Here is a 132,414-nt window from a genome sequence, read left to right as displayed (position 1 = left end):
TTATTGTTTGGATTACTAGTTTACATTTTCTAACTAAAGATGATCTTACTTCCATTAAAAATGGAAGCTACAAGATAAACAGGGGCAACCATAAGACATTCAAACTGTCAGGAATAGAGCATAACAGTGCTCATCACCCTCTAACCTCTTGCCTGATTCCATTAGTCCCCAAGCATGTTTAAAAACAATACAAAAGGCACAAACTAAGCATGTGGAATAAATAAATAAGCTGCTATAGTTATCATCAGAAAAGGTGCAGAGTTTCATAAAGGATAGGGGATAGTGTGGAGTTAAAAACAAGTAGATACAGGGTTTGTCTGGTAAAGTTATGTGGCTTAAATTTGCGTCTCATTACTAGTATCTTGGCAGTGAATAGAGGCAGTTGCACACATTTTATATGTTTCAGGATTTTCAGATAAGTAGGCAACTCTTCTGGGTTGTACCGATATTGACTGGCCATAAAGGATCCCAGCAAAAAAGAAACTTTTATTTTGTGGAAATAGTCCTGAAAATATTAACATATCTGTGGTTTGGTTTCTCTTTTGTTACTGAATTACATTAACATTATTTTGTTATTATTTTTTTAATAGCCAGAGTTTTATTCTTGATGTTTTGATCAGGCTGCATAATCTGCCTAAAGTTGTTTTTTTTTTAAAATATATTTTATTGATTTTTTACAGAGAGGAAGGGAGAGGGATAGAGAGCCAGAAACATCGATGAGAGAGAAGCATCGGTCAGCTGCCTCCTGCACACTCCCTACTGGGGATGTGCCCGCAACCAAGGTACACGCCCCTGACTGGAATCGAACCTGGGACCCTTGAGTCCGCAGGCCGACTCTCTATCCACTGAGCCAAACCGGTCAGGGCATCTGCCTAAAGTTTTTGATGCCAAGTAAACAGGAGCAAGTTTTTACTTTTCTGTTTATTATAGTAGCTTAAAATTTTAGACAATTCCTAACTTTGGAATAATCCTTTTAAGTCCAAGTGATTATGATGAATAATGTAAATGGGAGTAATTATATCTAAAAGAGGCCTAAACAGGATTAGACTAGATAGACACTTTGCTATGGGATTTCCCTCCAGATACCTTTGGAGATGTGTAAATGTAATGGTAACTTTTCAGTAGTTTACAATGGAATTAGAGTTTGGTCATCACAGTGTCTGGTTTCCACTCAAATATAGGAAGTGAGATGTCATATCTTATATGTAAAGTTTCTCTTTGCCACTTATTAATAACATGCCTATCAACCAATGAAGATTTAAGGACAGTTTCTCTAAACTCTGTTCCCATTATTCCACTAAGGCATATTAAAGGTTATTAGAAAAACAAAAATCATAGATTTCTCCAGGAATCCATATTCCTAAGCCTCCCTTTTAAGTCAGAATAGATATTTTAGGGTTACTAACAATTTCCAAAAGATTTTGTCTCTTGTGGTGATGGTCAGCCATGCCATCAATTCAAATATATTTTTCTCCCAGGGACAAAAGATATTCTGGCAATACATTATCATCAGTCCTTAAACAATAGCAATCATCTTGGCGTTTACCTTAAAATCACCCATCACTAAGAATCACATTAGAGTATCCTTTACACACAGTTTTATGTGCTACCTGTCCTTTTAAGTACAGTTGTTCCTCATTGTTTTTACTTGCTATTCTGCATCTTCTCCACTGCACCAGTGATATAGGCGATAATGTTAAAAGAATTTCATTGAATGTTTAAAGTATTACAAAAGCAGCTTGCTTTTTAATCTATGCATCTTTGGGATTTTAGAAAAGATTTTATTGTTTTCTAAAGATTTTATGTAAAAAGGAACTGCTTTAAGAATTGGGAACTCTGCACCTGTGTATATATATATATTTTTTGGCAATAAAGCAGCATGGGCTGAGAATGCACTGAAATTTCACTGTGTTGTTCCTTGGAATTGGTAATTTCTAATAAATAATGCAGTAAATTAGGAGGATGGGAAAAGGAACCTATACACAGACCTGTCCTAAGGCAGACTCCAGGTGCCTCAGTTGTGGTTTCTGTTGTCCAAGTGAGCAGGCAGCCATTTGAAGAAGGAGACATTTATTTATCCGTTTTCAAATTGAAAGAACATTTATTTAGAAAGTTACGGAGGTAGTACAAGTGAGCCAGGTGAGCTGCATAGGCTCAGGAAACATTGCAACGGCAGTAGAAGGGCTCTTGGAGTTTAGCAAAAAGACAAAGGTAACGTGCCTGGGGGGAAGAAGAGGGGTAAGGAAAAGGCATGGGCATTCTCCAGAGAATGAGAGCATGCCAAGAGGTATCCCATTTAAATTTATGCCAATCCCCTTTTACTTTTGGGGACAGCCTTACGCTATGTCTGTGAGCCAGTTTCTGGTAAGGAAATAGTGACCTATGTTTAATAACTATAATAACGACACAGCTATTGCAGGGAATCCTTCCTATCTGAGATAAAGCATTTAAGATCCTTTTATATTTAATTAAATGTTGGCTAAGTTAAATAAAGAGATTTTAATACTCTAATAAAGAACAGATGCTTCCCCTTGACTAAGATGAAAGGAAAGGAGTTTTTTCAACTAAAAAATTAGGCCTTACAAACTTCCTTGGGATTGAATATTGTAAATGCAGAGGAACAAAAACTGGTTTTGTGGTGTGACTAATGCAGTAAATCAAGAGAGTATTTAACATACACTCCCAGGTACTATGCCAGATCTTGGGCTTAAAATAATTAAGATGGCCCGGCTGGCATGGCTCAGTGGTTGAGGATCAACCTATGAATCATGATTTGATTTAGATCAGAGCACATGCCCAGGTTGTAGGCTCGATCCCCAATGTGGTTTGAGCAGGAGGCAGCTGATCAGTGATTCTCTCTCATCATTGATGTTTCTATCTCTCTCCCTCCCTCTCTGAAATCAAATTTTTTTTAAAAAGATGGTTTTTAATTAAGGAATTCAAGAGTTTACAACTCTGCCCAACCAGTGTTGCTCAGTGTTTGAGCATATAGACCCATTAACCAATAGGTTACTGGTCGGATTCCCAGTCAGGGTACATGACCAGGTTCTGAGCTCAATCCCCAGTAGGGGACGGGTAGGAGGCAGCTGATTGATGTTTCTATCCTCTATTCTCTCTCTAAAATCAATAAAAACTTTTCTAAAAAGTTTACAACTTGGGACCTTCAATATGCAATTTTATCCTTCTTTTAAAAAAAATATATTCTATGTATTTTTTACAGAGGAAGGGAGAGGGATAGAGAGTTAGGAACGTCGATGAGAGAGAAACATTGATCAGCTGCCTCCTGCACACTCCCTACTGGGTATGTGCTTGCAACCAAGGTACATGCCCTTGACTGGAATCAAACCTGGGACCCTTGAGTCTGCAGGCCAACACTCTATCCATTGAGCCAAACTGGTTAAGGCTGCAATTTTATTCTTATAATTACCTGGAATTTTGAAACTACTTTTATTCAACATATAGACAATGCTAACTGGTATCAAACTTTAGTACAGTAGCCTTAGAATCTCTTAATATCAGCCACACTATCAACTCTTATACCACCTAAAGCATGTTTAAAAAGTCAACTACTGCCCTAGCTGGTTTGGCTCAGTGGATACAGCGCTGGCCTGTGAACTGAAAGGTCCCAGGTTCGATTCCAGTCAAGGGCACATGCCTGGGGTTGTGAGCTTGATCCCCAGTAGGGGGTGTGCAAGAGGCAGCTAATCAGTGATTCTCATTATTGATCTTTCCAACTCCCTTCCTCTCTGAAATATATATATATATATATATATATATATATATATATATATATTTCCTCTCTGAAGTCCATAATATATATATATTTTTGGGGAGACTCCAGAGCATGCCCACTTACCAGCATGCTATATTATGCCTCTGAAAAATGAAAAGGGAAGTGTACACCCTTTATTTTGTCACACATCTATATCTGCATATTTTTCTAGAGTTGAGCCTATAATTTAGAAAAAAGGAAATCCTTTTAAAACCAGCCAGGTTAATTTGATGGCAAGTTCAAGCATTTTTTTTTATTAAAAGGCTACCTAAATGGTAAATCCAAAGGTTAAAGAAAATAGCTGCATAAGAACAGTCTTTTGATTTAAAGGAAATATATTGAGGCAGATCTACACACATTTAACAAAAACCCCAGGATGATTCAATATAGCATTAATTTTATGGTAGTTTGTTGCCAGAGGCTTCACCCTTGCTTACAGAATCAAATTTTGCCACTCAAAAGCATAAAGCAAATCACTTTTCAACATTTTAAACTTATTTTTAAAGAGAAACATCCTTTATGTAGTATAAAATGGAAAGAACCTGCTATTCTATATAATAAAAGCCTAATATAAGTGTCGGGTCAGCAGCTCAACCAATCAAAATGTAATATGCTAATGATATGCTAAGGTCACTCAACCGCTCACTAAGACATGCACTGACCACCAGGTGGCAGACGCTCCGACCAGTAAGTTAGCTTGCTACTGGGATTAGCTGATTGGGATTGAACAAGATGGGCTGGACACGCCCTGGAGCACTCCCGCAGTCCCTCCCAGGCTGGCCAACCTCCTGCGTCCCTCCCTGGCCACAATTGTGCACCAGTGGGGATCCTTGGCCAGGCCTGTGCCCTCTTGCAGCCCAGGACCCCTCAGGGGATGTAGGAGAGCCAGTTTCTGCCCAATCCTGCAGGCCAGGCTGAGGAACCCCACTGGTACACAAATTTGTGTACAGGTAGGGTCTGTCACAGCCCCGCCTGGCACCCCGCCTTGGCCTGATGCTGTCCCATCACCTGCCTGCAGGGTTATCTATTAGGGTCGAGCCCCCTGCCCCTCCCACCCAGCTCCCTCAGCACCTGGGAGCCAACAATCGGATCCCTGCTCACACCTGCCTTGGCCTGGTGCAGCCTGCTTACCTGCTCCACCATCCCACCATGGTCCCACTCTCATTGGGGCCCTTAAGCACCTCTACTGCCGCATGCTGCCAGCACCGTGTCACCGAAGCCTGCCATGTTCCGTGCCACCCCCCTGGTGTTCAGCGCACATCATAATGAGCAGTCAAGGGAACAATTTGCATATTAGGCTTTCATTATATAGGACTAGAGGCCTGGTGCACAAATTTCTCCATGGGTGGGGTCCCTCGGCCTGGCCAGTGACCGGGGCCAAGGGAGGTTGGCTAGCCATGAGAGGTTGGCTGTGGGAGTGCACTGACCACCAGGGGGCAGTTACTGTGTTGAGCGTCTGGCTCCTTTGGTCAGTGCATGACATAGCAACCGGTCAACCAGTTGTTTGGTCGCTTAGACTTTTCTATATGTAGATTCCCCTAAGCTAGTTTGGGTCAGTGGATAGAGCAACAGCCCTCAGACTGAAAGGTCCTGGGTTCTATTCTGGTCACGGGCACATACCTTGGTTGCAAACTTGATCCCCAGCCCCAGTCCAGGGCACATGTGGGAGGTAATTGATGTGTCTCTCTCACATGGATGTTTCTCTGTCTCCTCCAAAAATCAATGGAAAAATATCCTTGGGTGAGGATTAACAAAACAACAAAAGAAACCACACTTTTAGGCCCTGGCAGTTGTGGCTGGGTTGGAGCATCGCCTTGAGTGCCACAAGGTTGCTGGTTTGATTCCAGTGGGGGCACATATCTAGGTTTTAGGTCAGGGCACTTATAGAAGGCAACCAATGTTCTCTCTCACATCAATGTGTTTCCCTCTCTCCCTCCCTCCCTCTCTAAAGTCAATAAGCATATCCTCAGGTAGGGAATAAAAAAATAAAAAATAAAAAAAATCTCGAGAACCAAGATGGCGGCATAGGTTAACGCCGGAGTTTGCTGCCTTGAACAACTACTTCAAAAGTGAAACTAAAAAACGGAACGGACATTACCCAGAACACAGGAACGCTGGATGAGTGGAAGTCCTACAACTAGGAGGAAAGAGAAACGCATACGGACACTCAGAGGAGGCGCAGTGCTGAAGTCAAATTCTGAGGTGCAGAGTGCGCGGAGCGGGCTGGCGGCGGAGGGCGCGGTTGGCGTTTTCAATCGGGAGGGAGTCGCAGACTCTGAGCTCCAGATACACGCGAGTCTTTAGGGACACAGACTCAAACGGGAGAAGCGGGACTGTCTGGCTTCGGTCAGAGCGAGTGCAGCTTTCTCTCCGAGGTTTGCAGCGGGTGCTGGGACTCAGAGAGGCAGAGTCCCTGGGGACAGGACTGAGAGCCGCCATAACTGCTCTCTCCGGCCCACCCTATTGATCCTGTGCGACCCGCCCCGCCCAAGCCCTGCACAGAGGCATTTGCCGGATAGCCTCAGGCAAATGCCAGATTAGCACCTCCCTAGAGGACATAAGTTCTCTCACTGCAGACACAGCTGATTCTCATAGCCACTTGGCCTGAGGTCAAACCCTCCCTGGTATTAGCTACAACAATCAAGGTTTAACTATAAGACTGCGCACAAAGACCACTAGGGGGTGCACCAAGGAAGCATAACAAAATGCGGAGACAAAGAAACAGGACAAAATTGTCAATGGAAGATATAGAGTTCAGAACCACACTTTTAAGGTCTCTCAAGAACTGTTTAGAAGCCGCCGATAAACTTAATGAGATCTACAAGAAAACTAATGAGGCCCTTGATCTTATATTGGGGAACCAACTAGAAATTAAGCATACACTGACTGAAATAAAGGATAATATACAGACTCCCGACAGCAGACCAGAGGAGCTCAAGAATCAAGTCAATGATTTGAAATGCGAGGAAGCAAAAAACACCCAGCCGGAAAAGCAAAATGAAAAAAGAATCCAAAAATGCGAGGATAGTGTAAGGAGCCTCTGGGACAGCTTCAAGCGTACCAACATCCGAATTATAGGGGTGCCAGAAGATGAGAGAGAGCAAGATGTTGAAAACCTATTTGAAGAAATAATGACAGAAAACTTCCCCCACCTGGTGAAAGAAATGGACTTACAGGTCCAAGAAGCGCGGAGAACCCCAAACAAAAGGAATCCAAAGAGGAACACACCAAGACACATCATAATTAAAATGCCAAGAGCAAAAGATAAAGAGAGAATCTTAAAAACAGCAAGAGAAAGAAACTCAGTTACCTACAAGGGAATACCCATACGACTGTCAGCTGATTTCTCAACAGAAACTTTGCAGGCCAGAAGGGAGTGGCAAGAAATATTCAAAGTGATGAATACCAAGAACCTACAACCAAGATTACTTTATCCAGCAAAGCTATCATTCAGAATTGAAGGTCAGATAAAGAGCTTCACAGATAAGGAAAAGCTAAAGGAGTTCATCACCACCAAACCAGGATTATATGAAATGCTGAAAGGTATCCTTTAAGAAGAGGAAGAGGAAGAAAACGGTAAAGATACAAATTATGAACAACAAATATGCATCTATCAACAAGTGAATATAAGAATCAAGTGAATAAATAATCTGATAAACAGAATGAACTGGTGATTATAATAGAATCAGGGACATAAAAGGGGAAGGGACTGACTATTCTTGGGGGGGAAAGGGGTGTGGGAGATGCGGGAAGAGACTGGACAAAAATAGTGCACCTATGGATGAGGACAGTGGGTGGGGAGTGAGGGCGGAGAGTGGGGCGGGAACTGGGAGGAGGGGAGTTATGGGAGGTGGGGGGGGGGAAGAGGAACAACTGTAATAATCTGAACAATAAAGATTTAATTAAAAAAAAAATTCTAGAAGAATCCAAAGGCAACAAAATCTCAGACATATGCCGAAGCAATTTCTTCACTGATACAGCTCCTAGGGCACTTGAAACTAAAGAGAAAATGAACAAATGGGACTACATCAAAATAAAAAGCTTCTGCATAGCAAAAGAAACCATCAACAAAACAACGAGAAAACCCACTGTGTGGGAAAACATATTTGCCAATGTCATATCTGATAAGGGCCTAATCTCCAAAATTTATAGGGAACTCATACAACTTAACAAAAGGAAGATAAACAATCCAATCAAAAAATGGGCAAAGGACCTAAATAGACACCTTTCAAAAGAGGACATTCAGAAAGCCAAGAGACATATGAAAACATGTTCAAAGTCACTAATCATCCGAGAGATGCAAATCAAAACAACAATGAGGTACCATCTCACACCTGTCAGACTGGCTATCATCAACAAATCAACAAACGACAAGTGCTGGAGAGGATGTGGAGAAAAAGGAACACTTGTGCACTGCTGGTGGGAATGCAGACTGGTGCAGCCACTATGGAAGACAGTATGGAGTTTCCTCAAAAAACTTCAAATGGAACTCCCATTTGACCCTGTGATCCCACTCCTAGGAATATATCCCAAGAAACCAGAAACACCAATCAGAAAGGATATATGCACCCCTATGTTCATAGCAGCACAATTCACCATAGCTAAGATCTGGAAACAGCCGAAGTGCCCATCTGTAGATGAATGGATTAGAAAACTGTGGTACATCTACACGATGGACTACTATGCTGCTCTAAAAAGGAAGGAACTCTTACCATTTGCAACGTCATGCATGGAACTGGAGAGCATTATGCTAAGTGAAATAAGCCAGTCAATGAAGGAAAAATACCACATGATCTCACTCATTCATGGATAATAGAGACCATTATAAACTTTTGAACAATAATAGATACAGAGGCAGAGCTGCCTCAAACAGATTGTCAAACTGCAGCGGGAAGGCCGGGAGGGTTGGGGGGCAGGAGGTAGGGGGGTAAGAGATCAACTAAAGGACTTGTATGCATGCATATAAGCATAACCAATGGACATAAGACACTGGGGGATAGGGGAGGCTAGGGGACTGTCTAGGGCGAGGGGATAAAATGGACACATATGTAATACCCTTTGTAATACTTTAAGCAATAAATAAAAAAAAATTTAAAAAAATAATGTAAAAAACAAAAAACAACAACAACAACAAAAAAATCTAGCTACACCTGAACCAAGTTAACTTCTCTATGCACCACCACTTGGCTATATCATCTCCTAACTGTGCTAGTGTTAGCTCCTCTTTAGTGGTAGATTGCCACCCCTCCCACCAATTCTCCACAGGACAACCATAATGAGGTTTTGAAAAAGAAAATTTGGCCCTACCCAGTTTGGCTCAATGGATAGAGTGTCAGCCTGTGCACTGAAGGGTCCCAGGTTCAATTTGGTTAAGGGCACATGCCCAGGTTGTGGGCTCAATCCCCAGTAGGGGGCGTGCAGGAGGCAGCCAATCAATGATTCTCTTATCATTGATGTTTCTCCCTCTGCCTTTGAAATCAATAAAAATATATTTACAAAAAGAGATAATTTGATCCTGTCATAGGCCTCCTCCTTTAAAGTTCAAGGGTTTCCCACTGTTCTTGGGATAAGCAAACATCCTTCTGCAGTCCAGTATGGCCTTGCACCTTCTTGTCTCTGGCCACCAGAACTCCTGAAGGCCTTTTAAGGGCCTCACAGGACCTTTGCACTGGCTGTTCCCTCCACCACATTATTAATTCCTGTTTTCCATTCAGACCACTGCTGAAACTTCACTTCCTCAACCCCCCAGACTAGTTCAGTTACTGTGCTTATAACTCTATGTCTCTTTTCTTTAAACCCTTATTACAAGTGCAATGGGCCAAAGTGCTATGTAAAGCAATATATGAAAAAAAAAAACAACAAAAAAACCCCCACTGCATTTCAGTGAATGTTTTCTTATTCCTTTCTTTTTTAAATACTAGAGGCCCGGTGCACAAAAATTTGTGCACTGGCGGGGGTAGGGTCCCTCAGCCCAACCTGTGCCCTCTCACAGTCTGGGACCCCTCGGGAGATAACCACCTGCTGGCTTAGGCCCACTCCCTGGTGGCAGATGGCACACCCGATCCCATGGTGCCTGCCCCATCTCCCTCGGTCGCAGATGGCAGGCCTGGATGCCACACTGGGGCAGGGGTGGCTTGGGATCTTGCTGTCGCCTGCCTGGGTGGGGTGGCGTAGCGGGATCTGCCTGCAGTATGCAAATTTAATGGCCATCTTTGTTTGGTTAATTTGCATACTCTCCTGATTGGCTGATGAGTGTAGCAAAGGTACGGTCAATTAGCATCTTTGTCTTTTCAAAGTGTAGCTATTTTATTGATTTTTTACAGAGAGGAAGGGAGAGGGATAGTTAGGAACATCGATGAGAGAGAAACATCAATCAGCTGCCTCCTGCACACCCCCTACTGGGGATGTGCCTGCAACCAAGGTACATGCCCTTGACCGGAATCAAATCTGGGACCCTTCAGTCCCCAAGCCAATGCTCTATCCAGTGAGCCAAACCCGTTAGGGCTTATTCCTTTCTTTCATTACCTTAAGCTGTTTCCAACTGAAAAGAGAAAAATGTGTATCATCTAACTTATTGAATATTGCCTATAGAATATGTATTTGTATTTTACATTAAAAAAAATGATACTTAGTATCCAAGAAAATGACCCTCACTCAGGTCCCACTGCCTCCTGCTTTAAAAATCAAACTCATTGAGATAGGTGGTTATGAGAAGGCAAGTGGTTTATTCAAGTTGTCAGTAACTCAGGAAGATAGGGGGACTTCTGTCCTCAAAAACCCATCTTAAGCCCTAGCTGGTTTTGCTCAGTGGATAGAGCGTCAAACTGCGGACTCAAGGGTCCCAGGTTTGATTCCAGTCGAGGTCACATGCCTGGGTTTCGGGCTCGATCCCCAAGTGACGGGCGTGCAGGAGGTGGTTGATCAGTGATTCTCTCATCATTGATGTTTCTCTCTCTCTCTCCCTTTCCCTTCCTCTCTGAAATCAATAAAAATATATTAAAAAACAAACACCCATGTTAAAATCTCAGTGCAGGCAGAGGTTTTTATAAGGAGAGAGGAAGCACAACTAAGAGATCAGGGGGAGGGGCTGTGGGTGCACTGTCTGTCCCAGGAGTAAAGGTGGGGAACTGGAGGGGAGTAGGAACGTGCCGCTTCTCTTGAGAAAGGAAAGAGGGAGCAGGGGAAGGGGGAAGGGGGAAGGGGGGGACTCAGGGGGGGTTGCAGAGCTCGCTCTCTCTCTCCAAACAGTATCTGTGGATTTACAGCTCACGGCTGGCACCAGCAGCCCCTCCCCTGAAACAGGCTGCTCTAAGCCGTAATGAAAGCTCGGTAAGAAGTGAAAACACAGAATTTATTTACAGATTTTAATAAAACACAGGGCTGACTATAACCTTGAGAAAATGCAGAATATAAAACCTTTATTGCTTAACTGAAATGTTAATTCTTGGTTACAACTATTCAGATAACTGCTCCATGTAGGAATCACAATAGTCAACATTAAGTACAACTTTATTACCATATATTTCTTAAGATAAGATCATTCATGGCACATTGCCCCTTAATCCCTAAATATGCAGTTAAAGGTGTTTTCAGAAATGACTAGGAAACTGATAAGAGAGCTAAAATAATTTCTGAAGTCAAATAGATATGAATCTTGGCCAGAGAGCTCCTTAATTTCCCACCTTCTATAAACAGCTTCACAAATCATATGGAAAATCAGCCTAGATGTAAATGTAATAAACCACATTTCCTGTCCATTCTTGAAGCTGATCTTTCTCAAGAAACGATCGAACAGCACCTGTCTTTGAAGATGGCAGTAAGGCCTGACCCTGATACTCAAGCTCTGGTTCTAGATCAGTTTTCTGTGTTGGACTGGTCAGGAGTCACTTCCTTCAGCATCTTCATCAATGAACTTAAGTGATTATGTGTTAATATTATCTTCTCTTTTATCTGGGAAGAGAAATACACACACACACACACACACACACATATCAGGGCATCTACCTCTTAATTTACTGATTCTAGAAGTCACTTCAAATTCAAGCTAGTGATTGGGAGCTGGCAATTTCTCAACACATTTCATTAATACATTTGTTCTCTTTCTAAAAGAAGTTTATGCAACAAAGAGTACAATAAGATCCTCAGATATAATATTTCACATGAAAAGAGACTAGCCATTGCTACTTTTATCTTCCTCCTTCCCACATCTATCACCAGGTTTAAACTCTAAAAATTGGGAAGGAAGACAAGAATAAAGTGGGGCCCTAACCTGTTTGGCTCAATGGATAGAGCGCCAATCTGCAGACTGAAAGGTCCCAGGTTCGATTGCGGTCAAGGGCATGTACCTTGGTTGCGGGCACATCACCAGTGGGAGGTGTGCAGGAAGCAGCTGATCAATGTGTCTCTCTCATCGATGTTTCTAACTCTCTGTCCCTCTCTCTTCCTCTGTAAAAAATCAATAAATATATTTAAAAAAAAAAAAAAAAGAATAAAGTGGGTAAGAGAGCCTATGGAGATAGAAGCATCAGTTAGTCCTCTCCTTTTCTAGTGGCAAGATTTTATCTTTTTGCTAACTCTTTGTTCATAGTAAAAAAAAATGCCTTTCTTTAATATTATAATGGTCTTCAGAAGTAGCTCTAGTTGTCAGGTTTAGAAGAGATATTTGTTGCAATTCGATAATTTTCAATAGTTCTTTCACCGTAGAATAGTTGTATTTAGAACCAAATTTAGTGTTCTTCAGCATACAACATGTACTTAGACTCATAAATAAAAATAAACTTATCATGGAATACAGAAAAATGGATGTTTTCTGTTGAAGTCATGGGTAACAAAATTAATCTTATTTCCATAATTTGCAAGGTACACTAAATCTATTTTTTAAGATTCAAGATATAAAAAATATACAAAATTTATCAGAAAATTTTTCTTAAACAGGTAATTCTTACTGGGGTGCTCCTGGACATGATCAATCATTTTTCTTTTGCTTTTAAGAGATTTCTCTTTGTCTAACTATATTCCAGCATTTTATCTATGATGTGCTGAGGTATATTGATCTCTCTGCATTTTTAAATATATATATTTTATTGATTTTTTACAGAGAGGAAGGGAGAAGGGTAGAGAGTTAGAAACATCGATCAGCTGCCTCCTTGACCAGAATCGAACCTGGGACCCTTGATTCCGTAGGCTGATGCTCTATCCACTGAGCCAAACCAGTCAGGGCTGATCTCTCTGCATTTATCCTTCCTGACCTTGTTGAGGTTTCAAATATGTAGATTAATGCTTTCCATCAAGCTTGAAAAATGTTTAACCATATCTCCCTGAACATTTTTTCTCCTTCTTTCTTTCTCTCCTTTTTTGTGCTCTCATCAATAAAGCATATTTAGGTGTGCTTGATGTGTCCTATAGGTCTCTTATAGGCTCAGTTCATTTTTCTTTTTTCTCTCTTCTTCAGATTGCATAAGGTTATCAATGCATATCTCTAAGTTTGCTGATTCTTTCGTTGGCCAGTTCAAATCCGTTGCACACATCTAGTGACTTTCATGTCAGTGTTTGTACTTTTCAACTCACAGGATTATTTCTTTAATTATAATTTCTCTCTCTTTAGGGATAACCTCTATTTGAAGAGACTGTCATCATGCCTTTCCTTTACTTCTTTAAGCATACTTTTCTTTAGTTTTGGACATATTTATATTAGCAGCTTTGTAGGCTTTTTCTTCTAAGTCTAATATTTGGGTACTTTAAAAGGCAGTGTCTGATGTCTACGTTTTTGTTGTTGTTAATTATCACCCAAGGATATTTTTCCATTGATTTTTAGTGGAAGGGAGAGACAGAGAAAGAAACATCGATGTGAGAGAGACATATTGATTGGTTGCCTCCCACACAACCCTGACCAGAGCCGGGGATCGAGCCTGCAACCAAGGCACACGCCTTTGACCAGAACCGAACCTGGGCCCCTTCAGTCCACAGGATGACACTCTATCCACTGACCCAAACCAGCTAGGGCAGGGGTCCTCAAACTGTGGCCCGCTGAAAACATTTATCTGGCCTGCCGGGTGTTTTTGCCGCCGCTGCCTGTCCTGCTTAGCAGCCGACTCGTCCCGGGCCCGCAGTGCGCATGTGTGGAATGTCTGAGGGACAGTGAACTGGCCCCGTTTAAAAAGTTTGAGGACCTCTGAGCTAGGGCTCGGATATCTACTTTTTATCCTGTGTATTGGGCATACTTTTCTTTGTGTGTCTAATTTTTTATTGAAAATGGACAATTTATTTATCTATTTTTTAATGGACAGTTTAGATAATACATTGTAGCAAGTCTGGATACTAAACAGGACACACATCCCTTCCTATAGTGGTGGTTTGCTCATCTGTTTAGAAAGTTGGCTATTTTATTGATGCTTGTTTCCCTCCCAGTGTGCAGCCTGTCACTCCTCAGAGAACATAGCCTTGGGATGACTGGTTTTAGCAAGGCTCTCTCTGTCACTTCCCATGATCTCTTTGTAGGCTGTCTGCCTCCATTAGCATCACACCCAGCTATTAACCTCCACTAACTGCTGGCTGATTGCTCTATTGTTTTCGACAATGCCCTGGGACATAAATTGCTCCATAGTCTAATCCAATTAAATCCAGACACTCAGTTAGGGATAACCTTTATTAAAGCCAGCCCTTTTCTGTTCCAGCTCCAGGAGGCCTGCTCTTGGCTTATTTCCCCGATTCTCTCATAAACTAGTCTAAGGTTTAGCTTCTTGCTCTCATAGAACTACCAGCTTCCTTTTAATTGCTTACTAGCGAAAATCCCCATTGTTTTGGGCAGTACCTTTAGAGTTGAACATTCCCACACAGTTCAAATAGCCAGCTCTTCCCAGACAAGAAAAAGCTGAAGGAATTCATCATCACCAAACCAGTATTATAAGAAATATTAAAGGGACTTCTTTGAGGGGGAAGGGGGAATCAATAATAAAATGGCAATAACTACATACACATATCAATAATTACTTTAAATGTAAATGGTTAACTGCTCCAATCAAAAAACAGGATGGCTAAATAGATAAGAAAACAAAGCCTGCCCTGGCCGGATGGCTCAGTTGGTTGGAGTGTTGTCCCATGCACCGAAAGGTGGCAGGTCTGATTCCCGGTCAGGGCACATCCCCAGGTTGCAGGTTCAATCCCAGGTCGGGGTGTGTACAGAGGGACTGACTGATGTGTTTCTTGCACATCAATGTTTCTCTCTCTCTCTCTCTCTCTTTTTCTCTCTCTCTAAAATCAATAAAAACATATCCTTGGGTGAGTATTAAAAAGAAGAAAGAATTTTTAATTAGCCTGGTGCCGTGTGGCTTGGTTTGTTAGCGTGTCATCCTGTGCACCAAAAAGTCCCAGGTTCGATTCCCGGTCAGGGCATGTAGTACCTGGGTTGGGGGTTAGATCCCCACTCAGGGTGTGCGGGAGGAAGCCAACTGATGTATCTCTTGCACATCCATGTCTCTCTTCCCCTTCCTCCCTCTTTAGAAAAAAAAAATCCATTAAAAAAATTGTTGGAGTATCATATCATTTCATCATTCCCAAGTTCATTGTTACAAATTATCAGGAGTTGTCTAGATTAAAGAATACACAACAATCATGAAATGTTACCTCTGCAATCTTTTCTGGTAGAGGCATGTTGTGAATATCCATCTCAGATGCATTTACTATGGCTTTTGTTTTTAAGAGATAGCTAGAGAGAAAATAGAAAATTATTATTAGACCAGTTAAAATGATCAATGAAGCAAACTTGCCCTCTAAAGCAATATCTGTCAAGCAAAGACAGCCTGTATTTTGTAGAAAAAACAAATTATCAAGTAACAAATCATCAGAGAGACACTGTCCTCATCCCACCCCTTGCCAATCAGGAATACATGAGATAAAATTAACCCAAGAGAAATTAGAAAAAAAATAAGGGTGATAGGAATAATCCTGGTGAGTATAAGCTTCACACTCCATTAGATCATGGAGCACAACTAGAAGAAACAGAGTCACATTATGAAAAATAACTATCTGTTGGCTACCCAGAGCTATTCCTCAGTTCTTTGGTATTAACAGAACTTTTAGGACAGCAGTGTGCCCAGTCCTAGAAGATGAACCATAACTGTTCTAAGCCAATTGTGGCAATCTTATTCCCTACTGTCACATACTTGCTGTCCTAGCTTAGGTGATCATGTGACATAGTGCTAACAAAAGATCATTCCTTTTATTCCCATACTTCCCATGGATTCAAATCTCAGCTCCTCTATCTCTCTGAGTCTCGGTTTTCTATCTTATGAACTTAGTGAGGTAAGCATAGCTCCTGGCACAAACTAGGTCATCAATGGCAATTTTTGTTCTTTTGTTTTTAATGATCAAGAAAAGACATTTTTTTAACCTATTGATTTTGAGAGAGAGAAACATTGATTTGTTGCTCCACCTATTTATACATTCACTGATTCTTTTTTTTAATAGACTTTTATTGATTTCAAGAGAGGAAAAGAAAAAGAGAGAGAGAGAGAGAGAGAGAGAGAAACCCGAAACCTGGTATGTGCCCTGACCAGGAATAGAAGCCTACACCTTTTGGTGTACAGGATGATGCTCCAACTGACTGAGACACATAGGCCAGGGCTTTTTTTTTTTTTTTTTTTTTTTTTTTAATTGATCACAGAGAGAGGAAGGGAGGGAAAAAGAGAAAGCTAAAATCTTTTTTATGAGACAGTGCCTGACTTGAACATCTTCTGTGGTGTGAACATTTTGCCTTTTCTGGAAGATCTTATAAGATTTATTTGATAAAGAACATCTAGCCCTAGCCGGTTTGGCTCAGTGGATAGAGCGTTGGCCTGCGGACCGAAGGGTCCCAGGTTCAATTCTGGCCAAGGGCACATGCCCAGGTTTCGGGCTCAATCCCCAGTTAGGGGCGTGCAGGAGGCAGCCAATCAATGATTCTCTCTCATCATTGATGTTTCTATCTCTCTCTCCCTCTTCCTTCCTCTCTGAAATCAATAAAGAAATATATTTTTTTTAAAAAAAGAACATCTATGTCACTCTGGCTGGTGTGGCTCAGTTTGTTACGAGTCCTCCTGTGCACAAGAAGCGTTGCCAGTTCGATTCCCGATCAAGACACATGCCTGGGTTACAGGCTCCATCCCTGGTAGGGGGCATGCAGGAAGCAGCCAATTGATGTTTTCCTCTCACATCAATATTTCTTTCTAAAAATCAATTTTAAAAAAAGAGTAAGTCTACTCACCATTCCATTTTATCACTGGAAAGGCAGAAGTGACCTTTCAATGCAGCCAGGGCAGCATGGGTAGAATACAGATGGAAACCAATGGGAACCCCACAAGAACTACAGAATAAAAGGTTGTAAGTGCTGGAGGGGGAAAAACACAGAATACGGGTAAGAAAGGAAATCTGTAAATACAAGATAACCAGCATTATGAATGCATTCCTAAGAACTATGCTATAATAGGAATGTCACATTCAAGAAAGTTTAACTCAGCCCTAGCAGGTTTGGCTCAGTGGGATAGAGCGTTGCCCTGCAGACTGAAGGGTCCCAGGTTCAATTCCGGTCAGGGGAACATGCCCAGGTTATGGGCTCATGCAGGAGGCAGCCGATCAATGAGTCTCTCTCCTCATTGATGTTTCTATCTCTCCCTTCCTCTCTGAAATCAATAAAAATATATTAAAAAGCCCTAACCAGTTTTGCTCAGTGGATAGAGCGTCGGCCTGTGGACTGAAAGGTCCCAGGTTCGATTCCGGTCAGGGGCATGTACCTTGGTTGCGGGCACATCCCCAATCAATAATATATATATATATTTAAAAAAAGAAAAAAAAAAAGGTTAACTCAGACTTTAATATAATTACACCCTAGATTACAGATAACCTTGTGTATTCTGGCCACAACAGAAATCATGGATGCAGAACTAAGAAAAGTAATTTACATCTGAAAAGCAGAAAGAGAGCTAACTAATCAGATTAACATTTAAACATATAAAACTATATAAAACTATTTAAATTAGCTACCATGACAAAATCAAGTTGACCTGGGCTTACTAAACAATTTATTAATAGAATTCAAATCAGGATTTTTATTGTGCAGATAAAACAAAAAACTTTTTTTAAAAAAATATATTTTATTAATTTTTTACAGAGAGGAAGGGAGAGAGATAGAGAGTTAGAAACATCGATGAGAGAGAAACATCGATCAGCTGCCTCCTGCACACCCCCTACTGGGGATGTGCCCGCAATCCAGGTACATGCCCCTGACCGGAATCGAACCTGGGACCTTTCGGTCCACAGGCCGACGCTCTATCCACTGAACCAAACCGGTTAGGGCAATAAAATATATTTTAAAAAATAAAATAAATAAAATACATTTAAAAAAATAAATAAAAACCAACGGAAAAATATCCTCGGGTGAGCATTAACAAAACAAAGCAACAACAACATAATTTTCTCCCTTTTCCTCTACTAGACATACCTTCTTAGCCTCACTCTACTTGCACAAGCCACAAGGGATATGTGGCCCTCAAAGAGATCTTAAAATCTATCCACAAATACAGCTTTTCCATCGATTATTGCTTCAAGTTCGCAGAAGACAAACAGGTAAAAGGAACATACTTCCAATACACGGTATGGGCGGAATAAACTTTTCTTCCAGCGCAAGATCGCTCCTCGGAATCATTAAGTCAGGACTGGAGACCGATCAGGAGTCTCAGCACGTACCTGCCTTTGAGTAAACCTTCAATGCCAACCAGGAAGGGCGCTTCCAAAACAACGTTATTTGTAACCCCTGTGAAGAATTAAAAAAAAAAAAAAGCGGTCAGAACCAGTACCTGTGCGGCCTTGAAGGGAAAACCTACTCCTCCAGACAGGCTCATCATGGCCACAATAATCAAGAACAGTTCCCCCCAATTTCCAGATATTCATTCCGTTTTCTTCCCCAACCGGCTCTCGGCCACCCCACCCGGGGCCCCCTCCGCCTTCCCCAGACGCTGCCCGCACTCACTGGAGAAGACCACGGCCCCGAGGGCCCGCGAGAGGTCCCAGGCGAGGTGCACCGAGTCGGCGAGCACAGCATGGCATCGCGCGCACTGGAACACCGCGCACCTCTCGGGCCGCAGCCAGGCCGGCAGCCGCGGGCCGGAAGGCGGCTCCTCCGTCCCCAGCCCTGCGGAACCGAGCGGCGAGGACCCCTTCACCACCTGCGTGTCCCACTCCATGGAAGTCGTAAAAGAGGATCCGTCAGCTGTCTTAGTGCCATCACAAAAGTCAGCCTCCCGCAGCTTTGCATACCGAGAGCGATGCCGCCGCAGCCGAGCAGCCATCTTCCCGCGACCGCCGCCGCCGGGATTTCGAACGAGCACCAGGCCCCGCCCCAAACACGGGTCCTGCGTCTTCATTGGACGCCGCGAGCCCGGGGCCCTGCAGCGCAGGCGCGGCCTGGACACGCCCTTCGGCTCCGAAGCATCGGTGAGGGGTGGGATAGAATGTGCGTTTGATGAGGGGATCAGCCTTTCTATTGGTCAGCTCCAGGAAACCCCGCCTTCGGTACATTTTTAACCAATGGAAGTGCAGCATTCTTAATTTAAACTGTGTATAAATCTTGGCTGGGTCAACGACTGTAGTGCGCCTGAGTTTTGAACCGCGCGCCGAGTTTGGAGGGTACTTCCCCTGGTTACCTGGATTGCAGGTCGGGATGACCGTCCCCTCCCTCGAGGAGCTGGACTCCTTCAAGTACAGTGACTTGCAGAACTTGGCCAAGAGTCTGGGCCTCCGGGCTAACCTGAGGGTAAGGAGCGGGCGGTACCGAACGGTAGCGGGTGGGGCAGGCTGAGCGGCCTTGCGGAGAAGCGGTGGGGAGGGACCGAGCGGGCCTCTGGGGTGAGGGAGTAGGTAGGGTCTCGAGTATCCTTTCAACTGCAAAAGTGGGGCGGAAGGGGAACCATATTCTTCACCTGATTTTGAGGCTGACTTTTCTGGGGGCTCCCATAGGTCTCGGCTTCAAAAGGTTTTGTTTGGTTTGGTTTTATTGGAAATAAGCTGTGCTACTTCCCAGGGCATCAATTACGAAATGCAGGCCCAGAAAGCTCAAGGAACGCTCTAATGCCCATTAATTGGTAGGCAGTCGCGAAAATAACTGCCTTGGCTTTTGGAAAATTCAACATAGGAGCACTTATATAATTTGTAATAGCACCCAGAATCTCTTAATACTTTATTGGGGGACCTGGAGGAAAGGATGGTTTTTAAGGGACCATCCCTATGGACACATTTTTATAACTCAGCCTTGATCTGGAATGATCGTTCATTTATTAATCACTATTGTGATAGTGTTTCCAAACCAGTAAGGTCTTTGACTCCGAGGCTGCAAAATGTTGGAGGGAAAGGTGGAGATTCAGTTTGAGATTGGGTTTCTGTATTAGATTCTAGTGGCATTTTCTCATATAATGCTAATGTATACTCTGGAGATTTGTTCTTATGGCCTTTAAATGGTTTAAACAAAATAATCAGTGCTGAAGTATCTGTTGTAGCAGAATAGTAAAGGAGTGTCTTTGGAGATACTTCTGAGCTATGATGTTTAATGGTTCCCTAATACTTCGTAAACAAAGCTGAATACCTTAGGTTTTTTGCAATCTGGCTAGAATCTTTTATCCAAGACTGCATCAGAACTTGGCACCTTTGCCCATCTTATTTCCTTTGCTAATTTTGACCCTTCGGCCTCAGATCACCTCCTTCCTCTTGTCTTCTTTATCTGCATGAATCATTTCCATTTATTCCTCTTTTCCCCTTTTTATTTAATTTACTGGGGTGACATTGGTTAATAAAATTAAATAGTCTTCAGGTGTACAATTCTGTGATACATCATCTGTATATTGTGTGTTCACCACCCCAAATTGAGTCTCCTTTCATCAGCCTTTACCTCCCCAGACCCTCTTCTATCTCCCCCATTCCTCCTTTTCCCTCTGGTAATCACCATACTGTTGTCTATCTGAGTTTTGTTTTCTTTTGGATTTTGCTTAATCCCTTCATCTTTTCCACCCAGCCCTGCAACTCCCCTCCTCTCTATCACGGTCCCACTGAACTGTCGTCGCTGACTTGATGCCCCATCCCCTCCTCTTCATTTCCTTAGCCACAGGTCCACCACCCCAGTAACCCCAAGAGCCCTCTGTGCTTTGAAACAGTTTAATTTTAAGTACTGTCTCTGAGCCTTGCAGGCTTCCACCTTGTACTCTGGCTGTGTGTGTGTGTGTTATCTTCTCTACTAAAAGTTAAGTTCCTTGAACTGGGATCTTTTCATCCTTCCACCTTGGAAGCCTTCACAGTACTACTAAGTCAGTACATTTTATATAGGAGATGCTGAGTATTTATTCAGACTGTTATTGACACCTACTTTTTGGCAGTTCACCACAGGATAGCAAGAATTTACAGAAGAGGTTTCTACCTGAGTTCAGTGCTCTAACAATAAGGCCTCACAACCACTTGGATCTCTAAAGAGCTATTGCAAGTTTAGATCTTTTTCTGAAAGTCCCACCCATCATTGTCTCTTGAGGCACCTGATCTGAGGTAGTTAATTAATCATCTGTTTTCATAGAGGTGGAGTAGTACAGTATTTTTTACTATAGACCCCATTGCCTGCCTTGCACACAATATCTGGCACATAGTAGGTGTCAAATATTTGTTGAGAGGTACAATTCTCAGGCAAATTTGATCGTACAAGGCTTTATTATAGCCAATTATGAAAAAACACCTTTGACATGGAGAAAATTAAATTTAGACTAGGTATTAAATTCTAGATATTGTTCATTGTATTCAGTATGATAATGGTATTGTGGCTATGTTTGTTATTTTTTTACTAGTAAGTCCTTATCTCTTGGTAATACCAAGTATTTACAGGTGAAATGTTAGATACCTTGGATTTGCTATGAAGTCCTTGGGGGTTGTAACATGGGGGTCCATTACACTAGTCTCTACTTTTGTATGTATTTGAAATTTTCCATAATTAAAATATTTTAAATTATTTATAGTTGGTGCAGCCCAGGAGCTCCTTAAATCAATTGCCTTTTTAAATTCCAAGTACATAGCAAAAATGAATAAATTGCTCCAAGAAATTAACAAGATTTAGTTATTTTAAAAAATGTAACAGTTACACCGGTCTGATAACATGCTGAAGTCTCTACCCTAATGGCAAGCCCAGCTGTGTTCTCTCACAACACCCTGAGCTTCCTCATGCTGGCACTGACCCCACTGCGCTGTCCTTGCCTTTCCGTGTCTGACGTCACTGCTGTGAAGTCTGTGAGGGCCGGGACCAGTTCTGTTTCCGTCTTTATTTTATTCCCAGAGCCCACTGCTCAAAGGACATTTGATGAATACAAGAACAGAAAGAAATGCTCAGTGTATCTGTCTTATTTGATTTTTGGCTCTACTGTTAAGAACTTTAACTTTCCTGCAGGCAGACAAGCTGCTAAAAGCCTTGAAAGCCCACCTGAAACGGGAAGCAAGAAGAGAAAATGGAAATCAGGTAAGTAAGGTTTTTTCATCACCTGTTTAGCAAGACAATCATGTTTAGAAATGAATGATACGCATAATTAGTGATGTCTTTTAAGACATACTGTTTATTACCAAAAGATCATGATTGGTTATGGTGAGTCCTTTCATAAAAACTATTGGTTGTAAATGGTCAAAGTGCCTTGCAGCAAGTAATCTGTTGAATAAGATGTTCTTGTACAATTGCAAAAGTTAACTATTCAGTCTCCAAAAGTTGTAAGAGATAACTTGATATGAGTAGGGAAGGAACTAGATTCAAAGTCAGAAAAACCCAGGTTAAGTAGCAACTTTGTCATTTTCTTGTGTAACACCTGAGAAAACTCAGGCTCCTTGATTCTTAGTTTCCCTGTTCTGAGTGAAAGAGGCTTGTAGCAAATTGTAAAGCACTGCTGATGGCAGAGGTTGTCATGGCTGCTTTAAATCTACACCACAGATTTCTGAGAGGGCATGCCGCCTGAGAGGATCAGTGAAGGCTTCATTGGGGCCAGGTTTCTTAACTTGAAATAGGGAAAGTGTTGAAAGGCCTTATGGAACTGGGCCTTGGAGAGCATCTGTTATGTATCTGGAAATGAATATAAACATGAACTGAAAATCTAACTTCCTCTTCTCTGACTGTATACTCCCTGTAACTGTATTCCAAGTTATAAACATTTAAAATTCCTTTGATTCCAGGTTTTAATTAACTAAAAATAGACAACAAAAAAGAATTAATAGTTTTTACATCAACTAAATAATTTCATTTGTGTGTGTGTGTTTAAATGATTAAGGATACATGATTATAGTGCTATCTGAAATCCTGATTTACTTTGGATAGTAATTGATAAACTAAATTTAAAATGATCTATCATATTTTAAATTCAGCATCTCAGGAGCCATTCTTTGTTAAAAAGTTACACAAGAGCAGGATGCTAGTCAACATTCAGTCAGATAGAGAATTCCTAAGTGGTGAATCTATCAATCTTGAGCTTAGATTGGTGGAAAAACCTGACGGACAAAAAGTTTATTTATCTAAGACTACAGGAGTCAGCACAATCCAAATACATGGCAAAGAGATCACTAATGTCCCCAAGGATAGACAAACGAGTAAGCTTCCAGACCCCCAAATCATTACCTAGGGAATGCCCAGGTGTGGATCATATCTGAGTGAGTGTGACATCAGACCTAATGGAAGCCTTATTCTCCCACTAGAGGTCAGCCTTAACTATCAATTGGAGCAGCTCTAGATGTAGAGTAGTCTGGCTGTGTGCCTCTTTGGTCTTTTTTTTTCTTTTCTTTTTTTTTATTTCAGAGAGGAATGGAGAGGAAGAGAAAGATAGAAACATCATTGATGAGAGAGAATCATTGATCGGCTGCCTCCAGCATGTCCCCTATTGGGAATCAAGCCCACAATCCAGGCATGTGCCCTGACCGGGAATTGAACCATGACCTCCTCCTGGTTCATAGGACACTCAACCACTGAGCCACGCCTGCCGGGCCTTGGATTTAGACAAGTCTGTTATAGTTAGGCATGGCGCATTCAGGAATGAACACATCTTTGCTATCACTGTTGGCTTCCCGTCTAACATAGCATGGTTAAGGTGTGTGGGGTTAAAGCAAGACATCTCTGAGAGTTGTGCTAACAGGCTTCTAAACCAGCTATAGCACCTATACTGCGAAGTGCTACTATGGGGGCTGGATTAGAGGGTGGCGTGAATAACCACTTTAAAAGTATCTGTATATCCAGTAATACATGGTGTAACCCGAAGGTACCACTTTTATAGTGGAAAATTTCTTCTTTTTCTTTTCGCTGTCTTCCCCACAGCTATTCGTGGAGTTGGGAAGTCAGATCCAGATAGTATCTTTCTACTCTCATATAAGTATCCCTGCTCCTTTGAAGTTATGCTCACCTATTCTCATTTCTTATCTGTTGGCCTTCCTGTTGCTTTCTGATGTTCACTGTCTTCTTGTCTTCCTCATCACCTCATGTCCTGACCTTATTTGGGGTGAATTCAAAGGTTCATCTGGATGTCTCTTACACCCTTATCTCCTGGTTCCTTAACTCCTATGACTTTCGTTTCTGCTATTCATCAGCCATCCATTTCATTGAGCATATTCTGGACTTTATATCCCTTGGAACTATACTAGTTGGTAATATTTCACCTCTGACTAAAACCTTCCACTCTCTAAGTGGAAGCCTCCTTATTCTTTCACTCCCAACACATTTACTTTATTTATTTATATTTTTTTTATCGATTTCAGAGAGGACAGGAGAGGGAAAGAGAGATAGAACATCAATGATGAGCAGGAAACATTGATCAGCTGCCTCCTGCGCACCCCTCACTGGGGATTGAGCCTGCGACCTGGGCATGTGCCTTTGACCAGAATCGAACCTGGGATGCTTCAGTCGGCAGCCCGACACTCTATCTACAGAGCCAAACCAACTAGAGCCCAACACATTTACTTTATACTGTGGTTCTCAATCCAGGTTGTGTGGGAAAATCATTTGGGGAGAATTATTTTTAAAAATATTGGTATATACGCCTCACCAAAACCCAGGCCAACTAAATCACTCTCAGAGGGTGGGGTCCAGGTATTATAGTGAAATGGACTGAAAAGTCAGGATACAAAGCAGTCTATCCTCCACTTCCATGTGCGGCTAAAATATTAGAAGGTTTCTCTGTAAGGAAAGTAAATGGTTATCAAGCAAAGGGCTTCTGGCAATCAAGGATCCCCAGCACCATAGCCTCCTCTTAAGGAACCTACTAGATCAAGATTCCACCACATAACGAGCACTCACATTCAAACTCCTAATGAGGTTTTTGCTCTGAAATATGAATAAAAGACCAATAGTCATAGGCATTTGAGGAAAGCCTGTAGTCAGAGTTTAAGGAAAAGAAAAAAATGACCCTAGGCCAGGGGTGGGCAAACTTTTTGACTCAAGGGCCACAATGGGTTCTTAAACTGGACCAGAGGGCCGGAACAAAAGCATGGGTGGAGTGTTTGTGTGAACTAATATAAATTCAAAGTAAACATCATTACATAATAGGGTACGGTCTTTTTTTTTTTTTTTTTTTTTTAGTTTTATTCATTTCAAATGGGGATCCGCCCACGGCTGCCCTAGGCTCTGGCTGGGTAGCTCCGTTGGTTAGCTCATCATCCCCAAACACCAAGGTTGTAGGTTTCATCCCTCAGTCAGGGCACATACAGGAATCAACCAATAGCCTGGCTGGGGTGCTCAGTAGTTGCACATCCACCGATGAACCTGAAGATCACAGGTTGATTCCCAGTCAGCTCGATCCCAACTCAGTGGGGGGCATGTAGGAGGCAGCTAATCAGTGATTCTCTCTCATTGATGTTTCTATCACTCTCCCCCTCTCCCTTCCTCTCTGAAATCAATAAAAAAAAAATATTTTAAAAAAATGAACCAATTAATCATAAGTGGAACAACAAACTGATGTTTCTTTCTCTCTAAAATCAATTTTAAAAAAAATTACCCTAAATAAAACAAAGATGATACAGAAAACCAAATTTTTTGTTTTAAAAAGTCTTACAATAACTTATTTATCAATAACTTAGAATCAAGCTACACAGAAAAGGCACAGATGATTCAGTTAAGATTACATAATCTGTAAATGTTATCAACTTGGATGCTTAAAGAGAATAGATGACAGAAATTGAGAGGGGAAGGGAAGTGTAGGGATCTGCAGTTTACAAGTAGATGTATATAGTTGTGGAACAAGATTTAAGGTCTTTAGCATATTTAAAGCTGCAAAGGTATCTAATTGAGTGATTAAAGTGGTATGATTCTGTTAGGAAGAACATGGGGAGGTAAGGGATACAAATGAGACAAATTGTAGCACATGATAGGCACTAAATACAGCTATTGGAAATGTAAGTGGGGAAAAAAGAAAATATAAGTGAATATCTCATCAGCAAATCACTGGTGATATATAAGTAGCCACCTGAAATTAAGCTTGAGAAATAGGAAAGGTAGGCAGAGAGCCAACTGCTTTTCATTATAATCTCTTTAGTATTTTTTTTTTTTTGGCCATATGTACATGTTTTTAATTAGTTTATTTTTAAAAATTAGAACTTATGAATAAAAATATTAAAAAAGCACCAAAAACAAAACAAACCTTTCCTTTAATAGTCTACAAGTAAAAAAGCCTCCCCTCACGTGAGTATTTTCTAGTGCTTTTATCTTTTGATCTTTTACATTTAAATTTCTAATACATTCAGATTTCATTTTGGTGTGAGAGAATGATCAAGGTTCATTGTTCCCCCCCCAAAAAAAAGTATTAAAAACAATTTTCTCAGCATCACATGTTGAATAATGAATCCAACCTTCCCCGACAAATATGAGGTGTAACCATTATCACAATGATTTAGTATATAACCAGGTCTGTTTGAGACGTTCTGGTCACCTGTTCTGCACTGTTTTGACAATGTAGCTCTTTACTTTTAGTTTATGGTAGAGAAGTGCTGTCCTTACTTTACTCCTTACTTTCACCTTTGACAAGTTGCTTTGGACTCTCTAAGCCCCCGTTTCCTCATCTGTGCTCTGTGGATAATATTACCTATCTCATAGCTTTGAGAAATAAATGAGATAATCAAGGTAAACAGTTCAATAAAGTTGTGATATTAGCTGTAATTATTATTAGTTATAGGGTACTGCCTAGTACATAGCATATATTCAATAAATTCATGCACTTTTTTTTAACAGAATGCCAGGCATCCATTATATTTATATATATATATGTATTTTTTTAAATATATTTTATTGACTTTTTACAGAGAGGAAGGGAGAGGGATAGAGATTTAGAAACATCGATGAGAGAGAAACATCGATCAGCTGCCTTCTGCACACCCCCCACTGGAGATGTGCCCACAACCAAGGCACATGCCCCCAACCGGAATCGAACCTGGGACCTTTCAGTCTGCAAGCCGACACTCTATCCACTGAGCCAAACCGGTTTCGGCATATATTTTTTTTTATAATATATTTTTATTGATTTCCGAGAAGCAGGGAGAGGAAGAAAGAGATAGAAACATCAATGGTGAGAGAGAATCATTGATCGGCTGCCTCCTGCATGCCCCCTACCGCAACCCAGGGATGTGCACTGTGACCTCCTGGTTCCCAGGTCAATGCCCAACCACTGAGCCACACTGGTTGGACGTAATATATGTTTTTTATTCAGTTTAAATGCTCATTCTTTCTGAGTATTATGCCTCTATACAGAGGACATGGTAGATTAATATATCTCTTTTCAGGATGAAAGCCAAACTTCTGCATCCTCTTGTGATGAGACTGAGCTGCAGATCAGCAGTCAGAAACAAGCTGAGTGGGAACCAGCTGGTCATGTCACTAAGAAAAGGAGAAGGCGCAGGACTGTCCACAGCAATCCTGACTCCCAGGTAAATGGAGGTGTGCAAATTGAAAATAAGCCACCACCTGTACCAAAATTGGCATATTCTTAGGGAATTTTTTGTCAGTTCTCTTACGCTATCGGTAGTGGTAAACACTGTGTGTTGTAAGCTCCATGAATGCACAACCCCAAGTCTAGGCTCCTCATCACCTTGCCCCGGACGCTTGCACTCAGGAAGCATTTGTTAAGTCTAAGAGAGTAAATATTTGTTGAATAAATACAAACCTTCATTAAGAGTTTCTCAAGTGAGGTGTAGTAAATACGAAGGAAAGAAACTGACATTAAATATGATTTCCCCCCCTCTTTCCTAGCCTGTCTTAGACCTGGTGGTCACACTATTCTTAGTCTTATAGCAGCAAGGTCAGATGATTGCAGGGGCTTCCCTCACTTGCTTTGAAAAGACTCTGATTATATTATCCTTTCATTCAAACAATTTTTACAGTGCTTAGTCCTAGTATTTATTTGCTAGCTTTGTACAGTCCCTTAGTTGGTAGCCTATCGGGGTCTCTTAGTGTTAGTTTCTCGTCCCTAAAAGAGTTAATCTTGCCATTTATGCCTTTCAATGGTCCCTAGTATCTCCTAGTCCCTGATTCACACTCTTGTGACACTTGATGGGGCAGAGAACCAAACCTGCCAATCGAAATCTTATCCTACTTTAACACCTTTCCCCCTCAGCTAGGTACTCATCTTTTTTTTCTTTTAAGTATTCATTTATTTTTTTATTGATTTTTAGAGATAGTGAAAGAGAGGGGGAAAGACAGAGAAAAACATCGACTGGTTGCCTCCAGCACGTGCCCTGACCAGGGCCCAGGCCAAGGAGGAGCCTGCAACCGTGGTACATGCCCTTAACCATAATTGAACCTGGGACTCTTCAGTCCACAGGCCAAAACTCTATCTACTAAGCCAAACCAGCTAGGGCTTGGTATTCATCTTTTGAAGGTAGTGATTACTTCTTTTTTTAAATATCTGACTATAAACAATGTTTTCAATTTTTAATGGCATATTTTTAAATTGAAATATCATTGACATATAAGATTAATTTAGTTTCAGGTGTACAATTGAATGATTCAATCGATTTTTGTATATATTGGGAAATGAGCATCATAATTCTAGTTCATATCCATCACCATATATAGTTACAAAAATATTTTTCTTTTAAGATGTATGTACCCTCTTAGCAACTTTCAAATGTGATGACTTCTTATTTATTATTTATTTTTTTTACAGTGCTACTTTATTTATTTTTTTAAAATTAAATCTTTATTGTTCAGATTATTACAGTTGTTCCTCTTTTTTCCCCATAGCTCCCCTCCACCCGGTTCCCTCCCCACCCTCTGCCCTCACCCCTCCCCCCCAAACCCCCCCCCCCCCCCCCCCGCAGTGTCCTCATCCATAGGTGCACGATTTTTGTCCAGGCTTTTCCTACATCCCCCACACCCCTTTCCCCCCCAAGAATAGTCAGTCCACTCCCTTTCTATGCCCTGATTCTATTATAATCACCAGTATATTCTGTTCATCAGATTATTTATTCACTTGATTTTTAGATTCACTTGTTGATAGATGTGTATTTATTGTTCATAATTTGAATCTTTACCTTTTTCTTCTTCTTCCTCTTCTTAAAGGATACCTTTCAGCATTTCATATAATGCTGGTTTGGTGGTGATGAACTCCTTTAGCTTTTTCTTATCTGTGAAGCTCTTTATCTGGCCTTCAATTCTGAATGATAGCTTTGCTGGATAAAGTAATCTTGGTTGTAGGTTCTTGGTATTCATCACTTTGAATATTTCTTGCCACTCTCTTCTGGCTTGCATGGTTTCTGTTGAGAAATCAGCTGACAGTCGGATGGGTACTCCCTTGTAGGTAACTGACTGTCTTTCTCTTGCTGCTTTTAGGATTCTCTCTTTGTCTTTTCCTCTTGGCATTTTAATTATGATGTGTCTTGGTGTGGACCTCTTTGGATTCCTTTTGTTTGGGGTTCTCTGCGCTTCCTGGACTTGTAAGTCTATTTCTTTCACCAGGTAGGGGAAGTTTTCTGTCATTATTTCTCCAAATAGGTTTTCAATATCTTGCTCTCTCTCTTCTTCTGGCACCCCTATAATTCGGATGTTGGTACGCTTAAAGCTGTCCCAAAGGCTCCTTACACTATCTTCGTATTTTTGGATTTTTTTTTTTCATTTTGCTTTTCCAATTGGGTGTTTTTTGCTTCTTTGTATTTCAAATCTTTGACTTGATTCTTGCGATCCTCTAGTCTGCTGTTGGAACTCTGCATAATTTTCTTTATTTCAGTCAGTGTATGCTTAATTTCTAGTTGGTCCTTTTTCATAACCTCAAGGGTCTCACTAGATTTTTTTGAGGGTCTCACTACATTTATCGGCGGTCTCACCAGTCTTTTTGAGGGTGTTACTAAATTTATCAGCGGTTTTTAGAAAGTTCTTGAAACACCTTAAAAGTGTGGTTTTGAACTCTATATCCATTCATTTGCTTTCTTCCATTTCTGTCATTTGTCACCTGTTTCTTTGTCTCCGCATTTTTTATGCTTCCCTGTGTTGGTAGAGTGGCTTTGTGTGCTAGGTGTCCTATAGGGCCCAGTGGCTCAGCCTCTCCAATTACCTGAGATGGACACTCTTGGTGCACCCCCTTGTGGGCTTTGTGCACAGTCTTATAGTTAAGCCTTGATTGTTGTAGGTATCACTGGGAGGAATTGACCTCCAGGCCAATTGGCTGTGAGAATCAGCTCTGTCTACGGTGGGAGAACTTCTGTGCTGAAGACACCCTTATGAGGCAAGACTTGCTTCAGTGGAGCTTTGGTGCTCATTGAGTCTGCCCCTTGAGTGTGTCCTTTATGGATCTGAGGAGTTGTAATTGGATTGTCCCACTCTGACCACTGGGTACACTGGCTCTTGGATCTAAGGAGGTGCTAATTTAGCCTCTGCCTGAGGCTACCCAGCAGGAGCTCCAAGGAGATCTGCAGATTCCCCTTCCTTGTTTGGGGTTTGGAGGTGCCCAAATGAGGCCCAGCTGTGAAGCAATGCAAGCTGCTGTGGGGCCTTGGGCCTTCTCTTGGAAGTTCTGGGTCTGTCTGGCCCAGCTGCAGTTTGTTAGGTAATTTTCAGATTGCAAAGGGCCAGGGCATTCATATGTAAAAGCCTCTGCTCGCAGCAGCTCGGGTGGGGTGGGATTTCAGGGAATCAACAGGGCGGGGCAAGCAGCTATGGCTGATCCCCAGCCCTCCCCTAAGGGGCCCCATGTCTCAGTGTCCCAGTAATCTCTGCAAGCACCTTTGAGAGAAAGCTGCCCTCAAGTTCCCAGTGCTGCCCACTGCCAGACAGTCCAGTTTCTCCCTGTATTAGCCTGGGTCCCCAGAGACTCACCTGGAACTGGAGTTCCACGCAGTTGGGGGCTTGTGATTCCCTCCCGATTCAAAAAGACAGCCGTGTCCTCAGTTGCCAGCCCTTGCCGCGTGCGCCTCAGTATCTCTGCACTTCTGCACCTCCTCTGAGTCTCAGTGTGCTTTTCTCTTTCCTTCTAGTTGTAGGATTTCCACTCAGCCAGCCTTCCTGTGGTTCTGGATGATGTCCATTTTGTCTTTTAGTTGTATTTTTGAAGTGGTTGTGCAAGGCATTAATTTCAGATGTTTACCTATGCCGCCATCTTGGTTTTCTCCCTTATTTATTATTTAAATCATTTATTTCCTTTTTCCATTTGTAGCAGGATCATTCAGAGATAAAAACAAGTGATCCCACTGAGTTCCAGAATCAAGAAAAGCAGGAAAACCAGGCTCTCACACCTGTTGCAGAAGTTCCATCTCCACCGGATGAGAGACAAGGAAACGAGAATGCAGTGTCCTCAGGAAATAGCGGAATAAATGGTATGCCAAGTAACTAAAAAAACCCAGAACTACTAGGGCAGCATGTGCCTTAGATTCCTATGATTGCTGTAATGACGTACTACAAATTGGGTGGCTTAAAATAACACATTTATTCTCTTACAGCTCTGGAGGCTGGAAATCTGAAATCAAGGTGTCAGTATGCCCATTCTCCTTCTAGACCCTGGGTAGAATCTGGCCTGGCCTAGTCTAACATTTAGTGGTGGCAATTGATCCTATGTTTCTTGGCTTGCATCTAAATTAGTCAGTCTGTTTTATGGCGTTCTCTCTGTCTTAAAGGACACTAGTCTTGCCCTAGCCGGTTTAGCTCAGTGAATAGAGCATCAGCCCGCAGAGTAGGAGGGTCCTGTGTTCGATTCTGGTCAAGGGCATGTTGTAGGCTTAATCCTCAGCCCTGGTTGGAGCATGAGTGGGAGGCAACCAATCAACGTGTCTCCCTAATATCAGTGTTTCTCTATCTCTCTCCATCTCTCCCTTCCACTTTCAAAACCAATGGGGGAAATATCCTCAGTTGAGGATTTAAAAAAGGACACCAGTCCTGTTGGATTAGGGTTTTCACCCTAATGACTTCATCTTTTTTTTTTTTTTTTAATTGATTTTTTACAGAGAGGAAGGGAGAGAGACAGAGAGTCAGAAACATTGATGACAGAGAAACATCGATCAGCCGCCTCCTGCACATCCCCCACCGGGGATGTGCCTGCAACCCAGGTATATGCCCTTCACCGGAATCGAACCTGGGACCTTTCAGTCCGCAGGCCGACGCTCTATCCACTGAGCCAAACCGGTTTCGGCACCCTAATGACTTCATCTTAATTTGATGACATCTACCAAGAATCTATATATAATAAAGTATAATATACTAATTAGACTGGACGTCCTTCTGGATGACCTTCCAGATGAAGCCAGGGCTGCGAGAGAAGCCCAGGTCCTGGGTGCCAGAGGGAAGCCAGCGCTGGTAGCCACGGGAAGGAATGCCCACTCTTGCAGAAATTTCATGCATCGGGCCTCTAGTTTACAAATAAAGTTATATCACGGTTACTGGAGGTTAATATCCTAGCATATCTTTTGGGGGGAATATAGTTCAACCCATAACACCATTTTATAGCACTTATAAAGGTTTGACAATTAAAGTAAAAGTTTGAACCAAATGTAGTAGGCCATCAGATCATCTTTATTAATTTTAAAAACCAGAATAAGAGTGGTTGCTGGGAAGTTTAGAGAATTGATCTCTACTCAGTGATGAGGAGAGCCAGCATTTTGTTCATTAGTTCCTTCTGGCTTACTTCCAAGACAGGTGCAAAGACCTGTTTGCCTGATCAGGATAATTAAAAGGGAGCTGCAAAGTCTACCTTCCCAGTGGTGTGGCCTTTTTAAAATTATGAGATATATATATATCTCTTAAAACAGGAAATCTCAGCTCACCCTTTGCATTTCATTGTCATGTTTCTTTAGTCTACTTTAATCTGGAATAGTTTCTCAGTCTTCCTTTGTCGTTCCGGATGTTGACATTTTTTAGTATAGGCAGGTTTTTTGGGGGGGATCCTCTGACTTGGTTTTTCTAATGCGCTGATAATTAGATTCAGATCATGCACTTTTGGCTGAGGGATGTGTCCTTTACCCCATAAGACACAGGTGTTGGTTTGTCCTGTGACTAGTCATGTTAAGTTCCATCACCTGGTGATGGTGGTGTCTGCTACGCTGCTTCCCTGTGAAGTTACTATTTTTCCATTTGTAATTAATAAATACCTTGTGAGGAGTGACCCTGACTCTAAATATCCTGTTTTTCACAGAATTTTTCTGTCTGCTTTTTGTTTTGTTTTGTTTTTAATCCTCACCCAAGGACATGCTTAAAGAAAGGCAGAGAGAGAGAGAGAAAAGCATCAATTGGTTGCCTTCCATACGTTCCCCAACCAGGGATTGAACCTGCAACCCAGGTATGTTTCCTGACCACAACTTTTTGGTGTACGAGACAACGCTCTCACCAACTGAGCCACTCCAGTAGGCTCTCTCTGGCTTTAGAGCCAGGGTCCAAGCAGAAGCCCCTGGAGCCCCAACTGCTCTATGGAATATTCTTTGCCTTGTTTAATGGATACATTAGGGAACGTTAAAGATGATGACTTTATAAGTAGTATTACTTGAAATTCCATTTACATGTTTTTAGTAGATTACCTCGAGCTGAAAAATGATTATTAGTGGGGAAAATAGTAGACCTTGTGTACTTCATGATTTCAACTGAATTTAAAGAACAAAAACGAAACAAGTATAGGCATACCTATCTTTATTGTGCTTTGCTTTATTGCCTCTACAGATGTTGCAGTTTTTTTACAAATTCAAAGCAAAAAATTACTGCTTGCTTTATTGCAGTGGTCTGGAACAGGACCCTCAGTACCTCAGAGATGTTCCTGTATAGAAGCAAAGGACCCGAGGAAACATGCCAGAATGCTAATGATGTGTCTTAGGCTGGTGGGGTCGTGTGTTTTTGTTTTTTTGTTTTTAAATATATTTTATTAATTTTTTACAAAGAGGGAGGGAGAAGGATAGAGAGTTAGAAACATCGATGAGAGACAAACATCGATCAGTTGCCTCCTGCACACCCCCTAGTGGGGCTGTGCCCGCAACCAAGGTACATGCCCTTGACTGGAATCGAACCTGAGACCCTTCAGTCCACAGGCCGACACTCTATCCAGTGAGCCAAACTGGTTAGGGCGGTTGTGTGCTTTTTATCATTCTAGTTATAATAACACCTTTATAGCAAAGTTATGGAAAAGTGTTTTTAAATTTTTGATATAATTTCTATATAGGAAGCAAAATTTCTGCCTAGTTCAGGCATATGAGCTAAATGCTAGTGATGCTGTAAGTCACTCGTCGTGCTCCTTGTGTGCCATTTCTCCCACCACCTTGCCAGAGCCTATCACATGAATATTCTCGTGACATTTGTTGAAGTCTTTTCATTGGTTCTGTATCTTTGTATTCAGATAATGAAGATTCAAAGGTACCTTCAGAAAGAAAGAAGTCTGTCTACACAGATGGGTTTTCTAAATCTGGAAAAAATAAAAGAATTGCAACCACTACTCCAAGTAAGTTTTGCAGGCTGGTGTTGGAGAGTCAGTTTACTGTCACAGCTAAACGCTGGGATGCTGGAACTGGGGCTGGCATCTGCGTTCTCCCATTTTCTAGCTGGGAGACTTTGGGCAGCTTATTTATCCTCAGCAAATCACTTCTTCAGTTGAACATTGGAATAGTTGTACTGCCTATTTCATCAGGTTGATATATAGATTAATTGAGCCTATTTTCCACTTCGGATTACCTAGCATAGTAACTAACATGTAGCAGGTATTCACTAAATATCGGAGAATGGATGTCTGTAAAGTACTTGGCATAGTGTCCACTTCGTAATAAATTACTTAAAAAAAAAAGTCCAAGGCGGTGGTCGCCAACCTTTTGGACCTCACGGACTACCAGGGGTCCGCGGACCACCGGTTGGCGATCGCTGCTCCAAAGGTTTCCTTAAACCAGTGGTCACCAACCTTTCAGACCTCACGGACCACCAGTTGGCAACTGCTAGTCTAAGAGACTCCATTTTGGGATATGTAATTCTTCTTCCCTATCTCTTATTCAGAATATATATTTAGAATATATACTTCGAATAGTACAGAAGAGGGGTTAGCAGACTACTGCTCGCCTTGGCCTGTCTTCTAGCCCTTGCGCTAAGAATGATTTTTTACACTTAAAAGGGTTCTATGAAAAAAAGAAGAAAATCAGATAGACCATACCATTTGTGGTCACAAAGCCTATTTCCTGTCTGCACTTTACAGAAAAAGTGTGCCTATGCTTGGCATAGAGTTTTCTAAGCATTGTAAAACATCAAATTTATGATTAAAATAAGGCCATTTGATTAATTGGTGAGGGGAGAGGACAAATATGTTATTCTTTTCTTATTCCCTAGACAAAATCAAGATGTCAGTTAGCAGTGGCACAATGGAGAGATGGTGAATATTGAATTGTTTTTAAGATAGATATGCTTTGCCACTGAGTTTCCAAAAACTAAATGTTCTAAATGTTTCAAATTAAAGTTTTGACAAAGATGATACTGAAACTGAATGTTAGGAATGCAGAGGAGAGAATAAGTGTTTATAGGAAAACTAAGGGAAGGTAAATAAATGGATTTTGTTATTAATTTTCATATTTTGTGGAATGTTCTAGACTTTAAGAAGCTTCATGAGGCCCATTTTAAGGAAATGGAGTCCATTGATCAATATATTAAGAGAAAAAAGAAAAATTTTGAACAACACAATTCACTTAATGAACTGAAGGTAATTATGTTCTTAATGGGACTAAAATACTTGGTTTTAATCTTGGTACCGTATATACACCTTGGTTAATATAGCCAGCTTTCGAAGGATTCATGGAATGGATTTGAGTTTAATGCATCTTTATTATCTTAAATTGCTTTCCCCTATCATGAGAATTTTCAAAACCCTTCAGATAAACAGTGAGTCCTCACTATACAGAATGAATTCCAAAGTGGAAATAAGTTATTCTGTTTTCCACATTCAGACATTGTGCCTAACACCTTTGTTGAGGATGGGCTGCTATAATTATAGCCGAAGCCATCTTCGTTCCCTGTCTCTTACCTAAAGGAGAAAGGGTGACTAGCACTGGCTAACTTAAAGGCTCTCAGTGATTACTGACCTCCCCACTAGGCCTTCAGTCCAGGTCCTACTGGACTCAGGGCCCCTTCAAGTAAGAAAAGGTGATCAAGTCAAGCTCCACAGCTGAGTTACTGGAGTGGGGAGCTGATAACATCCTCGGAAGTTGATGCTGTTATCTTACGTGGTATCTGGTGTCCAAAGGAGGCTAGGGAAACATTTATTTTAGAATTTTTAATAATATTTAACCACCTGCGTTATTTCTCCAAAAGTATTTGAGGCAGTTTGTGGTATTACAACACAAAACAGTGTAAAGTTGATTTAAAAAGGGCAAAAGCCCTAGCCAGTTTGGCTCAGTGGATAGAGCATCAGCCTATGGACTGAAGAGTCCTGGTTTCCATTCTGGTCAAGGGCACATGCCCGGGGTTTGGGCTCGGGTTGCAGGCTCGATCCCCAGTAGGGGGTGTGTAGGAGGCATCAATCAATGATTCTCCTCATTAATGTTTCTATCTCTCCCACTCCCTTTCTAAAATCAATAAAAAATATTAAATAAATAAATAAATAGGGCAGAAAATGAACACTGTTAGCAGGTACATTGTCTATTATATCAGTCACTTGGTTGAGTTTTTAGTTTTCTGCCAACAGGGAAATGCACTGGATGATAAATTCTAAATAGTAAAACACACACACATTCACACACAGACACACAAACACACAAATCCCATAAGCTTTTTTTTTTAAAATTTATTGATTTTTTACAGAGAGGAAGGGAGAGGGATAGAGAGTTAGACACATCGATGAGAGAGAAACATCGATCAGCTGCCTCCTGCACACCCGCTACCAGGGATGTGCCCGCAACCAAGGTACATGCCCTTGACTGGAATCGAACCTGGGACCCTTGAGTCCGCAGGCCGACGCTGTATCCCAGCCGTGGGCAAACTACGGCCCATGGGCCAGATCCGGCCCATTTGAAATGAATAAAACTAAAAAAAAACAAGACCATACCCTTTTATGTAATGATGTTTACTTTGAATTTATATTAGTTCACACAAACACTCCATGCTTTTGTTCTGGCCCTCCAGCCCAGTTTAAGAACCCATGTGGCCCTCGAGTCAAAAAGTTTGCCCACCCCTGCTCTATCCACTGAGCCAAACCAGTCAGGGCTCCCATAAGCTTCTTCATGAGAAGTTTAATCTTGGGTAATAAACATTCATTTGAAAAAGATTCATAAAACCACTATTATACAGTCGAACACTGTTTATCAGTCTTCAAGGAAACAGTGACAAAGTCAAGTCATGGCATTAAACATCTCCATTCCTTTATACCGATCAACAATGTGGGTGGAGAATCCAGAGAGGAGATATTTAGAGTGTCCGCAATACTTTCATAAATATTAGTAAGGGCTATCCCTACATTCACAGTTGAATATAAATGAGTATCTTATTTTTTAGTGATAGCCCCATCTAAGTGAGTTTACTTCTAAAATCCTTCCGTACCCGATGATTTAAGGAATTGGCCTATCAGATAGGTTATTTAGTATGACCTATTTGGAGACCAGAGAATAAAAATAATTACATGACTTTGACATAGCTGATATGAAGTTTGGGGATTGGTCATCTACGTAGTGACAGTAATAAATGAGCATAGATCCTAGAAAAGAATCATCCTAGCTGTGACCAATCTTTCCTTGACTTTCATGATTAGACAAGGGACACCTATTTGATTTGGTTGCCAAATGGCCCTCTGCAAAGATCAGAAACCTTGTGCCCTGAGATACCTGTTTACTTTGTTAACCGTAGTAATGAAAAATTTTTAAAACCTTTGATAATATGAAAAATATCCCAATTGAATTTCTCTGATCATTCTGGTACATGTTTGTTATATACCTTCTATACTAATAAAAGGGTAATATGCTAATTAGACTGGATATCTTCTGAATATCCATCTGGACGTCCTTCCAGACAAGCCACGGTGGTGGGGGCCAAGGCAGAGGCTGTTAGGGGTGATCAGCCAGCAGAGGAGGGCAGTTAGGGGTGACCAGGCTAGCAGGGGAGGGCAGTTGGGGGCAACCAGGATGTCAGGGGAGGGCAGTTAGGAGCAATCAGGCAGGCTGGGGAGGGCAGTTAGGGGCAAGTAGGCAGAGAGGTTAGGGGCGATCAGGCAGGTAGGGGAGCAGTTAGGGGCATCAGGCAGACAAGCAGAGTAGTTAGGAGCGATCAGGCAGACAGGCAGGTGAGCGGTTAGGAGCCAGCGGTCCCGGATTGCAAGAGGTTATGTCCAACTGTCACCAAGGTTTCCCTGATTGGAGAGGGTGCAGGCCAGGCAGAGGGACTACCCCCCACCTCCCACCCCCTGCATGAATTTCGTGCACCAGGCCTCTAGTTATAATAATAAAAACGTAATATGCAAATCGACTGAACAGCAGAATGACCGTTCAGACGGCCTTCTGGATGACCATGCTATGACACACACTGGCACCAGGCCAGCCAAGGCGGGTGTGATGTGATTGATCGGATGACCCCACCATTGCACTACAGAGGGAGGCCCAGGCCACCTACTGCGCGGTGATTGATTGTGGAGCCCCAGCCACGGAGCCTAGGCTGGGTGGGCGGGGCCTCCCTCTGTGGGCGATCTGGGGGCCCTGTGATCTATCGCCCCACTGAGAGAGGCCCAGGCCACCAGCCCGCAACACTGTGGCAGGTGTGCAGGGCCAGCCAGCGATCGCCCTGCAGAGGCCCAGGCCAGCCAAGCAATCACACCCAGACCTGTGGCCTGCACGGGGAGGCAACCTATGGCGGGGGGTGTGAGGGGGGTACAGCACCACACTGATGGCAAACAGGTGCAGTGGCAGCAGCAGGGGCAGGGCCAGCTACTGGCAGCTAGGAGAAGGAAAGCCCTAATAGGCCATGCCTAGGGACCGTACCCTTGGGGTCCTGGATTGCAAAAGGGCACAGGTCGGGTTGAGGGACACCCTCCCTCTCCCTCCCCCTCCCATGCAGGAATTTCGTGCACCAGGCCTCTAGTATGTTATAATTGGTTGTTTTTCTTTGAATTTGCTTATTTAAATTTTTTGCATATTTATGAGCCATTAATCTATTTAATGATATATATATTATACGTTATAAATATTTACCCACAGTTTATCTTTTCACTATATTAATAGTGCCTTTTACCTTGTGGAGGGTGTTTTTGTTTTATTTTTAGTTAAATCTATCCAACTTTTCATTTTAAGGCTCTGAGTTGTTTTCATGCACTACCTGTCCCAGGATCATAAAAATGTGTTCTTATATTTATATTTACTGTTTTGTTACTTTTTCCCTATGTTTAATCCCATGTTTTTATTTTTGTGTATGATATGATTGAGTTATTTGCTTTGTTAAAACAAGATTTTTATTGCTGCTTGGCTGGTGTGACTCAGTGGTTGAGCATCAACCCATGAACCAGGAAGTCATGGTTTGATTCCTGGTCAGGGCACATGCCCAGGTTATAGGCTCAATCTGCAGTAGGAGGCATGCAGCTATGTCAAAGTCATGTAATTATTTTTATTCTCTGGTCTCCAAATAGGTCATACTAAACATCATCATTGATGTTTTTATCTCTCGCTCCCTTCTCTCTGAAATCAATAAAAACATATAAAAAACATTATGGAGGGTGGGAGAAGTAGGGGTGGAATTATTTATAGATTCTGCATACTAATTATGTAATAAGTTCTTTGAGTTTGTATTTAATAAACTCCGTATCATGCTCTCAAAGTTACCATATGCCCAAGAGAACCTATTTATTCTTTCTTTCTGGCCACAGAGTCTGTTTAAGCCACATTCTTTAGTTAGAAATACCTGGGGACTTGGGAGGGGCTTTCTATAACACATTACTCAGCACAACCAGAAGTTACTATTAAATCCGTCACCATAGCAACACAGGTATAGGAAACTGCCCAGCCTGCCGGGCAGGTAGGATATGATGAAGTAGTGCAGAAGGAAGGGATGATAGGTGGGTTTAAAAGTGGGGATGATGGGGGCGGGAGATGAAAGGGGTGTAGGGGGAAATAAATGGGAGCGCTCTTCTGCACTTTGCCAAGGTCACAATACTGTCTAAGAGGTCAAGCTTTTTTTTTTTTTTAATATATTTTATTGATTTTTTACAGAGAGGAAGGGAGAGGGATAGAGAGTTAGAAACATCGATGAGACAGAAACATCGATCAGCTGCTTCCTGCACACTCCCACTGGGGATGTGCCCGCAACTAAGGTACATGCCCTTGACTGGAATCGAACCCGAGGACTTTCAGTCTGTAGGCTGATGCTCTGTCCACTGAACCAAACCAGTCAGGGCGAGGTCAAGCTTTAATAATGTATTTTCCTTTCTCAGAAGCGTTCCATAACTAAGGAAGTGGTGGCAACTCCAGTGGGTCTCCAAAGAAGATTTTCTACAGCTTGTACTCCCTCAAGCCAGCAGCGCTCACAAGGCCAGGCCCCGGGTGCTACAGATCTGAGCACCTTGTATATGAAGGGGTCGGTCAAGCGTTCCACTCTCTCAGCAACTAAAATGAATGTCAGGTAAAGAACTCCAAAATGTGACAGAGGACAAGGTCTCAAAACTTTATAGCTTCTAATACATTTCAGGTGGACTACATCAAATGTTTTCACATTGATAAAAAAGAACGAACCCTGGCCAGTTGGTTTAGTTCGTTGGAGTGTTGTCCCCTACACTAAAAAAGGTTGCGTGTTCAATTCCCAGTCAGGGCACATACCGGAGGCAACAGATCGATGTTTCTCTCTCTTTCTCTCTCTCTCCCTATCCCCTATCCCCTACCCTCTATCCCCTATCCCCTATCCCCTATCCCCTCCCTTCTCTAAAATCAATGGACCCACATATCTTTAGGTGAAGAATAAAAAAAATAAAAAAATGAGACAGAGGATCAGAACAGAGAGAAAGATCAGCAAATGGCTTTTTTATAAGTCCTAATATTTTTCTTTAAATTTGTATTTCATTTTCTTGTTTAGGCAATTTACCTAAGTTCACATTTAGTTTACTAGTATAAAGATAGAAAATAAGATATATATGAATATTTTTCATTTTAATCTACACTTGCAAATATGTGTAAAGAGAAATTTTTTTATTGACTTGAACACACAGTTGCAGCTAAATTCCTATAGAAAAATCTCTTAATGCAGTGAATTAAAAAATGGACTTGTCCTAAAGTAGAAATACTCTAACCCATTGGGCATTGCAGTAGGATAGCTATCTCATGCCCACTGACCCCTGTTTTGTTTGCTTGTACGTTTCCTAACATCAGGGTGCCCCTCAACTACTACTGTCCCTACAGATGAAGATTTTCATGCTTTTTTTTTTTTTCATTCCAGAGAGGAAGGGAGAGGGGGAGAGAGAGAGAGAAAGAGAAACATCAATGATGAGAGAGAATCATTGATCGGCTGCCTCCAAGGGATTAAGCCCACAACCCAGCATGTGCCCTTGACTGGAATCAAACCCAGGACCCTTCATTCTGCAGGCTGACATTCTATCCACTGAACCAAACCGGCTAGGGCATTATCCTTTCTTTTAATACCAAAATTTTATTCTCTCCTTTTTTAAGAGCATCTGCAGCATCTAATAGAGTTGGTGCATGGTAACATGTCCCCAACATGTTCAATTATCTGACATTGTTTTAATCCTCACCTATAGATATGTTTATGGATTTTTTTTTTTTTTGGAGAGAGAAAGGAAGGGGGAAAGAGAACATACATGTGAGAGAGAAACATTGATCAGTTGCCTCCTGTACTCGCCCCGACCAAGGATGGAACCCACAATCCGGGCATGTGCCCTGACTGCAAAGTGAACCTCTCTATGAAAAACCAATCCCCACTGATGTAATAATCCTGCCTATGAAGTCACAATCCTGTCTATGAGGTAACAAACCTGTCCATGAAGTAACAATCCAGTCTATGATGTAACAATCCTGTCTATGAAGTCACAATCCTGTCTATGATGTAACAATATGGTCTATGAAGTAACAATCCTGTCTATGAAGTCACAGTCCAGTCTATAAAGTAACAATCCTGTCTATGAAGTCACAATCCAGTCTATGAAGTAACAATCCTCTCTATGAAGTCACAATCCTGTCTACGATGTAACAATACAGGCTAAGATATTACAATCCTGTCTATGAAGTAACAATACTGTCTATGAAGTAACCTATGAAGTAACAATCCTGTCTATGATGTAACAATCCTGTCTATGAAGTCACAAACCTGTCTATGAAGTAACAACCCTGTCTATGAAGTAACAATCCTTTCAATGAATTAACAAACCTGTCTATGAAAAAAAAATTCCCACTGATGTAACAATCCTGCCTATGAAGTCACAATCCTGTTTATGAGGTAACAAACCTGTCTATGAAGTAACAATCCAGTCTATGAATTAACAATCCTATCTATGAAGTCACAACCAGTCTATGATGTAATAATCCTCTCTATAAAGTCACAGTCTTATCTATGATGTAACAATACAGTCAATGAAGTAATAATCCTGTTTATGAGGTAACAACTCCCTCTATGAAGTAAAAATCCAGTCTATGATGTAACAATCCTGCCTATGAAGTAACAATTCTATGAAGTCACAATCCAGTCTATGAAGTAACAATACTCTCTATGAAGTAGCAATCCTGTCTATGAAGTAACAATCCTGTCTATGAAGTCCCAATCCAGTCTATGAAGAAACAAACCTGTCTATGAAGTCACAATCCCGTCTATGAAGTAACAATTCTCTCTATGAAGTCACAATGCTGTCTATGATGTAACAATACAGTCAATGAAGTAACAATCCTGTTTATGAGGTAACAACTCCATCTATGAAGTAAAAATCCAGTCTATGATGTAACAATCCTGCCTATGAAGTAACAATTCTATGAAGTCATAATCCAGTCTATGAAGTAACAATACTCTCTATGAAGTAGCAATCCTGTCTATGAAGTAACAAAACTGTCTATGAAGTAACAATCCAGTCTATGATGTAACAATCCTGTCTATGAAGTAAGAATCTTGTCTATGAAGTAACAAAACTATGAAGTAACAATCCTGTCTATGATGTAGCAATCCTGTTGAGCCACTGGCCAGAACTGTTTTTTGTTTGTTTTTTTTTATTGCTTACAGTATTACAAAGGGTATTACATATGTGTCCCTTTTTTCCCCCCCGCCCTTGACAATCCCCTGGCCTCCCCTACCCCCCCGTGTCTTATGTCCATTGGTTATGCTTATATGCATGCATACAAGTCCTTTGGTTGATCTCTTACCCCCCTACCTCCTGCCCTCAAACCTCCCCGGCCTTCCCGCTGCAGTTTGACAATCTGTTTGAGGCTGCTCTGCCTCTGTATCTATTATTGTTCAAAAGTTTATAATGGTCTCTATTATCCATGAATGAGTGAGATCATGTGGTATTTTTCCTTCACTGACTGGCTTATTTCACTTAGCATAATGCTCTCCAGTTCCATCCATGCTGTTGCAAATGGTAAGAGTTCCTTCCTTTTTAGAGCAGCATAGTATTCCATCGTGTAGATGTACCACAGTTTTCTAATCCATTCATCTACTGATGGGCACTTAGGCTGTTTCCAGATTCTAGCTATGGTGAATTGTGCTGCTATGAACATATGGGTGCATATATCCTTTCTGATTGGTGTTTCTGGTTTCTTGGGATATATTCCTAGAAGTGGGATCACAGGGTCAAATGGGAGTTCCATTTTTAGTTTTTTGAGGAAACTCCATACTGTCTTCCATAGTGGCTGCACCAGTCTGCATTCCCACCAGCAATGCACGAGTGTTCCTTTTTCTCCATATCCTCTCCAGCACTTGTCGTTTGTTGATTTGTTGATGATAGCCAATCTGACAGGTGTGAGATGGTACCTCATTGTTGTTTTGATTTGCATCTCTTGGATGATTAGTGACTTTGAGCATGTTTTCATATGTCTCTTGGCTTTCTGAATGTCCTCTTTTGAAAGGTGTCTATTTAGGTCCTTTGCCCATTTTTTGATTGGATTGTTTATCTTCCTTTTGTTAAGTTGTATGAGTTCCCTATAAATTTTGGAGATTAGGCCCTTATCAGATATGACATTGGCAAATATGTTTTCCCATGCAGTGGGTTTTCTCGTTGTTTTGTTGATGCTTTCTTTTGCTGTGCAGAAGCTTTTTATTTTGATGTAGTTCCATTTGTTCATTTTCTCTTTAGTTTCAAGTGCCCTAGGAGCTGTATCAGTGAAGAAATTGCTTCGGCATATGTCTGAGATTTTGTTGCCTTTGGATTCTTCTAGAATTTTTATGGTTCCCTGTCGTACATTGAAGTCCTTTATCCATTTTGAGTTTATTTGTGTGTATGGTGTAAGTTGGTGATCTAGTTTCATTTTCTTGCATATATCTGTCCAGTTTTCCCAACACCATTTATTGAAGAGACTATCTTGGCTCCATTGTATGTTCTTGCCTCCTTTGTCAAATATTAATTGAGCATATTGGTTCGGGCTGATTTCTGGGCTCTCTATTCTATTTCGTTGATCTATATGCCTGTTCTTCTGCCAGTACCAGGCAGTTTTGAGAACAGTGGCTTTGTAATACATCTTGATATCTGGTATTGAGATCCCACCTACTTTGTTCTTTCTCAGGATTGCTGCAGCTATTTGGTGTCTTTTTTTATTCCAGATGAATTTTTGGAGAGTTCGTTCTAGATCTGTGAAGTATGCCATTGGTATTTTAATGGGAAGTGCGTTGAATTTATAGATTGCTTTGGGTAGTATGGACATGTTAATGATGTTGATTCTACCAATCCATGAACACGGTATGTTCTTCCATCTGTTTATGTATTCCTCTATCTCGTTTTTCAACATCCTGTAGTTTTCTGAGTAGAGGTCTTTTACCTCTTTAGTTAAGTTTATTCCTAGGTAGCTTAATTTCTTTGGTGCGATGGTGAATGGGATTGTTTTTATAATCTCTCTTTCTGAAAGTTCACTATTGGTGTATAGAGATGGCTCAAATTTCTTGGGGTTAATTTTGTATCCTGCTACATTGCCAAATTTATGTATTAAGTCTAGTAGCTTTTTGATGAAGTCTCTAGGGTTTTGTATGTATAATATCATGTCGTCTGCAAATAAGGACAGTTTTACTTCCTCTTTTCCAATTTGGATGCCTTTTATTTCTACTTCTTGCCTAATTGCGATGGCTAATACTTCCAGTACTATGTTGAACAGGAGTGGTGAGAGTGGGCATCCCTGTCTTGTTCCTGTTCTTAGGGGAAATGGTGTTAGTTTTTGTCCATTGAGTATGATGTTGGCTGTGGGCCTGTCCTATATGGCTTTTATTATGTTGAGGTATGATCCTTCTACTCCCGCCTTGCTGAGAGTTTTTATCAAAAAAGGGTGTTGGATTTTGTCAAATGCTTTTTCTGCATCAATTGATATGACCATGTGGTTTTTTTTCTTTCAATTTGTTTATGTGATGTATCACGTTTATTGATTTGCGGATATTGTACCATCCTTGCATCCCTGGGATAAATCCTACTTAGTCATGGTGTATGATCTTTCTGATGTACTGCTGGATCCGATTTGCTAAGATTTTGTTGAGGATTTTGGCATCTATGTTCATGAGGGATATTGGCCTATAATTCTCTTTCATTGTGTTGTCTTTCCCTGGTTTGGTATTAGGGTGATGCTGGCTTCATAGAATGAGCTTGGAAGTGTTCCTTCCCCTTGAATTTTTTGTAGTAGTCTGAGGAGGATAGGTTTTAGTTCTTCCTTGAATGTTTGGTAAAACTCCCCTGTGAAGCCGTCTGGTCCTGGGCTTTTGTTTGCTGGAAGCTTTTTGATGACTGCTTCAATTTCTTCCATAGTTATTGGCCTATTGAGGTTTTTGATTCTTCCTGATTGAGTTTTGGAATGTTGTATTTTTCTAGGAATTTGTCCATTTCCTCCAGGTTGTCTAGTTTGTTGGAGTAGAGCTGTCCATAGTATTTTTTAATGATCATTTGTATTTCTGTGGGGTCTGTTGTTATTTCGCCTCTGTCGTTTCTGATTTTGTTTATTTGGCTCCTCTCTCTTTGCTTCTTGGTGAGTCTGGCTAGAGGTTTGTCAATTTTGTTTATCCTTTCAAAGAACCAGCTCTTGGTTTCATTGATTTTATGTATTGTTTTTTTGGTCTCTGTCATTTATTTCTGCTCTAATCTTTATTATCTCCTTCCTTCTGCTCACTCTGGGGTTTCCTTGTTGCTGTCTTTCTAATTCTTTGAGTTGTAGAGTTAGATGATTTATTACCATTTTTTCTTGTTTTTTGAGATAGGCCTGTAGAGCTATAAACTTCCCTCTCAGGACTGCTTTCATTGTGTCCCATAGGTTTTGGATTGTTGTGTTTTCATTGTCATTAGTTTCCAGGATGTTTTTGATTTCTTCATTGATCTCATTGTTAACCCAATCAATATTTAATAACGTGCTATTCAGCTTCCAAGTGTTTGAGTATTTGGGGTTGTTTTTATTGTAGTTTATTTCTAATATTATGCCATCGTGGTCTGAGAAGATGCTTTTTATTATTTCAATCTTCTTGAATTTGGGGAGACTTTGCTTGTGACCCAATATGTGGTCTCTTTTTGAATATGTCCCATGAGCATCAGAGTGGAATGTATATTCCGTGGCTTTGGGGTGAAGTGTTCTGAAGATGTCTATTAAGTCCATCTGATCTAGTGAGTCATTTAGGATTGCTGTTTCTTTGCTGATTGTTTGTCTAGAGGACTTATCCAGTGATGTCAGTGGTGTATTAAAGTCCCCTACTATGATTGTATTGTTGTCGATCTCTCCTTTGATGTCTTTCGGGAGTTTTTTTATGAATTTGGGTGCTCCTGCATTGGGTGCATATATGTTTACCAGAGTTATATCTTCTTGTTGTATTGATCCCTTTAGTATTATGAAGTGGCCTTCCTTATCTCTTGCCGGGAGCCGTTCCATGCTTGCTGTTTCAAGGGACCTGGCATATATGGCATACTGTTCTTAATATGTTTGCTCACCTTCTTGGCACTATGTGTTTTAACCAAGGTCGCCTCTCTGAGAAAGGTTGTTTCCCCAAGTAGGGATTTTCCCCTGAAGTTAGGGAGGGAATAAAATCCCTTAACTAAGTGCCAGGCGGGTAATTAATCACTTTAACTACGAATAATCATGCTTAAGCTACATAATCTTTACTCCCTGGAATGGAGATAAGAAACGCCCTAACCTTTGGAATAGAGATTGATAGGATTGGAATCAACTGGTATAAATACAGATGTAACAAGACAGCAAGAGACAGAAGAGAGACAGAAATTGGCACAGAATCTACACAGAACGTTCTCTAGAGACAGAAGAACTTCGCTGGAGAAAACATGGCAAAAGATCCTGGACAGAAACTGGCCTCAGACAGAACCTAGCGAGAGAACATGGCAAAAGATCCTGGACTGAACCTGACTACAGAAATTGGCAAGAGAACCTGACTAGAACCTGGTGACTGAACCTGGCTGGAGAACCTGGACAGAACCTGACTGGAAAACCTTGCGAGGGAACATGGCGACAGAACCTGGCTGGAGAACCTGGAGAACCTGGCTGGAGAACCTAGCAAGAGACCATGGACACAGAACCTGGCTGGAGATCCTAAACAGAACTTTGCTGGAGATCCTGGCTAGAGATCCTGGCTAGGCTGCTGATCAACTGAACGCTGCTTCTGTGTCATTCCTTCTTCAACGACTCCATCCACACCTTTGGGGACCCCTGGACCTGCTGGGGTTGGACCCCAGCATCCCTTGTTATGGCCTTCACTTTGAGGTCTATTTTGTCCGATATAAGTATTGCTTCCCCAGCTTTCTTTTCCTTTCCATTTGCCTGAAAGATATTTTTCCATCCCTTCACTTTCAGTCTGTGTGAGTCCCTTCTAGTGAGGTAGGTCTCTTGTAGACAGCAGATGTATGGGTCATGTTTTTTTATCCATTCAGCCACTCGATGTCTTTTGGTTGGAGCATTTAGTCCGTTTACGTTTAAAGTTATTATTGAAAGGTACTTGTTTGTAGCCATTTCTTTTTGTGTGTGGCTTTTTTCTTTCTGAGCTTTTTATTTCTTCTTTTTACACCAGTCCCTTTAGCATTTCTTGCATTGCTGGCTTGGTGGTGATAAACTCCCTTAGCCTTTTTTTGTCTGTGAAGCTTCTTATTTCCCCTTCAATTTTGAATGCTAGCCTTGCTGGATAGAGTATTCTTGGATTCAGTCCTTTGCTTTGCATCACTTTGTAAATTTCTGTCCATTCTTTTCTGGCCTGATGTGTTTCTGTTGAGAAATCATTTGATAATCTAATGGGAGATCCCGTGTAGGTAACTTTCCGTCTCTCTCTTGCAGCCTGTAAGATTCTCTCTTTGTCCTGAACATTTGCCATGATAATTATGATGTGTCTTGGTGTGGGTCTTTTCGGGTTCACCTTGTTGGGGACTCTGTGCTTGTGTGACTTTTTTCTTCCCCACCTCAGGGAAGTTTTCTGATATTTCTTCGAATAGGTTTTCTAATCTTTGTTCCTCTTTCTGTTGTTCTGGCACCCCTATTATTCGTATGTTGTTTCGTTTCGTGTTGTCCCAAAGCTCCCTTAGGCTTTCCTCCTGTCTTTTAATTTTTTCCCCAAGTGCAGTACAGTTTGGGTGTGTTTTGCTTCCTTGTCTTCTAATTCACTAATTCGGTCCTCCGCTTCTCCTAGTCTACTGTTGATACTTTCAATAGTGTTTTTTATTGCAGCTATATCGCTCTTCATTTCTTCTTGGGTCTTTAGTTGTTGATTTTTTCATCTGTTTCTTCTAGCTTCTTGCAAATGTTATTGATTTTTTCCTCCGTCCAGTTTATGCACTCTAGGACCCTTATTCTGAATTCTTTTTCTGTCATGTTGCATGCCTCTGTATCACTTAGCTGCTTTTCTGGTGAGTCCTCTTTTTCCTTTGGGGGTTTCTTTGTCTACCCATGTTTGATCTCACTGACATATCTAGACGTTGAGTCATTCAGTGGCTGCTCCCTGGGTGACAGTGACTCCTTGGGCTGTGGTTGCTCTTCAGGCAGTTGCGGTAGCAGCTGCTCCTCAGTTGGCAGCAGCTCCTCTGGTGGGTGCTGTTCACAGCTGTGGTGGCTCTTCTGGCTGGTGGAGGGAGGTTTCACGTACAGCTGCTGTTCCTCAGACAGAGGGTGTGGTGCTCAGGAGGCTGCTGTTGCTTGGATCTGCTGCGTTGATTTAAAGGCACAAAATACAACACAACAAGGCACCACATACCAGGCACTAAACACAAATATATTCACGATATTAATAACCCCAAATAAATGTGACCACCTGAATTAAGAGAATTAGGGGATAAGGAAGAAAGAAGAGAAAAAGAGAAAAAAGAAAAGTAGGGACCAAAAAAAGGAGTGCAAAAATGAAATTGGGAAAAAGGAGGGGGGAAAATAAAAGAGAGAAAAGAAAAGAAAGAGCAAAAAGAGAGAATGAAGTCGAAGAGGGGAAGAGACTATTTATATGAGGAGAAAACTCCTATAGAACTGCCATTAATCCCAACAAATTCCAGCAACAGCTCCCTGGAGATGAATGCAAACTAGAAACAACCAATAATATCAAGAGAGGCAAGGGAAAACAGAAGCACAAAAATAACTGGGGGGATGGGTGGAGGGTGGGGAAAAACCAGCAGAAAAAAATAAAAAGAAAAAGCAAAACAGCCTCACAACCAGTCCTAAAACACACACACACACACACAAACAAGCAACAACAACAAAAAAACAATATACTCAACAATCAAGCAAACAGCAACAAAACAATAGAAAGATAAAAGAAGAAAAAAATTTTGGATAGTGAAGAAAGATAAGGGGTATGTGTATAAAGATTTAGAGTAGTGGATTGGAAATAGGATATATAAGTAGGGTGAAATTTTGACAGGAGGTAAACAGAAGGAATAGGGAAAATCTAAAGCAGGAATAGGGTAAGAGAAACAGGACAACAAAAGGGGAAAAGTGAGGGAGAGGGTTTTAGCATAGAGGTAAAATTGAGGTAGGGAAAATTGTTGCTAAAGGAACAATGAAAATAGAATGGAGAACACTAATCCCAAAATAAAATAAAGAGAAAATAAAATGGCACTTTAAAAAATGGTAAAATGGCCGAAACCGGTTTGGCTCAGTGGATAGAGCGTCGGCTTGCGGACTGAGGGGTCCCAGGTTCGATTCCGGTCAAGGGCATGTACCTGGGTTGTGGGCACATCCCCAGTAGGAGATGTGCATGAGGCAGCTGATCGATGTTTCTCTCTCATCGATGTTTCTAACTCTCTATCTCCCTTCCTCTCTGTAAAAAATCAATAAAATATATTTTTAAAAAAAATGGTAAAATGGTAGCAGTAATAATACTGGTTAAAAATAAGAATGTAGTAATTAAAAGGGTAAAATCAGGTGATGGAAAAAGAAGAAGAAAAAATTGGTTTCTTAGTTAAAAGGTGAAAAATGAAAAAAAAATTTGCAGTAGTGAAGGTCCTTCGGTTCTTCTACTCGTCAGTCTGGCTCGCCTTAGTCCTGCCAGGTATTCGGGAGAGTGTTGAATTTCCCTGCGATACACTGTTCCTCTGTGTTGCAAACCACAGTTCTTATTTTAAAGCAGGCCGTATTTATTCCCAGACTGCCTTATTTTGTGTTTAGCAAAGAGTCAGTTTGTGGCTCAGCCTCTGGGTGGCAGTGTTCTGGGGTTGGCCTCTGACGCTATACGGCTTCTCTATCGCACTTAAAACTGGTTTGGGGAGGTCAACTATCCAGAGCTGTTTCTTTAATCATTACCCTGCTCTGTGTTGTTGCTGGGATTGAAAATCCCTCTATAGGCCAGACCCTGTTCTGATAGAGTTTTTAAATCTTAAAAATGCCCTTCGGTTTAGATGAGTTAGCTTGGAATATGAGGTACCTATACTTGGCAGTTCTGATTGTATTTAATGCTATTTAAGAACACCATGGTCAGGTGCTAGCCTTTGTTTCATTACAATCTACAGAATAGTCTGGACTTCACAGCATCTATCCTAGCACAACCAGTTTTCCTGTTAGAGTCTTTGGGTGTTGATTCAGGATCACCCTCAAATTATAAGTCCAGAAGTCCCCTGTTAACACCCCATCACCAACCCTATATGTATTTATATCTGTCATTAGTAGGTATTCATTGAATGTAAGACACTGAGGATTCACCATTATTTTATGAACCAGTAAGAAAAGTCATTGCCAACTATGACATATTATCATTGTAAAACACTTCCCAATTTCAGTTATGTTAAAATGTAGGAAAACTATGCATCAGAGAATCAATGAAATACATTGTGGCAGTTTGCTATGAGTAGAAGATGGGTTTATGTACCACTCAAATGAGTATTATTTTAGGTAGATGTAAGGTCTGTTCCCATTTGGCAGAGCAATCTCCTAGTAAGGGAAGCTTCTTCAAGTACCTGCTAATCTGTAACTTGAGGCCTGCAAGCATCTCCTTGAAGCTCTGGCTTACGCTGTCACTGGCTAGTGCTGGATAAAATGCAAATTGTCCCCTCCACTGGAAGTCCGTCTGGGATTTCGACCAGGGGACAGGGCCGGCTGGGGGGAGGGAGAGAGGCCTTGGCTGGTGGCAGGTGACTAGGGGAAGGGAGGGAGGACTTGGCCGGCCGCTGCCAGCCACTAGGGACCCTACCAGTGCACAAATTTCATGCACTGGGCCTCTAGTGTTTTATAAATAACAAAAGTTGATAAGTGATTTGCTTTAGCATAAGTGTTTTAAGAGCATCTCTATTGTGCAAAGGAAGTTCATTTGTGTAACAGTATTTACACAAATGAACGGCTGCCTCCTGGGGATCAAGTTGGTGCATGGGGGCCCTTTCACTGCTTAGTAGTGGACAAGTGGCTTTGTTTATAAGCTTGACACAGTTACTCTTAACATTACTCATGTCTTGTATCCACTGTCCTATTTAGGTTTTCAGCTGCTACTAAAGATAATGAATACAAGCGTTCACTGACCAAGACTCCAGCCAGAAAGTCTCCACATGTGTCCATATCTGGGAATACCCCAAAAGGCCAGGCTGTGCTTGGGACAAACAAGTTAAAGGCCACAAAGAGGGATTCTGCTACAGGTAAAAAAATGAATTGGTTCATCTTTAAACCATGTAACTTTCTGAAGTTAAGTTTATCTGTTTCCTTAAGCCTCTCCATATCTGTAAAATCAAAAGCAAACATTTCCCCATAGCGTATTTTTCATTGTATATGAGTGAGGGACATGCTAGAATCACTAACAAAAAAAACAGTGTCTGCCTGAGGACTCCATCCCGTCCAACAGGAGTCCTAAGATGGTGACCCTCCCTGAAGGGCATTCAGCCCCTTCTCAGACCCAGGGATGAGGAGGATCATGACAGCCTCCAGTGGCCTGCAGGACTCTGAAATGAACAGGATCCCAGAGTTCATGGAATCAGTGCCACACTATTGACTAGTGGACTGGGTGAGCCAGAATAAGCCAGTTAGATACCCTTGTTATTAATAACAAACAAAGCCATGAATCTTTTCCATTTATGTGACTTAGGTTCCTTGTAGGCTTTATGTCTGTATTAATGAAAATATTGCCAAAACCGGTTTGGCTCAGTGGATAGAGCGTCGGCCTGCGGACTGAAGGGTCCCAGGTTCGATTCTGGTCAAGGGCATGTCCCTGGGTTGCGGGCACATCCCCAGTGGGAGGTGTGCAGGAGGCAGCTGGTCGATGTTTCTCTCTCATCGATGTTTCTAACTCTCTATCTCTCTTCCTTCTTCTCTGTAAAAAATCAATAAAATATATTTTAAAAAAAGAAAAAGAAAATATTACTATTAGTAATATGTCATTTTTAAGAAGGGTAAATAATATCAGGGAAATTCTTTAAACAGGATTCTAAACTCCCAGCTGATCCTAGGAAATCTCGTAATGTTTAGACTATTTGGGGAGAAGCTAACAGGGGAAACAAATCTCAGTGGTTTACTTTCTTCAGTTATTCTTTTCTCCTCCCTTTTAACCTTGCATTTGTCTTGGACTTTTCATATAGATTATATTTTTAAGATTGAGAAGTGATACTTTAATAAAAAACTATAACATGTCTTTTTTTTCCCTCTAATCAAGCCCTTGGGTTTTGTGTTGGCTTTTTTAGTTATTACCCCATTCAAGTTTTCAGCTGAAGCAGCACAGACTCCAGTCTCCAACAAGAAACCAGTGTTTGATCTCAAAGCAAGTTTGTCTCGTCCCCTCAACTATGAGCCACACAAAGGTATGTGGGATGTTTTGTGGTACAAGACACGCAAAGACCTAAGATCAACTCATTTCCCACTGAGGCTGTGACTCAGATGGAAACCTTACTTGACCGCCTAGAATTCCTGCCCCCGCTCCTCATGATTAAAAAGAATGTCCATTAAGCAAATATTAAATAACTGATTCACTTACATTTTTGTTAATCAAAGACGTAATTTCTAATCAATGTTACTACAAAGAATTGAAATTTCAGCCAAAATCAAGAAACTTAGAAGTAAGCCTGTGGGTTAATGAATGTTTTCTTTACAGCTATCGAAGGATCCCAGGCTGCTGGGAACCACCGGTCCAACAACTGGGATGTTCATTGGCCAGATGTCATTGAGCATATATTAAAGTATTCTTACATCTATAAAAAATATCAATACTTAATGTGATCTATCTTTTGTGCTTTGGGAATTACTTTTTTAAAAAGCTTCCTACAATAATCATGTTTATGTAATAATGTTTATCTTTAAATTACGAATGTCAATGAAACATAATGAAAACATAAATCTTATTTAGTTGTGGTAAAAATACATCTACTTCTGTCACTCACCCATTTTTCCCCTCAAGTTTTCCCATCTGGCAATGGCACCTCTTTCTGCTGAATTATCTACTGAGTCGTTAGACTTAGGAGTCCTCTTTGGCTCCTCACTTTCTCTTAGACTTCATCTCCAGCCCATCAGCTAGTCCTTTCACCTCTACCTTTAAAAAAGATCTTTAATCAGACCACTTTCACCCCTCCATTGTGGCTTTCTTTGGTCCAGGTCATCATCATCATTTACCTGGGCTTCTAGAATAGCCTCCTTGCCTCACTACAACCTAAAAAACAAACAGAGCACATCCTGCCCTGCTCAGAATCTCCTGAGTTTCCCATCTCTTTCCCAACTTCAGTCACCGCCTCCGTCCTTCCCTGATTTTGGGACAAACACATTGGTGTTTCAGTTCCTCAGACACACCCAGCTCCTTCCCGCCTCCTGGTCTTTGCATTGTGTCCCTCTGCTCCACCTGGAATATTGTTGCCACAGACCTTTGCACACCTTGCTCCCTCATTTTACTGGGACATCCACTCAGCTATCACCAATTCCAGCCTTTCCTCTACTCCCTGCCTCCCAGTCTTTACTCCTTAGCCTGGTCCACATTTCTTCATAACATGAGTCACCACCTGATGTTATGTTCCTTTACTGTCATCTACTTCTACCACTGGCATGTAAGCCCAAGAAAGCAAGGATTTTGACTACTTGGTTCACTGCTTATGTCCCCAGTTCCTACAACAGTCCCTGGCACATACAACTTTCACTCTAAAGTGTTTGCTGTGGGAATGACTATGACACCAACTTTGGCTGATGGTAGAAAACCTGGATTAAAGCTTCATTTGTGCTTATTTTTTATCCTAGACAAGTCAGTTAGTACAACTTCAATAGTTATTGATTAAATGATAATGATGGGTGTGAACATCATTTTTATGAAATGGGAAACATGCAAATGATAATCACTGGTACTCAGACATAGGTCATAAACTATAAAAATAAAGCAATACCTAAACATCTGGATTTTGTTCTAAAGCCAACAAAATATTCCCACTTGTTCTATTCCAAATACAATTTACAAGGAAATGGTAATAAACTGCACAGGGGAAGTACCACTTTTTTAAAATACCACTTTAATATCTATAATAATACAAGCATTATATGCTAATTAGACCGGATTTCCTTCTGGACCATGAAGCCAGGGCTGCAAGGTAAGCCCAGGTCCCGGGTGCCAGACGGAAGCTGGTGCTGGCAGCCGGGAGAAGGAAGGCCTACTCTTGCATGAATTTCATGCATTGGGCCTCTAGTTTATATATATAAAAGGCTAGTATGCTAAGTGTCTGACCATCCAGGTAATGACGTCACGTAGCAACGCCCGGCTTCCTTTCCCTAGCGACAGCTAGCCTCCTTGGATTTTCTTCAGCCCTGACTTGCTTTATAGCCAGGTGCAAACATTTCACACTTTAACCAAATGTCCATGAAGCGTCTTCCCGTGCCTCATCTCATTTGATCCTCACAGAATCCTGGAGTAGGTAGATAGGCGACTCAGTGGAATCCTATTTTCCACTGAAAAAGGAGATTTAGAAAGCTTAGAAACTTGACTGAAAAGAAGTAAGAAATGGTGGACCTTGGAAATGACTTCAGGTTTTCTCACTGTGCGGAATATAGTCAAACACTGCTGCAGTTAAATATTTTACCCGTTGTTCTCCCTGCATGATCTACAATAATAATCTGCTTCATGTTGATATTTACTGCTGTGTTGCTGACAATTACCTGAAAGAGAAGTTGGGGTTCTTCACCGGGCTGGAAAAAGTTTAGCTAAATCAGAAAGCTGGTCTAATTAAGCAAGTTTATTCTATATATATATAAAAGGCTAAGTTGACTCCTGCATCGGAGATACATATAAAGCTCTTGCTGGCGCCAGTTGCACACGTGTGTTTCAATCTGTCATTGTTGATCGTGAATTTGGTTGACACTTCTATTAGAGAGAAAGGGCAAATAGCGATATTAAAATATTTCATCTAATTAATTTCCTTTCAATGTGCATGATCGTGCACCGGGCCACTAGTTAAACATAATACCTATGCAACCTTGAAATAAACTGCTTGGTTGTAATGGTTCCTTTTAATGTGCTATGTAATGGGAGTTATTTTTTGTTTTTAGTGTTAAGGTTTTCTTTCTTTTTTTTATTAATATATTTTTATTGAATTCAGAGAAGAAGGGAGAAAGAGAAAAAAATACCACTGATGAGAAACATTAAGGTTTCTCTTTGGCTTTCCAAGGATTAAAAAATAGAACACATGCCCAGCCAGTGTGGCACAGTAATTGAGTGTCTACCTATGAACTAGGAGATCACAGTTTGAGCCCAGGTCAGGGCACATGCCAGGGTTGCGAGCTCTATCCCCAGTAGGGGGCATGCAGGAAGCAGCTGATCAATGATTCTTTTTTTTTTTTTTTTTTTTTTTTAAATATATATTTTATTGATTTTTTACAGAGAGTAAGGGAGAGAGATAGAGAGTTAGAAACATCGATGAGAGAGAAACATCGATCAGCTGCCTCCTGCACATCTCCCACTGGGGATGTGCCCGCAACCCAGGTACATGCCCTTGACCGGAATCGAACCTGGGACCTTTCAGTCCGCAGGCCGACGCTCTATCCACTGAGCCAAACCGGTTTTGGCTGATCAATGATTCTTATCATTTATGTTTCTCTCTCTCCCTTCTTCTCTGAAATAAAAACATTTTTTAAAAATAGAACATGTTATTTAGAGAAAAATTGCAATTTATATCTGTGGAATATGACATTGAAATTAATAAAAGACTTACACTGGCAAATGTCTATTAAAACAAAGTATAAATGTTGATAGCAAGCAAATAGCCACAGATGAATAAACTTAAGACTATAAATACAAAAGTCCTCATTAATCTGTCTTTGTCTCTGTCCTAAACTAGGAAAACTGAAACCATGGGGACAATCTAAAGAAAATAAGTCTCTGAATGAGCATGTAAGCAGAGTTAGCTTCCACAAGAAAACTTACAAACAACCTCGTCTTCAGACCAGGTGAGCACATAATTATCCAGTTCTATAAGTCTTTTCATTTTGAAAGACTGTATATAAAAGCAGAACCTCTGAGGAATAGAGTCTCAGTAAGTGGTGTCTAAGAGGCTAGAAGTGGAATCACATTAGAACTTTCTAAAAGTTCTAATTGTGGATTCTAATTCAGTAGGTTCGAGGTGGGGCCCAAGCATCTGCATTATTTCCAAAGCTCTACAGGACATTCACAGGAGGACTCCGATTCAGGGCACTGCTTTTACATGATCTGTCTGCCCAAACTGTGGACCTGATATCCCTCCAGATGCCAGTGCCCAGGGCACCTAGTTATGCAGACAGATGTAAATTTTTTACTTTCAGGGAAACCAGGTTTATTAGGCTTCAAGGCCCTACATGGGGAAAACCCAAGATGGTCCTTAGAGGCTTTCATCTTTATGAAAACCAAGTTAAAGGCAGAGCTTGCCCTGGGCTGCAGCTGGTCCTGGTTGATTCGACTCCCTGCATGAAACCCTCCTGATACAGAGTTACCTGTCATTTGACTTGCCTACATCCACCTGCCACCAAAACCTTTAATGACAATATTTGCTATTAAGATCATTAACATGATCCTGAGACTTCTCTCCCCTTCCCCCACCCCCCAAATCCCTTTCATAAAAACATAGTGGTTTAAGGCAGTGGTTCATAGTTCCATGTTTTCACTAGACTATGTAATTTTGAGCTTGACCTTTGACTTCCAGAAGTAGACATTCATCAAAACTACAGGGGTTGGGTTTAGGTACCAGGGTACCTTCTGGTTGCAGTTCTGTGCTTGACTTTAGGATTTATAGCCCTTTAACACAGCAGTGATTTTCATCAGCGACCACCAGATCAGACTGGAGCATGCCCAGAACTGTGTTACACAGTGTGCTGGGCATCGTTTACGTTCGGACAGTGTCCGACAAGTGCTCCCAGGGGGTCTGTAGTGGAGCTTCACGAGAGCCTAATGTGCACCTGTCCCTCTTAGGGAGGAGCAACGGAAGAAACATGAGCAACAACGAAAGGAGAAGAAAGCCGAGCTGTTGGGAACTCGAAGGGGCCTTATTATGGCTGCAGATTAATAGTTGAACATTCTGTAAATATTCCTTTATTCTGAACCTTTTTTGTAAATATTTTTATACTGTCCTTCCTACTTTAGTCAAAAGATCTTTTTCTGCTCTTTGTTCCTAAGTCCTTGTACAACTCGGTATTTTAATGAGATCTATCCTATACTTTTTTTTCCCATCCTATAGATTCTTGACCTAGATTTTTAATGTCAATTTCCCCCTCCTGGCTCTAATATTAACAGAATTGCAATCCTCTTCTAGGCAAGAGCATTTACCTAAAGGTAGCTTATTATAGCACAAACTTTAGTAGAAATTGAACAGTACTAACTTATGGATAGGGTAAGCTGGGAGAAGTCCCCTTTTTATCCTCCAGAGAATCTAGTCATCTTAATAAAACAAGGGGCCGTATGGATTGGTTATGGCATCAAAATTTTACCCATGTAGTTTTTTTTCAAGCTTACATACATACCTTTTGTTCAACTCACTTCTTGTAATTGTCATCTCACTCAATATATTCTTAAAAACAAAAACTCTATAGCTCATTCTAGCCTTGCTTATTTAACAATATACAAGGCCATGTTGAAATTTCAGGATTGTTGCTTTAAGGATTACTGTGGTCTAACTTAAATTTTATTCAACTTATGGAAAAACTAGAGTTTCTTAGCATCATATCCATGTTTGTTGCACCTAAATGGAACTTCTGAGTTTTGTACTGCTTCAGATTTTCATAAATAAAGTGTTTTCTCTCAGGAATAGATTCATTCTTTGTAAATGTAATTGGCTTCCAAGGTTTAGTTGACCAACTAAGATGTACTCCTCATGCATCCTCTCCTGACCACCCACTCCCACCCCAAGAAGAAATGTCCATGTCCTTCTTTTGTATTTTCACATATACAAACCCACCGAACAGGACATATTCCTGGGAACTTAATAAACTTAGATTTTGCTATCACGAGGCAAATATCAGATCAATCAAGAAACCTTGTGGTAACTGTCAAATACACTGCTGCTGAGAAAGTAAAATTATACCACCACCTTGAAAAACAGTTTAGCAATTTCTTTAAAAATGTAAATGTTGTCTACCATATAACCCAGCAATTCTACACCCAGGTATTTCACCAAGAGAAATGAAAACACATGTCCACAAAATATATAACAATATTATTCAAAGTAACCAAAAAGTGCAGCTGTCCATCAATGGATGAGTGGGTTTTAAAAGATTCTTATGCACTAAAAAGGAATGAAGTACTTTTTTTTAAAAAATATATTTTTATTGATTTCAGAGAGGAGAGGGAGAGAAACATCAATAAGAAAGAATCATTGATCGGCTGCCTCCTGCACGCCCCCTACTGGGAATCGAGCCTGCAACCCGGGTATGTGCCCTTGACAGGAATCGAACCCGGGACCCTTCAGTCTGCAGACCGATGTTCTATACACTGAGCAAAACCAGCTAGGGTGGAATGAAGTACTTTTAACATGCTACAACATGGATGAACCTCAAAGACATTATGCTAAGTGAAAAGAAGCCAGACACAAAAGACCATACGTGATGTGATTCTATTTAAGTGAAATATCCAAAGAAGATAAACCTATTGAGAAAATAGATTAGTAGTGACCAGGGGCTGGAGAGTGACTACAGAGGTGCACTAAGGTTTCTTTTTCGGCTAATGGAAATTTTCTAAAGTTAGCTTGTTGTAAAGACTGCACAATTCTCTAAAATACTAACCATCATTGATTTGTACATTTAAAACAGGCAAACTTTGTGGCCCCGGCCAGATAGCTCAGTTGGTTACAGCGTCTTCCTCATATGCCAAGGTTGTAGGGTCTATCTCCGGTCAGGGCACATACAAGAGTTAACCAATGAATGCATAAATAAGTAGAACAACAGATTGATGTTTTTTTCCTCTCTCTCAAAATCAATAAGAAAAAAATTTTAGTATTTAAGTATAAATAAAAGAATTAAAAAGTGTATATATATATATAAAAAACATATAAAAATATATATAAAATAAACAGACTGCTCTAGCTGGTTTGGCTCAGTGATTAGAACCCAGGCCTGCAGACTGAAGGGTCCCAGGTTCAATTCCGGTGAAGGGCACATGTCCGGGTTGCAGGTCGGTGCTCAGTAGGGGGCGTGCAGGAGGCAGCCAATCAATGATTCTCTCTCATCATTGATGTTTCTATCTCTCCCTCTCTCCTCTCTGAAATCAATAAAAATATATTTAAAAAAAAAATAACATAAACTTTGTTATATAAACTACACCTCAATACAAGCTATTAAAAACAAAGGATAATTACATGAAAATACACAAAATAGATTGTAGGCCAAGATGATGGAACAGCTATTTGTGGCGAGTCAGCATGGCCATGGCGTACTCAGCTCCAGGGTGCCTTATGTGCCGGCCAGCTCAGCCAGGTTTGGTGAGCCTGAGTGGAGGCGGTGAAGGATTGAGAAAAGTCAAGAGAAGAAAGCTGGGTCTCGGTGGGACACTGTCCTCTCTGATGGAGACCCAGCTTTCTTCTCTTGTCTTTTCTCAATCCTTCTCTGCCCCCACTCAGGCTCACCAAACCTGGCTGAGCTGGCCGGCACATAAGGCACCCTGGGGCTGAGTATGCCATGGCCGTGCCCGCTAGCCACAGCTATTAGCCTTTTCAGATGTTGAAACCACAATTTCCAACATGATGGCACTTGGAGGTAGCACCTTTTGGAAGCAATTAGGTCTTGAGGATTGAGGCCTTGTGTTGGGATTAGTGTCTATAAAGAAAGGAAAGAGATCATGTGAGGATACAGCCAAGAAGGCAGCTGTCTATAAGCCAAGAAGTGGACACTCACCTGATACCAGATATGCAAGTACTTTGATCTTGGACTTCTCAGCCCTAGAACTGTGAGAAGTAAATGTATGTTGTTTAAGCCACCTGGTCTATAATAATTTGTTATAGCAGCCCAAACAGACTAAGCAGGTCTAGGTATGTCTTTTCTCAGGGACTTCAATAGCACCTTTATCTTAGTATTCTTCAGCAGTCTTCCTCAAAGATGGATTAGAAAACAGAAGAAACCTATAAGGAACAGAGTGGTAGTAGGCCATCAACAGTCATCTCAAAGACTCCTTGCTTTGGAAACCGTGCAGGAATCGTTCTAACCAAAAACAGTTATTTATATAGTATCTCTGCATCAGTATAGTAACTGTATTCTCTGAGTTAAGGTACAGTTTAGAACTTCGTTTCCCTCTATATGGTACCTCTTAGGAGGAGCATTTAGCTTTCTCTTAGGGAATATATACCAGCCACTGATTTGATGCCATTAAAGAAATACTTTATTTTGTCTCTGTATCAGCATGGATACTACACTACTACGTAATCTCTATTTAAAAAGTCTTGGGTTAAGCACTGGAGAATTTTCATAGGCAAATTCTTCTGTGTGGGCTGGGTCAGCAAACACTCCAATAAAATCTATTTCCAGGAAGAATGGACCATCCACTTTATCAGCCAGGGTGAATCCAATAGAGGAGATCTAAATTTAAAATAGAGAAATGGATCAAAATCGCATACTAAAATTCCATGAGATGATTACTATAGCTGAGTCTTTATACTACACTATCAGCCCTTAGCAAGTATACCATAGTTTTCATATGCTGTAGCAAATTACGAGGAAATACAGGGCTACTTTTCTTCCCATGCTCTACTTCCTTTCCTTTTCCTTTAATGTAGTGCCACTTAAGCTAGTGAGGACAACATGGGTGTCTAATGGAGGTTCTTGAAGCTTTCCTGAACTCAATACTGTTCTCTTATTTTAAAGCTAAAATAAAATGTAGGCATGCTCAAGAGAAGACCATGATGAAATTCTCCAGGATAGGGATTTGGCTCAAAGGATAGGTAGATCTGTGTAAACATCTGTCTGGGTATTACAGGGGGAGGCCTTGAGTAGGAATTTCCATCTTTCATTTGCCAGCCTTCCAAAATGGACTGAATTCATCCTCACCAGAGTTCTGATTCACTAAAGAGAATATAGTTCTGAATGAAAGGAAAATGTTACCTTGTCAAGTAGAAGCTGGAACTGGGCATCCCGGATTCTTCCTTGATTAGAGAAGAAAAATTTGGAGAAAGGAATCTGAAAAAAGAAAACCATTTATTTCATAGCTGAAATGTAAGTAACTGAAGCATTTGTATGTAATTGTAATGATAAAAGAATGATAGTTTAAATTTAATTATAAAATTATTTCATAGATGCAGTTATGACAAGTGGCTAGTCATCTGGATCACAGATATGTAACTAAGAAAATGATTAAATAACCCAATAGAAATATGGGGGTGAAGAGAAACAGGCACACTTGTAAACTGTTAGGAGTGAAAATTATTAAAACTCTTTGCCGAAACCGGTTTGGCTCGGTGGATAGAGCGTCAGCCTGTGGACTGAAAGGTCCCAGGTTCGATTCCGGTCAAGGGCATGTACGTTGGTTGCGGGCACATCCCTAATGGGGGATGTGCAGGAGGCAGCTGATCGATGTTTCTCTCTCATCGATGTTTCTAACTCTCTATCTCTCTCCCTTCCTCTCTGTAAAAAATCAATAAAATATATTAAAAAAAAAAAAAAAAAAAACTCTTAGAGGGCAGCTGGCGATTGTGGTAGGATTCTAAGATGGCTCCCAAGACTTCCAACTTCCACTGTACATGCACCTTCTTTGAGGTATTCGAACACTAATCTCAATGTTGCTATGAAGGAACTTCACAGAAATAAGGTCCTAAATCAGTTGACTTTTTTTACAGGTTATTCTCTGTAGACCTGACTAAATCATTTGAACCCGTAAAAGGGACTGACTGATAAAAGATTAGAAGCATGAAGGGATTCAATGGGGTGGGGGGATTCTCCACTGCTGGCTTTGAAGATGGAGGCAGCTACATGGCAAGGAGTGCGGGCAGCTTCTAGGAGCAGAGAGTGGCCCCTCACTGACAGCCAGTAAAGGAAGGACAGCAGCCCTGCAGTCACAGGAACTGAATTAGCTACCAGGAGGAGCTTGGAAGATTCTTGCCCAGAGCTTCTAGAAAGGAATACAGACCAGCTAACACCTTGAGCACAGCATTATAGGGCCCTGAGCATTGAACCCAGATCTACTGTCTCAACTTATGACCTACAGAACTCTGAGCTAATAAATGTGTTTTTGAAGTTGCTAAGTTTATGGAAGTTTTTTTTTTAGTTTTTTTTTTTTATTGATTTTTTACAGAGAGGAAGGGAGAGAGATAGAGAGTCAGAAACATCGATTAGAGAGAAACATCGGTCAGCTGCCTCCTGCACATCTCCTACTGGGGATGTGCCCGCAACCCAGGTACATGCCCTTGACCGGAATCGAACCTGGGACCTTTCAGTCCGCAGGCCGACGCTCTATCCACTGAGCCAAACCGGTTTCAGCAATGGAAGTTTTTTTTATGTAGCAATAGAAAACCAACAGCACTAAAAAAAAATTTAAAATGTCATAACTGCCGAAACCGGTTTGGCTCAGTGGATAGAGCGTCGGCCTGCGGACTGAAGGGTCCCAGGTTCGATTCCGGTCAAGGGCATGTACGTGGGTTGCGGGCATATGCCCAGCGGGGGATGTGCAGGAGGCAGCTGATCGATGTTTCTCTCTCTTCGATGTTTCTGACTCTCTATCTCTCTCCCTTCCTCTCTGTAAAAAATCAATAAAATATATTTAAAAAAATAAATAAATAAAATAAAATGTCATAACTGACCTACCAATTTCACATTTAGGAATTTATATTTCAGACAAACTCTGATAACTACATAAAGATATAGTTTTTTCTAACAGCAAAAAAAATAGAGAGAAGACCTTCACAATATATTCGTCAAAAAGTAAGATATAGCCCTGACTGGTTTGGCTCAGTGGATAGAGCGTTGGCCTGCAGACTGAAGGGTCCTGGGTTCGATTCCGGTCAAGGGCATATACCTTGGTTGCGGGCACATCCCCAGTAGGGAGTGTGCAGGAGGCAGCTGATCGATGTTTCTCTCTCATCAATGTTTCTAACTCTCTATCCCTTTCCCTTACTCTCTGTAAAAAATCAATAAAATATATTTAAAAAGATACAGACAAATCTACAAGTTTTTTAAAATTAATTTTTAAAACGTCTCAAAAACTGTGATAAAATATTCATTATAGCAATTGGTAACACCCCAAGTGACTATCAATACAGGACTCATTCAGTCAACTATGGGATATCCACATAACAAAATACAAAAACACACACAAAAAGAGTGAAAAATATTCCATGTAGTGATATGGAAGGTCTTCAGGATCTAAATATTAAAAATAGAAACAGAAGATGCACAAATTATGCAATTTTTATTTTTTCAGTTTAAAAAAGGAGAAAATTATATTCCTATTTGCTTATATTTGCATAAACTACAAAGCACCTGGCCGGTGTGGCTCAGTGATTGAGCATGGATTTATGAACCAGGAGGTCACGGTTCAATTCCAGTCAGGACACGTGCTGGAGTTGTGGGCTCGATCTCTCCCTTCCTCTCTAAAATCAATAAAAATACATATTTTTTAAAAAGTTACTGCCCTTACCGGTTTGGCTCAGTGGATAGAGTGTTGGCCTGTGGACACAAGGGTCCCAGGTTCGATTCTGGTCAAGGGCATGTATCTTGGTTGCGGGCACATTCCCAGTAGGGAGTGTGCAGGAGGCAGCTGATCGATGTTTCTCTCTCATCGATGTTTCTAACTCTTCTATCCCTCTCCCTTCATCTCTGTAAAAAATCAATAAAATATATATTTTTTAAAAAGTTACTGGATTAGCCCTGGCTGGTTGCTCAGTGGTTAGAGCATTGAGCCTCAGATGAAAGGATCTCGGATTCAATTCCCAGTCAAGGGCACCTATCTCAGTTGCAGGTTCAATCCCCAACCCATCAGGGCATGTGTGTGAGGCAACCAATCAATGTATCTCATGTCGATGTTTCTCTCTCTCCCTCCCTCTCCCCCATGGCCTGCCTCCCTCCCACTCTCTCTAAATATCAATGGGAAAAATATCATCAGGTAAGGACTAATAAAAAAAAGAAAGTAACAGGGTTAGAGGGTGCAACACTAGCTAGAGGGACAGGAAGGCCTCTGTGAGGCAATTTTCCAGCTGAGAGGTGAATGATAGGAAAGAAGCCAGGGAAGATATGAGGGGAAGAGCATACCAGGAGATACACCACAAAGTACAAAGGGTCCCAGATAGAAATGAGCTTGTTGAGTTTGACACACAGAAAAGGGACCGGTGTGGAGGAGTGGAGGTAGGAGGGGAGACTGAAAATGAAGACAGGGGTCTGATATCAGAGGCCCAGGGGGCTGTGTTAAGGAGTCTGGGCTTTATTCTCATTGTAAGGGAAAAACTTTTGAAGGGTTTTAAGCATGTGAAAGGTGTAATCTGAGCTATGCTTTAGAAAGCTCATCATTCTGGCTGCTGTGTGGAGAGAGGATTTTCAGGAGGCAAGAGGACAAAGGGAGACCAATACAGAAGCTGCTGCAAAGCAATCCCAAAGCCTGGACAACGACAGTGGAAGAGACGGCTAGAAATGGCGGGCTCTGGGTGTATTCTGGAAGTAGATATGACAGGATTTACTACTAGACTGGATGGGGGTGAGGGAAAAAGGAATCCAGGATAAGCATTAGTTTTAAGTATGAACAAAATGGATACTTTCTTTTGAGTTTATGGATTTAAAACCTTCATGATTTAGAAGACAGGAATGGACACTTGATTTAGTCCTCCCTGAATTTCCACTTATTTTCCTCTGGTTAACATTGTTTACCTTCTCAAAGCTTCTCATTTACAAAATAACACTGCCTTATACTACCAAGAAATAAAAATTTTGATGATTGTAAAGGATGAAGTATTTATTACTCTTAAGGGAGCCTTTCTACTAAGCTAGGGACACTATATTAGTAGAGCTGCCCTGAAGAGGCGATAGAGCAGAAACTTAAAAAGAAACATCTGCCCCGCCTGTGTGGCTCAGTGGCTGAGTGTTCACCCATGAACCAGGAGGTCACTGTTCCATTCCCAGTCAGGGCCCATCGATCCCCAGTAGAGGGCATTCAGGAGGCAGCTGGTCGAGTCTCTCTCATCATTGATGTTTCTATCTCTCCCTCTCTCTTCGATCAATAAAAACATATAAAAATATTTTTTTAAAAGAAACGTCTACTTAGGCATAAACCAGAGATGTACCCATGACTTAGCATGTACCTGGCCATATCCTTATCAAAAATATTTCCTGGCCCTAGCTGGTTTGGCTCAGTGGATAGAGCGTCAGCCTGTGGACTCAAGGGTCCCGGGTTCGATTCTGGTCAAGGGCATGTACCTTGGTTGCGGGCACATCCCCAGTAGGAGGTGTGCAGGAGGCGGCTGATCGATGTTTCTCTCTCATCGATGTTGCTAACTCTCTACCCCTCTCCCTTCCTCTCTGTAAAAAATCAATAAAATATATTAAAAAAATATTTCCTGGTGAGGAAGCTGACATACATACTAATCAGAGAAGAAGTCAATTGTGTGGATCTTGCTCCTTGGTCCTCTCCCTTCTTTCCCTTCCCACCCCTTGCAAGAGGGACTAATGAGAAAAAGAAAAACTGCAATGTAACCATGATCTCAGAAGGTGTCCAGTAAAGACCTGGGCTGTTACCTTGACCTCCTGCCAGTAGGGCCCACCACGGGTGAACATGAAGTAACTGTACATCTGGTTCGTCTTCTGAATTATATCTGTGTCCTCCCTGATATTCACCATCCAAGGCCGACCATCTCCACGGACACGGAGATACAAGGTATTGAACTGAGACCAATCATAAGACTTCTTTCTCTCAAAAGCACCCTAAGGTACAGAAAGGAAAGTTAATTTCACCTCATTTTCCATTATTAGCAAAATGTGAGTTAGCACTTTTTGTAACAACAAAGGGATCCATAATCATTTTTCTTTTTTGGATTCAATTCCCTCACAAGGGAGTAGATAAATCTAGTGATTTCTACTTTAGTACAAAATACCGACACAGTATGTTTCTAAGGTAATGTTCAAGATAGGAATGGCCCAGGACAGTTTACATGGGGCGGGCACTCACCTGTATCACTGAATGGAAAAGAATTACTATTATGTACTTTTTTTCCCTGGTCCTATGGAGCAATGACTCCTGAGTGGGCCATTTAATGACAACTGCCTTCCAATAAATTAGAAAACTATGAAAGAGCTCAAGTTTTAAAATTGATATTTTATAACAGTAGTTACCATCTATTGAAAAACTTAAACACTGCTTGCATAAGTTAATCCTAACACCCCTATGAGATAGGTACTATCTTTACACTCCACTTTACGAATGAATAAACTGAGCACTCTAATAAATGATAAACCCAGTACTGTTAATAAATAACTCCAAAATCTGTTTGTTTTTAAATGTGTTTTTATTGATTTCAGAGAGAAGGGAGAAATAGAAACATCAATGATGAGAGGGAATTATTGATCAGCTGCCTCCTGCATGCCCCCTACTGGGGATCAAGCCCACAACCTGGGCATGTGCCCTGACAGGGAATCAAACCAGTGACCTCTTGGTTCATGGGTTGATGCTTAACCACTAAGCCACACCGGCTGGGCCAAAATCTGTGTTCTTAACCATCTATATCAGCAGTCACCAACCTTTTGGACTTCACAGACCACCAGTGGTGCACGGACCAACGGCTGGCAACCGCTGATCTATATTGTCTCTCTCTTTCAAAGTGGAACTTGGTGTTAATTTCCAAAGGTGCTTATTTACAACAATCTCAGAGGCAATCTGATTTTAAGAATACCAGTGTGCAGAAATGAGCTATTAATTAGTAGCTATATAACTCTAGACAAGTTACTAGATCTCCCCAAGCCTCAGCTTCCTCATGTGTAAAACTGGAATGATCAGCCCTAGCCAGTTTGGCTTAGTGGAACGAGCATCGGCCTACGGACCAGAGGCTCCAGAGTTTGATTCTGGTCAAGGGCACATACTTGGTTGCAGGCTCCTCCCCGGCCTGGGCCCTGGTCAGGGCTCGTACAGGAGACAACCAATCAATGTTTCTCTCACATTGATGTTTCTGTCTTTCCTCTCTTTCTTCCACTTTCCCTAAAAATCAATGGAAAAATATCCATTAAAAAAACAACAGCCCTGACCGGTTTGGCTCAGTGGATAGTGTCGGCCTGCGGACTGAAGGGTCCCAGGTTCAATTCCAGTCAAGGGCATGTACCTTGGTTGCGGGCACATCCCCACTACAGGGTGTACACAAGGCAGCTGATCGATGTTTCTCTTATCGATATTTCTAACTCTCTATCCCTCCCCCTTCCTCTCTGTAAAAAATCAATAAAATATATTTTTTGAAAAACAAACAAAACTGGACTGATCATACGTTACAATATTGTTGTGAGAAATAAAAGGGACAATGTATGTAAACTAATCAGCACAAGGAATGTCAGGTACACTTAATAAATGTTATCATGCCCAGCGGTTGAGTATCTACCCAGGAACCAAGAGGTTGCCAGTTTGATTCCCGGTCAGGGCACATGCCCAGGTTGTGGGCCCGATCCTCGGGGGTGCGGGGGGAGGGGGGCATGCAGGAGGCAGCCAATCAATGATGTTCTTCTCTCATGGATGTTTCTTTCTCTCTATCCCTCTTCCTTTCTCTCTCACTAAAAAAATCAATAAAAACATATTTTTTAAATATTATGAACATTTTTCTATTACTCCACAATACATATTTAGCCACAGAATTATTTTCTATTGTGGACTGATCAATTCCATTTTGTGGATTTTCAGGGCCTGAAAAAAAATCTTGGTGTGCACAAGTTGGTGTGCATAATTTGTTGCCTCTGGAAGAATACCTACCTTTCTTTTTCATCATTATCTGGAGATATGGAACCTAATACTCCTAACATTTGTCTTTCTCCTTAAAGCACAATATCCAAGCAAACATGCAAGGGCTGTGGCCAAGGTCAGACATGGGAATCTGTCCAGAGCAGCCCTGAAACAATACTTGGTCAACAAATTTGTAAAAGCCATAGGCCAGTGGAGAGACAGAAGAACTAACCTACGTCACTTTGGAAAAGTGTTCTGACTAGATACTGTAAGGCTAAAGACAAAATAAACTATACATAAACACTGTATTCTACTTGGTCGAGTTGTCTCACAGAGTTCTGGGTTAAAAATCCTAAAACTGCCCAGCTGGTGTGGCTCAACCATTGAGCATCAAATAATGAACCAAGAGGTCATAGGTTTGATTCCAGTCAGGGCACATGCCAGTTGCGGGCTCCATCCCCAGTAGGGGGTGTGCAGGAGGCAGCCGATCAGTGATTCTATCTCATCATTGATGTTTCTATCTCTCTCTCCCTCTCCCTTCCTCTCTGAAATCAACAAAAATATAATTTTAAAAAATCCTGAAACTGCTTTACATGTATATTGGGGTTAAACTAATAAGTAAATGGATGGTAAATGGTGGGAGATAGGTTTCCCACTGTTTCAAAGTGAAGTTATAGAAGCAAGAGGGGGAAGGCCAGACTGAACCACTTGGTACTGAATTAGAGAGCATTAATATGAAATCATATTTAGATTAATATGGCCCTAGCTGGTTTGGCTCAATGGATAGAGCATCAGCTTGCACACTGAAGGGCCCAGGGTTCAATTCCAGTCAAGGGCATGTACTTCGGTTGCAGGCTCCTAGCCCTGGTCTGGGGCATACCGGAGGCAACCAATCAATGTGTCTCTCTCATATTGGTGTTTCTCTCCATCTCTCCCTCTCCCTTCCACTCTCTAAAAATCAATGGAAAAAATATCCTTGTGTGAGGATTAAAAAAAATTAACATGAATATGGAAATTATAAAATTATAGACACGTATTTGTACAAGTCGGTATGTATATACTTCCTAGTTGTCCACTTGGATGTCCTAGATATAGTGTCATCCCAGTAACAACAAGCATACTCATTGCCCAGATCTTGGTTTCTAATAACATCCTTCATAAAAAAAAGAAACCAGAGCTCTTTTGAGAAATGGTTTATTCTAGGGTTGGGACAAGGGAAATACAAGATGAGCTAGAACATCTTGTAGAGCCAAAATGTGCTAAAAAACAAAAAACAAAAACAAAAAACCCCAAAGGATGGGGCCCTGGCCAGGCGTCATCCTGTGCACCAGAGTTGCCAGTTCGATTCCCAGTCAGGGCACATGCCCAGGTTTCAGGCTCCATCCCCAATAGAGGGCATGCAGGAGGAAGCCAATCGATGTTTTGTTCTCACATGGATCTTTCTCTCCCTCTCCCTTCCTCTCTGAAAATCAATAAAAATATTTTTTCAAAAGGATGGGGACAGATCAAGGGACAGGAGCCAACCTGAAAGAAGTCCCAGTGGCCAAAGCTAGAACAATTTCAGCAACAAAATAAATAACATATTATTGGACTATAACCCAAACTGTGAGTCCATACTAACAAATAAATATATGTGGTAGAAGAAACAAATCTTTCTTTCTGAAGAATCCCAAAAATACATATAATTTATGTGTACAGTACACTTTTCAGGAGATACAATTTAATCCTACAACCTTCCCATCTTGAAAGTAGGGTACATTTAGTGACTTGCTTCCAAAGAACATGGTATAGAAAGAAGAAAAAAGCTCGAGAGGCATAGCTCAGTGGTAGAGCATCGACCTATGAACCAGGAGGTCACAGTTCGATTCCCGGTCAGGGCATATGCCTGGGTTAGGTGGAGGAGGCAGCAGATCAATGTCGCGCTCTCACATCGATGTTTTTCTCCTTCCTCTCACTCTAAAAATCAATAAACTATTCTTCAAAAAAAAAAAAAGAAAGAAAAAAAAGTAACTGAACAATGGAGTAACCCCGCAAACACTCCTTTGACCAAGTGATCAAAGTTGACACATCAGTGATGTCATGTTGCTAGCACATACCTTTCTTTTCTTTTAAAAGAAATTATATCTTTTTTTTTATTGACTTGAGAGAAAGCAAAACATTGATTTTTATTGCTCCACTTATCTATGCATTCATTGGTTGACTCCTGTTATATGACCAGGGACCAAACCCAAAACTCTGGAGTATTGGGACAATGCTCTAACCAACTGAGCTCTCTGACCAGGCACTGCATGTATCTTTCAGACAATGTAATGAGAAGGGTACTTTAACTTTGTGGCATTCTTCCTAAAAACCCAGAACCCCAGTCTACCCAGGAGAAAAAACCCCAGAACCCCAGCTGAATCAGAAAATCCCAAACTGAGGGTCATTATATAAAACTAGAGGCCTGGTGCACAAAATTCATGCAAGGGGCTCAGCCCTCACAGCCCCGCCTGCCTCAACTGGCCCTCACAGCCCCTCGCAGCCCTGGCTTCATCTGGAAGGTCGTCTGGACAGTCATTCTGCTGTTCAGTCCAATTAGCATATTAGCTCTTTATTATATAGGATATCTAACCAGTATTTCTCAAATCCTCATGAAAAATAAGGAAAGACTAAGAAACTGTCACAGACCAAAGGAGACGAGAGACAGGACAACTAGATGTAATGTAAAGTCCTGAACGGGCTCCTGGAACAGAAGAGAATGCTAGTGGAAAAGCTAGTGTAATCCAAACAGTCTGGAATTAGTGAATAGTAATGTACCAATGCTGGTTTCTTAGTTATGACAATGTATTATAGTAATGTAAGATGGTAACAATTGGAGAAGCTAGATGAGGGCATTACAGGAACTCCCTACTACTTTGCAATTTTTCTGTAAAACTAAAACTACTCTAAAATTAAGTTTACTTTAATTAAAATAAATAAAAAGCCACATACTGATCCTACATCCACTCTAAGGAACCCCTGGCTATTTCAGGGTCTGTGGTCTATGTTAGAGGAGATGCAAACCTCCCCAGATCATTGTTCAGTTGTCTAACCTCTCCGGCTCCTTAACACATTAAGTCCAGGTCAGTCCCCGGCGACTGAAGCAGAAAGGAAGACAAAACAGGCTTGGCGCTTAACGTGTTAAACGTAAGAACGCACCACCCTGGACCAAAGTGATGCCCAGAAAGGAGCAGCCCCGCCTCAGGAGCCGCGTCCCCTTGAGCTTCAGCTTGTGGCCAGGAGTTACACAGCCCCAGACAAGAGGAGGTGCCAGGTGTTTTCATTTACAGAGACTCTCAGCTACAGTTCGTGCTACAATGTCACCCCAGTTCACCAGAAAACTCAAGCTCCTGGGCCTGACCTACCCGTGGAATCCTGGATATCATTGCACAGTATCCGCTCTGACTATTCTCCCCATCCAGAGGCGCTGCGGAGCTCAGAGTTCCATACAGCAGTGCACTCTGGTTATTCTTGCCCATTTTCAGGAACACTTCACTTTTGCCTCCAATTGTCTTATCCGAAGTCACTATCCACTTGTCCAAATCTTCTTTTCCACGGAACTGCCAGACAACTCTGGCTTGTTCCAGAATGATCTCCTGCAGGGGGCGGCCTTCAGGCCCTATCCAATGATTCACAATCTCATCCTTCAAACGCCTAAAATGTTCCTTGATTTCATCTTTAATTGCTTTATCAAAACTAACTTCAGGCTTCTCCTCAGGAGAAGGTATATCCAAAGCAACTTCTCTCTGATCTCCTTGCAAACCCCCTGCAGAGGTCCTCTGAGTGGAAGCTTTGCCAGGAGTAGCCACTGGTTTCTGAAGACTACTGGAACAATAGTCTGCAGAGCGGGAACTCAAAAATGGACATGCGGCAACACTTGGCTTTAGGCCTTTTCTGAGAATGTAAGAGCCATTCAGCAATTTGTGAACCAGAGCCATGGTAAGAACAAGTCGAAACTTAAATATCTCCCTGGGCTACCAGAGAAAGAAGCTTCAGCTAATAGCCCAATTCCACCTATAAAAGAAGAGACATCGAAGAGTTACAAGTGTAGCAAAAAATATATCACAATTTCAAATTCAACACAGATCATGTATTGTGAAATTCATGAATTTATTTTCTATCTCTACAAACATTTATCCAGGACGTATGACGAGAATACTGTTTGCACTATACATAATGCATCCAGCTAATTTGTGAAAAAAATACCAAAATAAATATAAACACAGAGCCCTTCGTGGAGTTTATGATTAATCGACCCCAAAATAATTCAAGTATGTGTTTCAAAAGATTGTGTTCATTTTAAAACAAATTTTTATGCTGATTTTGTGCTTTTATTGTTTTTCTGGTTTTGTTTTGTTTGTTTTTTGGCAACTCCACCAGGACTAGATTTTTAAAGAAATAATTGGTTTCTAGAATAAAATATTCAACTCATTCACTCCAGGACCTAAGCTAATTGACATGTTAGTCTCTTTAACCCTTTCAGTTAGCACTTCATAAAAAGAAGGACTTACAGCCCCAGCCACAGAGCTCAGTTGGTTGGAGCATCATCCTGTATACCAAAAGGTTGCAGGTTCAATTCCCGGGTGGGGCACCTAGGGTAGGTAACCAATCAATGGTTCCTTCTCACATCAATGTCTTTTCTCTCTCTCAAATATCAGTGATGCCCTAGCCAGTTTGGCTCAGTGGATTGAGCACTGGCCTGAGGACTGAAGGGTACTGGGTTCAATTCTGGATTGCGGGCTCATCTGCAGTGGGAGGCGTGCAGGAGGCAGCTGATCCATGATTCTCTCATCATTGATGTTTATCTCCATCTCCCTCTCCCTTTCCCTTCCTCTCTGAAGTCAATTAAAAAAAAATATTTTAAAAAATCAGTAACAAAAAATATATCCTCGTATGAAGATTTAAAAAGAAAATAAAAGAGGGATTTAGAGTGTGCATTGAATATGGAATCAGAAAACTTGGGACTTGCCCAGCTGGTGTGGCTCAGTGGTTGAGCACCAACCCATGAACCAAGAGATCAGAGGTTTGATACCAGGTCAGGGCACATGCCTGGGTTGTGGGCTTGATCCCCAGTAAGAGGCGTGCAGGAGGCAGCTAATCGATGATTCTCTCTCATCATTGATGTTTCTATTTCCTCTCTCCCTCTCCCTTCCTTTCTTTCAAATCAATAAAAACATCTTTAAAAAAGCAAACTCCAGGTAAGATTTTTTTAAAAATATATTTTATTGATTTTACAGAGAGAAAGGGAGAGGGATAGAGAGTTAGAAACATCGATCAGCTGCCTCCTGCACGCCCCCTACTGGGGATGTGCCTGCAACCAAGGTACATGCCCTTGACCAGAATCGAACCTGGGACCCTTGAGTCCACAGGCCAACACTCTATCCACTGAGCCAAACTGGTTAGGGCTCCAGGTAAGATATTTAAAATAAAAAAAAAAGAAAACTTTGACTTGACACCTGGCCCTGCCCTCTTATTAGGTTGTAAGTATTGTAAATATTGGCAATTTCGTATGGCGAAACCTACTAACGCTGTTTACCCTCAGGTAAACCAGTTGACCTTCCGAGGTCTCCATTTCCTTGGGGATAACAGTTCCCTTACCTACCTTAAGGGATTTTTCTGAAGACCAGGTGGAATGATGGCTATAAGAAGGGTCTCTGATCCAGTAAGTCTATCAGGATCTCCAAGATTCTTCATATCTAACAAGCTCCTACTCCAAGGCTCACACTGAGTAACAAGGCTTTGACTATCAGTCACTATGTGAGGTCCTCAAAGATAGAAATAAACAGTAACACTAATACTATCACATTTAAACACCATTCTCAATATGTTCAAGCAACCTTGACGTATGCACATGTGACTTCTGTAAGACAAGGCAGGTAGATATTTCCTTTCTCAGGGAAACAAGACACCAACCGATGAAGCAGCTTGCCGAAGCTCACAATGTCAATCGGTATGGAATCTCCAACTCGTGTGCTGGCCTGAGATCTTTCCATTTGCTGCTGCTGCCTCTCTGTATGTATAGCATTACCAATATAAATCACTCTAGGAAAACAACCACCTTGCTCTTTGCAACAACATTTCTTACGTGCTGGCAGGAAGTGCTGCCAGAGCCAGGAAGACCGCACGGTCCCCTCTCCTACCTGTTCCAGCTACAGGACCATATGTGCGAACATTACAAGTATAAAAACGTACAGAGGTCCTCTCCCTCCCAGGAGGACACCGGTGTGGTTCCCCTTCCCCTCAGGCACGCATCTCCAAACTCTAAGGGATACCCCCCCACCCCCACCCCGCGGGGAGACTGGCAACCAGGGGAGCAATGGGCAGCAGCACCTCACGGCGGGGTGACCCCCTAAACCTGTCCCCAAGGCCCCCTTTTCGCCGACTCTGCAGGGAGCGCAGCAGCCCTGCCCGGGCTCACTTCTCGCCCATAGGTCTCTAGAGAGCAAAAGCAGGCCCCTCCAGTCCCTCTATGGTTTCTTCTGCCCTAAGTCTTCCTGTCTCACTGCCCCCAGCTTTAATAAACCTCTCACAACAAAAAGTACTGGGCTTTGGAGACAACCCCCACAGTCGGTTGTCTCCAAAATATTTTTTAAAAGTATAATATATTTGGGTGGGGGAGAGGAGGGAATAAAAGCCTTAAAGTCTAGCATAGGATGATGGGATGATGAGTAATAGTCACCCTGTTTCCCAAACCCTCGGTAGTGTTGCTACGTCTCTAATACAACTGTAATTATAAACGTTCGTTTCATATTTTTACCAATAAAGTCAAACCCGTTAACGGATGATCCCAGACTGAAGGCCGTGGCTTTTGCCGCAGCTGAATGGAGCAGTCTTTAGAAAGACTGTGTATCTAGGAGGGTTTACCATGTGCCAGAAACTGTTCTAAGTGTATTTCCATCGGCTCCTCACAGCAACTCCGGGAGAGCGACTATTGTTATTACCGAGGTGAGACCCCGGAGGTTCCAAGGTTCAACTACCCGAGGTCATTACGGCTACTAGGTAGCAACACGAACTCTAGAGCCCTGGCAATAAGCTCCCAATCCGGTCGGGGTGTGGTCCCCTCAGCCCTCACCTGCTAGGCTGTGTCGCCCTCGCACGCCCGGGACACGCGATCGCCCAGCAGAGGCCCACTCGCCCTCCCCACCGGGGTTCACGAGTGGCCCCTGCCCGGGTCCCCAGCTTTTCCCGACCGGGCACTCCACTTTCCGGTGTAGGTCCAGCTGCTTTTACAACCCGACGCCAAACTAGGCGTTTTGACACTAGAGTTCCGGTCCGATGCGGAGGCCTAGGACTAGTAACCAAGATCCCTAAGCCAGTCGACCGGAGGCTTTTGGTCTCTACTCGCTTTCCAAAAAGCCCGGTTTCCCCCACTCCTGATCTTTTCTGTCCCATGTGAGAGAAAGGAGAGAACTTAGACAAACTATTCGTCTTTTCCTGCATCCCATCTTCAGGCTGCAAACTCCATCCCGCATCTTTCAAATCGGACCCTTGTGTTGCTAAGGTTCCTTCGCCCGGAGGCGCCAGGGTCCCCTCGCGCCCCACGGTGTCCCCGCGCCCCAGCCGCCGGAGAGCTGTGACCTCAGAGACCTGGTTCTACTGGAATTGCCCCGCGGACTGGGAGACCCAGCGCGCACCTGGGCAGCAAACCGTTGTGCCCGCCATTTCCCTGCCCCGCCCCGTGGGGTCGCCCACTCCGCAAGGCTGCTAGACCTTGTGCACACTTTTATTTAAGCGCTTTGAACATTGTATTTTAATTGTTCTTTTACTTCTCAGGTCCTCCAACACGCGGTGAACTTGTTGGGTCCAGACCTGTCTCCGGCACCTAGTATAGTGCTCGAAGGAATTAAGGGCTCAGCTTGAATAGGAAAGAAGTGTAACTCCTGGAAGTCAACACCATTCCCCTCCAGGCTTCAGAAAGTAAAACTGCTTTTTCCAGGTTTCCTCCATTACTCATTTCCACGCCACCAGCTCTTCCTTCTTGAAATTCCGCTTTGACTTCTCTCGTCTCTACACTTGCCTCGTTCTCCTACCTCCTCCATCCTTCCCCAGCTGCCTCCTTCACTGACTCTTCTCTTCCCACAACCTTGAATGGGGCTGTCTCCAAAGCCCAGACCGCACCCTCCCCTTTTCTAGCTTCAGATATGAATTATCTAAAGACAATGTGAGCATCTCTTTCCCTACACCCTAGTAAACATTTTCAACCTCTCCATAGCAGTTCCGGATACTAGTACACCACTAGCATCTCAAATTCAGTATGTCTAAAATTGAATTAGCCCAGCTGGCATGGCTCAGTGCTTGTGCATCCACCTATGAACCAGGAGGTCATGGTTCAATTCCCAGCCGGGACACATGCCTGGGTTGTGGGCTCCATCCCCAGTAGGGGGTATGCAGGAGGCAGCCGATCAATGATTCTCTCTCTCATCATTGATGTTTCTATCTCTCCCTCTCCCTTCCTCTCTGAAATCAATAAAAACATTTTTAAAAAATAAAATGAAATTGAATTACCCATATTAACATCCTTCTAAACTGGAAATCTTTGGCTATTCTTGGCTTCTCTCCTTAAGACCTCCTCTTGGGGAGCTGAGGCCTGGGCCCAGTATCCTCCTAGAAGGTTGGGTCCCTTCCCCAGACTTGGGGTGGGGGCTCTGCCAGCACCAACACCACCCTTGCCCCAAGTCTTTTAACCTGGGTGTTAACATTTTAGAGATCCCTCAGGAGTTCTGGCCACCAACTAACTGCTCCCTCCCCAGCCAGGACCTCTTGGCAAGACCGTAACTACAGTAGTGATGTTTGTACAACCAAAGACTCTATTTTGTGGTTTAAGGAAAATAAAATTGACTACGTTAAAAAAAAAAAAAAAAAGGGCCTCCTCTCACTAACCCGAAATGCTATTGAACTCTCTTTGCTGTCTTTTATCTTTGGCTCCTTCTTTCCAAACCCAGTGAGAAACCTGGATTAGTTACTGCTCTTATACAACTTACATTCAGCCTATTGACTGCCCTACTCTGGACGCAACAGTTTGTCTATTTCCATTTTTAAATGTGGCACCCAGAGCTGGACACCATATTCCTTTGGCCTCCAGATGTGCCACTGCATACATTCTAAACCCTCCATAATATCCTACTCCATCTATAAGACTCATATTTATCCTCAATTTCTTATCCAAGCTAGAATCTGCCTAAACCATACTCATTCCTTCTCATAATAGAATTAATATTTTCTCTGCTCAGCATTTTTTAAAATATGTTTTATTGATTTTTTACAGAGAGGAAGGGAGAGGGATAGAGAGTTAGAAACATCCATCAGCTGCCTCCTGCACACCCCCTACTGGGAATGTGCCCGCAGTGCACAGTCCGACACTCTATCCACTGAGCCAAACTGGTTAGGGCTCTGCTCAGCATTCTTCCCTCTTCTGCATCCCATAAGTTTGGTCTCAGGTGTATACATGACTCCTCTCACTTCAGCTGACTGGTCCAGGGATGAGTACCTGGTCTGCACTGGGCCAATCAGTTTATTCCCAGGAATTTTCTGAACGAAAACTGGTGGCTCTTTTATATCTGGTGGCTCTTGTGGAGCTCCTGCTAATATTGTGAAGAAAACTGGTTTGCAACAAGATAAAATGAAGGTGCTGAGAGAGATGGGAATAGGAGGATAAAAGAAGGCTCAGTCAGCATTTATTTTCCCAGTTCTAATTGTTCCCAAGGTCCAGTTGCAGCATCTTGCCACGGCTTGGTTATTGAGCCTTTCCTTGACTTTCAAGCACTAATGAATTCCTTTTGCCTAAATTAATCTGAATTTGGTTTCTATCACTTGCAACCAATAGGTCCTCATTGATACATTGACTGCAACTATTCAGAACACAACTTAAATCCCATGTTCTCCTTAAAAACTTTCCCTAATGTGTCCATGTCATAATAGTTGCTCTCCTGGCATCCTATAATATTTATTTTTTATTTTATATACACTGACACATAATTACATTCAAATGAAAACTAGATTATAAGCTTGACTGCACTGCTCATTTATTGTTTTATATACAAGCCTTTTCAACAGGAGGGTAAAAACCTTGAAGGTAGTGATTTTTGTCATATACATTAAAATATGTCTTCTACAGTAACCTGCACAAATTTACACAGAGTGGTTACTGCCACAAGAGGTCAAAGGACAAATTTCATGAAAACCTTTAAGAAGGGCTGCAGTAACACAGGCCAGTAAAAAAATACTGCAATAGTTAAAGCAAGAGGCAAATTATTCAGTAATTTCATATCTTGATGGAGTCTCTTCAGAGTTTAAAGGCAATCAGGGCATGATCCAGGCAAAGGAAATACATTATTTTAGAAAAGGAAATGACCTTGTGGGAATTTGGGGTCATGGTGGTATCACTATAGATCCAGGGTTAGTTCTCTGCCCTGCTGATCCAGGAACTTGTTTACTCAAGAGGATTACTTCTTGCCAAGCAATTTCACAGGAAGACAAATGACAAACCAGAATGACCATTTATTCATCTACAACAACAAAAATGGGCCTGATGTGAGAATCGAGGCCATTTTTCCGGGACAGTCCCTCCTGATGGGGAAGCCCACCTTGCAGTCCAGACAGACTAGCAGGTGAGGAGGGTCCTCTAATTAGAAAGAGCCGGCAGGGTTCAAAGGGACTTTCCATTAAACAAAATGAATTGTCTACCCTTCCTTTGGGGATATTTCTATCTGCAGTTCTGATGCCAAGCTTTTTGTGATGTCATTTTAATAAATATCTAGACACACACACATAAAGCAAGCCTTGGCCTATGTAGCTCAGATGATTGGGTGTCCTCCATCCCATGCACCGAAAGACTGCCGGTTTGATTCCAAGTCATTTGATAGGTATGCATTTCTTCCACTTTCATTCCCTTCCACAGTTGTGAATCTCAGGGACACTCCCTGATAAGCATCCTGCACACTAAACTCTATCTCAGAGTCTACTTTTTGGAGAACCCAACTTGCAACAGTTGGTGCTAGAAGTGGTCCAAGAAGCAGGCAATAAAATAATGTTTAGAAGTTGGGTTACCTACCACACAGCTGGCAACAAAGATCTGGTGGTCCAATTGTTAAATATTTATTTATTTATCGGTGAATAGGGATAGTATGCTGGTGGGGTGTATCAGGCATTTAAAAAATATGGGAGGACATCTACACTAATAAAAGAGAAACATGGTAATTGGCGTACGACCGCTACCCTTTTCATTGGCTAATCAGCAAGATATGCAAATTAACTGTCAGCCAAGATGGCGGCCGGCAGCCAGGCAGCTTGAAACTAACATGAGGCTTGGTTGCCTCAGTGACGGAGGAAACCAACGTTCCCCCCCGCCCGTGGCTGCAGGCCTCTGAGCGGGCAGTGTAACAAATACCACCGGACTTCAGCCAGCAGATTAGCAACATTGTAAACAGCCCTCAGCCCCTCACCCAGACTGGCCAGGCACCCCAGTGGGGACCCCCACCCTGATCCAGGACACCCTTCAGGGCAAACCAGCCGGCCCCCACACGTGCACCAGGCTTCTACCCTATATAGTAAAAGGGTAATATGCCTCCCAGCACCGGGATCAGTGGAGCCGCGAGGCCTCCGGGCACCGGGATCAGCGTGACAGGGGGCAGCGCCCCAACCCCCTGATCGGCCCTGCTCTGTGTGTGACAGGGTGCGGCACCCCAACCCCGCCCCCCCAGGCCCTGCTCTGTGTGTGATGGGGTAGAGCCATAACCTCCCCATCGGCCCTGACCTGAGTGTGAGAGTGGCGGCGCCCCAACCCCCTGATTGGTCCTGCTCTGTGGGTGATAGAGGGCGGCGCCCCAACCCACTGATCCGCCCTGCTCTGTGTGTGACAGGGGACGGCGCCCCAACTCCCCTATCGGACCTACTCTGTGAGTGACAGGGGGGAGCTCCTCAACCCCCTGATGGGCCCTGCTCTGTTCATGACAGGAGGGAGCTCCCCAACCCCCCTGATGGGCCCTGCTCTGTGTGTGACAGGGGGTCGCGCCGCAACCTCCCCATCGACCCTGCCTTGAGTGTGACAGGGGGCGGCGCCCCAACTCCCCAATCGGCCCTGCTTTGAGCCAGACCAGGGGCTGCACCTAGGGATTGGGCCTGCCCTCTGCCACCGGGGAGCAGGCCTAAGCCAGCAGGTCGTTATCTCCCGAGGGGTCCCAGACTGCGAGAGGGCACAGGCCGGGCTGAGGGACCCCCCCTTCCCCCCGAGTGCACAAATTTTTGTGCACCAGGCCTCTAGTCCTATCTAATAAAAGAGAAACATGGTAATTGACGTACGACCGCTACCCTTCCCATTGGCTAATCAGGGAGATATGCAAATTAACTGCCAGCCAAGATGGCGACGGCAGCCAGGCAGCTTGAAACTAACATGAGGCTTGCTTGCTTCAGTGCTGGAGGAAAACAACGTTCCCCACCTGCCTTGCCAGCCTCTGAGCCTGCAGTTTAAAAAACATTGTAACAAATATAGAAGCTAAACAAAACCCCAGAAACCTGCTTTCAGTGAGCCGGGATCTCAGAGCTGGAATTGATACAGAGTTTCGATTATAGAACGTAAACAAACCAGATACCTGCTTTCAGCAGCAGATGCCTAAGAGCTGGAGCCTCAGAGCTAAAGCTGGCCCAGAATAAAAAAAAGAAAAGAAAAAAAGGAGCAGTTGGGAACTTCAGTCCCAGCCTGAAAAAAGCCCTTAGCCCCTCACCCAGACTGGCCAGGCACCCCAGTGGGGACCCCCACTCTGATCCAGGACACCCTTCAGGGCAAACCAGCCGGCCCCCACACGTGCACCAGGCCTTTATCTTATATAGTAAAAGGGTAATATGCCTCCCAGCACCAGGATCAGCGGAGCCGCGAGGCCTCCCGGCACTGGGATCAGCATGACAGGGGGTAGAGCCCAAACCCCCTGATCGCCCTGCAGCTCTGTGTGTGACAAGGGGCGGGGCCACAACCTCCCTATCTGCCCTGCTCTGTTCCTGACAGGGGAAGGCGCCCCAACCCCCTGATCGGCCCTGCTCTGTGCCTGATGGGGGGAGCTCCACAACCCCCTGATCGCCCTGCGGCTCTCTGTGTGACAGGGTATGGCGCCCCAACCCCCCTACCCCATGGGCCCTGCTCTGTGTGTGACGGGGTAGAGCCATAACCTCCCCATCGGCCCTGCCCTGAGTGTGACAGTGGCGGCGCCCCAACCCCCTGATCAGCCCTGCTCTGTGAGTGATAGAGGGTGGCACCCCAACCCCCTGATCCACCCTGCTCTGTGTGTGACAGGGGGGCGGTGCCCCAACTCCCCAATCGGCCCTGCTCTGAGCCCGACCAGTGGCTGTACCTAGGGATTAGGCCTGCCCTCTGCCACCCGGGAGCAGGCCTAAGCCAGCAGGTCGTTATCTCCCGAGGGGTCCCAGACTGCGAGAGGGCACAGGCCGGGCTGAGGGACACCCCCCTCCCCCCGAGTGCACAAATTTTTGTGCACCGGGCCTCTAGTTCTATATAACAAAAGCCTAATATGCAAATTTTCCCCTCCCAGGAGTTCAACCACTTGCTAGGCGCTGACCACCAGGAGGCAGCACAGAACATGGCAGGTGTTGGAGGTGCTGACAGCCATGGGCAGTGGAGGCACTGCTGGCCCTGATGGACCCTACAAGAGCGGGACCACTGTGGGAAGGTGGAGCAGGTGAGCAGGCAGCACCAGGCCAAGGCAGGTGTGAGAGGGGGCCCGATTGCCATGCTGATAGCCCTGCAGACAGTGACCAGTGGTGGTGGAGGGGGTGAGGGGGCAGTGCTGCCACCCGGCTCCCAGGCACTGAGGGGGTGGGGGCCTGGCCCTGATCTATCACCCCTCAGGCCAGATGATGGAGCAGGTGAGGGAGCAATGCCAGGCTAAGGTGGGGTACCAGGCGGGGCTGTGGGGCTGTGAAGCTGGGGCACGAGCTGGGGCCCAATCTCCACAGGCCACTCCAAGAGACCCCATTTGTGCATGAATTCATGCACCAGGCCTCTAGTAGTAACTATAATATGGAATTCGGCCACTGTTACTGAAAGTCAAGTATGAAAGCCAGAGGGCCCCCTTAATAGCATATGAAGAGGGGTTCAACACCCACAGTGGGAGGCAGGAAAAGCTGAGGCCCAGGATAATCATCAGAGTAGTCTGAACTCTAGTAAGATTATACTCCCAAGCCAGGCAGGTCAGCTAAGCCAAGACCAAGGCCCTAGTAATGCGACCATGACATTTGGGATGGGGCTATCTGATTGATGCCACTGAAGATCTTGAATTCTTACTTTCCTGAATCCTCAAAACCTGAAGAAAAGCCTCAACATCTAGAAATTTCCTCTTGCTACCAGACAGTGAAGAGGCCTGTACCCTGTAAGGCTGCCTGTGCCCTCCTCAACATATGCCCTTACCGTCCTCCTGGACACAGGCCAATTACTAGGATTAAAACACTACTTAACCCAGTGGGGGACATACTGGACCAGATGAGGGAGAAAAGGGACTATACCACTAAGGAGTTGCAAGAACTAGCTAAGCATGTAATGGCAACCGTTGGGAGAAGAGCAAGACACTGGATTCTGAGGGTGCTTGATCAAGGGGACCAGAAGATAAAATTGGATTAGGGAGAGTTTACTGATTTGGAAGCATTCTCCTGAGATACAGGACTTATCACTTTGGCAAGGACCCCAGGAAATGGTGTAAATTTACTACTAGAGTGGCTCTGAGAAGCATGGAAAACTGTATAGTCCACATGAGCTTATAAACAAAGGATCATGTCCTGCTGGTGTGCTCAGTGGTTGAGCATCGACCTATGAACCAGGAGTTCCTGGTTTGATCCCTAGTCAGGGCATATGCCCGGGTTGCAGGCTCCATCCCCAGTAGGGGGCATGCAGGAGGCAGCCGCTCACTGGTTCTCTCTCATCATTGATGTGTCTCTTTCTACCTCTCCCTTCCTCTCTGAAATCAATAAAAATATATCTTAAAAAAAAACCCAGAAAGCTGAAAAGTAAGCACAACAAACTGGATGTACTATCTAAGGTCAGAAATCCCACCAAATGATTATGTTCCATGGGAAGACAAAAAGGATACTCCGTTTACCAAGGCCATAAGGAATGTGATAATAACAGGTGCACCAGTATCACTATAAGTCAGTGGTTCTCAACCTTGGCCGCACATTAGAATCACCTGGGAATCTTTTTAAAATCCTGACTTCTGGGCCTCATCCTCCGGAAATTCTATTTCATTGTTATGGGGTGGGGCCACAACATTAGTAACAAAGAAACAGAATTTCCGGAGGGTGAGGCCCAGCAATCAGGATTTTAAAAAGATTCCCAGGTGATTCTAATGTGCAGCCAAGGTTGAGACCCACTGCTATAAGTTTAATGGTACTTCACCTATACAGCAGTAGGTGAGGCTGTTATAAAACTCAGGCAGTAACAATGGGGTGATAGGATTTTGAAACAAGAAGCCAGGTGGCAGCACTTAACTGCCGGAAGTCAGGTAGATGCAATTATGAGCAGAAAGGTCAGAGTTATAGCCAAGAAGGCCTGACCCTCAGAGAATTATGGAAATGGCTAACAGAACACAATAAACATCCCCATTGGCAAAATAGATGGGAAGCCAACAAGGGTACTCCTAAACTTTCAATCAGAAGGGTGATAAGAGGGCTGAGGGCAGTTGCCCCAATAAAAAGTGACCATCCTTGGCCAAATTTCGGATCTGAGCAAGTTTTTAGACCCTGAACACAGTAAGAGATGGTTGGGCCCTCGCCGGTTTGGCTCAGTGGATAGACTGAAGGGTCCTGAAGACTCAAGGGTCCCAGGTTCGATTGCCTCAAGGGCACATGCCTGGGTTGCAGGCTCCTCCCTGGTCCCAGCTGGGGACCAGGGCACATGCTGGAGGCAACCAATTGATGTGTTTCTCTCACATCGATATTTCTGTCTTTCCCTCTTTCCTCCACTTTCTCTAAAAATCAATGGAAAAATATCCTCGGGTGATTAAAAAAACAAAAGATATGGTTAGCCCACTAAAAGGAGAATTCCACCTCACAGAAGGGCACCAGGCTTCAGGCTGGCTAGAAATGGAGCTGGCCTGGTCATTTTGGGTCATCTTGTCCATAGTCGCAGTTCCAAGGATATGCTGGGGGAAAGAAGTCTAGGGGTTACATCTTAGTACAACTCCTTTGGAATAAAGCGGTAGCTGAGCCTTATTGTTTTTTTCTACCTGAATCCTGAACACCTTTTTAAGCTAACTGGTAGCAAATTGGACATCTAGTTCCAGGGATATCTCTATGTATGACATATTTTTTTATTACTATTTTTAAGGTGTGTACATTTGTGATATGTACTGCAAACCTGCTGGAGAAAATAAAATTTAGACAGAAAAGGAGCCAGAGACCAAGAATTCATCAGCCTGCCTCTGCCCAGTAATGCTTAGGTGTTCGAGACGCCAAATGTTGGGGTCCAAATGTTGGGGTCCAGCCCCAGCAGGTCCAGGGGTTCCCAAAGGTGTGGACGGAGTTGGTGAAGAAGGAATGCAGGACACAGAGACAGTGTTCAGTTGATCAGCATAGCCAGGTTCTCTATTGTCCTGTTACATCTGTATTTATACCATTTGATCCTATAAGCATGCCTCTATAATCACATCATGGTATGTTTTGGGTAACCTTCTATAGTTTCTTGTTTCATTTCCATAGTTTCTCATCTGACCTTTGCCAAAAATCCTGTCTCTATCTAGTTCTGTTGATTTTAATGTTGTCTAGGTTAATCTCTGTGTTCCATTATAAGGGCTATTCCAAGGTCACTGCTGTACTGATAGGCTACAGGGAAGTGACTGAAGGAGATTATCCTACCCAGTAAAGGTTATGTCCTCCCAGCCTCGCTGCTTGCCTTCCCTGGGACTACCCTGTGTCGTGGGTCTCCAGGGGTATAGGCTTTGGTGCTTTCCCTGGTGGGCAGACCCCTGGGGATGTGGCCCAACAAGTCCCCAATTTATTGCCAACAGTCTTAGTCCAAGTTCTTCATAAGTAGTACATGGTATTTCTGTAACACTGGGGGTTTTTACTGATTTATTCTCTTCCTTAGTCCTGTTAATCCCTAACTCCAGGGAAAAAACCCCACCTGGGGAAACAACCTTTCTCAGGGAGGTGGTCCTGGTTGTAACACATACTGCTAAAAAAAGGGGGAGCAAACGTATTAAGAACAGTATGCCGTATATGCCAGGTACCTTGAAACATAAGCTGTGCAGATGTTTCTTCCCTGCAGCGACTGTGTCAAGCAACAAGGATGGACCAGCCTCCGGCAGCTAGGGAAATCTGTGGTCTGATTCCCAAGTTCACTACCAGAATAATGAATTAATGGACTCTAAAAAGTTTTCAGAAGATGTCAAGTTGTTTGTTATTGTTTATGCTCCCTATTCTATATGCCAAATCCCACAAAGAAAGGACTTCTGGAGCTGCCCTTTTAATCAGCTGACCTCAAACTCAACAGGCATGAAACTGAACTTATTTCCCATTAACACCAGTTTCTGAAACCTCCTCCCACATGTGTTGCTTATCTTGATGAAGGGCCCACGGACCACCAGCTTCCTATGCCAGAGCCTGCATGTCATTTATGTCTGCGATCTCACTTTACTCCTTTCCCAGCTAATCTCCAAGACCTGGTAATTCCAACTTCCAAATTATCCGTCCATTTCTACTGCTCTTTCCTTCGTTTAGGACATCATCATCCCTTGCTAAAATGATACCAACAGCCTATATGTTCTCCCTGCCTTCTAGCGCACTCACCACACTGGGGAAGCAGAGTAATCTTTTTAAAACACAAATCGAATAACGTCGTTCTTCTGTTTAAATCTTCCAATACTTACTAATACAGTTTATCAGACTCTGCACGTGGCCGCTGTGTCCTTCCTCCGCCTTATTCCCACACTCCCTGCCACCTGCTCGGCCATAATACACTTTCAGTTCCCTGAACCCAGCTTTTTCTATTATCACGGCTTTTGCCCACGCGGTTCTCTGCTAAGCACACCCTTCCCTCTACGGTTGTTGTGGGTAACTCAGATGCATCCTCCAGGTCCCAGCTCAGCTGTCACTTGCACAGCCTAGGCAGGAAAGCTTCATTCCCCAACGGGTGCCCTCGGCAGAGTCCGGGAGACGCGTGCCTCCCCGGAGGGCAGCCCTTGACGTCGCCCTCGCCACTTCATCAGTGTCGGACAGTTGGAAGGCTCCTCAGAGAGGGCCCAGATGCTTGGCGGCTCCGGTCCACGACAGGTAGGCAGCCCATCGAGCTTGGGCCCGCAGCGGAAACACACCCAGGACTTCCAAGACCCCGCGCAGGGTGGAGGAAAGTGATCCACTGCCGGGAACCACGCCGGGTGCTGGGCCCCGCCTCTCACGCTACGTCGGGGGCGGGGCAGGGAGGGGCGCCGAGAGCCGGCGAACGGCGTGCGCCGAGCGGGGGGCGGGGCCAGGGGCGGAGCGGAGCGCGCATGCGCGGTCGCCTTTGTGTGGGTCGAGCAGCGGCAGCGGCGGCGGTGGCAGTGGCAGTGGCTGTCCCACTGGCAGACGGGCTAGAGGGGAGTCCGGGCGGCGTCCGGCGTGGGAGCCGGGGGACCACCATGGTAAAGAAGCGGAAAGGCCGCGTGGTGATCGACTCGGACACGGAGGACAGCGGCAGCGACGAGAACCTGGATCAGGTGAGGGCAGGCCGCGAAGGCGCGGGCCGGCGGAGCGGGCGGGCTGAGTCCGTGCCACGGGAGCTGGGAGCCGGCCGGGCCCGGGGTCACCCGTCCCTAGCGCCCGGCCAGCCCCGTGCCCTGACCGCTGCTGCCGCCTCCTTCCTATTCTCCCAGCAGCTCCTGGGGCCCTCGGAGTCCGGCCGGGGCCTGGAGAAGGAGCCCCGAGTACTTGGCGCCTTGGGCGGGGAGGCGGGGCAGGGATCGGGCTGGTGGGCCTCGGGTTCGGGGGACCGGAGGGGTCCGTGATCTGCTGGGTCCAGATCGGGGCGGCAGGCTGCAGGCCAGGCGATCCGGGCCAGGAGAGATAGGAAGTATCGCCCGCCAACCCAGGAGGCTGGAGGTTTTGGAGGAGGTGCAAGGGGTGAGCGTGGGGCTTTGGGGGTGGGGTGGCGAAGAAGGTGCGGGTGAAGTTTTTCAGACAGGGGTGTGGACGGAGAAAAGGGGCGACACCCTAAATGTTCCAGAGAACCTCCGCGGTGCTTGGCGAGGAAGACTTAGCTGCGCGCACGAATCTAGTATTTGGCAACTATGGTCGTTCGGGTTGAGAGGGCCCCTGATGAGATGTCAGATTGAAAAGAACTCAGGAGGAGGAAAGAGGGCAGAGGTGGAGAAATATAGGGCGGTATGGAGGGACTGTGGCCGGGGCCTCTTGGCCGTTTTCATGAAGCATCCTAGAGTTCTTTCTTACTTGAAGATTGTGCAGGAACTATTGAAAGCAACTTTTGGTTTTAATGGTTGGGATTGTTTGAAAATACTGCAGGGAGGAAGCTGTCCTTTGTAGCAGTGCTGTAGTGATACCAGGAGATACAAAGAGGGTCCTCCCCCACCCCCCTCCCCCCGCCAATGTTTTGTGAATAAATGATATGAAGAAAACATGCAAGAAGTAGTAGCTTTATAAGTTGAGTCCGCAAAAGTGCTGAACTTGGAATCTGAAAATTTGAGTTATAGGCTTGGCTATGCTGTTTTCTAGCGATGTATCTTTGGTTGTAACTGTAAAATCTAGATATAACTTAGACCTTGTATATCCACTTGGGCTATTGTAAGGATCAAGTATTTGTAAGAATGTTGGTACAAGCATTGCAAATAAAGCTTTTGTATAAATGATTTGGTGCAGGTCCTTTGTATTAGGCCAGAGATCTCAGGACTAAAATATTAGAGCATGAAATAGGAAGACTTTAAGAGGAGGGGCAGGAGATATGTTGAAGAAAAGAGGGCTGTTTTGAAAAGGCCTCTGGAGAACTATCAGAATTGTTTTGGGGTAAGAATTGAAAAGTAAGTTGAAAATATTCTCACTGAAAGGCTCCTGAAATTTGTAAAGATATAAAAAATATATATTCTTTTTTTAAGAAATATGTTTTATTGACTATCTCCTGTACACCCCACACTGGAGATCGAGCCAGCAACCCAGGCATATGCCCTGACCGGGCATAGAACCGTTACCTCCTGGTTCATAGACGGATGTTCAACCATTGAGCCATGCCAGCCAGGGGGAAAAATATTCATGACCGTAAAATTTGGTTATAATTTTGTTTTTTAAAAAGTATGTAGTTTATTGATTTCAGAAAGGGAGAGGAAGAGAGAGATAGAAACTTAAATGATGAGAGAGAATCATGGATTGGTTGCCTCCTGCACACCCCACACTGGGATGGAGCCTGCAACCCAGGCATGTACCCTGACCAGGAATCTAACCGTGACCACCTGGTTCATAAATCGAAGGTCAACCACTGAGTCATGCTGTCCGGGCCAGTTGATAATTTTAGACTAACGCTTAGAAGAATTAGAACGCTTTTTTCTTTTTTTGCTATTTTCCAATGTAGAAATGTAGATATTGTAAATAATAGCATCAGCTACCATTTACATAAGTGCTTAGGGTGAACTGACCATCTTAATTAGGTGTTTTATTTACATTGTCAAATTTTCAAATTATGTTGAAGTTGGTATCATTTTCCCCATTTTACATATGAAGAAAGGGAAGATTGAAGAACTAACTTAGCGAGATTTATGCAACTTGTATGTGGTAGAGTTGAAACTTGGACCCAGACCTGCATGACAACAAGGCATATACTCTTTCCATTTTACCAACTTAATCTATTAGTCTTTAAAGTTTTCATATTGCAAAATGAGAATGTTTTATGGCCATTTTTCATGTTGCTACAACTTATGTTTGACTAGTTTAGAGAAAATTGGTACACCAATTAGAAAGATTATTCAGGCTGAGACCGGTTTGGCTCAGTGGATAGAGCCTCGGCCTGCGGACTGAAGGGTCCCAGGTTCGATTCCGGTCAAGGGCATGTACCTGGGTTGCAGGCATATCCCCAGTAGGAGATGTGCAGGAGGCAGCTGATCGATGTTTCTCTCTCATCGATGTTTCTAACTCTCTATCTCTCTCCCTTCCTCTCTGTAAAAAATCAATAAAATATATTTAAAAAAAAAAAGAAAGATTATTCAGGGCTTCCTTGGGAAAGCACTCTTAAGGTGTCTGTTCTGATGATGAATAAACTAAGCAAATTATCCTAATTATTCTGTCCTTAGTGATTTCCCACAGAATCTGACAAATGAAATGTGTGGAGATCTTCCTTTTGTGGTAGGCAGATCCACACAGAACTTTTCTGAAGTAGAATTGGAGTTGGAGGGGATTGCAATTTTAAACCCAACTATCTATTTGTAAAAAGAAATTAGCATGAAATGTGCAAGTAATACCTAATACATTTAAAAAATATATTTTATTGATTTCAGAGAGGACAGGAGAGGGAGAGAGAGGTAGAAACATCAATGATGAAAGAGAATCATCGATGGATAGGCTACCTCCTGCACGCTCCACACTGGAGATCAAGCTGGCAACCTGGGCCCCTGCCTGACAGGAATTGATCTGTGACCTCCTGGTTCATAGGTCAATGCTTAAACAGGGAGCCAAACCATCTGGGCCATTATTTTTATTTTTTATCATCACCTGAGGACATGCAGAAGCGGGAGGTGGGGGGTCGGGGGGGGGGTGGGGAGATAAGAGAGAAGCATCAATCAGTTGCTTTCAGTGGGTGCCCCTCCTGGGGATTGAATCTGAAACCCAGGCGTATGCCCTGACCGGGAATCTAACAGTCACCTCCTGGTTCATAGGTCTATGCTCAAGCACTGAGCCATGCCAGACAGGCAATACCTAAAGCTTTCTCCTCTTCAGCCACTCACTGACATTCTCTTATCAGATGGGAACCAGATCAGAATTCCCTTTCCCTGCACATCCTAAGAGAGGCACCAATGCCTTCAGTCTATCTGTTCAGCACGGTCCCAGGCTGTCAGAGAATCAGAGAAAGATCTCTGCCCGCCAGAAGTTTTCACCAGAAACTATTAGAAGTTCAAAGTCAGCCTGGTTTGGAGTTCTTTAAGAATCCTCAGAGCGCCATTTCTTGATTGTTCAGTTGGTTAGTGCCTTGTTCCCATATGCTAAGGTTTCGGGTTCAGTCCCCAGACACATTCAGGCATCAACCAGTGAACACATGGCTATAAATGGAGCAACAAATAGATGTTTTTCTCTCTCTCAATCTCTCTCCCTTCACCTCCCTCTCTCCCTTCCTCTCTAAAATCAATTTAAAAAAAAAAAAAAAAGAATCCTCAGAACAAAACTAATATACTCTGGTCTCTTCTAACAGATGCCTTGGGCTGCTCCATCTAGTTTTGGGTCTTGATTGGGGATATAGCGTCGTTTTTGCTGTCTTGTGTATTGTCCTTGTGAAAAAGAATAAACTGTGACAAGTCTTTGAGTGTCTGGTGAGATAGTGGAGCACAGTTAGTAAAGAGGTCCTTTGTCTCTGGGTTTTCCAGATGGGAATCTAAGCTGTTATGTCAGAAATATTATCTCCAGCTTGGTCCTTATGGAAGGTGAGGCAGGTGAGCCTTCTGCACTGTTTTTTTCTGGTGGTGAGAAGAGGATCACCGATGTCAGAAGCTGCCTGGTATGCTTATTCAAAATGTACTTTGCAGGGACTGGCATCCCAGATCTCCTGAATCAGACATTCAAGGGGATAGAACCCTTGGCATTGCATTTTTTACCACATACAGCTCAGGTGCTTATTTATGTTAATGATTGAGACCACTATCTGGATGCAAGTTAATCTTTTTAGTGAGACACTCTAAGTAGTTTGGGAGAGAAATAACTTCCTGTCTCAGTCAGAATGTGTTCAGGTATAATTGAAGAAATTTAACAGATGTTTAAGGTGGCAGAGAGGCTAGTTCTTGTAGATCTGTGAAGCTATTTGAATTGTTGAGATGCTTTTTATTGAGGCCTATTTCTTTTTTGCCTTTTTTCTTGAGGGCAAGAGGTATGTAGTAACTGAATAGGAGTTGTTTATATTTTTTTAACTTTCATTGCTTTTTAAGACTCAAAATTTAGAGAATTTGAAGGATTTCTTTTTTAACATGTGACCTGATAGCAACCTTACTTTTTATGTTGGTCACATCCTTTCTTCAACATTAAAAATTACAAATCATGAAGATATTTGTCCTTGGTGCCTCTTGGAAAAAAACAACAAAACAGCCGTAACCGGTTTGGCTCAGTGGATAGAGCGTCGGCCTGGGGACTGAAAGGTCCCAGGTTCGATTCCGGTCAAGGGCATGTACCTTGGTTGCTGGCACATCCCCAGTAGGGGGTGTGCAGGAGGCAGCTGATCGATGTTTCTCTCTCATCGATGTTTCTAGCTCTCTATCTCTCTCCCTTCCTCTCTGTAAAAAATCAATAAAATATATTTTAAAAAAACACACAACAAAACAGAATTCATGACAAACCTAGGCTTTTTACTCCATCATGTGCCTCCGTGGAGATAATGTGTCACTTTTTATGGCGTTATTTTATGCAGTGGATCCTAGAAAATGAAAAGTGTCCAAGGTAATAAAGAAATCAGTTCTCTATTCAGATCAATACAACATTTATAAAAACTTTACTCTGCCTTCCTCAAGAAAAAAAAAATTGAGCTGCATGCAAATTGGCATCCTTTATCTAACAATTTCCTTTCTTATTTAAAATAGTGATCAAGTTTTCATGTCCTGTTTCTCTCTGCTCATCCTACTTTAATTAGCAATAGTTAAAATTGTCTTTGAGAAAAATAGAGCCCCTAAGTATTTTCTAGGAATTATTTTTAGACATTATATGTAAGAAATGTCAGTGTTATAAAGTACCTTCCATAAACCTTCTCCATTAAAGTTGGGAAATTGAAAAGCTGTGCTTCTCATTAATATAGTCTTTTTCTTCTTCTTTCGGAGCAGAGTTTAAAGTCTAGGCTGAACTTGTGAGAAGTGTCAGTGTTTACTTGTGAAGTTTTTCATTTGTGTCATAATGTTGCATCTAATGTTGCATGTAACTCATTTCATAATTTAACAGGGAGGTTCTTAGGAAAAATTCAAAACCCATCTTTTGACACCAGTCTGTTAGTGTTCTTATTGCTCCCTTCCTAGACTATAAGTTCCCCAATGGCAGAGATTATTTATTTATTTTTAAATATATTTTTTATTCGTTTTAGAGAGGAAGGGGGAGGGAGAGAGAGAGAAACATCAATGGGCTGCCTCCTGCATGCCCCCTACTGGGGATGGAGCCCTCAACCTAGGCATGTGCCCTGACTGGGAATCAAACTGTGACCTCCTGGTTTATAGGTTGATGCTCAGCCACTGAGCCACACTGGCTGGGCAAGATTATTTTTTAACAAATGTGTTGGACAGTGCAAGGCACTAGGATTACTGGGTGAACAAAATAGAAGTTTCTGTTTTCAAGGAGCTTAGACAGAAAGATAAAATGAGGGGAGTGAGAGCGAGTGGGAGGGAGGGGCAGGGGCAGGCATTGCTCAGAGTCATTTCACTGTAGACTGTATGAAGGAAGAGCAAGGATACTGTGAGAGTATGACCAGGGATCCTATATTAGCCTGGTGGGAGTGACATTTAAACTGAGACCTGGAATATATGGTAGAAGGAGATTAGGAGACTGACAAGTACGAGGAAGTGTTGAGTGTTCATGGTTGAGGGACCAACATGTACAAAAGCATTGAGGCAGGAAGGACCTAGTACCCTCATGAAACTGAAAGAAGCACAGTTACTGCAATTGTAGAGAGAGTGGTGCAAATGAAGCTGTAGAAGTAGTTTGCTGTATGACTCTCTGAGGATGGAAAACCCAGTTTAGTGGATCACAGCCAGCATTAAAAATAGAAAAGAAGTCCTAACTGGTTTTGCTCAGTGGGTAGAGCCTCGGCCTGCGGACTGAAGGGTCCCAGGTTCGATTCTGGTCAAAGGCATGTATCTTGGTTGCTGGTTTGGTCCCCAGTAGGAGGCGTGTAGGAGGCAGCTAATCGATGTTTCTCTCATCCATGTTTCTAATTCTTTACCCCTTTCCCTCTTTGTAAATCAATCAAATATTTATATATTAAAAAAAAAATAGAAATGAAGTTGAACCTAATAGAAAACATCAAGTGTGTCAGACCTAGTAGTAATAAGTATTGTTTTGTGAAACATGTTTCATGTACATGCATGTACATGTATACTGGATAATGAGGTATAATTTATGTACAGTGTGCCAGCATTAAAAAGTTTAAAGGGGAAAAAAGCAAAAAAGAAAGTTTAAAGCTTCTGGCAGTGTAGGCAATGTTAAGGACTTTGGACTTTATTCTGAGGGTAATGAGAAACCATTGAAAGATTTTAAGATGGAAGAGGTGTTAAGATTTGCCTTTTATGAAGTTTGCCCAGGCTGCTATGCAGATAGTAACCTGGAGAGGGGGCACCAGTTAGGTGGCAAGAGTCCAGATGAGAGAAGCTTCGCTAGAATGGAAGCTTCAGGAGGGCAAGACTATTTATTTGTTTGTTTGTTTGTGTGTGTGTGTGTGTGTTTTGAAAAATTTTTATTAATTAATTTTAGAGAGGAAGGCAGAGAGAGAGAGAGAGAGAGAGAGAGAGAAGAAGAAGAAGAAGAAGAAGAAGAAGAAGAAGAAGCACATAGATATGTTGTTCTGCTTATTTATGCAATCAATGGTTGATGCTTGTATATGCCCTGAACAGGGATGAAATCTGCAGCCTTGGTGGATGGGAACAAGGCTCTAACCAACTGAGTTACCTGGCCAGGGCAACTATTTGTTCATTGTAGTATCCCTGTACCTAGAATAATGTCTGGCATGAAGCAGACAACCTGTCAATATTTGTTGAATGAATGCCTGATTTGGATTAGTATGTTAGTTATAGAGACAACAGAAAGTAGATTTGATTGGACATAATATTCAGGATATAAACTGAGAGGACTTGACTGATTGGATGAATGTTGGGGTGAGAACGAGGAGCCTATGATATGAGATAGGAAACCCTGGAGGAAGATCAGGTTTAAAAGTGAAGAAAAAATAAATAAAAATAAAGGTGAGGATCATGTTCTGACAGGTGTGGTTCAGTGGTTAGAGGGTCGATCCACACACCAAAGGGTAATGGGTTCGATTCCTGGGTTGTGGGTTTGCTTCCCACTCCTGGTTGGGGTGCGTGGGAGAGGCAACCAGTCGATGTGTCTCTCTCACATCGATGTTTCTTTCTCCCTCCCTTCCTTTCATTTTCTCTGTAAAGCAATGGAAACAATCTTCAGGTGAGGATCAAATAAAAAGAGTAAAGGTGAAGATCATGACTTCACTCTTACTTTTGTAGAGTTCAAAGTTGTCTATGAGGTGTCCATAATGCCTGCCTGGCACAAAGTAGGCACATACTAAATCTTTTGCTACTTACCAAGTTTTCTAACCTTGTTACAACAGGATCACTTATAGAGATAAGGGATATTGTCAGTTTGGGGATTCTTGCTCTAGCTCCTCTGCTGTAATAAAATCCCTTCTTTAAGGAGTAAAAATGTGTATTAGTTAGAAAGTGTACTAGAAGAGGAAGCTAATTAAAAACCAGTAATAGTAGTAGAATTTAAAAAACTTTTATATACTTTTTATTTTGAATGGGTTGAAAACTGATTTTATTTTATCAATTCTTTGCATTTTTACTTTATTTTTTTAAAATATATTTTTAATGATTTTAGAGATGAAGGGAGAGAGAGCGAGAGAGAAATATCAGTGATGGGAGAGAATCATTGATCAAGTCCGCAACCGGGTCATATGCCCTGACTGGGAATCGAACCATGACTTCCTGAATCGTAGGTAGATGCTCAACCACTGAGCCATGGTGACTGGGCAATTCTGTATTATATAAATATGTAACTCAGTATTTTATCTACAATTATAAATACTTTGCTGGAAATCTGAAGGGCAAGTTCCCACTTTTAGTGCCAATCGTGTGAAATATAAAGGATTATTATATTGCCGCTTTGGAATAATTATTTTAGAAGGGGTTTTTTATTATATATTCATTGTTTTAATTTTTTTATTATAAAAATAGTACATTCTTGTTGAAAAAGTTCCAACAAAACAGAAATACCCCTATGTCCCAAAAACATACTTATAGAATGGTTCCATTCCTTATTCCTGAAAAGTAACTAATGTCTTCCTCTGTTGGAAGCATGTTCCTCTACCAACAATTTTTTAAATGTTATTTTTGTTAATCCTCACCTGAAGATATTTTTTCCATTGATTTTTAGAGAGAGTGGAAGGGAGGGGGAGAGACACACACAGAGAGAAATATCGATGTGAGAGAGACACATCGATTGGTTGCCTCCCATACACACCCTGACTGGAGCCTGCAGCTGAGGTTCCTGCCCTTGACGGAAATCAAACTCTGTGGCCCTGCAGTCCGAGAGTTGACACTAACTACTGGGCAAAGTGGGCTAAGGCTCAATAATTTTGATATGAAAGAATAGATATTAAATCTCAAATTTAAACCTCTGAATTACTAATCTTTCCTCAGTATCTCTAAGTCTTCCCACTTCTCTCTGTTCCTGTGGTTACTTACCTGGGCCAGATCAACATCCACGCTGATGATACCGCTGTGGATTCCTTCTGACTCTCCTCTCTGCATTTGCACCCGGCCCCTCCAGTCCGATCCTCTGTCAGTCAGACTGCTCTTTTAAAACCTTCCGGGGATGGTTAAGTGAGAAATGCTCACCGGTCTGAATTCAGATAACAGACTCAGAGACAGAAGTGTGGCGAAAACAAGACTTTTAATGTGTCCGTCTGGTTGTATAGGCACTTCTGAGGCAGCAAACAGCCTGTTTACTCAGTCCCTCCTCTGGTACCTCATTGGCTGAGTACTATGGGATCACCTGTTTCCTCATACGTCACCTAGGTCTTATTATATCCCATTGGGCCATTTAAAAAAACTGGGCTGAGGCCTTTTTTAGTTGCCTCCACCTCCCCCAGTCACCTCCCTGCAGCTCAGGGAGGGCCCTGTTAGGGCTGCTCTTGGCCCTAGTCTCAGACCTTCCCAGAGGACATGGGGTAAAGTGACAAGGTGCACTCAGCTCGTAGCCCCACCAGTGAGCTTCCCTCTGCCCTACATTCTGTTTGGCCTGGGGAAATTCAGTAACTATTCCATTAAAAGTTGGCTATGTTGGAGATGGGTCACTGAGGCCTATTTTCTACAGTTACTCCCCTGCTTAAAGCTATTTGATGGCTCCCATTGCCTTCAAATAATAGCCAGGTTCCTGGTCCTGTTTTATAAACTTCAGAATGATCTGGTTTCTTCTTATCTCTAACCTACCTCATTACTTCTCCTTGCCTGCTAAGCTCCATTCACATTGGTTTTCTTTCAGGTATTTGACTAAACCAAGCTATTGTCAGCTTCAGGGCCGTAGCTATTCCATTTGAGACTTCTGTCCAAAACACTGCATCCCTCCTTCCTCTACCAAAGTCTCAGCCTAAATGCCATTGTCTCAGAGAAACCTCCCCAGTCATCCTATCACAGATAAGTTTCCCATTCACTCAATTCACTTCCTTCTTAATACTATCACTAGATATAATTAATTGTTTCTTTACTTGTTTATTGTATGTCCCCACTACTTAAATTCCATGAGATAAAGAAGAAGGGAGAGAGAAACATCAATGATGAGAGAGAATCATTAATCAGCTGCCTTCTGCACCCTCCACCCCCCACTGGGGATCGAGCCCATAACCCAGGCATGTGCCCTGACCAGGAATCAAACCATGACCTCCTGATTCATACGTCGAGGCTCAATCACTGAGCCACTCCATCTGGGCCTTGGTATCTTTTCTTCATGATTGTCTATCCAGTGCTTGGTAGATAGAAGGTACTGGTAGATACTGGTTTGCCTGGAACTGAGGAGTTTCCCAGAATGCACGGCTTCTAGTGTTAAAACCAGGACAGTCCTGCTCACACAAGGATGTTTGGTCACTCTAGTAATTACTTACATTAGTTAGATTTGTGGAATGAATAAGTAAAAGAAGAGCTCGAATGTTAATTGGCTATGAAAACCTCAGCTTTGTCCATATGAATTTCTATTCTCTTTTTCTAGGGTATAAAATATGTGTCCCACTTATATGTGGCCATGGGAGGTTTGGTTAAAGAGATGAGATTTAATTTTCTTTAAGTAAGTAAGAGGGAGCTAGGTTGCTCTACTATAGTTTGATCCTGATATGACATCACAGAAAGCACACTATTTGTGAATGATAGGTGGGGGAATTAAATCTTAAGGTTTAAGTCTTCACATATTGATGGATTAGAATTCTAATCTTAACCAGAATAGCATTGTTTTAATAAACATTACCTTAGTTCAATCAGACTAGCTTAATTATAGGGTCTCAGTTTTGGCAGTCTAGTTTAATGTAAAATATGGCTTTTAAGCAATGAAACTGCCCTAGAAGCCAGGTATGGCATCCTACACAGCCATACTGATAGTATGTTGAGCATTGTCATTACTTTTACTTTAAGCAGAACTTTAAGTTCAGCTTAAATTTGATATACCATGCTGGCATTTTATATTGCCATTCCCCTAGAGCAGCGGTTCTCAACCTGTGGGTTGTGACCCCTTTGGCTGTCGAATGACCCTTTCACAGGGGTTGCCTAAGACCATCCTGCATATCAGATATTTACATTACAATTCATAACAGTAGCAACATTACAGTTATGAAGTAGCAATGAAAATAATTTTATGGTTGGGTCACAACATGAGGAACTGTATTTAAAGGGCCAGAAGGTTGAGAACCACTGCCCTAGAGGAATGCCGAGATAAATAAATAAGGACACTTTTTACTGGGTGAGATGAAATACAGAGATGATGGTGAGAGAGAACCACTGGACACACAGAAGCATTGTCTCAATCAGTGTGGCACAGTGAAGCAGGCAGGCAAGAGGAGCTTCACATGGACCTACCTACTGTGCAAGAATCAGTTTTACATTGGTTTGGGCTTTTTTTGAGCACAGACATTGGATAAGTCAACCCTACGGTAGCAAATCTGATGGTCTCTTCATGTATGCATTATTGGAAAGACCTTTCCATTGCACACTTGTCTGTTCAACTGTACTATGAGCCCTCAGTATAACATAAAGGACTTAACTAAAAAGAGTAGCCTTGCCCAACCAGTGTGGCTCAGTGGTTGGGTATTGACCTATGAACCAAAATGTCATGGTTCTATTCCTGCTCAGGGCACAACCCTGGGTTGCGGGCTCAATCACCAGTGTGGGGTGTGCGGGAAGCAGCCGGTCAATGATTATCTCTCATCACTGATGTTTATATCTCTCTCTCTCTCTCTCCCTTCCTCTCTGAAATCAATAAAAATATATTATATAAATAAATAAGTAGCCTTGCCATGAGTTCCCCCAGTAGCTTTCTGTACAATTCTCAACTTGTGGAAAGGGTATCTTCCACACTGTTAAGAAGGACTTTGCTGTCTCCATATTATTGTTAATATAGTATTTAATGTTGTATACGAGGAGAGACTATACCTATCAGATGCAGTTGTTTGTTGATGAAGGAGAGCCATTTGTTAGGTTTTTAGTATGGAGTGGAATGTCTTTAACAGAAAGACAGCACTAACATCTTAACACTTTAAATTATGGTAACTTTTAATGGCTGTCTACTGCATGTAATAGTTAATGTTTCAGAGAAGAATTTGATTGATAGTGTATCCAAATCCCTGTTATAATGAGTTGGTATCAACCTGTTATAAAGAATTCTGGTACATTCGTGAACCTCAAAGGTCAGGAAAGAGATTACTTATCAGAAATCTCTGTAAAAGTTTATAAATTTGCATTAAGGTAATATGGGGAAAAAGATAATAGTTAAGACCAGACACAAAATACTGCACAACTCAACAATTCCATTCATAGGTATTTACCCAAGTGAAATTAAAACTTAATGTTTACACAAAAACCTGTACATGAACATATAATTGCTCTACAATGGAAACAACCCAAATGTTTTTCAACTGGTAAATGGATAAACAAAGTGTGCTACATCCATTTAATAGAATACTACTTAACAATAGAAAGGAGTAAACTACTGATACATGCCGCAACATGAATGAATCTCAAGTGCATTATGCTAAGAAGCCCAATGGCTTCTTTTCAGTGGTTAATCCAGGGTCTGACAACAAGCCACCAATGTGCTGGCCACTACATCAGAACCCTAATTGATAACCCCAATTCAAAGGCTACATATTGTATGATTTCATTTATATGATATTCTGTGATAGGCAGACTTAGGGACAGACAATAGTTTTGTGGTTGCTGGGGTTTGGGGGGAAGTATATGAAGAATACCAATATTTGGGATGATGATGGTACTATCATATGCCTTAATTGTGGGTGTGTTTAAACTATTTGTCAAACTCAGAACTGTACTTAAGAAAGGATAAAATGTACTGTAAGTCAGTTACACCTCAATTTTTTAAAATACCATGAACACAAATATTGCTGTGATTTGCATTTGGTCAATAGGAGTTAATCGTTTTGGTATGAAAAAGTAGAGTGTTCTTATGAGCTTCAGCGTTTTCAGGAAGTTGGTGTGCTAGCTCCCTCTAATGAAATGAGAAGAGTAACATTTCATGACTGCTATGAAAGAGAGCATGTCAGCTGTTAATCTGAGAAGGTCATTTTCTCATTCTGGCCGAGGAGGGTATACTCCTAAAATAGAAAGAAACTGGAAGAAGAAAACATACTTTGTAGCAGTCTATTATTTTTAAATCTATCTTGGCACTTGACCTGTAATTGTATCACACCATTATCATCAAGGAATGATACTACTAGTATTTATTAGTTGTAGTTTTCTCTTTTTAGCAAAAGGGAGAAAAGGGTTTTAGACTAGTAAACCATGCCTGAATTAGGAGCTAGGATTCTATCTACCCTGGTTTGAATTCTGACTCTATCATGTACTAGCTGTGTTACCTTGGGTAAATTACTTAACCTCTTCTGCTCTTTAGCTTTTTATCTTTAAATGGGGATGATTACATTATAAGTAAATAAACAAATAGATAAATAAATAGTTGGTAAGAAAAAATGGGAATGATAATGATAGTTACCTTAAGGTTGTTGTGAAGATTAAATGTTAGATGGTTAGAAAAGTACCAGGCATCTAGTAAGTACAGTGTAATTGTGGGCTGGTATTGATATTAGCAGAGAACAAAAACTAAAGCAAGTATTCTTTTGTTGCATTTTTAAGTGACTGGGCTGAGTTGGGGAGAAGTAGCAGCAGAGAGGAACTCTGTGAGAGAGCAAAACCTGGTTGTAGCCTTACTAAATGACACATCCTTCCCCCACCAGTCTCTCTTAAATCACGAGGAGAAGGCAGAGGTAATGAATAAGAATATTGGGGTTATCAAATTAGAGTTCTGATGTAGTGTCCAGGCAATTGGTGGCTTGTTGTCAGACCCTGGATTTATCACTGGAAAAAATCTTTTTTTTTTTTTTTTTTTTTGCTTATGCATTCAAAATTTTTAAAAACAACCTCAGAAACTTGTAGTTTGTCAGCTTATTCAAATCAGCCCACAAATGCCAATTTTACTATGAATTACAGTAAGAAGATGTTCAGAGTATCGGTTAGCTATACCATTAAGAACAGTGAGCAGATTACCTTTGTAATCATGGTTCTTAAATAAGTAACTGAGAATCTGTACTTTTGTAGCTTATAAAGAAAATGGTAACAATTTGGAAGTAGACTTCAGGTCAGTTTTATATTCACTTTTGCATTTCAGACATATATTTTGCCATTAAATGGTAGGGGACAATTTTGAGAACATTTATTTTAGCACTTAGGAATACTAGCAGTGTGTTCATGTGATAAAAGTTCCCATGATGATGTCCTTCAATTGAAAGCACAAAGAGGTAGAAGAGGTATAGGGAGGGTGGGCATTTTGTTATTCTTGGATATTTCTTTTCTGTTGAATAAGACTCATGTGATTACTTCTGCCCTATTAGGAGCTCTTGTCCCTGGCAAAGCGGAAGCGCAGTGACTCTGAGGAGAAGGAGCCACCTGTGAGTCAGCCTGCAGCCTCCTCAGACTCTGAGACGTCGGACAGTGATGATGAGGTGGGTGTGGAGGGAATAGGCCACTGTAACTGACAGGTATATAAGGGTCCATGTGTTGGTGACTCTGATGGCCTCTTTTTCTTTTAAACTATAGATTTAATTTCATGTTTATTTTATTTTTGTTAATCTTCACCCAAGGATATTTTTTCCATTGATTTTTAGAGAGAGTGGAAGGGATGGGGAGAGACGAGAGAGAGAAACATGGATGTGAGAGACAAATCAATTGGTCTCCCACACATGCCCCACCCGGGGCTGGGATCAAGCCTGCAACCAAGATACGTGCCCTTGACCGGAATCGAACCCAGGGCCCTTCAGTTCACTGAGCCAAAACGGCCAGGGCATGGCCTCTTTTTCTTAAACTGAGACCTCCAACTTAAGATCTACAAGAACTTCTTAGGAAAGAAAACTGTAAGGAAAACTCTAGAATTGTCATGTTCCCTATAGTGCAAGTCTCTGCAGGGCATTTGTGGATATTTTTCAGTCTTGTTTTCAGTCCTTCCACAGAAGAAAGGGCACGTTAGTCATCATCTCTTTTATTTTGTGTGGGTATTTTCCTCATCTTTTAATTCCACTTTTGTGTTAGAAAAGAAATTTCTATAGAGAATGCTATATTTTAGTGGAAAATACTTTCGCAAGACAAGAAGCTTTCTTTTTTTTAAATTTCTTTTTTTAAATATATATTTTACTGGTTTCAGAGAGGAAGGGAGAGTGAGAGATAGAAACATCAATGATGAGAGATAATCATTGATCGGCTGCCTCCTGCACTCTCCTACTAGGGATTGAGCCCACAACCTGGACACGTTCCCTGACCAGGAATCGAACCATGACCTGGTTCATGGGTCAATGCTCAACCACTGAGCCACTCTGGCCAGGCTCTTGTCTTTTTTGTGTGTTAATCCTCACCTGAGGATATTTTTCCCATTACTTTTCAGAGAGTGATGGGAAGGAGGGAGGGAGAGAGAAAAAAAGAGAGAAACATCAATGTGGGAGAGACACATCAATTGGTTGCCTCCTGTACGTACCCCTGCCTACTTTGGGTATGCCACCTTCCTTGTTCCTCCATGTGTTCACCTTGAAGCTACAATTTATAGTTTAAAAACAACAACAATAAATACACACGCACACACACACATAGAGTGGCCAGATTATTATGACCACCTGACCTTTGTAGGCAAATTAGCTATAATTTCATGCTGAAGGTGCTAGAGGGCCAGACCATTATAAATAGGGAAGCAGGTTGTTTACCATGAATTGATTTTTTTTTCTGAAGATATGGGTAAACAATGTGATTTAACAGTCTTTGAACCTGGGATATATTTGAACGTGAGTGGTCAGATTATTATGACAACCACATCAGTACTTCGTCGGGCCACCTTTTGCCTTCAATACTGCGGTGATTCTTCTTGGCATTGACTCCACGAGATGTTGAAAGGTGATGTGAGGAATCTGACACTATGCCTGATGAATAGCACTGTCCAGTTCTGTGAGATTTGTTCGTTGTGGAACCAGCTGCCTGATGGCTCTTTTAACTTCATTCCATAAATGCCCAATTGGATAGAGATTTGGTGATTGTGGAGGCCACCTAAGCAAGGTAAAGTCTCCCTCATGTTCTTGAAACCGCTCCTGCACAATACAAGCACCGTGGCATGGCGCATTGTCTTGTTGGAAGAAGCCATCTCCATTGGGATACGCCATCAACATGATAGAATGAACCTGATCAGCAACGATACTTAGGTATGTTGTGCTATTCAGACGATGTTCCACACGAATTAAAGGGCCCAAATCATGCCAGGAAAACATGCCCCAAACCATAACACTGCCCCCACCAGCTTGAAGCATTGTACTCATGCATGTGGGGTGCATGCTTTCATGCTGTTTCTGCCAAATTCTCACTCTGCCATCTGTATGATGCAACTGGAAACATGATTCATCAGACCATATGACTTTTTTCCAATGCTCAACTGTCCAATCGTTGTGTTCCTATGCTAATTGGAGACATTTTATCTTGGTAACTGCAGACAGCAAAGGTGTTGAACAGGCCTTCGGCTTCCATATTCTGTACAATGCAGTGTACAGCTAATTTGCCTACAAATATGAGGTGGTCATAATAATATGGCCACTCAGGGTATATGTATATATCCCACGTTCAAAGGCTGTTAAATCGCGTTGTTTACCCATATCTTCAGGAAACAAATCACTTCTACAGTCGTGGTAAACAACCTGCTTCCCTATTTATTTATTTATTTATTTTTTAAATCTTTATTGTTCAGATTATTACAGTTGTTCCTCTTTTTCCCCCCGTAGCTCCCTTCCATCCACTCCACCCTCTGCCCTTAACTGCCCCCCGTCCTCATCCATAGGTGTACAATTTTTGTCCAGTCTCTTCCTGCATCCCGCACACCTCTTTCTCCCCGAGAATTGTCAGTCCACTCCCTTTCTATGCCCCTGATTCTATTATATTCACCAGTTTATTCTGTTCATCAGATTATTTATTCACTTGATTTTTAGATTTACTTGTTGATAGATGTGTATTTGTTGTTCATAGTTTGTATCTTTACCTTTTTCTTCTTCTTCCTCTTCTTTTTTTTAAAATATATTTTATTGATTTTTTTACAGAGAGGAAGGGAGAGAGATAGAGAGTTAGAAACATCGATGGGAGAGAAACATCAATCAGCCGGCTCCTGCACATCTCCTACTGGGGATGTGCCCGCAACCCAGGTACATGCCCTTGACTGGCATCGAACCTGGGACCTTTCAGTCTGCAGGCCGACGCTCTATCCACTGAGCCAAACCGGTTTCGGCTTTTTCCTCTTCTTAAAGAATATCTTTCAGCATTTCATATAATACTGGTTTGGTGGTGGTGAACTCCTTTAGCTTTTTCTTATCTGTGAAGCTCTTTATCTGACCTTTAATTCTGAATGATAGCTTTGCTGGGTAAAGTAATCTTGGCTGTAGGTTCTTGCTATTCATCACTTTGAATATTTCTTGCCACTCCTTCTGGCCTGCATAGTTTATGCTGAGAAATCAGCTGAGAATTGTATGGGTACTCCCTTGTAGGTAACTGTTTTTCTCTTGCTGCTTTTAAGATTCTCTCTTTGTCTTTTGCTCTTGGCATTTTAATTATGATGTGTCTTGGTGTGGTCCTCTTTGGATTCCTTTTGTTTGGGGTTCTCTGCGCTTCCTGGACTTGTAAATCTATTTCTTTCATCAGGTAGGGAAAGTTTTCTGTCATTATTTCTTCAAATAGGTTTTCAATATCTTGCTCTCTCTCTTCTTTTGGCACCCCCATAATTCGGATGTTGGTACACTTGAAGTTGTCCCAGAGGCTCCTTACACTATCTCCATATTTTTGGATTCTTTTTTCATTTTGCTTTTCCAGTTGGGTGTTTTGTACTTCTTCGTACTTCAAATCTTTGACTTGATTCTTGTGATCCTCTAGTCTGCTGTTGAATCTCTGTATAATATTCTTTATTTCAGTCAGTGTATGCTTAATTTCTAGATGGTCCTTTTTCATATCCTCAAGGGTCTCACTAGACTTATTGAGGATCTTACTAAATTTATCAGCGGTTTCTAGAAAATTCTTGAAAAACCTTATAACCGTGGTTTTGAACTCTATATCCAGTAGTTTGCTTTCCTCCATTTCTGTTATTTGTGATCTGTTTCTTTGTCTCTGCATTTTGGCTGCTTTCCTGTGTCGATAGAGTGGCTTTCTGTGCTAGGTGTCCTATAGGGCCCAGTAGCTCAGCCTCCCCAATTACCTGAGGTAGACACTCTTGGTTCACCCCTTTGTGGGTTGTGTGCACAGTCTTGTTGTAGTTAAGCCTTGATTGTTGTAGGTATCACTGGGAGGAATTGACCTCCAGGCCAGTTGTCTGTGAAAATCAACTGTGTCTACGGTGGGAGAACTGTGCTGGAAACACCCCTCCAGGGCAAGACTTGCTTCAGTGGGGCTTTGGTGCTCACTGAGTCTGCCCCCTGAGTGTCCTTTATGGATCTGAGGAGTTGTAATCTGGATGGTCCCACTCTGACCACTGGGTACACTGGCTCTTGGATCTCTAAGGAGGTGCTAATTTAGCCTCTGCCTGAGGCTACCCAGCAGGAGCTATGGAGAGATCTGCAGATTCCTCTTCCTTGTTTGTGGTTTGGAGGTGCCCAGATGAGGCCCAGCTGTGAAGCAATGCAAGCTGCTGTGGGGCCTTGGGCCTTCTTTTGGATGCTCTGGGTCTGTCTGACCCAGCTGCAGTTTGTTAGGTAATTTTAGATCTCAAAGGGCCAGCCCATTCATATGCAAAAGCCTCTGCCACAGCTTGGGTGGGGCGGGGTCTCAGGGAATCAACAGGGTGGAGCAAGCAGCTATGTCTGATCCTCATTCCTGCCCCAAGAGGCCCCGGGTCTCAGTGTCCCGAGGTAATTGCTGCAAGCACCTCTGAGAGAAAGCCGCCCTCAAGTTCCACCCGATGCCAGACAGTCCAGTTCCTCCCCGTATGAGTCTGGGTCCCCAGAGACTCTCCCGGAACTGGAGTTGGGGCTGTCAGGAGCTTGTGTCTCCCTCCCGATTGAAAAAGACAACCTTATCCTCAGTTGCCAGCCCTTACCACACACGCCTCCGTACCTCTGCACTTTACTTCTGCGCCTCCTCTGAGTCTCAGTGTGCTTTTCTCTTTCCTTCTAGTTGTAGGGATTTCCACTCAGCCAGCCTTCCTGTGTATCTGTATGATGTCTGTTTTGTCTTTTAGTTGTATTTTTGAAGTGGTTGTTCGAGGCAGCAATTTCAGGTGTTTACCTATGCCGCCATCTTTGTTTCTCCTGCTTCCCTATTTATAACGGTCTGGCCCTCTAGCAACTTCAGCGCGAAATTATAGCTAATTTGCCTTCAAACGTCAGGTGGTCATAATAATCTGGCCGTGTGTGTGTGTGTGTGTGTGTGTGTGTGTGTGTGTTTAGAGAGAGGAAGGGAAAGGGATAGAGAGAAACATAGATCATCTGCTCCCTGCACGGCCCTTCTGGAGATTGAGCCTATAACCCGGGCATGTGCCCAGACTGGAATCCTCCTGTTTCATGGGGCTACACTCAACCACTGAGCAACACCGGCTGGCCCATTTTATTTTTTTAAATGCATAGAAAATACAGGAAAATCTTGAATAATTTCCTTTTCCCACTGTGCTTATATCAACTACTTTTATTTTCCATGTTTCAGAAGTCAGCTGTTGTGGGTTTCCTTCCCTCACCTGTCAGTATTCTATGAAGTTTGAATCTGTGGTATATCTAGAATATCCTATTACATGTTTATGGTCTTTGCACCATAAGATACAAGCATAAATATTCTGTGAAGTATTTCATTCTTCATATTTGAGTCCTAAATATGCAGTTACTTGTAGGGGTTCCCTTCATACTTTTTAGCTGCTGTGTCAGGATGGCAGAGTGTGTGCTACCTCCACAGCTTAGAGAAACCCAAAACTTGTGCTAGAGTACATCCAGAGTCCAAAAAGACCTTCACAGCTTAAGGTTCCTTGCAGCTACTTAACCATATCAAAAAGTCCTCACCTTAGAATCCTACCCAACTGTTTATACACTTATTGGAGAAAAAGCTGACAGGCAAGTTGCACTCTGCCCAGTGGGCAATGAGACTTTGAGTAACTTCCCCCTACAAGGTTCTTACCTCCTGCTGCTGCCTTCAGGTCCCAGTTCCCCAGGGCCACAAGCTTCTTGCAGCTCTACTCCAATCTCCTTTCCCCCAGCCCCACTGGGAATAGCGGCCTCAGTATCATGGCCATTCTGAAAGGCGCCTTCAGTATGTATTATCACTCTTTCACCCAGACTGCTAGCTGAGCACCTCAAGTTAGGGTGCATATTTTATTACTTTGGACAATTCAGCAAACTGTCCAGAAAGATTGAGAAAGCAAATTTTTTGAGTCCTGCCAACCACCAGAGAACTCAGTGGTATTACTGTGAGGATATTTTATAGAGTGGAAGGGAGAATGGAGGAAGGAGATGGCTACCCAATTTTGGGTTGGGTAGGGAACTTCTGAGAGATCCTTAGAATATAAAGTTTGAGACAGCAGCTCTTGCCATTTTTTCTCTCTCATAATGATATTCATGTCTTTTTGTAGGTAAAAACTATATAATGAGGTAATTTGCTATGTTGTCTCATTTCTGCTATGGCTTTTATATTCTTACTAGAGGCCCAGTACACGAAATTCATGCACTTGGAGGTATCCCTCAGCCCAGCCTGCGCCCTCTCGCAGTCCAGGAGCCCTCGAGGGATATCCGACTGATGGCTATTTCTAACATATATCAGTAGATGAGAGATAGATTGATAGCCATCAGTCGGACATCCTTAGTGCTGACACGGAAGTGGGAGAGGCTCCCGCCACCACTGCTGCACTTGCCAGCCTTGAGCCGGGCTTCTGGCTGAGCGGCGCTCCCCCTGTGGGAGCTCACTGACCACCAGGGGGCAGCTCCTGCATTGAGCACCTGCCCCCTGGTGGTCAGTGTGTATCATAGTGACCGGTCGGTCCACTGTTTGGTTGATTTGCATATTAGCCTTTTATTATATAGGATTATTTACAGAAATTTGGTTGTTAAAGCAAGTACCAGTCAGATGGAGCCTACTTGTACCATACATTACTCTAATTTTTTCAGATACACCTCCCAGCCCTTATTGTTTATTATCGTTAGTGAACAGTGAATACAGGTAGAAAAAGTATATTGGTCCCTTCAGATTTGATAGTGCAGAAAACTGGTCAAGAGCAACTGAGATGGTTAGTGGGTGGTTTGTTATAGGGAGAGACATGCACTGATTATAGGGAAAGAAGATATCTAGCTGAAAGTTATGAAAGTTTTCTATCCAGAAAAAAAATGGGTGCATTGGACATTAAGTATAAGATTCAATTAGGGAGGGAATAGTGGGTATTATGTTATCTTCACCCAGGGGCAAGGGGACCTAAGTTTAATGAAAGTGAATATACTTACGTATTATTTTTGGTGAATGCATTATTCTCAGTGAGAATTTGGGGCACATGGGAATCTTTCTGTAAGGTTTACTTTGACTAAGCCTGGGAAATTGGAGCGCACACCTCAGTAGGAAGCCCTTATGCTGAGTACTGTGGTACTTTGGTGCTGTCACTTCTTTTTTTTTTAAATATTGCATAGAATTTTTTTTTAAGATATCTTTATTGATTTCAGAGAGGAAGGCGGAGGGAGGGAGGGAGAGAGAGAGAGAGAGAGAGAGAGAGAGAGAGAGAGAGAGGAAGAGAAAGAAACATCGATGCTGAGAGAGAATCATTGATTGGCTGCCTCCTGCACGCCCTCCACTGGGGACCGAGCCCGCAACCCAGGTACGTGCCCTTGACTAGAATCGAACCCGGGACTCTTTAGTCCACAGGCCAATGCCGTAGCCACTGAGCCAAACCTGCCCGGGCGGTGCTGTCACTTCTTGTCCCTGAAAGCATTAGATGGGAGAAGCACCACCAGGGATGCAAACAGAAGTGTCAGGGAAGAAAAATAATGAGGCTAGGAGGAAGAGAGCAACAGCTCACTCATGAGGTGGGATTTAAAAACAACAAAAAAGTACATTTGTTTGGAGGAATTGAGTCCTAAATTAAGTTGTTCAGAGTCCTTTTTAGAAATGATGGATGATATATAAACAGACAGCTGCAGCTAGATAAGAAGAAAGCCTCGATTTTCACTAGTTACTGGTAAAAATCACGTGGGATACCAAGAAAACCTTTTTTGTTGTTCAAAATTGAGTATAACTACATTAGACGTAGTGAGGAAACAGCTGCATTATGTTCTAATATCCTCTACCTAACTGAGAATTTTTTATTTAAAGCTTCATGTATAGTCTTGTTTTCAACATTTTTGAGCAATAAAAGCATCTGGCCGAGCCCTGTAGTTCGGCACATGTCATGCCCCTTTTTTCTTCCCCAAGACTTCTGTCAGCCTTCCTGGTTGCAAAACTCACCCACTTGCCTCTCCAAAGACTCTGGTCTCTTCTTGCTTTCCCCCCATTCCATTATTTTCTATTTCTTTCTGAAACTTCTCTTTTTCTCCTATTTCATCTGATCTTTTGGGTTCTCCCACTTTAATCTAGTTATAGTCCTAATTCCCACTCTGTTATCACTTGCTGGCTCTAATATTTGTATTAATACAATATTTTGAAAAAGATAACTTTTACTTATATATTCATTTAGTAACAATTTTTCCTGGAAGTTGGCCTAGATATGCACGAGTATTTTGTTACGCTTTACCGAAGAGATACATAATACATAATTAGCACATGTTTCTGATAAAGGCCTTCACTGCTAAGCTAGTATTTATTTTCATGTCTATGTATTGATTTAGTAAAGTTTGCATACACATAGTTCTCCAGAACAAGATGTTCCACACAGATGAATTATCCTAATACTGAAACTAAACTCTTGAAAGTTTAGAATATAAAGCCCACTACATTTGAAAAGGTTTTTTTTTATATTATTATATATAGTTGTTTTTCTTGTTGATTTAGTCATGATTATGAATGGCAGTTCTTGTACCATGAAATAATGACTTCCAAAATGTTGAGCTGTGTGGTACTGCTTTTTATACCTTTTCTTTCTCTCCATTACTGTAGGTAAGAAGTGGCCACTTGTTCTCATCTTTTGGTAATCTGCTCTACTTCCAACTTCCTGCATCTGATCTGCTCTGTGGTCAGGAAACCAGGGGACCCCATAGAGTTTAGGTTGGAATACTCTTCTTTAGTACTTGAATTTAGCAACAATTATTTGGATTGCTTACAAGCCTTATTTTTATATACTTCTTAGTTCTTGGCTATTTAGATTATCATACAGTAGCACCTTATTTATCTTGATACCATTAAAAGCTCATCATAGCCCTGGCCAGTGTAGTTCAGTGGTTAAAGCATCGGCCCATGCACCAAAAGGTAGTGGGTTTGATTCCCGATCAAGGACATGTACCTCGGTTGCATGTTCTATACCTGGCGCTGCTCAGGGTATATGTGTGAAATAACCAATCAACGTGTTTCTCTCACATTGACCTCTCTCTCTCTCCCTCTCTCCTTCCTCCATCCTCCCTTCCACTCTATAAAATATCCTCAGGTGAGGATTAAAAAATCTCTTCACAAGAATTTGGAAAAATAAAGTGCTTTTCATAGACCACTTGCTCAGACTTGTGTACAACAAATTCTGACATTTCCTACCAAACAGTAGAATGGAGTACTGACTATATTTTACTTTTTTTGTTGTTGTTAATCCTCACTAGAGGATATTTTTCCCATTGATTTTTAGAGAGAGTGGAAGGGAGGAGGTGGTGGAGAGAGACAGATTGATGTGAGGGAGACACTTTGATTGATTGTCTTCCACACGTACCCCAGTTGGGGCCCGGGATCTAACCTGCAACCCAGGTATGTGCCCTTGACTGGGAATTGAGCCCACGACTGGTGCGTGGGCCAACAATCTAACTACTGTTTTGTTTTTTTAAAACATATTCTTATTGATTTCAGAGAGGAAGGGAGAGAGAGAGAGATAGAAACATCAGTGATGAGATAGAACCGGTGATGGGCTGCCTTCTGCCCACCCACACTGGGGATCAAGCCTGCAACCTGGGCATGTGCCCTGACTGAGGAATCGAACCGTGATCTCCTGGTTCATAGCTTGATGCTCAACCACTGAGCCACACCAATTGGACTAACCACTGTTACACACCAGCCAGTGCTACATAAATGATTTTTGGTGTGGGGGGCGCTACATATTTTTGTATTACATCTATTTCACTTTTGTTTTTGTCTCCATACCAGACTTTAAGTTTTTGTGATTGAGTGTAGTGATTCTCTGTGTTTTCCAGTTAAATATATGTGATTGCCTGGTTATAAAATACAGTAGTGTCTTTTGTATTTTGTCTGATTAATTACATAGAAAAGAAAGCTAAGCTATTCTTCATGTTCTGTGGGCTGACATTAAATTGTATTTATTCTTCAACTCCATTGGCCCTATTCTATTTTCTGGGGGTCAAAAAACACCTAAGTCAGAAACCATGCCCTTCTCACATACTTCATTGCTGGCCACTGTCAATATCTAGATAATGACTACAGAACCCTTTTAAAGATTGCTTTGACTTAGTATAACACTCAGTTAATATAGAATCTTACAACTCTAAAACTCTAATAGTTCATAAAGATCATCTGGATTCTTGTATTCCAGATCATAAAATAGTACCCTGCATATATATAAACTTAATGGTGTGTTCTAAACTTCTTTTATTCTATCTTCTTTGAGTCTCACACTACCCCGATAGATGGTCAAGGTGGTATTGTCATTCCTACTTTATCCACAAGGAAACAATTTCAGTTAAGGGCTTGGGCTGTCTGTATTCCAGTTCTTCTTTTTTATTTTTACTTCTTTATTGTTGAAAGTATTACATGTCTCCTTTATTCCGATTCTTTTAAATGCTAATCCCGGTATAGTTTATCACTAACCCAGCTGTTCTTCTTGAATCCTACTTACCTCAAAGTATTTTTGTTTCACTTGTAAATTCATTTCAGAGTAACTGAGTTGCAATGGTTTATAGTCTGACCCTTGAGACCTTCCTTGCCCACTAGAGATATCCTCCCTGAAGACTTGAAGTTTCTTTGTGTGTGTGTATGTGTGTTTTGCCTCCAGGATGCTCAAACTACTCAGTGTCTCAATGTTATCTAAATCCAAAGCAACTACTTCCAACCCCATATTCCTTCCTGTCTTTTGGCTGAGTGCCAGGAAGGTCAGTTTGTCACAGGTTGTGTGGTACTAACCCTCCTTATATCATTATATTATTGCTGCCCAGTGAAAGTCAAACTACAAATCTCATTTTTTTAAATCTCTTTTTATTTATTAAGAAGACATCTTGCCCTGGCTGGTATTGCTCAGCGGTTACAGTCAGTTTGTGCACCCCAAAGGGTTGTGGGTTCAATTCCTGGTTGAGGGCATGTACCTGTGTTGTAGGTTCTTTCTCTGGTCCCGGTTGGGGCATGTGCTGAAGGTAACCAATCAATGTGTCTCACACCCATCTCTCTCTCTCTCTCTCTCTCTCTCTCTCTCTCTCTCTCTCTCTCTCCCTCCCTCCCTCTCCCCCCCCCCCTCCCTTCCACTCTCTCTAAAAATCAATGAAAAAAATATCCTCTGGTGAGGATTAACCCACAAAAGAAAAAGAAAACATCTTCCTAACAGTCTGTTTTAGGTTTTCTTCACTACATACAGGGTGAGGCAAAAGTAGGTTTACAGTTGTGAGTACTACATACAGGGTGAGGCAAAAGTAGGTTTACAGTTGTGAGTATGTGAAACAGTTTATTCTTGTAATATTTATTAACTAGAGGCCCGGTGCATGAAATTCATGCACTGGGGGTTGGGGGGGGGGTTCCTCAGCCTGGCCTGTGCCCTCTTGCAGTCCGGGACCCCTTGCTCCTTACTGCCTGCCTGCTTGCTGCTCCCTACCACTCGGCTTGCTGCTCCTTAGTGCTGCTACGGAGGCTCCTGCCACCGGCAATGCACTCACCAGCCATGAGCCCAGCTTCTGGCTGAGTGATGCTCCCCCTGGTGTTCAGTTCATAGAGACCAGTAGTTCCACCATTTGGTTGATTTGCATATGAGGGTTTTATTATATAGGATTATTAAATTACTTTTCATATGAACAAATGTAAACCACCTTTGCCCCACCCTGTATGTGCATGCTTCCTTTGTTATGTGTAGTTCTGAATACATGTAGACTGCTTAGGAAAGCAGGACATCCATGCATATGAGAGTTCTGAGTGACAGTGGATCCTTTTGCTTTCCCAGATTATTATTGAGCAGCTCTCACTGGGGGTGGCTCAGGCCTTTGCACTCAGATGCAGATCAGCAGGCACTCATTTTCTCATTCTTGCCTTCTGTGTGGTGCACTTTTAAGGTCACAACAATTTGCCTTTTAGTAGAGCCATAGCTCCCAAAACAAATTAAGAAATGCCAGGTCACTTCCTCTCCTTTGTACTGGATGGCAAAGGCCTAAGAGCATCCCTTGAATCCTATCCTTTACTTTTGAGCCTCCATTTACTACCACACCCTGGCAATGAAAGAAGAATTCATTTTCCCCTCAATTTCGGAGTCAACAGAATAAGGCTTTTGCAGGAATAGGTGAGCATCGCTAGGCTAATGGCTGAATTAAGATATTTCTATGTCGGTTTTTCCTGCCACAAGCCTTTCTCATGTCCTTTATGGTTTATTAATTCCTGTGATCTGGAGAAGAGGTACTGGGAAAATCTTTAACATATGTACTTAGAACATTGGGAACCTCTTGTTTACAAGAGTAAGTGTAAACTATAATAAATGTGATGTATCCTCCAGTAAAAGAAATCTTTGGGAGATTATTGGTAGCTTTTTGAGTATCTTTCTCTATATTTAAATAGGAATGAGATGGCCCCCCCCAAAAAAAAAATTTTAAAGATATTTTTATTGATTTCCGAGAGGAAGAGAAAGGGAGAGAGTTGTAGAAACATCAATGATGAGAAACATCATTGATCGGCTGCCTCTTGCATGCCCCATACTGGGGATCAAGCCTACAATCCGGGTATGTGCCCTTGACTGGAATCAAACCCGGACCCTTCAGTCCACAGGTCAAGTCTATCCACTGAGCAAAACCAGCTAGGACTGGCCCCGAAATTTTAAGTGATTATTTATCTTTGGGTGATGGAAATTTGGGTGATTTTCTTTTAGCTTTATTTTATTTTAAATATATGTTTATTGATTTCAGAGAGGAATGGAGAGGGAGAGAGAGAGATAGAAACATCAATGGTAAGAAATAATCATTGATCGGCTGCCTCCTGCATGCCTCACACTGGGGATAGAGCCCACAATGCGGGCATGTGCCCTGACTAGGAATCGAACTGTGACCTCCTGGTTCATAGGTCAGTGCTTAACCACTGAGCCAAGCCAGGCGGGCTCTTTTAGCTTTAAAAAATATACTTTGCCCTAGCCAGGTAGCTCAGTTGATTAGAGCATCATCCTAATACACCAAAGTTTCAGGTTCAATCCCCGATCGGGGTACATATAAGAATCAACCAATGAATGCATAAATAAGTGGAACAGCAAATTGATGTTTCTCTTTCTCTTTCTCTTCCTCTTTCTCTCTAAAATCAATCAATCAAAAAATACTTTCTCTTTTTTAAAGTATATAATAAACATTTTTCTTAAAATTATATTTTTAAGGTTTATAAAAAATAAGATATATTTTTAGAAAGTATATGCAAATAGCTTAATCCAGCTTCTCAATATTGAAAGATGTATTTATAAGAAATTTTCTGTCCAATATAGTGAGCTTGGTTGTTTGCCGTTGGCATGACATACCCTATTGAGCTAGCATCATGGGAGGTAAGGCATCTTTGTCTTCTCATCTCTTGAAAATTGTTGGAAGGAAAAACGAGCTTTTCTTCCCACACTCAGGTTTAGCCAAGAAAGCCCTTTTTAATGGGCAACATTTTATTTTCTATTTATCTTTTCTCCTTCTTCCCTAAGGCCATGGTCGGCAAACTGCGGCTCGTGAGCCACATGCAGCTTTTTGGCCCCTTGAATGTGGGTTTTCCATAAAATACCACGTGTGGGCGCGCATGTACAGTGCGATTGAAACTTCATGGCCCATGCGCTGATGTCGGTATTTTGTGGAAGAGCCACGCTCAAGGGGCCAAAGAGCCGCATGTGGCTCGCGAGCCGTGGTTTGCCAACCACTGCCCTAAGGGATAAATATCACAGACTACGAATGAGTGACAGTTGCTAAGCTCAGCCAGTGTCAAATTGCAGCAGATTGAGAGTGGAAGGATAAGGAAGCCAACTAGCTTCCTAGTACCGCCTGAATTGGATTCACCTGTGCAACTTCACATTTAGATCTTTATTGCTCTCATAAACACCTTTTTCCCCTTGGGAGGCCAGAATTTGGCTCTATTGTACATGAGAAACCCAGATCTGTAGGCAAAAATAGACCTAGTAACTCTAACACACATGTGACCCTGGCAGTTCAGCCTTTACCCTCTTGGCCTCATCTTTCTATTGGGTAGAAATATAGAGGGCCAAGGAACCTTGTTTGGAGGAAGAGGGTGATGCCCATTTTCATAACCAACCATTAAAAATGGACTAATATGTTCATAGTTGTACTATTTGTTGTAACCAAAGCCAATGCAAGAGATGTTTTATATACTTTGTTACCTCTGGTACTGTATCTGTGATGTCATCATAGGAAGTTGATATATTTTAGCTCCATTAACTGAGAAATTAAACAGTTTAGCTTCTTTTGGATTCTTTCAAACAAACCTAAAATTACCTTCCTCGAATGATTAAAATTTGAAATGATTAAGCACTATTATTGAGTCTCCATCAACCTGGTTAAAATGGTTTGCTCTGCTCTGGTGATTCCTTGAGACCCTGTCCTACCCAATTTGTGGGTCCACTCAAACTGCTTCCAGTAACCTCTTCATACAGATTGCCTGTCTTCTGTCATGCTGGAAGACATGCGATCAAATGTTAAAACATCAAATGTCCACAAACCCCAAACAAGCAGCACCTGGCTTCAGTGTGCCCCTTACCACTTGCTAAGTGGCCTCAGGCCCAGCACTAGCGGCAGCCAGCCTTAGTTCGCAGCTTGGCCTCTCACAGGTACCCCTAAGTCCAGCACAAGTAGCAGCCATCTGTGGATTGCTCTGTATCTCATGCTGGGCACAGGTGGCAGCTGATCTTTTTTTTTTTTTTAATATATTTTATTGATTTTTTACAGAGAGGAAGGGAGAGGGATAGAGAGTTAGAAACATCGATGAGAGAAATATCAATCATCTGCCTCCTGCACACCCCCTACTGGGGATATGCCCACAACCAAGGTACATGCCCTTGACTGGAATTGAACCCGGGACCCTTCAGTCTGCAGGCCGACGCTCTATCCACTGAGCCAAACTGGTTAGGTCAGTACACTTTTTTTTTTTTGGTGCCCTTGACTGAACCTGGGACCCTTCAGTCCGCAGGCCGACGCTCTTTCCACTGAGCCAAACCAGCTAGGGCTGGCGGCAGCTGATCCTGACCAGCACTTACTGGGAGGCCCCCGAACCAGCACAACCAGTGAACAGATTCAGACCACACCAGAGCATACCCAACCACCTCCATGAACGACATTCAAGGGGCAAACTTGTTGGGCGCTAGAGCCCTGCTGAAGTGAGTGCTACTCTGTCTTGCTCTGTGGGGTTGGCCCTTGCACAGCAGCTCCAGGGCTGTGGTCACAGCCAGTTCTCATAGCTGATTGGCCTAGGGCTGTGGTCGGCAAACTGCGGCTCGCGAGCCACATGCGGCTCTTTGGCCCCTTGAGTGTGGCCACGAAGTTTCAATCGCACTGTATGTGCACGCCCGCACGTGGTATTTTGTGGAAGAGCCACACTCAAGGGGCAGCAGTTTGCCGACCACTGGCCTAGGGGTATAGCACTTCCATTGATGTGGCAACAGCATTTAAGGCTTAACTACAACAGGAGGGTGCACCTGGAGTGCCCAGCTTGGGTGACTGGGTAGACTGTGCCACTGGGCCCTACAGGACATGTACTACATAAGGCCACTCTACCAACAATGGGAGATGTAGCATCTCTGCCTAATACATAGAAACAAACACAGGGAGGCTGCCAAAATGAGAAGACAAAGAAGCATGTCCCAAGTGAAAGAACAGAACAAATAACCCAGAAAAAGAACTAATATAAAATGAAGACAAGCAATCTAAACCCAGAAAAAGAACTAATATAAAATGAAGACAAACAATCTACCAGACGTAGAGTAACAATACTGGTTACAAGTTTGCCTAATGAACTTAGAGGAAGAGTGGATGAAGTTAATGAGTACTTCAACAAAGGGATGTAAAAGAACATAAAAGTGGAGACAGAAAACATAAAATTGGACCAGTCAGAAATGAAGAATACAATAACAAATGAAGAATACATTACAAAGAATCAACGGTAAATAAAGCAAAGGATCAAATCAGCGATTTAAAAGATAAAGTAGCAGAAAACACCCATTTAGAACAGTAAAAAGAAAAAAGAATCTTAAAAAATGAGGATAGCCAAAACCAGTTTGGCTCAGTGGATAGAGCGTCGGCCTGCGGACTGAAAGGTCCCAGGTTCGATTCCGGTCAAGGGCATGTACCTGGGTTGTGGGCACATCCCCAGTAGGAGATGTGCAGGAGGCAGCTGATCGATGTTTCTCTCTCATCGATGTTTCTAACTCTCTATCTCTCTTCCTTCCTCTCTGTAAAAAAATCAATAAAATATATTTTAAAAATAAATTAAAAAAAAAATGAGGATAGTTTAAGGAGTCTCTGGGCTGGTTTCAAACATACCAACATTTGCATCATGGGGCTGCTGGAAGGAGAAAAGAGAACAAGGAATTTAAAATCTATTTGGGAAAAAAAATAATGGAAAACTTATCTAACTTGATGACGGAAATAGACATACAGCCCAGGAAGTGCTGAGAATCCCAAACAAGATGAACCCACAGAGACCCACATCAAGACATAATTAAAATGTCAAGGGTTAAAGGCAAAGAGAATCTTAAAAACAGCAAGAGAAAATCAATTAGTTACCTACAAGGGAGCTCCCAGAAAGCTGTCAGCTGATGTAGCAATAGAAACTTTGCAGGCCAGAAGGGATTGGCACAAAATATTCAAAGTGATGAAAAGCAAGGACTTACAACCAATATTACTCTACACAGCATAATTGTTATTTAGAATCAAAGGAGAGATAAAGAGCTTCCCAGACAAGAAAAAGCTAAAGAAGTTCACCACCACCACACCAGTATTACAAGAAATGTTAACACATTGCGTACCGCATAGAAATCTCTAAGACATACGCCAGGGACCGCACGTTTTTGGGCAAACTGCACGTTATTTAAATCATCATAATGCACTTTAGGTGTTGTTTTTCAATAATTATAACATTTTTATTTACAAAAAAAACAAAGTTCCTAGTACTTTTTTAACGTATGGTACTGCGTAAAACATTTTCCTCTATGAAGAGGGACCAAACAAAATTTACATAAGTATCTAGATTCGCTTCTTTTTCCATGTGCGTGAAAAACAAGAACACTCGTGAGCGGTCCTTAACAGATGGCATGTGAAACACGAGAAAACTCCTGAGCGGTACGAAATGTGTTAAAGGCTCTTCTTGCCCTAGTCGGGTGGTTCAGTTGGTTCAATCATCACCACATACACTGAAGGGTCACAGGTTTGATTCTCAGTCAAGGGCATGTACCTGTGTTTCAGGTTCAATGCCCAACCCAGTTGGGGCACATGCAGAAAGCAGTCAATCAGTGTGTCTCTCTTACATCAATATTTCTCTTTCTCTCTGTATCTCTCTCTCTCTCTTTCTCACTCTCCTCCCTCCCCGTCCTTTCCACTCTCTCAACAAATCAATGAAAAAAATGTCCTCAGGTGAGGATTAACAACAACAAAAATCGTCCTAGACACCAAAATCTTGCATGGGTTCGATCCCCGGTTAGGACACATGCGAGAGGCAAGCAATCGATGTTTCTCACATTGATGTTTCTCGCTCTCTTAGAAAAAAATCAATGAGAAACATTCCCGGGCTCTGACCAGGGTAGCTGAATTGTTTAGAGCAAGCATGTCAAACTCAAAGGCTAACCTGGGCCAAATAAATAAGGTTTAAGTTTATGTGGACTGCAAAATAACAAAAGTTTCAATTTTCATAGAAATATAGGTTTATTTCGATAGAGACATGCTGAATACAAAGGGCTGAAATAAATGAGTAATCGTTAACATAAAATAATAAAAATTAATATTTTTTTCTTGAACATTAACTTACCAGACATTGAATAACTGCACAAATATTTGTTGTGAGCTGTGAGTGTGACATGCTTGGTTTAGAGCATCATCTCAATACACCAAGATTGAGGATTAGATCCCCAGTCAGGGCACATACAAGAATCAGCCAATGAATGCATAAATAACTGGAATAACAAATTGATCTTTCCCTCTCTCGATCTACCCCTTTCCTCTCTCTAAAATGAATAAATAAAAATTAAGATAAAAAGACATATCTGCAGGTGAGGATTTAATAAAGAGGTCGTGTTCTTTTTAAAAATATATATTTTTATTGGTTTCAGAGGGGAAGGGAGAGGGAGAGGGAGAGGGAGGGAGAAACAATGAGGAGAGAGAATCATTGGTCAGATGCCTTCTGCATGTCCCTCACTGGGGATCAAGCCTGCAAACCAAATCAAGGGTATGTGCCCTTGACCAGAAACAAACCTGGGACTTCAGTCTACAGGCTGACGCTCTATCCACTGAGCCAAACTAGCTAGGGCAGGAGGTCGTGTTCTTCTTGAAGAGTAAAAAATAAATAAAAATAAGGAATATTAAAATGGCAATAAGTAATATCTATCAATAATTACTTTAAATGCAAAAGGATTAAATGCACCAATCAGTAGACATAGGGTTGCTAAATGAATAACAAGTCCCTTACATATGTCTAAAATAGACTCACTTCAGATGGAAAAACACACAGACTGGAAAAAAAAAAAGATGGAAAAAATATTTCGTGGAAACAAACAAAAAAATCTGGGGTAGGTAGCAATATTTATACCTGTCAAAATAGAGTTTACAACAAAACCTATAACAAGATAACAAAGGACCCAACAATTCCACTTCTTGGTATTTATCTGAAGAAGCCCAAAACACCAAATTGAGAAGACATGCACCTATATGTTCATTGCAACATTATTTAGAATAGCCAAAATATGGAAGCAACCTAATTGTCCATCAGTAGATGAATGGATAAAAAGTGGTGCATATATACAATGAAATATAACTCAACCAAAAAAAAAAAAAAAAAAGAATGAAATCTTGCCATCTGCAACAACATGAATAGACTTAGAATGTATTGGTGCTGAGTGAGATAAGTCAGGCAGAGAAAGACAAATGCCATATGATTTCACTTATATGTGGAACCTAAAAAAACAAAATAAATGAACAAACAGACCGGAAACAGACTCAATGATACAGAAAACATTTGAGGGTTGCCAGATTGCTGGGGAGATGGGTGAAAAAGGTGAAGGGATTAAGAACAAATAGGAAATTGCAGAATAGTCACGGGGAAGATAAGTACAGCATAGGGAAATATAATCAATAATACTGTAATATGTATGACGTCAGGTGGGTACTATATTTATCAGGGTGATCACTTGGGAGGTTATATAAATGTCTTATCACTGGGTTATATACCTAAAACTAATATAATGCTGTATGTTAACTGTAATTGAAAAATAAAAATTATTTAAAAAAAGAAAAGCTATGAAAAAAAGGTAAAAAAAATTGAAATGGTTGAGAACTAGGCTTTAGAAGAGAGAAGCATTAGGATTTTTATCTAGATAATGATCTAAGGTAAAACGTTTAAGTTTGAGAAGTGGATAAACTTATAAAGGGAAATCACTCACTTTATAGCACTCTATAACATGTGCTTGTTTTGTTTTTACTTGCCCCTTTTGCCTAGCTCTTGAGTACAAAAATAATGTGGCAATGAAAATAACTAAGATTAAATTTAAATCAGAAGATTAAAATAACACTCTTTCACAGTATTTAATCAAAGTAAACTAGAAGAGCTCATATGGAATATTTCTAAAATGGAAACCTCATCAGAACTACCCCTTTCACCCCCCACAAAAAAAACAAAACAAAACCCACACAAAAAAATTTACTTCTGGGGAGAAACCAAGATGGCGGCATAGGTTAACGCCGGAGATTGCTGCCTCTAACAACCACTTCAAAAAACAACTAAAAGACGGAACGGACATCATCCAGAACCACAGGAAAGCTGGCTGAGTGGAAATTCTACAACTAGGAGGAAAGAGAATATCATACCCAGACTCAGAGGAGGCGCAGTGCTGAAGTGAAATACTAAGGTGCGGAGTGCACGTGGAGCGGGCTGGAGGCGGAGGGCACGGTTGTTGTTTTCAATCAGGAGGGAGTTTCAGACTCTGACCTCCAGATCCGGGCGAGTCTCTAGGGACCCAGACTCAAACAGGAGAAGCGGGACTGTCTGGCTTCGGTCGGAACTCGAAGGCAGCTTTCTCTCCGAGGTTTGCAGCGGTTGACGGGACTCTGTGAGGCAGAGCCCCTAGGGACGGAACTGAGAGCAGCCATAACTGCTCGCTCCGGCCCGCCCTGTAGATCCCAGGGGACCTGCCCCGCCCAAGCCCTGCACAGAGCCATTTGCCGGATAGCCTCAGGCAAAGGCTAGATTAGCACCGCCCTAGAGAGCCAGCACTGAAGCTCTCCCACTGCAGACACAGCTGACTCTCATAGCCAGTTAGCCTGGAGGTCAAATCACCCCCGGTATTGCCGACAACAATCAAGGCTTAACTACAACAAGACTGCGCACAAAGACCACTAGGGGGTGCACCAAGAAAGCATAAAAAATGCGGAGACAAAGAAACAGGACAAAACTGTCAATGGAGGATATTCAGTTCAGAACCACACTTTTAAGGTCTCTTAAGAACTGTCTAGAAGCCGCCGATAAATGTAGTGAGATCCTCAAGAAATCTAATGAGACCCTCGATGTTATGATAAAGAACCAACTAGAAATTAAGCATACACGGACTGAAATAACGAATACTATACAGACTCCCAACAGCAGACCAGAGGAGCGCAAGAATCAAGGCAAAGATTTGAAATGCGAAGAAGCAAAAAACACCCAACCAGAAAAGCAAAATGAAAACAGAATCCAAAAATACGAAGATAGTGTAAGGAGCCTCTGGGACAGCTTCAAGCGTACCAACATCAGAATTATAGGGGTGCCAGAAGATGAGAGAGAGCAAGATATTGAAAACCTATTTGAAGAAATAATGACAGAAAACTTCCCCCACCTGGTGAAAGAAATAGACTTACAGGTCCAGGAAGCCCAAAGAAACCCAAATAAGAGGAATCCAAAGAGGACCACACCAAGACACATCATCATTAAAATGCCAAGAGCAAAAGACAAAGAGAGAATCTTAAAAGCAGCAAGAGAAAGAAACTCAGTTACCTACAAGGGAATACCCATACGACTGTCAGCTGATTTCTCAACAGAAACTTTGCAGGCCAGAAGGGAATGGCAAGAAATATTCAAAGTGATGAATGCCAAGAACCTACAACCAAGATTACTTTACCCAGCAAAGCTATCATTCAGAACTGAAGGTCAGATAAAGAGCTTCACAGATAAGGAAAAGCTAAAGGAGTTCATCACCACCAAACCAGTATTATATGAAATGCTGAAAGGTATCCTTTAAGAAGAGGAAGAAGAAGAAAAAGGTAAAGATACAAATTATGAACAGCAAACATGCATCTATCAACAAGTGAATCTAAGAATCAAGTGAATAAATAATCTGGTGATCATAATAGAATCAGGGACATAGAAAGGGAACGGACTGACTATTCTTGGGGGGGGAAAGGGGTGTGGGAGATGTGGGAAGAGACTGGACAAAAATCGTGCACCTATGGATGAGGACAGTGGGTGGGGAGTGAGGGCGGAGGGTGGGGTGGGAACTGGGAGGAGGGGAGTTATGGGGGGGAAAAAGAGGAACAAATGTAATAATCTGAACAATAAAGATTTAATTAAAAAAAAAATTTACTTCTGATATTAGCCATTTTGAGGTAGGAGGTTAATTTATCATCACATTATAGAAGGAGCAAAGACTGTTCTTTTAAATGTATATATTAGAGGCCCAGTGCATGAATTCATGCACCAGTGGGGTCCCTTGGCCTGGCCTGTAGGATTGGGCCGAAACTGGCTCTCCGACATCCCCCAAGGGGTCCCGGATTGTGAGAGGGCACAGGCCAACCCAAGGGACCCCACTGGTTCATGATCGGGTCCAGGGAGGCATGTGGGAGGTTGGCAAGTGGGAGGGACCACAGGAGGGCTCCAGGGCGTGTCCAGCCCATCTCGCTCAGTCCTGATCTGCTGGACTCCAGCAGCAAGCTAGCCTACTGGTCGACTGGTCAGCAGCCCCCTCGTGGTCAGTGCATGTCATAGTGACTGGTCACCTAGTCGATTGTCTGCCCCCTGGTGGTCAGTGCACATCATAGCAAGCAGTTGAGTGGCCTTAGCATATCATTAGCATATCACGCTTTGATTGGCTGAATGGACAACCGGACACTTAGCATATTAGTTTTTATTATGTAGGATTTTTATTGATTTCGGAGAAGAAAGGAGAAATAGAAACATCAGTGATGAGAGAGAATCGATTGGCTGCCTCCTGCATGCCCCCCCCCCCCCCGCCTTTGCCACTGGGAATCAAGCCCGCAACCCCAGCATGTGCCTTGATCAGGGATCAAACCATGACCTTCTGGTTCATAGATTGATGCTCAACCACTGAGTCACATCAGCAATTGAAGTTTCCATATGTTTATATGTATGAGATCTCCTATTTATGATTCAATTTAAACATATGTCCCAAAAAATGTATACATACACTTTGAATAATTATAAAGGAATTGTTTATTAAAATACATTTCATTTAAAAATTGTGCTATCTGCCTTAGCCAGTTTGGCTCAGTGGATAGGCCTGCGGACTGAAGGGCCCTGGGTTTGATTCCAGCCAAGGGCACATACCTGGCTTGTGGGCTCGATCCCCAGTGGGGGGCATGCAGGAGGCAGCCTGTCAATGACTCTCTCTCATCATTGATGTTTCTATCTCTCTCTCTCTCTCCCTCTTCCTTCCTCTCTGAAATCAATACAGAAATATTTTTAATAAAATAAATAAATAAAAATTGTGTTATCAGCTGTTAAAGTGTGCATAAGTTTTTTTGGATACCTTGTATATGCAGATTTTTTTTTTACCCCCACCCAAGGATATATTTATTGATTTGAGAGAGAGAGAGAGAGAGAGAGAGAGAGAGAGAGAGAGAGAAGAGAGAGAGAGAAAGGTCCATGTGAGAGAGAAACATCAGTCAGTTGCCTCCCATACATGCCTCGACCGGGGATTAAACTCTCAACCTAGGTGCCCTGACTAGGAATCAGTTATGCAACCTTTTGGTGCATGGGACAATGTTCCAACCAACTGAGCCACTTAGCCATGGCTATGTACATTTTTTTAATAGATGCACACAAATACACACACACACTTATCTACTTTACTTTCTGCCTCCTTGGAGTTGGTCCCCGTGATACCATGTTAAAGCATGGTCCTCATCCTCTCTTGCTGTGCTTTCTATAATTCTCTTTTGCTGACAAGCTTTATTTCTTGGCTTCTTGGAACCCACTCCAGAACTAAACCATTCTCTGTGTACTGAACAGAGAATATAGACGTACAACCCCCCAGCAATTACTGCCTTTTCTACTACAGGAAACAGAGGGTGGTAATTCTAGGGGTTGATTTCTGTACAACTGAGTTTTTGTTAACTCAGTTGACTTGCCATAAAGTTCTGTTGTGATAAAAAGTGCATTAATTAAATTTTATTGTATCAATTGTGTACTATCACTAAGAAATTACAAACCATAAGTTATTAAGTTTTAACCAAGATTTCAAAAATTCATATCTTCACATAAAGTAGATTTATTTTGTGTCCGAAACAATTTTGGTGAATGTCACTTTTAACTTTTGAATCTTCCAGGTTTTCCCAAGAAAGTCTCTTTTTCAGTTTCCCTTTTTCTTTTCTCTTTGTAGTGGACGTTCGGGAGCAATAAAAATAAGAAGAAAGGAAAGGCCAGAAAAATAGAGAAGAAAGGAACCATGAAGAAACAGGCCAATAAAACTGCTTCATCAGGCAGTTCGGACAAAGACAGTTCAGCTGAGAGCTCAGCCCCTGAGGAAGGTGAGCCAAGTAGCCCAGACCCTGGGAATGAACTCCCACTCTTATCAGGTCAGAAATGGAGGTAAATGTGCATGTATTACAGCAGCTCATAACATTCCAGTGGTCATGGAGCCTTTGAGAATCTAAATGAAGAAAGAAAAACACATGCAGTTCCGAAGATTAATGAGGTCTGTGAACCCCATCCAGGAACCCATGAGGAGTACCTGCATTGGAGTTTCACCTTACTTCCCTGACCTTCCCTTCCCTCTTTCTTATGCATGGTCTGGCTGAGGAGGAAAATCCTTGAACCAATACAAAACTGAGTAAAAAAATGTATTAGGAATTCACTAATCAATTTAATAACTCACTAAAACATTGATTTTTTTTTATGTCAACTAATAAATGTAGAAGTGATAGAAGAATTACCATTTTTCAGCCATCAGTAATAATTGATTTACTCAAGAGTTATTAATGACTGTTAAACCACTGGGTGAGAGTTTGTTGGGAGTAAGATGTTTACAGTCTCAAAGCGTCTCCCATTATACTTAATAACTACAAAGAAAAAAAAGTGCCTTTACAATGGAGAAATGTATGGGATACTACCTTAACCAAAAATCCAAATTAATATCACTAGTAATTGGACAAAATGGTATCAGGTGCTTCCTGATGTGATACTTTGAAAAGGACACAATCACTTAGGACGGTGGTTCTCAACCTCCCTAATGCCGCGCCCTTTAATACAGTTTCTCATGTTGTGGTGACCCCCAACCATAAAATTATTTTCGTTGCTACTTCATAACTGTAATTTTGCTACTGTTATGAATCATCATGTAAATATCTGATATGCAGGATGTATTTTCATTGTTACAAATTGAACATAATTAAAGCATAGTGATTAATCACAAAAACAATATGTAGCCAAAACCGGTTTGGCTCAGTGGATAGAGCGTCGGCCTGCGGACTGGAAGGTCCCAGGTTCGATTCCGGCCAAGGGCATGTACCTGGGCTGCGGGCACATCCCCAGTGGGAGATGTGCAGGAGGCAGCTGATCGATGTTTCTTTCTCATCGATGTTTCTAACTCTCTATCTCTCTCCCTTCCTCTCTGTGAAAAATCAATAAAATATATTTTAAAAAAATATATGTAATTATATATGTGTTTTCCGATGGTCTTAGGCGACCCCTGTGAAAGGGTCATTCGACCCCCAAAGGGGTCGTAACCCACAGGTTGGCGACCCACAGGTTGAGAACCACTGACTTAGGGAGTATTGTTGCCAAAAATTCATAACCTGGATAGTGCTTGATGAAACCAACCGACTGAAATTGGGGATATTTGATAACTGGCTATTTAAGTTTGAATTAAAACTTAAAAATTGAGTGTCTCAGTTGCATTAGCCACATTTCAGTTGCTCAGCAGCCACATGTGGCTACAGCTCAGATAAAGAATATTTATTACCTCATAAAATTCTGTTAGATAATATTTGGACTTATACTTCTCAAACAATGGCATGATAGACAAAAAAAAAAGGTTGTTGTAGATTAAAGGCTACTAGAGAGACATGGCAACCAAATGCAATGTGTGATCCTAGATTGGGTCCCTCTTTGGCTGAAAAGTGGCTATAAAGGACTATGTTAGAACAACTGGTGAAATTTGAATAGGGAGTGTGTTAGATAAAGGTATTCCATCAATGTTAAATTTCCTGAATTTGATAATTGTATAATTGGTTATCTAAAAGACTGTCTTCTAGGAGAAGTGTTTAGGTATAAAGGGTTACAAACTCTGCAACTTTCAGTTCAGCAAAATGAATAATAAAAATGTATATTCATTATTTTATATAAGTAGAGAGTAAATTGGCAATGTTGACAATGTGTAAACCTAAGTTAAAAGATATATGGCCAGCTGGCATGGCTCAGTGGTTGAACATCAATCTATGATGTTCCTCAGATGAGGATTAAAGAAAAATATCCTCAGATGAGGATTAAAGAAAAAAAAAGTATGGGAATCACTTATTCTTGCAACTTTTTTCTTTAGGTCTGCAATTTTTTCAAAAGTAAAACGTTTGAATTAAAAAGAACATGCTGGTTTATATTCCAGCCTAAATTTCCCTAACCTGTGCTTGCATTTGCCAAAGGCAGGCCAAAAACTGTTCCCAAGGGAGCAGAGATGGCCATATGCCATTTTACCTAGGAGAGCCAAGGAGTAATGATGATTAACGCTGGTCACCTGTGGCCTGTCTTCTCTAGTAGAGCCTAATCTTCTGTTCGCCCTTTGTGGCAGGTGAAGTGTCGGATTCTGACAGCAACAGCTCCTCCTCCAGTTCAGACTCTGACTCCTCTTCTGAAGATGAAGAGTTCCATGATGGCTACGGGGAAGACCTCATGGGGGATGAGGAGGACAGGGCTCGTCTGGAGCAGATGACAGAGAAGGAAAGAGAGCAAGAACTCTTCAACCGCATTGAGAAGAGGGAGGTGTTGAAAAGAAGGTAAGATTATAGTTCCTTAATGAGTAAATAAAATAATAAAATAATTTTCCAAAATTCACATTTGAAGCCCTATCTCTATAGGATTTAATTAATTAAGACTTGATTTATCATTATTATTATTGTTGTTGTTAATCCTCTCCGAGGATATTTTTACATTGATTTTTAGAGAGAGGAAAGGAGGGGAAGAGATAGAAAGAGAGAAACATTGATGCAAGAAATAACACATCGATTGGTTGCCCCCTGCATTGGGCCCGACCAGGGCCACCAGGGCTGGGGATTAAGCCTGCAACCGAGGTACGTGTCCTTGACCAGAAATCAAATCCGGGACTCTTCAGTCTGCAGGCTGACGCTCCATCCACTGAGCCAAACCAGCCAGACTATATTCAATATTTTTAAATATATATTTTATTCATAGAAGAAGAAAGAGGGAGAAAGAAATGGAAACATCAATGATGAGAGAGAATCATTGATCTGCTGCCTCCTGCATGCACCCTACTGGGGATCGAGCCCACAACCTGGGCTTGTACCCTGACCAGAAATCGAACCATGACCTCCTGGTTCATAGGTCAATGCTCAACCTCTGAGCCACACCAGCCAGGCTATATTCAATGTTTTTTATGGTACTTGTACATTGGCGTTTCTTAAAGGAAGCAGAAAACGTTTATTAACTCCTCCCCCCTACTTACTTCCTTTCTCCTGTCTAATAGAAATCAGTCATTACAAATATTTAATTGCAACTTAAAAAAACAAATAAATATCTTTTAATCAGATTTGAAATTAAGAAAAAACTAAAAACAGCCAAAAAGAAAGAAAAGAAAGAAAAAAAGAAAAAGCAAGAAGAGGAGCAAGAAAAGAAAAAGCTGACACAGATTCAAGAATCTCAGGTAGGAGATTCAATGGACCTCATTATCGGAAGAATAAAATCTGTTTTGAGTTCGTGTGTTTATATAAAAGATGCGTTTATATTAATCAGCCTAAGTCAGTTAGTGCATGACTATTACATACTGTCTTCATTCTCTAGATATATCATTTCACCCTTAGCTGCACTGTTTAATTCCTTAGGAATCCTTCACTCAAGTCTGCATTTAAAAAGCAGCTTAACTGATGTGTGAACAGCCTCTAAGGAAAAGTTGGTAAATATCCTCCTGTCCAAGGTAGCCAGTTGGTTAGTTATGTTTACTCAGTCAGGCGTACGTCATCCTGTACTTGGTTGTAAAAGTAGCTGGGAAAATTAGTCATCTCTGCATTCGTCACAAAAAGCTTTGTTGATAATATCAGCTAATATTGGCTATGATCTAGGATGTCCTTGAAAGTGCTTATTCCTGATCTAATGAACAAAATAACCTGAGGAACAAAATAGGTCCAGAGGCATGGGTGTGTGGAACAGACTGACAGATCTCAGAGGGGAGGGGGTTGGGGAGGCCGGGGAGAGATTAATCAAAGAATTTATATACGTGCATGGCATAACCCATGGACACAGACAATAGTGTGGTGAAGGCCTGGGGTAAGGCAGGGGCTGGGAAGAGATGGGAAAAGGGAGGGCAGGATGGGGGACATCTGTAATACTGTCAACAATAAAAATATATATGTACAGTAGGTCCTCAGGTTATGTCGGATATCCGTTCCTATGGCGCGATGTAATGTGATTTTTGCCGTAAGTCGGAACCCACCTGCATAAGCACCTACGTCACTCACATGGAGCACATACACAGTAGTAATGAAGTAAAACAGTAGAAAAAAAAAAAAAGATAACAATTCCTGATCTTTACTTGTGGTAAATAAATAATAAAAAACATAAAGCACATATGTAGAAATGACGGAACTTTTTATATATATATATAAATAAATGGGAGATGGCGACGTAACCATGAGACGACGTACATCGAGTCCGACCTAACCCGAGGACTCCCTGTATATATATTTTACATATATTTTAAAAAGTGCTCATTCCTGTAATTCTTAGGCTTTCTGTTTATTAGGCAGGGAAAATGGGGGCTGACTCTACTGCTCTATCCTCTTTGTCCACAAGAGGATGCTCTTCCCCTTTAAACAAGTTTCCGTTTCTATAGCCAATATAGGTTCACAGTGAAGAACTAAATAGTTAATTGTTGGGTATAGACCTGGGGTGGGCAAACTTTTTGACTCGAGGGCCACAATGGGTTCTTAAACTGGACCGGAGGGCCGGAACAAAAGCATGGATGGAGTGCTTGTGTGAACTAATATAAATTCAAAGTAAACATCATTACATAAAAGGGTACGGTCTTTTTTTTTTTTTGTTTTATTCATTTCAAACGGGCCGGATCCAGCCCACGGGCCGTAGTTTGCCCACGGCCGGTATAGACAGTCATAGCCAGTTGGTAAAAAGAGCCATCCTACATATCTTTCCCTTCCCAGGTAACATCCCACAACAAGGAACGGCGTTCCAAACGGGATGAGAAACTAGATAAAAAATCTCAAGCCATGGAGGAGCTAAAAGCAGAGAGAGAAAAACGGAAGAACAGAACAGGTAAGTAGGGAAAATATAATGCTACTTGGTGTCTTTGATCATATGATTTGACTTCCTAGTGCTCATTTTTTTTTTTTTAGTGCTCATTTTTTGTTTGTTTGTTTGTTTGTTTTAATTTTTTAAGAACTGCCAGACTTTTTCCAAAGTGGCTACATCATTTTATTTTATTTATTTATTTTTTAAATATTTTATTGATTTTCTACAGAGAAGAAGGGAGAAGAATAGAGAGCCAGAAACATCGATGAGAGAGATCGATCAGCTGCCTCCTGCATGCCCCCAACTGGGGATGTGCCCACAACCAAGGTACATGCCCTTGACCGGAATCGAACCTGGGACCCTTCAGTCTGCAGGCCGACGCTCTATCCACTGAGCCAAACCGGTTCGGCCCTAGTGCTCATTTTTATTTTTCCCCCTTTTTAGCTCTTTATTATGGGAAGTTCCAAAAACATACGGAGTATGGTGTAATGAACCTACATGAACCCATCATTATCCAGCCTCAACAGTCAACTCATGGCCAATCGTTTTGTTTGTTTGTTTTGTTTTGTTTTGGAGGAGTTATAATAAAAATGTTTACTTAGGTTTGATCAGTACAGGTAAGATATACTAGAGTCACAGAGCAATATGCATTGACAGGGCACAAGAGTTCATAAAAAGAGTAACTTTGCACACATATGTCTTAAACATTCATTCAGTCACCCAAAGAGAAAATGCACAGGTGTATAGTGGAAAAAACTGTCTAACACTGAAACTACCATGGGACTCCATCAACAAGTCCAACGTTTAGTGATAAAACGACTGTGCTGGGCAAACTTGGCAATCATAACCCACATCTACTCTAACAAGTCTGAATGGTGCATAAGAATAGTAACAGCAACTCATGGCCAATCTTGTTAAAAATATACTTCCTCTTCCATCAGGTTATTTTATTTTTTTATTATGTTTTTTATCATCAGGTTATTTTAAAGTAAATCCCAGCATCATTATATTTCAATCATAATTATTTCAATACATTGAAATATATTGAAAAGATAAGGGCTCTTATTTTAAATATAACTATAATGCTGATACATTACCTAAAAAATAATAACAATGAATCCCTTACCATTTTATTCCTTTATACAAATATCTAGTCAGTCTTTAAATTTCTCTAGTTCTATAAAATATACTAATCTGATCATTTGAATCAGTATATAAATAAAATCCACACATTGTTATTTGTTAATAATCCTTGAAGTCACTTAATCTAAAGGTTTTCCTGTCAATCTCTTTTTTAGCTAGCCCCTTTCAGTTTATTTGAAGAAACTGGGTCATTTATCTTGTAGTTTTTCATAGATGCTGACTATATCACATTAGTGGTGGTGAATGTGTTTTTCTAGTCCCTTGAATTTCCTGTAATTTGTAGTTAGAGAATTGGACAGATT

The 132,414-nt window shown here is 42.1% G+C and overlaps 4 protein-coding genes across 6 annotated transcripts in view; 2 read left to right on the top strand and 2 right to left on the bottom strand.

Moving 5' to 3' along the window:
* Positions 1-11,106: 11,106 nt before the first annotated feature.
* OIP5 (Opa interacting protein 5) lies at positions 11,107-19,222 on the bottom strand. The gene is made up of 5 exons (XM_081099502.1): positions 18,774-19,222; positions 18,491-18,557; positions 17,013-17,135; positions 15,395-15,476; positions 11,107-11,722 (listed from the first exon to the last, which is right to left on the bottom strand). The coding sequence occupies exons 1-5, from the start codon at positions 19,165-19,167 to the stop codon at positions 11,627-11,629; spliced, it is 762 nt and encodes a 253-aa protein (XP_080955628.1). The 5' UTR covers positions 19,168-19,222; the 3' UTR covers positions 11,107-11,626.
* A 127-nt stretch (positions 19,223-19,349) lies between these two features.
* Positions 19,350-58,981, top strand: NUSAP1 (nucleolar and spindle associated protein 1). Of its 2 annotated transcripts, XM_081112910.1 has the most exons (11): positions 19,350-19,556; positions 22,215-22,283; positions 27,560-27,703; positions 31,423-31,582; positions 34,576-34,677; positions 35,804-35,913; positions 40,615-40,802; positions 52,229-52,386; positions 53,422-53,538; positions 57,040-57,148; positions 58,143-58,981. In XM_081112910.1, the coding sequence occupies exons 1-11, from the start codon at positions 19,464-19,466 to the stop codon at positions 58,234-58,236; spliced, it is 1,344 nt and encodes a 447-aa protein (XP_080969036.1). In that variant the 5' UTR covers positions 19,350-19,463; the 3' UTR covers positions 58,237-58,981. The 2 variants fall into 2 exon arrangements, with proteins under 2 accessions (XP_080969036.1, XP_080969037.1); XM_081112911.1 differs by lacking the exons at positions 57,040-57,148; positions 58,143-58,981 and adding an exon at positions 53,829-54,060.
* Positions 58,982-61,512: 2,531 nt separating this feature from the next.
* On the bottom strand, positions 61,513-76,249 carry NDUFAF1 (NADH:ubiquinone oxidoreductase complex assembly factor 1). The gene is made up of 5 exons (XM_081112900.1): positions 76,135-76,249; positions 72,428-73,076; positions 66,866-67,051; positions 62,255-62,329; positions 61,513-61,732 (listed from the first exon to the last, which is right to left on the bottom strand). Exons 2-5 carry the CDS (start codon positions 72,998-73,000, stop codon positions 61,583-61,585), a joined length of 984 nt encoding a protein of 327 aa, XP_080969026.1. The 5' UTR covers positions 73,001-73,076; positions 76,135-76,249; the 3' UTR covers positions 61,513-61,582.
* Positions 76,250-87,533: 11,284 nt separating this feature from the next.
* RTF1 (RTF1 homolog, Paf1/RNA polymerase II complex component) overlaps positions 87,534-132,414 on the top strand; it is a 62,096-nt gene continuing 17,215 nt past the window's right edge. The window contains exons 1-7 of one of the 2 annotated variants that reach the window (XM_081112879.1): positions 87,556-87,754; positions 102,103-102,213; positions 110,825-110,932; positions 125,880-126,027; positions 128,283-128,487; positions 129,257-129,371; positions 130,882-130,993. In XM_081112879.1, coding sequence (XP_080969005.1) covers positions 125,946-126,027; positions 128,283-128,487; positions 129,257-129,371; positions 130,882-130,993 — 514 coding nt within the window. In that variant the 5' untranslated portion in view covers positions 87,556-87,754; positions 102,103-102,213; positions 110,825-110,932; positions 125,880-125,945. Of the gene's footprint in view, positions 87,755-102,102; positions 102,214-110,824; positions 110,933-125,879; positions 126,028-128,282; positions 128,488-129,256; positions 129,372-130,881; positions 130,994-132,414 lie in introns of both variants that reach the window. The other variant, XM_081112878.1, reaches the window with a different exon arrangement.

This window comes from Myotis nattereri (assembly GCF_964212035.1).
Source record: "Myotis nattereri genome assembly, chromosome: 1".
Classification (NCBI taxonomy): Eukaryota; Metazoa; Chordata; class Mammalia; order Chiroptera; family Vespertilionidae; genus Myotis; species Myotis nattereri.
The sequence above is the reverse complement of the archived record's forward strand: the minus strand, read 5'-3'. Positions and strand labels throughout refer to the sequence as shown.

Excerpts from the sequence above, each read along its gene's own strand:
- OIP5 (XM_081099502.1), bottom strand. The coding sequence starts at position 19,167 with ATGAAGACGCAGGACCCGTGTTTGGGGCGGGGCCTGGTGCTCGTTCGA. Across the intron at positions 18,558-18,773 it reads CGGGGCCGTGGTCTTCTCCA|GGGTTACAAATAACGTTGTT; the intron begins GTGAGTGCGGGC and ends AATTCTTCACAG. Across the intron at positions 15,477-17,012 it reads TCCAGTGATAAAATGGAATG|CTATCTCTTAAAAACAAAAG; the intron begins GTGAGTAGACTT and ends TTTTCTCTCTAG.
- NUSAP1 (XM_081112910.1), top strand. The coding sequence starts at position 19,464 with ATGACCGTCCCCTCCCTCGAGGAGCTGGACTCCTTCAAGTACAGTGAC. Across the intron at positions 22,284-27,559 it reads GAAGAGAAAATGGAAATCAG|GATGAAAGCCAAACTTCTGC; the intron begins GTAAGTAAGGTT and ends ATCTCTTTTCAG. Across the intron at positions 52,387-53,421 it reads AAAGAGGGATTCTGCTACAG|TTATTACCCCATTCAAGTTT; the intron begins GTAAAAAAATGA and ends TGGCTTTTTTAG.
- NDUFAF1 (XM_081112900.1), bottom strand. The coding sequence starts at position 73,000 with ATGGCTCTGGTTCACAAATTGCTGAATGGCTCTTACATTCTCAGAAAA. Across the intron at positions 67,052-72,427 it reads TGATATCCAGGATTCCACGG|GGTGCTTTTGAGAGAAAGAA; the intron begins GTAGGTCAGGCC and ends TCTGTACCTTAG. Across the intron at positions 61,733-62,254 it reads TCCAGCTTCTACTTGACAAG|ATCTCCTCTATTGGATTCAC; the intron begins GTAACATTTTCC and ends TTTTAAATTTAG.